We start from the raw sequence: 144,179 nt of genomic DNA, 5'->3' as shown, positions 1-144,179 counted from the left end.
TGGAATGTCATAAGATCGCCTCCAGATTTTGACCTGCTCCTCCCCATGCTTGGCTGCGGTCTCAGCCTTGTTGAGGCCCGTCAAACCCCCGTAGTGGCGTTCATTCAGGCGCCAGGTGCGTACCACAGGCACCCACATCTGGTCACAGCCGTCCATGATGTACCAGAGGGTGCGGATTGCTCTCTTCAGTACCGAGGTGTAGAAACAATCAAACTCATAGCCTGCTTCCTTGATGGCCTGGGCTCCACGCTTGGCCTCCTCCTTCCCCTTTTCACTCAGTTCAGCATCAAACCAGCCGCAGAAGCGATTCTCCTGGTTCCAGGTACTCTCACCATGGCGCACAATCACAAGCCGGTGGGTTGGCATTGTTCTGGAGGAAACAAACACCGTCGGCCTCAACAAGGAGCCAGCAAATGCCGAGTTTGGCTGCTGCCCGGAACTACCCACACGGAGAATGACAGTTTTGATGCTATTTATACAGGTCTTCTGCTCTGCCCTGCCCATCTCTCCCCTCCTGACCAAGCAGCTCCATCTTCGGAGCCACTCATGCTGACGGAAGAGCAGCTCTCCCATTCTGGCTAAAGCTTCCTGATTAAAAATAGTAAAAAGATAACTTCTTCTCCTGAGTAGGCCAGAAATAGCAGAAGACTTGGCAGCGCTCAGAAGTTTCTGATCAGAGGCCTCCGGCTACAAATGAAAGGGAGGAATGGGATGGTGAGAACTTCTCCACCACCAGCAGCTTTGTGAGCAATTGGGAACTGCCAGGAATCTCCCCTTTCTTAACTGCCACTTATCACCCAGGCTTAGGAGCAAAGCAGAAAGGCCCCTCCGGGAGTAATAGAGAGTTTATGTCTTGTTTCTTCACATTTCGCTTCTCATTCAAAAAGCTCAATTCTCAGAAGAAGAACTGAACTGATGAACAAAACTGAAGAAGTTTCCGAAATGAGAAGCAAAATATTTTCAAGGAAAAGACCAAGAAAGTCCAGTTGCCTTTTGGAAAAGCCCCTTTGGGAAGCCCTTTTTTCTCTTCCACGTTAAGAAGGATCCATGGCCCAAATAGTTTCAAGAATTTTAGGCAGAAAATCAAAGGCAGGAAGTTATTAAAACTCTTAGCTGCTTTTCTTTTCTTATTGCTCCAGCTTTTGCTTACTTCACCCTCTAAAATATTCAGGGAGCAGGCTGGCATAGAAAAGGCAATGACATTGGTTCCCCAAACCCATTCAACTCAAAACTAGGACTGGTAAATCAGAACAGCTGGCTCCACACAATATAGAAAACCTTGATATGATCTGTGAATATTGCTGTGCATATTTAAGGTTGGATCTTATTAAAAATGCATCAGGGTCTGAGCTAAAAATTAAAGATACAAGAGCAGCAAGACTTTAATTTCCACCCCCACCCCCCCTTCTGTATAATTGGCACTTCTGCTCTGTGGTAAATGCAACACGGAAAGGCCCCTGAGCACTGCGCCACTGGGAAGTGAAAAGGGTGGTGTAACTTGGTTTCTCTAGCGAGTTAAATCACCATTAGAGAAAGAAAAACAAAAGCTGCAGTAACCGTAAAAATCTAGAATGCGCCCATTTGGACCACCAGGTGGCACTGTGAGTCACAGTCAGAAGGTTTTATTGAATTAGTTCTCTAAATGTGCTGGACTTCTATTTTCTTTGCCAAAAAAAAGGTGTCTGGGAATTATGGGAACTGAGATCCAACCCATGGAAAAAGCATCAGGTTTGAGGAAAGCTACTTTTTTGGAGGCCAGGAAAGGACATGGACAATACTGTAATCTTAACAGGAGAAATATCTGGTCAGGGGAACCTAAGTACAGTAATGTAAGACTTCAGACTTACTCCTTTTTCTGCAGCTTCCTCTTTGGATACAGTATTAGCTACGCATCTTTCCACAAAAAATAAATAAATCACATGCTTCTTACCTGCTCAAATCCAGAATCTATGGCTAACTTTTTTTGAACCAATCACATCACAACATGCAAATACCAATCAAACCAGGTCATAAACATTTCCAAGGGAGGGAGCTGCTTCATTATGGACCAAAGCCAAGAGCTGCAGGTATTTTCTGGGGCTCCAGAAATTGAAGCCCTTTGAGGTAGGATAGGCCAGGAAACAGACCCCAGAAGGACTACTGGAATTCTATTGTAGCCATAGTCTGATCAAGATAATTAAATCTTGAAAACCTGATAGCTTACCTAATTTTCTTTCCATTCTTACACCAAAGAAAATCAAGGCAGAGCTATCTTGAGCTACTTTCTCACCTGTTCCTCTCTTTCAGGGTTAAGCTGATGTATACATACGTGCCCTTGCGCTCTTCAATGTTTCATCAGTGTTTCTCTACAATACCAGAACAGCAAGAGCAGTTAAGGAACATGCCCATCCCTATGAAGTCCTTAAATGCCTAGGGACCGGTTTATCTCAAACTGAACCTGGCTTACACCTAAGACCAGCCTTAGGGATCCTGCTCCATGCTACCTTAGCCACTGAAGAGAAAAGTGGATAAGATCTCTTTCAAATCAATGGGATTTAAGATTGATTACCAACTGAACTTCCATTCAGTGCCTTCCCAGGATTATGTCAGCTGTAGTATCTTCATCTGCCAGTATTCTGTTATTTTCACTTCCTGGTGGCAATATATATTTTTTCTTTGTACCTTCTAATATTGTTTGCACTAGATTTCAAAACAAACATTTAGGACTTGATTGTCATATTTCTGTTGCGATTCTATGTTTACTGTTAGCATTTCATTGTTTGTACTGGTTTAAGTATATCATGTTGGAATCTTTTGAGGTTTAACAGCAGGTAAAAATATGCATTTCATTAAGAATCCTGCCTGCCAGATAATCTTCCAGTAAGCCCCCTCTCAGCCTTCCACAAGCTCTCCTACCCATGTGTCTTCAGAATGCAGTGAGGAATTAAATCAGGTGCTCAGTCTGGCAGTGGTTAACCCTGAGTGGAGTAGAAACTAAAATATTGGGCCTTGTTCCCTCAAAGGGATTTTGCAGTGTGGCAAAACATGCTATGGATTTAATAAAGGCAACATCTGCGCAAGTCTTCCAAGTCATTTTTTGAAACAAGCAAATTTATTGCAGGTGAGATTGTATCACACAAAATGCTAAACAAGTGTATTTAAATGGTTTTGCATATGGTGAACCAGCCCGTTTTAAACCCAAATTGGGTCCACTTATCCATCTAGATCAGCTTTCCTCAACCTGATACTCTCTGAATCTATTGTAACTCCAGCTCCCAGAATTCCCAGCCAGTTAGTATGAGAAGCCAGAAATGCACCTCAGTCTTCCAGTCTGACAATTCCATTTGCTTATGAATACCACATAGTTCAGTTTTAACAACTAGCATACAGTTTTCCTTCTCAGTGGGCTGTTTTGTAATTCTCAGCCCAATGAGATTTGGGGATTTGATTTTAGATAGCAATCTTTTGGGTGTGAGGAAACTGATGGAAGAAAAATCCGGTCCGGTTCCAAGCCGGGAGAAAGATGTTGGAAATAAAATGTGAGGCTGATTGGCAAGAATATTTATTGATGAGCAGAACCAACCACAGCATGCAGTTCTGGGACAGCTGATAAATTGGTTGAATGAGTGGATGGCTCTTTATAGGTTTCTGTGACTTTGAAGTTTGAACTGTTCTTGTACAATGAACGGGTTTTTGTGTCAATGGTGCTGGGTTAATCCTATTATGTCATAAAGTTCAGGTCCTGTTCTTAGAATTTGTGTGAGGAATCTAAATTTTAATCCCAGTCTGGGGGAGCTGTGGCTGAAGGTGTTTTGTTTGTAAATAGACTGCCTGGATTTCTTAATGGGCATAAAATATCCATCTCTAAAATTTTCAGGCATCTGCTGGCGGCTGTTTTACTATGCGGGAAATTGGGGCTGCTTTCTGCCTTTAAGAACATGTTTCTCCATTTCTCCTTTAGGGAAATATAATATTCTGCCTCTTAATCTTCCTCAAAATATTTCATTGGGGGGCGGGGGGGGGGGCTTCCCACAAAACCTTTAAACTACCTTGTTCCTTAGCAGAACCCAGAAAAAGCGCATAATTAGCTCCGGCCGATTGCAAGTTCTCCAATAACCTTGAGAGCGGGAAGAGGGAAGAGATTTTTTTTTCAAACCGCGAGTCGAATGGTAGGTATTTCCTTGTCCACAAACGCAGGGAAAGACGTCATTTTCGGTACCAAACTCGCAAGCGCCATCCTTGGCTCCTCAGGGCCGCTAGGGGGCGCGCTGGAAGCGAAGCCATTGCGGGCGGGCGCTGCGGCGGGGAGAGCCTGTGGGATTGAAGGCTGGGCGGGAACGAAGCCTGGCTCGGAAAAGGCGCTGTAGATTTCCACTGCCCCACATGGGGCTGGGTTCTTCCCCGCAGCCGGCTCGGCCTCGCCCGCGCACAGGGTCGAGTGAGTCAGCAGGGAGCCGGCTCCGTCTTCTCTCCCTCGGGGCTTTGCTCGGTTTCTGCAAGAAAGGGCGGCTGCCGTGGCCGCAGACGGGAGCGGGAAGGGCTTTTCGCCGCGCTGCACAGCTCGCCCGCTTTTGCAAGCGTCCTGCTCGGCTAGCCTGGCGGTCATGCCCTGGCACGAAAGCGAGACAGGGCCCGAAAGCCGCCATTTGGGGCTCCGACCAGGGCTACGGAGGGGCGGGCGACGGACATCCCTGCCTCACCCCCCCCCTTTCCGGGCTCCCCTTGTGTTGCATTGCGGCGGTTTCAGCCGCGCGAGCGCAAAACTGCGGGGCTACTCCCGAGCAAGAGGGAGAAAGGCGCCAAACACGGTTTGTTGCAGCAAGAGCATTCAAGGGATCCCGCTGGGGACCGACCGGCCTGCGGGAATTCCTAAAATGCCTTAGCAGTCCCTTTCCCTTTACAACGCGGAAAACTGTTCTTCCCGGGGGGGGGGGGAAGGGCAGGAGAGGGAGGATGGGGTCATCTGTGGTCTAATCTTATGTTTCCATTTCATCACATTGAGGCTGGTATGTTAGGACTACAATTCCTCTCTGCCTGGCCATGCTAGCTGGGGATGATTGCTCTCTTCCGATTTAGTTATGTGTAGGCAATTTGAAATGTGGGGTGATGCGGCTGGCATGCAATTCTCTGCTGACCTTCAGTATCAAAGATCCTGGACCACCTCTGATGGACAAATGGGAGGAAAACCAGGACATTCTGCTAGGCTGGGTTGATTTCCTCCCCCCTTACAGTAACAGTTGCTTTCTCCGGGAAGGCATAAATGCCCCTCCTCCCTGTGTTCCTCTCTAGCAGTAGCCAAGGAAAGCATAGGAATTGAACTAGGTCTTGCTGCAAAACTCACTTTTATCACATGCTGCTGCCAATATAGTTTTGATAATGCTGTAATGTGGAGTATTCAATCTTCCGTAGGGATCTTCAAGTTATGGTCTGATCCTGCAGACCTTCATAAGTGCTTTAAATGCAAAATCCTTCCAAACATTTTGACAATTCTGTGTTATCTTCACCCCTCTTATTTTTGTTATTTATTTATCACCTGTCTGACATGGAGCTACTGTAGGGAGCTTACAAAGTAGAATAAAATAATGAAGTAGAACATGAGAATACATCAACATAACAAAAAAATTAATTACACATCTGAAAGAGGACCCAGTGGTTGCATTGTTTTGGATTGACAGATTTAAGCCTGAAAGAACCGACTTGCCGGAGGACGGAATGAAGAAGCCTCAGATTGAAAGAGAAAGGATGCTTACCTCATGCCAATTCTTTTCTTGCTGAAGAAAATTAAGGCTGTATCTGTCTAGGAGAGGGAGACAACTTTTAAGAACTCACGAATTTAGCAATAGCAAAAGCACTAAGACTTATATACTACTTCACAGTGCTTTACAGCCCTAACCGGTTTAGTCAGCCTATTGCCCCCAACAATCTGGGTCTTCATTTTACCTACCTCGGAAGGATGGAAGTCCGAATCAACCTTGAGCTGGTTAGACTGGACCGGCTGAACTGCTGGCAGGTGACAATCAGAAGTAGCCTGCAGTACTATAATTGTAACCACTGCGCTACCATGGCTCATATTTAAGGGGTATACAATACATGTTCAAGCATTTTTAACATAGTGTGTCAAGGGCGTGTTACTTGGCTTTTCTATTAGTTGATTAATCATTACTGTTTGAACTTATTTTATGGATGATTTATTTTGTTTGTTTTATAATTTTAGAATTGTATGCTGCCCAGTCACTTGGTTAGAAATTGAGTAACATTCTGAATGGCATTTGAGGCTGAAATAACTTCATAGGATTTTTTCTCATGAACAGTATTAAGAGTTGAAGGTTCATATGCAGCTCGTTCTCTAAAATAGCCTGAATGGTAACTTTGCACTTTAACTTCGGTTTTATTTGTTTAGATAGTGGGGATGGGAGATATTTTTTTTCCAAATTCCAAATCAAATGGTAGGCATCTCCTCAAACAAATGCAGAGAAAGATGTCATTTTTGGTACCAAATTTGCAAGTGCTGGCCTTAGCTTTTCGAAGTCCTATAGCCCATGAGCAACTAAAGAGTAGTTGTGTGAATGTATGTCAGGTTCCTAAAGTTAACATTTCTTGATCTTGCTTTGTAATACTTAGTAAATTACAAACCTTATCTAATGACATTTGCTATTAGAAGGCAGGCCGGTTTGAAGTCTAAACAGTTTAAATGAATCTCACATTATTTCTTATATGGAAAGATCTCAAATCTTCTGAGCTTGCAATCATGATCAGGAAAGAAATATTGAACACCTTACAAGCAGGGGTATGAAACTGTCATCATGTGACATGACTTTTTTCCTTCACTAAAATGGGGTGGGCATGGGCATGGCCATTGTGATGCATCTGGCCCACAGGCCTAGAATGACACCTCTGCCTTATAGCTATTGCAAGACTAAACGAAATGAACCTCAACCCTGCATTTTTCAAAGAAAAACCCTGAGGTAGGCACACCTAAACATTAATCACTAGCAAATCACTCTGCCTATTGAGGGTATCACCAATATCCTGCAATATTAGCAAGAATGGAAAATGTGAAATGCACTTATTTGCAAATTATAGATTGAAGGCTTTTTTTTAAGCTGACACTGGAAAAAATGGTTGTTTTAAGATCCTTAACTTTGGACATTTACTGGGAACGCATCTGGACTTTGCACTATTCTTAGGACTGCACTGCTGGATATGCTGCCCTATCAAACTTTATCCTTCACACTAAACTCTTTGCAAACCTGGTGTAGCAAAATTGGATTCCACCCAATAAATTTAACAAGGCATTGACAGGACCAAGAGGATCTCAATGGAACACAGCAAATTAACCAGTCCTGTTATGCTGAGTGTTATGAAACCAGGTTTTAGAAGGCAAATGCTGAAGCAATCCAGATTTTATTCCAGTGTACATTTTCTTTTATGACCTCTAGTCAGTTGTTACTCCTGGCACTGCTGTATAGTCCTTGTAAGACAGATCTTCTGATGACAGGCGATTGGTAGCATTAACCTAAATGGGAGCCATTATTACATAGAGCTTGCCCTAAATAAAAATACTAGGTAAAGGAATCCCTTTTATGCTTCTTAGACAACTTAAAATGGATCTCTGCAGGAATGTCATGCTTGGGCAGTCAACCAGGAAAATTGTAGACTAAATGTGGGAATATGGCAAATATGCAAGTACTGTGGTACTGACCTCTCCTGTAGGAAGGTAGCCTCAGTTACCATAGAATGACAAAATGAGGCATTTAGAAATATTTCAATCAAAGAAAGAAGCCAGCAGTGTGTGCACCCACAATCTCAGCAAAAATCAGAATTATTTGAAGCTAATCACTTGCTAAGATACTGGTCTGCTTTTGAGATCCAGCAAGAAATCCATTAATGAATACTTTATGAGGAAAAGCTTGAGCACATATGCTTTATTAAGTTTGTTTCTCATTTGTTTGTTCAATACATCAAACTTTTGGGACAGCACTGTTTCAACCTTAATTCTTTTGTTTCTAAGATATGCAGCTTAACCAGCCTAATTACATAAGTGCAGCAGCCTATTTCATAATCCCTGTACCAACTGTGAATTGGAATCTCCCACAGCCTGTATCTTAAATCAGTTCAAATAATTTTCACTTATTTATGTATCAGCAGAGCAAGAATTTGCTTTAGTAAACTGATACTGAGCACTCTATAGCCATGCCCTCCAGAACACCAGGAATAAAACTCTTATTTCCTACTGCCCAATTTGTAGTCTATCCCCAACATCTGTAATATCTGTTATGCTCTCGGCATAATTCATCAGTTTTGCTACAGTGAGCTTTTGCCTGCAGGAAGAAAACACGAAATCAGCACCTGGTTTAACTTGTTTTATTTCACTTTGAAAACAAATTTGTCTTCAGTCCAGCTGGACTTGTGAGGGAGCAGAAATTGAAACCCAATAGAAACGCAGCAGTAAGTCAGGAGCATAAAGATTCAGAGGGGACTAACCCCAGCTACAGAAGGAATGGTCAATTTGTTAAGACAACAAGAATGTTATTTCATATCTCCGCAATCAGAGATGATGATCTTCTTGCTTGGTTTGCCATTCTTTGAGCCAAAGCTCTCTATTTTCCTCACAACGTCCATTCCCTCTCTGACTTGGCCAAAGACCACGTGTTTCCCATCCAACCTAAGGAAGTAAGAGATGAATACCATGGTGAATACAACCTGCAATTCCACAAACGAATATCCTGTCAGCATTCAGGACATGGCAATAGCTATTTTAGCAGGAATTACACCGATGGTTACTTGTGCAACTTCAGACAAGGCTCTCTATTCCAGGACGATTGCTTAAACAAGTCAAGTAAACCAATTCACTCTCAAATCAAGGCTTACTTACCATTCAGTTTTCTCGGTGCAGATGAAGAACTGAGACCCATTTGTATTGGGACCAGCATTCGCCATAGATAAAATGCCAGAGCCTGTGTGCTTGAGTATGAAGTTCTCATCGGCAAACTTCTCACCATAAATAGATTTACCGCCTGTTCCATTATGGCGGGTAAAGTCACCACCCTGCAGAAACACATTCCAAGTACAGCTGAAACATCAGTTTAACCAGGCTTTCCCCATCATGGTTTTCATCACTTCCAGCCAAGATGGCTAGGTGAAAATCCACCTGAGAGACTTTAAAACACAGTGGACCACTTGCTATCACATTAATGTACAATGGTTCTTTTAATAATTCCAGTAATTCCAAGGCTTCTCAAGCAACTAAGAACATATGCTGGTAACAACACATGCTACTAAATTGATTTGACTATATACCTGACACATGAATCCAGGAATGACTCTGTGAAAGCATGATCCCTTGTAACCGAAACCTTTCTCCCCAGTGCTCAACACACGGAAATTTTCTAAAAAGAGATTTCGGAATTCGTTTAGATATTTGACAATGTATAATTCAAATGAACATGCCAATAAATGTTTCTGACTTTACTAACCTGCTGTCTTTGGAACAGTGTCTGAAAACAGCTGTAGAAAAAAAGTGAGACAATAATTAATGCAATTCATTGTTACACTAAAATGCACATATTTCTCCAACTAATGTAAACAGTATTCTCTCCATTAACTAATCTTAAATACTTTGCACTAAGGAACTATGATCAATAGTACAAAAGTATATAATATTGGCACAATTCATTTAGTCAGATTGAGAAATACCTGCAAATGGTTTACTGGCCTACCACCAGGAAACAGGCTGGTGAGTAGAAAACGTGTGTGCTTTCAAAAGTGCAAATACAGGGGAAATCCAAATTATATACAATCATTTCTTGGATCTACCAGACCTCAGGAAATGATACCAAGAGGAAACTATACTTGTGGAATTCTAATTACATTGTCAACCCTAGTAATATAGACCCTTGCTCAGATAAGCAAATTTTCCAAAGCACTGCAATTTAGCAATTTGTATTGAGAAACCTAACACTCTAAATATTTGGAGGTCATACGTTTTCAGCATGCAAGAATTTTATTCTGAGCAATCAGTTTGAAAGTTCTCCTAATGGAGGGCAAGTTTAAGTTACATGTAGCTGCATTCACAATGGTTTTTCCTTTACAAGTTACCTAGAATTTCTCTCTTCATTTATGGCTTTTTAACCATACAAATGTAACAGGAACCAAGAACTGCTCCAGGAATTGACTGCGGCTTCTCCCCGTAACAAGGAAGCAAGCCTTCCAAGCCACAGAAATTAACTAAAGCTCACCCATCTCCATTCATCTAGATATAGAATTCTATACAGAGATGGGTTACAGTATGGGTTACCTTCTGCTAACTTTTATTTTTGTGGCTTGCTCTTTTGCTCTCCCCGTACGAAATCTAGATAAGAGGGCGTCTCAAAAAGTCGTGACCCGGCTCGATATATCTCTGCCAGTGTCTAGAGCTACACTATAGCGCTTTTGGGACGCCCTCCTTGCTCGTTTTGTCCGGGCAGAGTGAAGGAGCAAGCATCCCATGGGAGGGAAGTACTTCTCCCCCACCCTGTAATAGGAAAAAAAGCGATTAAGAGGCGAAAGCAGCCATCCTCTCTTCCCGCATCATGGGCACTCCCTTCCCCCGCAGCATGGGAGGGTGGGGCGCGGACAAGCGCAGCTGGAACCGTGCAAGAGCAGAAAAGGAAATCTCAAACAAGAGGATCGCGCGGCTCCATGAGAAGTCCCGCAGAGCCTCCATTTCCGAAGCACAGGAGGGAAGAGGAAGGCAGCGGCGAGAAGCGGGCGGCGGCCACGTGGAGGCGGCAGCGGCGAGGACGTGCGCGCTCCCGCGCCCTCCCTCCTCCTACACCACCCAGGTGCGCGCGCAGCCCCTCCGGCGAGGCGGCTGCCTTTCTTCTCCCCCCCCCCCCCCCCCCGCTGCATTCAGCGAAATCCCAAAATGGCCCCCGCGCTCCCACCCAGACAGGAAATGGCGGCGCGTCCGCCTCAGACCGTGCTTTTCCCATCCAGACGGTCTTTTTCTTTTTCCCGCCTCCGTACCTCGAAGGTGATGCGCCCAAGGGGCTGTCCGTCGGCGGCAACATCGAAAAACACGACAGGGTTAGGCATAGCTGAGGGAAACGCACCGCGTGAACGAAATGTAAGGGTTTTTTTCTTTAAAAAAAGCGCGGCACCAGCCACAGACAAGGACCAGCAACCACAGCTCCAGACCAGCGAACGCGGCGCAGCGGGAAAGAAAGCGCCTGTTCCCAGCCCTTATATAGACGACGCCCCTCCCCCCTCGTCCGGACTTTCCCTCACGCGACCTTCCGCCAATCACAGTAAGGGCAGGTTAGCGAAATGAAAGGAGCGCCGGCTAATCCGGGCGTTCCTTGACGGACAAAGGCGGGCTCGGCGCGTCCCGCGCCTCAATGTAGGGGCGTGGCCTTAACGAGAGGCGGGAACCGAAGAAAGGTAGGCATGTGGCGCATGCGCGGTACTAGACTGCGTTGAGTAAAGGGGAAGGATGGCTGGAAGAAGGAGGGGTCGTAGCTGTTTGGGGGGGGGGTCAGTTAAAATTATTTTCTGAAGGAATTGCTTATTTGCCATTAATTTTATTACTTTTTTTTAAAATTGAGCGCGCATCCATTGGCTGAGAGAGAAATTGTCTTGAGGGGGGTTGGCACACGAATTGCAACCCAAATGGGGAGATGCCCTGAAGGGAACGAGACAGGCATGAAAAGCAAATCTTTTAATTAGGAGACCAGGGCGAGGAACACGCGAGGATTTGGGATCTGCAACCAGGCCTTGGAAAGCAGCCTGTGCCCCGAATCCAGGCCAAGGAAGCTGATTTGCTGCTGATTTTATTTGACGTCGCCCGTTTTTCTTCAAGTGATTCAAAAGGCTTTTTTTTTATCCCACAAACTACCCCTGCGGAGTAGGATTCAAGCGAGGAACTAGCCCCAATTGTAACCAAGCTCTTGGTGCAAAATTAATTATTAGCGCGAATTAGCTGAGTCAGGATTTGATTCAGATTGACTGCTATGGCATACTGACACCCTCTGGCTTTGATTCCATTGAGGTTGGGTAATGTTTCTCCTTAATAAAATAATAATTAAAATTCCCATTCTCCAGTAGAGAAAGATTACATGGTGCTACCTCTATGGTCTGTAAAGTAGATTAAGCCACAAAGTTGCCAAATCTATTCACAATGAATGGCAGTTTTACAGCATCATTCTGGCTGATCTAGGATTTTTCTCCCTAATTGTAATCTTTAAACTTTGCAAGGTGCTCAAAAATAAATTAAGTGCCTCATTAGTTGAATTGGTCATCATTTGCAATGTGTCAAAATGATCTGGAATCAGTGTCTTACTGTTTTTTTTCTCCCCCTTCAGTATGTACCAGATCTATATCCTGATACATAATGTTAGATGTAGTTTGAGTTTTATTGATAGTAACTGACATGTGGGTTAACAGCAATAGATAAGCCAGTAACTTTGTGTCCTTCATTGGTTCCAAATTACAAAAAGCTTCCAAATTTATTCTGCCACCTCTGCAAAGCCTATTTAGTGTAAAAGATAACATTGGGAATAACAGTTCAGAGTCCTTCAGCCTGTTCCAGTAAAAGGAAGCACAGAATTCATGCTGCTTCTTTGGAGTGAATTTAGACACAGCTTTCAAATGTGTGACCAGCTAAAGTTTCAGTTGTGAGACAGGCATGTTCTTGAGGAAGGCTCAGCAGACACAGACCCCAAAGAGTCTTATGAGAACCTAGTGGCTGAAATTTCCAAATCTGTTCCAGGTCCAGTTTATGAGGATTCTGCAATATAGGTAGTCCTCAATTTATGGCCACAATTGGGACCAGAATTTCTGTCGCTAAGTAAAATGGTTAAAGGAGATACACCGGATTTTATGACCCCCCCCCATGGTTGTTAAGCAAATCCAGCTTCCCCATTGACTTTGCTTATTGGAACCCAGCTGGGAAGGTCACATCATAATCTGATGACTTCACAATACTGTAACCATCATAGATACATGTGGGTTTCTAAGCGCCTGAATGTTGAACATGGGACCATGAGGATACTGTGACAGTGCAAGGATTGGTCATAAATCACTTTTTTCAATATCCTTTAACTTCAAATAGTCACTACATGATTGGTTGTAAATCAAGGACTATTTGTATACTCCTAACAGATATCCTTCAAATATCAGACCATTCAGATGGGTAGGTGGTTTAGATAAAAACTAAAACCTTTTAGCCTCATTTGCTGTCCATTATGTGGTTCTGGCAGTTTTGAAATCAACATTTTTTACCTCAAAACATTTTTCACTTAAAAAAAAAAATTAGAAGCACTCCCTTCTGAAGGAAGCTTTCTCAATGTAAATAAACATTTGGAGAAAAACCTTAAGCAATTGGCTGCTTAAACTGCAAAAGTGGAATAAAGGGTGCTTTTGTAATCCTTGACGTAGTCTAGCATCAGTATCAACCTGAAATTGATAAAAATGCCTTCTTATACCTTGAAACACACCTAGTTAGTTTCAGCAACCATGCCTGATGTTCCTTCAATTCCACAAGCTGTCAGAAGCTAAATACATATTGGGAAACTTTGTGGAGTTGGTTGGAAACTCTTAAGATTAATAATTCCAGCACCTGTGGAGAAATACCATTTTGAAAAAAATCTGATACTGTTGGGAACGGAAATCCTGTTCAGCTTGCTTTTTTAGTAGCCCTATCCTATGTGCACTTGGACAGTCTCCTGGATGGTTGTGAAATTGACTTTGGTCTTTTTCTTGCCTGTCTCCCCACCCTACTCTATGACTTCATTGCTCTTTTAGTTCCAGGTCTAGCAGGTCAAGTATCCTTAATTCCCCATCTCCTTGCATTTTTAGATAAATAAGGCAGAAAATAATATTTATATGGTTGCAAAAGTGCTGACTTTCCTCCAATAGAAACATAGTGATTGGCTCCTTTATTTCAAATTGTAAACACTGTTATATCCCAAAATTAGGATTAGGATTTCCCATACTCAGGAAATAATTTCAATTTATTCTTACTCTTTAAAAACTAAAGGATCAAGACATTCCATAATGGAGTGGATTCGTTATTTCAAGCAAGAACATATCTAAAATTCTGACATTTGACAAGGAAACATCAATCAAACACACAACACTACTACTTAGGTTGATTTATCTTGTCTCGTCAGAAATCAGGAACTAGAAAGGGGAAAATATTTTTTTGTTTTTTAAAAAATAATTTTTAAACAGTTTGTCTTTAAAAACAACACAAAAAACAATCACACACACACATAAAAACAAAACATGTCAAAACGTAATGTATTGAACATTACATAACATTAATGGTAATTTTACAGCATTTCGTATCAACATACGTACTTTGCTTTTGTAGTTCTCTATTCTATCATTTCTATTTACTACTCAATAGTAGAATAATTGCATTATTCCAACACATATATATATATGTGAAAAGAAAATTGATACTGTACCTTTACAGGGAGGATATGGGTGTGGCCTACTGATGACAGCTAACGAGCTAGAAATGGATCTATTTAGGTCTCCCACCTAGCAGTTAGAGCTTGCTAGGTGTTAGAAAAGAAAAAAGCCCAGAACCGAGTAGATGAGATTCTACTGAGCTGGAGCTACAAAAAAACCTTGGCTACGTAGGGAAAACCTGGCTAGAAGAAAAACACACATAAACCCTACAAAGAAGTAAGAAAAATATATATATATATATATATATATATATATATATATATACATATACATATACATATACATATACATATACATACACACAATATTCATTTGTTCCTATCTACGCATTTATATTCATTTATATTTACCTCTCTTTATTTAATGTTGTTCAGCTACTTTAAGTTTCATCAATATTAAGTTTAACATTTCTTATTCTGATTTCTATTTTCGAGCCAACTGTACATTTTATTCCATATTTCATAGTAGTCCGGATCCTCTCTCTCTTTCAACTCCATAGTCATTTTATCCATCTCTCTGCATTCTAGAATTTTCCTTATTACAGTTTCGTCTGACGGTATATTTTTTTGTTTCCAATTTTTTGCAGATGTGATTCTTGCTGCGTAAGTATGTGCAATATAATGTATTGAAGGTTTTATTCATTTTCAGGTCCAGTATTCCTAATAAAAACAATTCAGGTTTCATATCTATTTTTTCCTTTGTGATTTCTTCCAACCATTTTTGAATTTGACACCAATACTTCCTTGTAATGGGGCACGTCTACCACATATGGTAGAATGTTCCGGATTTATAGTTACATCTCCAACAATTAGGTGATAAATTGGGATACATCTTGGCCAATCTTGCTGGTGGCAAATGTCACCCATAAAATTTTTTATAGAGGTTTTCTTTGTAGGTAACTGCTGTTGTGAGTTTGTAGTTTCTTTCCCATAGTTTGTCCCACTGTTCTAATTCTATGCTGTGGCCGAAATTCCTTCCCCAACAAATCATCGTTTCTTATACAACTTCCTCCTCCATTTTATGTCTTAGTAGAAATTTATATAATTTTGTAATAATTTTTCCTTCGGTTCCCAATAAAATTTTATCCAACTCCAATTGTTTTTCATATATTCCAAATTGATCTTGATCTTTTTTTAGTCTTGTTTTGATTTGTAGGTAGGGCCACCATTCTATATTTATTCCTTGTGTTTTCAATGTTTGCACTGCTTTTAATTCTCCTTTCTCGTCTAAAATTTTTGAGTATCTTACCATTTTACTGAGGTCTGTTGTATTTGGGTGTGTCATTGCCTCCATTGTCGATAGCCAATTTGGGATTTTCATATAGTGGTGTTTTTTAATCTTTAAGGGGAAAATATTTGATTTATCTGCTGTACTTGAAGCCCATATCCAGGATCCGTCTGTGTGTGGTGGCTCTTGATGCACTGACTCCGGCCTCAATCCACTCCTTGTGAAAGTCCCCAACACTTTTGAATGGCCTTTTCCTGACAATCCTCTCCAGGCTGCAGTCATCCCTGCTGCTTGTGCACCTTTTTCTTCCACACTTTTCCCTTCCACATAACTTTCTATTAATGTGCTTTGATACAGCACTTTGAGAACATCCAACTTCTTTTGCAATTACCTTTTGAGGCTTTCCCTCCTTATGGAGGGTGTCAATGATGGTTTTCTGCACAACTGTCAGGTCAGCAGTCTTTCCCATGATTGTGATTCCTACTGAACCAGACTGAGAGACCATTTAAAGGCTCAGGAACCCTTTGCAGGTGTTATGGCTTAATTAGCTGATTAGAGTGGGACACTTTGAGCCTAGAATATTGAACCTTTTCACAATATTCTAATTTTCTGAGATTGTGAATTTGGGGTTTTCATGAGCTGTAAGCCATAATCATCAAAATTATGACAAATCAAGGCTTGAACTATATCGCTTTGCATGTAAAGAGTCGATCTCATATATTAGTTTCACCTTTTAAGTTGCATTACTGAAATAAATGAACTTTTGCACAATATTCTAATTTTTCGAGTTTCCAGGCCTTTAATCATCTTAGTTGCTCTTCTTTGAAAACTTTGATTTCAAAGAAGAGCAACCAAGCTTTTAAATCAAGGTTGCACAGTTTTAAGATCCCCTCTACTAAGGAGGTCCATCTAGTGGGGACCAAGAAGAAGGGCCTCCTCCTTGGGGACCACCATCCTACAGAGATCAAATTGGGCCCCCACCTTGATATTCTCTCAAAAGGCCCTGAAGGTGCAACCATGCCCATCAAATGGTTTGATTATTCTCACCATGGTGGTGAGTGTTTATTGAGTTTTGTATTTTGGGTTTTACTTCCGACATAGTTGGGTGGCCACATCAGTTTTCTTAATAAAGTTGAATATGTCCAAGGGATTGTTACAAAATAGAGACCAATAGTGGTCAGTTGTAGCACTTCCCTTATCTGATGGGTGAGATTGCTTCAAATCACGGTCTGCACTGTACTAGATTCAAAAGGGCAAAACTACCTGGAGCACACACGAGTGTTCATAAAGCACTGATCAGGAATGCCTCAAAGCAACTGGGTTGTGAGGAGAGGACATCTTTTGTCCTTGTTCAGCAGAACACTACATTTTGAGAGCACCGAGGGTAGTACAGTGGCGATGTTTGGTCATCAAACTAAGCTGTGCTCTGTTCTGTTCTGACTTGATCTATTAAGGATGCAGCCCATGCTACTTGGATTTGTGTTCCTCCTACAGATTTGAAGAAAATATAATATGGCCAGGGAAGTGTCTGTCTGCCCACAAAGCATTTTCAATCTCTAGCACAAACAGCATCAGCATTAATCTTCATGTGCAAGCCCATAGCTACAAAACTAGGGCATTCATTGGTTGGCCCTGCTCCGGGCAGTTCTGTATTTAATTAGCTAAAGTGGTAAGATATGTGAGAAATGTTAAAAGCTTTGTCTGCAGCCCGAGGACCCCCTGGGATGGTTGGTAGAAGCTAGCTGGCAGGTGGTGCTTCCTGTGGGTATCTTTATGGCTTTTCTTGGATTACACAAAATGGTAGTTTCAATAGGCATTCATACGGAAAGGCTTCTTACAAGCAAACAATGATTAGAATCTGCTCGAGGGACTCAATGTGCCATTTAAATTCCATTTGGTCTTTTAAACCCTATGACAGGGTGTCAAACTCGTGATGACGTCATCATGTGACATGAAGGTGAAGGTTCCCCTCGCACATATGTGCTAGTCATTCCCGACTCTAGCGGTGGTGCTTATCTCCGTTTCAAAGCTGAAGAGCCAGTGCTGTCCGAAGACGTCTCCGTGGTCATGTGGCCGGCATGAGTAAACGCCAAAGGTACACGGAACCCTGTTACCTTCCCACCAAAGGTGGTCCCTATTTTTCTATTTGCTTTCAAACTGCTATAGGTACTTATCAGAAGCCTGGAATGTACAGGTGGTCCTCGATTTACAACATCTTATTTAGTGACCGTTCAAAGTTACAACACCACTGAAAAAAGTGATTTATGATGATTTTTCACTTACAATTGTGGCAGTATCCCCATGGTCACATGATCAAAAATTCAGATGCTTGGTCACTGGCTCATATTTAAGGAGGTGGCAGTGTCTTGGAGTCATTTGGTCATCTTTTGCGACCTGACAAGCAAAGTCAATGGGGAAGCTAGATTCACTTAATATCCGTGTTACTAACTTAACAACAGCAGTGATTCACTTAACAACTGTGGCAAGAAAGATCGTAAAATGGGGCAAAACTTACATAACAGCTGTTTCATTTAACAACAGAAATATTGGGCTCAATAGTGGTCGTAAGTCCAGAACTACTTTTACAGGATAGTCCTCCTGGGTAACTTTTTATTGTTGCTGCTCCCCTAACTAAGTATATCTACCACACCTGCAACTTGAGAAAGTATTTCATTAGTGCGTATATTTGCTATAGGTACAAAAGCCCTCACATTCAGTTCTCTGCAGTTAAAAAGAATGATTTGCCATTGAATGGAATCAACGTTTGTCCAACAGAGCCTTCTCAAATACAGTAAGTACCAAATGATGGAGAACAAAATGATAACTGGCTGCAATGCAACCTCTCATCATTGGCTGACGTGACAAAAAGCAGTTTTCTCTGTAAGATTGTACTATCCTTAAGACTGGAAGGTGCAATATATTATTTATATCAACTCATTTCTTTTTCAGCTGAAAATGGTTGCAGAAACAAATCTTCAGATATATGTATAAACCCACTTAGTAGAAAACTACCCCAAAAAGCCAGTCGAGAGAAGCAGATTTGGTGCTCTTGCAACAGAATTAAACAGTTGCAATGTATAACAGGGATCAGGTTGAGGGAATAAACCAAGAAAGTTAAGCTAATCAAAAAATTGAACTCAGAAAAAGGAAAATTATCAGTCCCTTCCCCCCAGTGAAAAATATTTTTAGTTTTTGCTTTGGAAGCCAACACTACAGTTGAGCACATTAAATCCCTTCCTGGGGCAATCCACGCCCCCCCCGCCCCCCTCCCCCATTCCCAGGTAGAATTGCAATTCTGACTGGCAGGAAATGCAGCCTGGTGCATCTCCTTGACTGCCTCTAGAGTTGCTCCAAATAGCCCCCAAGGAGGTTGCACCAATAATGAAGTCAAGCAAAAGCAGTGCTGGTATGCTTGTTATGCTCATGTCTGACACTGAAAAGCCGCAAGTTCTTCCAGCAAGATGGATTTCTTGGAGAGATTCTAGAATAATCCTTGGGGATTAGACCTTGAGGTCCCACCTGCTGCCTCATCTTCCCCACTTCCTTTGCTGTCCTGTACCTGTCACTGGAAGCTGAACAAGAGCCATCTGTTCCCGGGGGAGCCTTTGGCACAGCTGTCAGACACGCTCAGCTGTCCTGCTATGCAAAGCACAAGCTCCTGATTTAATTCACCCAACAGCTGCCAAGATTGCATTATGCTTCTTAGTTGCAGACCCAGGAAGTACTTCAACTTGATCTCTAGGGAATATTTTACAAGTGGGGCTATGTGAAAATTCAGGAGTGTTCAACCTTCTGTGGCTAAAATGGATTCCTTAAAGCTTTCAGAATGAATTTGAGCTCAGTCCAATCTTCGAAACATTTCAGAACACAGGATGACTATCCAGAAAAATGTCCACACCCTAATTCAGAGTCTTGAAACATCTGATCGAGTTTCCACATTGTGCTAAACTTTAATGTGTTTTGATTTAGCATGCAGTGTGAAAAACAGTCATTTTGGTTTCTAAATCATGCTTTAGCACTTAGTATGATGTGCAAATCCTGTCAACTACTGTTTTTACATTAAACTGCCTTACATAAACAACGGATAGAGTGGAATGTCTTAACTCAGCCATTGTCCCAAAGAATATTGGGGAATGGCAGGATTTATATTCCTTGCAGACAGCTGGTCATTTGCATCCTTTTAGAGGGTTGTTGAAGCACTTGGAGGTTGATCTGTGTCCTCAGGGTCATCTGAGTAGTGCTCCTGGTTCCTGTAGTCCTGCAGTCTACAGGTTTTTTCCTCCAGAAATCCATTCCTACTTCCACACCTGTCAGAGCTGAAGAAGCTTCTTGGATGAGAAGCAAAATGTCTTCAAAGAAAAAACAAGAAAGTCCAGTTGCCTCCTGAAAAAGCATCTTTGGGACGACCATGACCTGGATGACTGAGAATCTCTACAAAACTCAGCTATTGTTTGGGCAATTAATCTTTTTAGATCAGACTTGTCATTAATTTGAATCTGCAGCACCTCAGTTTTTCAGAGCTGGGAAGGTCAGAAAACTGAATTATTTGCATACTTGCAGGACATCATTGTTCAAATAACTCCGTCAGGGATAATATGCTCCACGTCCAGTGGCAGATACCAGGATGGCAAATTAGAATAGGGAAATAGGAGACAAATAGGGGCTTGTGGGACAGCATATCTGGGTTGAAGAAATTGAACCTAATTTTTCCACTTGAAGGCAGGAAAAGCAATGGATGGAAACTAATCAAGGAGAGAACCAATTTAGAATTGAGAGAATATCAGAGAGAGCTGGTAGAACTAAGGAGAAACTTCTTGACAAAACAGTCAGTGGAATGGCTTTCCTCCAGAAGTTGTAGGTGCTCCATTACTGGAGGTTTTCAAGGATAGCCATTTATCTGAAATGGTATAGGGTCTCAGGCTTGAGCTGGAGGTTGGACTAGAAGATTTCCGAGGTGCCTTCTAACTCTGTTATTGTTTTTTGTTCCTGTGCCTGCTGCCCAATAAGGTAGCACGAATAACTATTCTACATTAATCATTTTGTATTAAGTAACTGTCTAAAACACAGAAGACTTCAGAAGAAAGTTGCAGCATTAACAAGCTTATAATGGACTGTGGTTTGTAATTCCATCTATCCCAACTACTGCCTATAAAAAGTGGCAGAGACATTCCAAAATGTCAGTCAAATATATTTCGCAACCTAATCTGCTGAACTGGAGATGGGGGATCGAACCTTGATACAGTGCTGTACCAGTGACCCTTCTCCTGTTATGCAGGGCACCTTCAGACTCTTCTGTCTGACACCAGGGCGACTTCAAAATGTCAGACAGCTGAACTCTGGGACTCAGTCTTGGAATGAGATTCAACTTGCTAAAAGCTCTTCTCACCAAGGTGGTTTTTGGGAATTGTTGTTTTAACCATTTAGTTGTGTCCAACTCTTGGTGACTTTATAGGCAAGTGTTCTCCATGCTACCTTGTGAAGCACAGCATCTTTCAGTTGTTGGATGTTCATCTTTGTATCAGATTTGATGTTATCAAGCCAGCAAGTTCTTTGCTTGACCCTTCTTCTTTTTCCACCAACCATTCCTAGCATCATTGCCTTCTTCAATGAATTTGCACACATGACATGGCCAAAATAACTCAGACATATCCTTATGATTTTAGCTTAGAGTGATGTGTCTGTTTTATACAATTTAACACTTCTGTTAATTACTCTGGCCATCCATGGTATGCACAATAATTTACACCAGCACCATAGTTCAGAGGCGTCAATTCTTCTTCATTCAGACATTCTTAACTTTTTGGACTACTTCAAAGGAAACCTGTAAGGTAGATTTCCTAGACTTGAAAGGGACAGGAACATGCATGCCCACAGGAAGGCTAGATCCAGATTCAGTCATACCTGAAATTAATAGGAGTTTAGTTAGACATGACCAAAATTTCAGTAATTTTAATAGCTGTCTCTAGCTACATCAAGATCCAGCTCACTGGGCACTGCCATTATAATCACTGGCCCTGTCACTGCGTTATTTTATTTACCAGCTGAGCCAATTATTTCTGGACTATCTGACCCTCCGTAGCTTGCCAAGAATTGTTATCAGTAAGCTACGTGTTTCCGCATCCACCCACATTCCTTCACTTGCTTCACACTCTCTTTCCTTTGTTCTCCTGCCAGCAAGGTCCGTCTTTGGACCGGCAGGAAAATTATTTTCAAAAATGTAACAATTAACTTTTCTTAGTTAGTGAGGTGTTTTATTTTCTTTATAACAAATAAATGAGTTTTATTAGAAACCTTCCTCGAGTTTCTTTTCAGATTATTGACAACTTGGATTAAGCCACGACCCATCTCCTCTAAACCAGGGTAATTAGTCCCAGAGCCAAACATGGGATTAATAAATGCCCTGACAGGCCCAGTGCCATCAACTTGCTTCCTGAGGTTGCAAAAATCTCTAATTTGCAGCAGAAATTATTCTGGGGCCATCAAAACTTGGGCTATATATCACAGATTGATGGAGTTTCTTTAGTACAAAGGAGGCACTGCTACTTGTGAGATGTTCCATTCTCTCTTTTTTTGAGAAGTATTGTAACTTTCCGTTCTCCTAGGCATACCAGGACAACTAACACAGCAGTAATTTATTTCCTTGATGTGCACAAAGTCCTACAATTAAACAGAGAGGCTTAACCTGGACATGCATGACAATCCCAGCACCCTGTCTGGCTCGGAGATGTTCGCACCATTGGTAGGATAGTAGCTGATTTGGGGTGCTTCATATGGGGTGATTCTAATGATGGTATTAGGAGCATGTGGCCGAGTTTCCTTTCCTTCAAACACTCAGATTTGAATGAAAATGGACCAAGGTTTACTGAATTCTAGCACAAAGACCTAGAAGAGGTAAGATTTATGTTTTTACTGGAGGACATATAAATACCAGGTTCTCTTAAAAGAGGAGAAACATCGATCTGTTTTAGAGAGGGAGAGATTTTTTAAATAGCTATTTATAGGTTTTTCTTTTCGGCACCATTTCAGCCTGCACCTTTTAGCATGGCCCTAAAATGTTTCTCCCCTTTCAAAGTGGTATTCTCTGCAGTGCTTGTATTCAATTGCCCTCAAGGTTATTTTGCCTCTTGTGATAACAGACCATCTCCAACCACACAAATAATTATAGTTATGCCCTAATTAAAATTGTGCTCCTGGTTATTCCTTGACATGGCTGCCAATTTCAATATTTTTTGGCCTTGGGTTGGTCATCGACTTGTGTCTTCAAGAAATGAGTTTCTACATTCTACAGAAGCAGAGGAGAAAATAACTCACCATGTGACCTGCCCTTTCCTCCCACTTTTACCCCTTGAGGCCGCAAGCAATCAAACTTGAAAGTCAATGGCCCACAAAAGGTATTTGGTGAGCCCCACCAAAAAGAATCCTTTAATATATAGCAATAATGAAACAAGATACACGAAAGTCAACAGAGCTGTCAGCATTTGGGACACAGGGACTCCCTGGCTCAGGAAACCTGGCCACAAACAATGGCTTGATTTTTCACAGACAGACCACATTTGGGATCTCTTCACCACCATCCCAAATGCAACCCTTAACCAAAGTAGGTTCCTGGGCAGGATGGAAGGGAACGGAAGGCCAACACACACACATATTTTAAAACTTAGGTTTTTGGATTTGTCTCATTGCGACTTAACTTTCGGGGGCTCAGGATTAAAATGGGTAAAATCTCGGCATCCAGACTCTCCTTTGGCAGAATCCCCACAGGTCAAATGCAAGGGACAGGCCCTGGCTATGGCTAAAAGCATCACATCTCTGGATGGTGCACTCTGTCCCGTGTGGAATGGTCTATATTACAGTCTAGGAAGCTTATGCACATTTATACAGAGGACCTTTGCCCCACGCCTGGGGAGCCCCATGAGACTATACAACAAGTGTGATGAGTTTTTAAAACATTTTCTTTCCCATCCCTCCCACTTTCGTTTCCTCCCACCCTTGCTTCTTCTTCTTTTTTTGTTTCTGTTAGTGTTTCTACATTATGTACATTGTTGTGCTTGTAGATGGATCCATCAACTGACGGAGGCAATCTGTCAGGCTGTATCTGAAGAACTTTTGGTTCTTTCAGTCAGAGATGCGTTTCTTCACTTTTGCAGTCAGCAGAAAGTCACAGGGGAAGATTTCCTAGCTGGAATTTGCCTGGGGTCCTTCTGCAGGGAACAGCCTCTTTTTGAAGAGAGAGACAGTGGGCAGGTTGCTCATCTGAATTTGAGGATGCTCTCACCATGATGCTGGAAACCGCTAGGTGAACTGCTGCTCTGTCCATATCAAGGCTGTAGAGGGTGGACAGGAAGAACTACTGTAGCTCATGGGGAGGAGGGCTCCAGATCCAGGGACAGATAAAAGCAGGCAAGCTTTATCTGCTTTCTGTAGATGTAGTGGAGCTCTGATATTCCTTGGAATTTGTTCTTTAAAATCCATTAGGAAAATGGATGAAGTGTGAGGTGTCAGTTTCATTTCATAGGTTCAGCTGATCAGGCTATACTCATCTCAAGATATCAAGAATGATGCACATGATGGGAGTTGTCAGTTCTTCTTAACATTTCCAAAGGCTAACCAAATGCATTTCTTCCTGCCCTGGCTGCAGGTTTGTGGGAGATATCTTGGGATTATTATTAGAAACAAGGCAATGCCCTGTACCTGATCTGGCCTGAGCAACATGATAAAAAGCCGTTTTTCAGGAACAGTCCCCATCAACAGCAGCAGCACCACCATCTCTCCTGGGCTGGAAGGATTTCTCAAAACAAGTAAACCAAGCATTCCTAGTCTCCCATGGGAGCCCTTTTATAGACAAGAGGCAATCCTAAGAAAAGGAGATGGCTGTCTGGCCAAAGTCCCTTGCACTGATTCACTAGTAGGGCTTCATGGTTACCACTGGGATACAAGGCAAGGTCTCTCTCTTGATGACAGCCTAGGAAGCTACGGGATGAATTGTAAGTGAAAGTGTGTGTGTGTGTGTGTGTGAGAGAGAGAGGGGGGGAGGGAGGGAGGGAGAGGGAGAGGGAGAGAGAGAGAGAGAGAGAGAGAGAGAGAGAGAGAGAGAGAGAGAGAGAGAAGACATGGTAGGTGGAACATGATGCCTGGGTTTCATCTGGGGTGGCTTCAATTGTTCTCAAACAAAGAGAGCAGATCATCGTTGCTATTATTGGGAAGGTCGGGGGGCCCCAGGTAGGACAGCAGCTCATCTGGATTTGTCAGCTCAGGAAGAAGCTGAGGACAAGACAGAGATAATCAGGGTTATTTGCTAGCTCTGTAGTGGTAGAACATCACAAACGTGACCAGAGTGCAGGTTCAAAAACATACACAATCAAGAAAAATGATATGGGGGAAAAGGACATGAAAATCTCAGGCAAGAGGCCTGGAGAAAGATGGAGACCATCCCCAGAGTAGAAATCTGAGGGTGTCGCCTTCTAACTGCCAGGTTGAGATCTCTTGCCTTTGCACTTGACCTTTTCTTAATGGAGACCCGTAATTCTGGGGCTGAGCCCTCAGCGCCAGTATAATCAATATTTAAATCAAACTGTTGTTTTTCTGCCTTGACTGTCTGATACGGGTCTGTCTGCCATCGATAAGTGACAAAGGCAATACACTGAACTAGCCAACATATGGGATGGGACTCCCCTTGTGCTGGAGTTATGCTGAATAATAAGGCAGGCAATAACTACTCTGTATTAGCCTTGTAGCTTCCTGACTAATGTACCATTGCCATGCACTAAAATAATAATAATGTGCTGGAATGCCCTCTTCCAAAGATTACACCCAGTTCTCCCTTTTCTGACAAAAGGTGAAGACGATGGCCTTCCATTGGACTATTAATAGTATTACCACACCACTATGTTTCTCATCTGGTGACATTGCTGCAAGCCTTGTGCGAATTACTATCTTTTCAATTCTCGTATGTCTGATTTTATTATTTGACTTGCATTTTAAATTGTATGCAATTATATTAAAAGCCTATGGCAGAAAGAAAGGCATAAATATTGACTGTCTTTTTAAATAAGCCCTGGCCTAACCATGGCAATGTTGCCCTGAGTCTGCAGGGAAAGGTCTTTCCACTATCTGCAAGATAGGGTGGGCAAACAAGCCTGTTAGGATATGGTGTATGCCTAACAGGTTGCCCAGGCAATATATGGACAATATATGTGTTCTATGACTTTAACATGAAGATGTATTATATGACTTTAAGAAGTACTGCTGAGTCATTGTAATGCTGAGTCATTGTATCCTGATTGGATAAGCTCTGTTGTAACTGTATTTAAGAAGGGAGCTGAAATGTAGTCATTGATGATATGCTACCATCATGTGTGGATATGCTACTATCGTGATCTGTTACCAGCGTGAATATGCTGCTGTTTATTATATACTGCTGTTTTGTATGGTAAGAAGACTCTTGTATCACTGGACTGATTTGACTGGCAAAGACTTGGATTGTTTAAAGACTATGAAAAACTAGCATAGTTAAAAAACTATGAGATTGTTTTTTACTATAAAGTAAAAACTTTGATAAACTGGTTTGTATGTATTTTATTCATCGCTCTCAGCACCTTTTCCCTGTGCTCTACGCTCTGCTGGTTGGTTAACACAACAATATCCTTAACAAAGCCCTTTCTGCTTCCCAAACTACCTCTTAAAATGAGTAGAACTGAATTTTTCAAAGCTTTATTTTGTACGTGGGTGTGGCTCTAGGTGCTAAACAGATCTTGTAGAGACTTAAGTGTGTATCTCATTCCTTAGTCTGCTCCCCCATGTGGGTCCCAAAGGTGCTTTTTCAAGAGGCAAATGGACTTTCTTGTTTTTCTTTGAAGACGTTTTGCTTCTCATCCAAGAAGCTTCTTCAGCTCTCACAGAATGGTGGGGAATGGAAAGAGAAAAAGAATGCAAAAGACCAGCTGTCTGCAAGGAATATAAATCCTTTCATTCAAGAGCTGAAGAAGCTTCTTCAAAGAAAAACAAGAAAGTTCCGTTGCCTTTTGAAAAAGTACCTTTGGGACAAACATGACCTGGATAACTGAGAATCTCTGTAGACAATGTCCCCCAGCTGGGCCAACTTTTGTAGAAGCTTCTAAGGTACCTATTTTGACTCCTAGCTTTCCTGACAAGCCACTAGGATTTGCATAGCCCCATTCAACAATGAGGGAGCAGGGGAGAATATACTGGCAAGGCAGACACTAGTTTGGGTTCCTTCCCTCCACTTTATGTGCCTCTTGGAGACCTTCTGATGTCCAGCTGTCTTAAGGTACATCACACCAGTTGTGTTCCTACACATGGGCACAGTTGAGGGGAAAGGGAATTTGAGTCTTCAGGCATATCCAGAAAGAAAGAGGGGAAGGTGAGCTTGGGACGCACAGCCCCATGCTACTTACGTCAAGGGAAGGTTCAGGCCCATCCACAGGTCCAGGTGGTGCTCCCATCCCAGGACCAGGATTGAAAGGGAGCTCCCCACCGTGTGCTGGGCCTCCGGTGCCTGACTGTCCTGGTGCCTGGCGTGATGGTGGGGGAGGAACAGGGGGATTCCGATGGTGGAGCTGTGGCTGCTGCTGCTGCTGCTGTTGTGGTGGTGGCTGCTGGCCCGGCTGATTGCTGAGGTTGGGGTTGTTTAGGCCCTGCTGCACAGGATTGTGTGAAGAAGGATCCATCCTGCTTGATGGAGGCATCTGCAATCGCAAAAGAAGACAGCAAAACTGCTGAGAAACAGGAGGGCAGGCAGAGCTGCAATCCCGGGAGAGCTTCACCATCCCACAATTCAGACCCTTTCTCTGGTGTAGGCCACTTCATCCCCCAATATTCTCCCATCTCAACCTGTGCACTGCCCCAGGAGACTGCACTCCCATGTAGTGCTAAGACATATCTTTTGTTGACTTGGCTGGGTCTGTACACCAGCCTCAATGATCAACAACAGTGGATTTTCTCTGGGCGGCTTACAGTTACATAAAAGCTAAAACATAAAAAGTTAAAAACAAACATTAAAACCAAGAGGACACAAGAGGAGGGCAGGGGCAGAGTGGGGGGGGGGAATCTCTTATTACTCAACCAACCACCCCATTGTGCTGGGCCCCCACTGGGCCCCAGGCCGACTGCCAGACCCAGGTCTTGAGTCCCTTATCAACAGACAGGAGGGTTGGGGCCCAGCACAATGGGGGTGGTTGATTGAGTAATAAGAGATCCCACCACCACCACCACCACCACCTCTGCCCCTGCCGTCCACTTGTGTCCTTGGTTTTAATGTTTGTTTTTAACTTTTTTATGTTTTAGCTTTTATGTTATATAAAAGAGCCTAGAGTTACCCTGTGGTAAGATGAGCGGCAAATAAATAAATACAGAAAATAAATAAATAAATAAATAAAATAAGGCTCTCTCTCATCACACAAGCCAAATACAGGTAGTTCTCAACTTACAACAGTTTGCTTAGTGACCAATTGAAGATACAACGGGACTGAAAAAAGTGACTTAAGACCATTTTTCACACTTATGACCATTGCAGCATCCCCGTAGTTATGTGATTTACATTCAGAAGCTTGGCAACTGGTTCATATTTATGACAGTTGCAGTGTCCTGGGGTCATGTGATCCCCTTTTATGACCTGACAAGCAAAGTCAAAGGGAAAGCCAGATTTACTCAACAACCGTGTTACTAATTTAACAACTGCAGCGATTCACTTAACAACTGTGGCAAGGAAAGTCGTAAAATGTGGCAAAACTCATTTAACAAATTTCTCACTTAGCAACATATTTTGGGCTCAATTGTGATCATAAGTTGAGGACTACCTCTACACATTTTGGTTTGGAGCAAAATAAGCATCCAGCTGTAGACATGTCTCATGTTAGCAACAAGGATGGAGGCGTATCAACCCTCCTGGTCATCCAGGCAGAAAACATGACCAAATGAGCTAATTCTACTTTATTGTAAGACTACAGCAACAGAATCCAGCAAGTCTGAAGGTACCAATTTTCCACCCTTCACTTTAAACTGTTTGATCCACTGGGTGGATCTTTTTTAAGTTTCTTCCCCTAACCATTAATCCACTGGGTGTTCCTTCCTCTCTTACTTGTTTCCTAGTGTTCTGTCCCACTTCCTCACACAGGCAAACGTAATACCAAGCATGCCTGCCAATATTTTATTAGGTAAACAGATTAGAATTCTTGGCAGACCAAGGTTTTGGCAGCAAACTCATGCGCTCGTCACCTCCCGGATCGACTACTGCAATGCTCTCTACATGGAGCTACCCTTGAAGACCACCTGGAAGCTTCAGCTGGTGCAGAATGCGGTCGCGCGGGTAGTGATGGGAGTGTCCCGACACTCTCATGTTACACCCCTCCTGCGGGACCTGCATTGGCTACCGGTTGCCCTCCGGGTGAGATTCAAGGTGCTGGTAATTACCTATAAAGCCCTACATGGCTTAGGCCCGGGGTACCTGGCGGACCACCTGTGGCCAGTGACAGCTCCCCATCGCCCGGTGCGCTCTCATAGGGAGGGCCTTCTTGGGGTCCCGTCAGCCAGACAGTGTCAGCTGGCGACTCCCAGGGAGTGGCCTTCTCTGTGGGCACACCTACTCTGTGGAATCAGCTCCCCCTGGACCTCCGGATGGCCCCTGACCTTCGCTCTTTCCTCCGTGACCTCAAAACATGGCTATTTGACCTGGCCGGATTGGACTGAAGGGGTTTTTAAAGGGGATTGTATTGGTTTTTATATTTGAATACTGAATTTTATGTGTTTTTTATCGTTGTGAGCTGCCCTGAGTCCTTTGGGAGAGAGGGCGGCATACAAGTTTAATAAAATAAATAAATAAATAAATAAATAAATAAATAAATAAATAAATAAATAAATAAATAAATAAATAAATAAACTACCGAATGCCTGCCAAGACCGTTTTCACTCCCATAAAGCAGAAGAGGACTTATCTTCAGTCCGTTCCAGGAGCAAAAAATTATCCACGAGACAAGAGTTTAGTCAATGTTCAGTCCAAAATATATCCAAACCAAATTTCAGAGATCACGATGTGACTTTCAGGGTTTAACTTTGTCCGTCACAAAGCCTGAAGAGCAATCCCACCCACTTTTATTCCTGGTGGGGCGTGGCTCCATGACTCAGCTCAATCTCTGGCCCTCCCACGCCTCTTCCGTTGCTGCGCACGCTTCTCCCTCCGACGCTGCCTGGGATCAAGCCAGGATTCATCATCCTCGCTCCCTATCAATTGGTGCTCCGATATGCCTTCCTCCTGGCACATCCCAGGCTGTTCCTCCTGGCCTTTGGATGGAACCTGAGGCATTGCCAAAAAGGAGGGTCCTGGAGAGGGAGGCCTTGTCAGTTCCTCCCCATCACCTTCTGAGTCCTCTTCCTCTGTTAGGACAGGCTCGGGAGTCGGGATCAAAACACCTAGGCAGCATCTCTTCCCATTGTCCCTTGATGTCACCTTCACATTCCATCCCATCCCATTGTGCAAGTCATCTAAACTTCCATCTAACTGACTTCAGGATGTTGGGCATCATTCCTGCACTGCAGAGATTTATTTCTGGTTCTGTTGCGGTGCCTTATTCTGACTGGGATATGCTTTCATTCATTACCTTAACAAGGTGCAGACTCACAGAAATACACACACAGACACACACACGTCTAGGAAATGTTTGCCTAGCACTTCTTCCAGCATCAAACAGCTTCAGTACTTCTGTCACCTGAAAGAGGAACTGTCTGATTCCTCATGGTCTCTGGCAGAGGCGCAAAATACATTTTTTGGCAGAAAGCCCCTTCCCCTGAAGATAATCTGATGAGGACCCCCTGCTGATGAAGCAAATAGTCCCCTTCTTTTCTTTCCTTCCTGGCTCAGTGGGTTGCCTGAAATTAAATTCCTCTCAAAATTACATGGAGTAGGCTGAAGTCCCTCAAACCTGCTATTCTTAAGGGAATGTTTTTAGCATGAGGCTTCTTTTATGCATTGAATCACTTGGAACTTTGGGTGATTTTTCTTTTGGAGGGGGGTATTATTGGCTTGTTTCATTATTCATTTCTCCACCCTGGAATTCCACGCAGAAGAAATCTGGTGACACAATGAGCAAAACTGGCCAAGAAAGACAGTTTGTGCCATGCAAAATGTGGCTCTCCCTCAGTTCTGCATGACGGGATTGGGAATTGCTTAGCAAGAGCGGAAGTCACGCATCACAACAGCTGATGTGCCAATTCTTCAAGTGGTGCTGAGATCCAGTCACGCCCAGCATCCCTGTAATCTTGAGTCTGGATTAGCTCTCAGCCTTAGCTAAGAGTTTTGTTACCCAGCTGATAACTCAGTTGGCGCACCCTGCAGGGGGTAAAGCCTAAACCCAGTAAATCTTGAAGTTCTTTGTTGAATCCTGGGCTTGAGGGGGGCAGAAAAGACAAGGTTGGAGCTTAATGAGCAAGGCTCACTTTGCAGGCCAATGTTCACAGACTGGAGAGTGGTCCAGTTTACAGAATAACACAGGTGGAAGAGACTTTGGAGGTCTTCTAGTCACCCTCCTGCTTAAGCAGGAGACCCTATACCATTTCAGAGAAATGATTGTCCAATCCCTTCTTTAAAACCTCCAGCTTCAGAGCAACCACAACTTCTGAAGGCAAGCTGTTTCACTGGTTAATTGTTCTCACTGTCAGGAACTTGCACCTTAGTTCTTGGTTGGATCTCTTTTTGATAAGTTTCCAACCATTACTTCTTGTCCTGCCCTCAGGTGCTTTGGGGAATAGGTTGTCCCACAGAACAGGTTAACACTCCATTGACTGGCTGTCAGTCATTGTGGACAATAACTGAGAAGGTGAAGTTTCAGATTCTTTGTAAAGCACTTTTCTATGTTCCTGTGAATCTTGTGGAGCCACCTACTGGTAGCTGGCTGAATTTTCTCTCTCCTATGCAAGGCAGGGCAGGGACTTCATGATAATGATGCTGAGAGAGGAAAACCCTTAGTGCAGAAAAAATGAAGGCTGGGACATTTTCTTCTCTTTGTCATGATGCTAGAGCTGGAGGTCAGCTTGATTCAAAGCAGAAACAGAAGGCATGAGAGACTTTTCCAGCATTTACTGCTTTACACACTAAAAGGAGAGACAATCAGCTCAGAGAGAAGGGATGTGCCTTGGAGGGGACACTTTTGTAAGGTATTAAAAAGCAAAACTTAATATTGATGAAACTTAAAGTAACCGAACAACATTAAATAAAGAGAGGTAAATATAAATGAATATAAATGTGTAGATAAGAACAAATGAATATTATAATGTGTGTGTGTGTATATACATACACATATATATACATATATATATGTTGGAGTAATGTGATTATTCTACTATTGAGTAGTAAATAGAAATGATAGAATAAAGAACTACAAAAGCAAAGTACATAAGTTGATACGAAATGCTGTAAAATTACCATTAATGTTATGTAATGTTCAATACGTTACATTTTGACATGTTTTGTTTTTATATATGTGTGATTGTTTTTTGTGTTGTTTTTAAAGACAGTTTAATAAAAATTATTTTATAAAAAAAAAGCAAAAGTACAAGTAATCTTCGACTTACAACAGTTTGTTTAGTAATCATCGGCACTGGAAAATGTGACTTAGACCGTTTTTCAGTTACGACTTTTGCAGCATCTCCACAATCATGTGATCAAAATTCAGATGCTTGGCAACTGGTTCATATTTATGACCATTGCTGTGTCCCAAGGTCCTTCGATCCCCTTTTGGTGACCTGATGAGCAAAGTCAATTGGGAAGCCAGGTTCACTTAACAACTGGGTTACTGACTTAACAACTGCAGCGATTCACTTCACAACTGTGGTTAAGTGAGACTTGACAAATGTCTCACTTAACAACAGAAATGTTGGGTTCACTTGTGGTCATAAGTTGAGGACTATCTGTATGTTGGTGTGTTGTGTCCCTAACAGTCAACTTCTTTATTGGTGTGGGAAAGGCAAGGGAATAAGTGATGACACAACATATAACAGAATAATAGAGTTAGAAGGGACCTTGTAGATCATCTACTCCAACTTCCCGCCCAAGCAGGAGACCCCACACCATTTCTGACAGATGGCAGTCCAGTCTCTTCTTGAAAGCTTCCAGTGATGAAGCTCCCACAACTTCTGAAGGCAACTTCTGTTCAATTGGTTGATTGGTCTCACTGTCAGAAAATTTCTTATTTCTAGGTTGAATCTCTCCTTCATCAGTTTCCATCCATTATTCCTTGTCTGGCCTTCAGAGGCTTTGGAAAATAGCTTGACCACTTCCTCTCTGTGGCAGCCCCTCAAATATTGGAAGACTGCTATCATGTCTCCCCTGGTCCTTCTTTTCACTAGATTAGCCATGCCCAATTCTTGTAACTGTTCTTCATATGTTTTAACCTCCAGTCCCGTAATCATCTTGGTTGCTCTTCTCTGCACTCTTTCTAGAGTCTCAACATCTTTTTTATAGTGGGGTGACCAAAACTGGATGCAGTATTCTACATGTGGTCTTACTAAGGCTTTATAAAGTATTAGTACCTCCCTTGATCTTGATTACTGCTGTGCAAATGACACTTATGTGATTGATGCAAATTAAGCAGCTTGCATCACCTGCGTGATGATATCATGGCCCTAATGAATGATATCACTGAGGCTTCTAATAAACACTTATCGCTTCCTGTCACAATGACACGAGTTTTCTATTAGATGGACTAGTAATCTACCCAAGCCTGGCTCTCCCCCCCCACTTTTTTTTTTATGCTTATACAACTCTTTTCTTAGATTATAGTCAAGTCAGTTTCACCAAAATAACATTTATAGGAAAGCGGGAAATGTCTCAATAGTCTCTTTTAGTTGCTTAAACTCCAAATCTTTAGCATTAATTCTTCATCTCCTCCTAACATATCTATTTTGAATCCACTTCCACAAGGCTAGGAGGAATAAAGTGCAGCTAGTGTCTGTGAAATCAACAGCTGTTTTCTCTGGACTGGGGTTCCCCAGGTGTTGGACTACAATTCCCATGAATGGCCGTGCTTGGGGATAAGACGGGTGGTACAAACCGACATATATTTCAAGGATCTGAGGTTGAGGATGGATATTCTGCAGAGTGAAGACTATGAAAGAAGCTTAAAACTAAAAGGAGATGCTCTTCTTTTCTACAAAAATGGATCGGAATAGGTAAGACATTGCATTTTCTTTTGTTCTCTCTTTTTTTTAAGTGTCTCGCATAGCAGAGCAAGCTGTCTGATCATCCCTGCCTTGCTGACTCCCAAGAGAACTCTTTCTGTTGATGTTCTCTTGAGGATTCTCCTTGTAAGGCTGGGGGAAAAACTGTATTGTCATAGGGGAGAAACGTGCCATTTGTTCAGCTGCCTTTACAAGGCCTCCTGGTGGATGGTGCAGAAAATCACCCAAAGAATCCTGTCCTGTTCCTGTGTTCACATGCTGCTGATAAATGCATGATGGGAGTTTTATGAAAATTGCCGCTTCTTAGCCAAAAGCTATAGAAATGGGAGGGCTTGCCAAGTAACTGATCGTGATGTTGCTAGTGAGGTTTTTATGAAAAGTTTTTTAATGGGTCAGGAAAAAACCTCCACAGGCATCGTCTGCTGCCAAACTTCCCAGATTTAAGAAACTGCCAGTAAATCTTTCAAGGATATACAATGTAAATTCTGGAAGCTCCCTGCCTGTGGAATCTATCAAAATCCAATGCTAGGACTGTTACTTATCATGAAGGGGAAACGGGACAGGAATTTATGTACCTGTTCAAGAAGACTAAGAGGAACTGACCATTACAGAGTGAAGATCCCAGGATCCCCATACCCCATTTACAATGACCACTTCCCAATATTTTCCAGGAGGAACATCTCACTGACCTGTCCAGGGATGGAAGGAACAGTTGGCTTTTCGGGGGTCAGCAGGCTGCCTGGAATGTCAGACTGGTAGGAGATGGGAGGAGGCCCAGGGTTGAATTCATTTAACGTTGGGGTGCCGGGGTTCACAGTGGGGAATGAATCTGGGTAAGTTCCAGAAAAGGTTGAATCTGAAAGAACAAAAAGTAATAGTCAGGGGGAAAAGTTATCTTTCAAAAAAGGCATGTACATATACAAATGTTGTGAATGAAGGTTAGTTCTAACCCCATGTAACATAATCTAGGGAGGTAAGTAGGGCAGGGACCCAGCAAGTCATCGTATCAATAGAATTCATAGAAATCCCCTGTGATGGTTAAGCAGCAATTATGTGCGTATCTTGTTTCTTGATGATACAAATGTAACACTTGTGCCTTTTAATCGTGCTTATGCACCATACACAAGGTAGATCCATGAGATCCCAGTGAGATCTAAAAGAAGGCGCTCTCTCTCTCTTGGAGGAGAAGACTGTACCCCTCTCTAGAGCCATGGTGGCGCAGTAGTTAAGAGTTCAGTATTGCAAGCAAACTCTGCCACAGCCAGTTCGATCCTGACCAGCTCAAGGTTGACTCAGCCTTCCAACCTTCCAAGGTCGGTAAAATGAGGACCCAGATTGTTGGGAGCAATATGCTGACTCTATAAACAGCTTATAGAAGGCTATAAAAGCACTATGAAGTGGTATATAAATCTAAGTGCTATTGCTGTCTCTCAAGAGCTGGGCCTTTCCCCCTCTCCACCTGCCCCAGGACTCAGAGGCTGACTCACTTTGGCTGGTATAGTCGTTGGTGCCACCGCCAGCAGAAGAGGACTGCAAAGATCCAAATGGCGAGGGACCCGGTCCCAAGGCTGCAATCATCTCCATGACACTGGGCATCACCATATGGGTGGGACTCATGGTGCGGCAACGCTTCAGCACGGGTCCATCCTGTTCCTCCTTGATGTGGATGTCAGGTTTGATTGGGACCGGCTTCCAGCTGCACGTTGGGTCAATGGTGATCTCTTCATATTCGGAGCTGGGTAAATGGGACGTTTGCACATGACACTCAACCCTGGCCCCCACACATGGTGGATTTATACAACCATACAATTATTCACATGTCATAAAACATGCTGGGTTGAGCAGGAGGTTGGGCTCAATGCCTCACATGGCCTCTTCCAACCCTAGAATTTTAGGTCTCTACACAGGACTTCTTGATCATGAGCTGGTAACCTTGAACCGCCCACAAGACACACCAGGTATGATCCTTCACTATTTCAGCTATGAGGTCATTGTCTAGCCCACAAGGAGGAAAAGGAAAAATAGAAAAGGAAAACAAACAAACAATCCCAAAGGGTTCTAAAAAAGAAAATCTCTAAATGGCTTTAAGGTGATGGTTAACTGCTGCAAACTAGTGGTAAAAATGCCTCACAAAGATTTGGGGGTTGATGTTGAGGGGCTTCCAGCTTACATTTCTGGGGCTACATGGATGGTTGTCCCTGTTCTTAGCAAAGTTGTTTTGCTCACCAAGAGACATTATTTCATTTGGAAAAACACACAGCAGAATACAGCGCCTTGCTTGTTCTTTTCTTCATTGAAAAAGAATGCTTGTAAGCTGATTGCATTAGGCAAAGAATAGCTTATAGGAGAGCTACTGTTACTCCACCCATGGAACAAGCTCTAGTGTTTTTCATGGGGCTGTTATCAGATGGAGGTCCTTGGGGAAGCATTTCTTCTACCAACATTGTTATAAGAAACACAAGCCTGACAATATTATGGGAATTCAAATGAGGAACTGTGACTCTAGAGGAAATAAAACAAGAGAGCCAGCTGCATGGAGTAATATTGTGCTGCATTTTGCTTTAATGGAAAGATCTGGTTTCTCTTCGAGCTTAGCCTCCCTCCTTAAGTCCTTCACAGTAGTCCAGATATGATGCAGCCCATGGTGTGGATAAGTACAGGTAGTCCTCAACTCGCAACAGTTAGTTTAGCGCCCATTTAAAATTACGACACTGGAAAAAGTGACTTATTGTCGCAGCATCCTCATAGTCACGTGATTAAAATTTGGGCAGTTGCAACTGGCATGTATTTAAGGTGGTTGCCATGTCTTGGGGTCATGTAATCACCATTCATCACCTTCCCAGATGGCCTTTTACAAGCAAAGTCAATGGGGGAAGCTAGATTTGCTTTAAAACCACATGATTTGCTAACAGCTGTGGTGATTTGTTTAGCAACCACGGCAAAAAAAAAAAAAGATTGTAAAATCAGGCACGATTCATATAACAACTGCCTTGTTTCGCAATGGAAATTTTAGTTCCCATTGTGGTTGTAAATCCAAGACTACCTGTATTACCAAGGTAGTTCAGTGCTGATCACAGCTGACGTGCTAAATAGCGCTCAAGCTCCTGAATGAAAAGGAGGGTATCCCTCAGTTAAATAATTGTGCAATTGGCTGCTTGCCAATCACAGTCCAGGCACAATGTGGTGCAAAGGAGCTTTCCTAGGCTACAGTCTTCAGAAGGACAACCACTTACCAAACCGATGAGTTAGGGTGAGTGGGTGATAGCCCTTGCCTGCCCCCTGGTGGCCATAAAACAGCATCATCACACCTGGCCAATCTCATTTATTTTTATACAAGAGTGAAAAAACCAGCAAATCCAAGAAACTTACTTTTGAATGTAAATCAGGATTCCCAACATGTACTGGTCCACTTCAAGCCCTTCCAACAAGGCTGTTTTACTGAATGAAAGAAGAAAAAATGGGGGGGGGGAGTAACCATATGCAATGCTCTGATAGGCTGCAGCTGCAAAATTTCAAACCTTAAGGTTTTATAGAGAAGGGAGGTGGGGTGGGATGGGGTGCAACTTTTGGCTGTCTAAGTTTTTAAAGGTAAAAACAGAACAATAACTGAGTATATAGTCAGCCAGACACCTGATTATAATCTTTAAAAGGGCAAGGATGTAGGGACAAACCCTATCTCCTCTGGACTTTGTTGGGAGGTTGAGCCCAGCCAAAGAATTAATGCTGGGCCTTGGTGCTGCTGTCAGTCAACTGCCAACCTTTAAGGGCTCTGTTTTGTGAGCAGCTCTTGACTTCAGCCCAGTAGCCCTGTGACAGCTGTGCCACTGAAGAGGAATGGAAGGAGAACTATTGCTTTTAGATCTTGCTTAAGAACTGTCCAGCCCAGGCTGGCCACAATAAACAGCTACACAAATTAATCCACAGCATTTTTCCAACCTTGGGAACTTTAAGATGTGTGGACTTCAACTCCCAGAATTCCCCAGCCGGCACTGGAGTCCACACATCTTAAAGTTCCCAAGGCTGGGAAAAACTGGTCCAGAGGTTTTCTCTTGTATGCTGCTTTCCTAACGAAGGTCCTTTCTTGGATTTAATATCCCAAATGTCTTTGTTTTTGCCACAACCGCTTCAAACATAGATGCTTACTTGCAAACAGGACATCTCCACGTCCCCCTTTCACAATTTAGCTGCAGATAGGATTCCAAGTCGAAGCACTGCACAGAGAAAGAAAACAATTGGGCAAAAGGCATTAGAAAACAACTCCAAAGCCTTTGGGGACAAGGGCAACTGTCCAATTTCAGGATGATATCTGTACTGGATCCCTCAAATGCGTTCCCTTCCACAAGAATAAATGATTGGGGTTTTCTCCTTCTCTTCCTTCAACAGCCCACCTCCTTTTGTTGGCAGTTCATCGTTCTTGCCGCAGGACTCTGTTCCTACCTTCTCTGTTAGCCAGAGGGCAGGAAGACATGGGAGATGATAAGAGACTCACCTGTATGTGCCTGCAGTCATGACCCCTGGCAGGAAGTTGGATTCTCCGAAAAGTAATGGGGCACTTCAGAGACACCTTAATGGCTGTCTGTTCCACACCATCTTCGCCATTTGGACCTGGAGTCCCAGGGATTGTGCCGCTGCTGAAGTTCCGTTTGACTAAGGTTGGAAAGAGGAAAATGATGTGTCAATGCAGACCCAATGGACCAAGGGCAGATTTGAAAGACCACTGGGTCTTTTTCTGCTGTCAGTTTTCTGTTTCTATCTTTCTACGCAATTCAATGGGCTAGGAATGGTGAAGGCCAGCAAGGTTGAGAAAGGGTTAAGATCAGGACAGAGGAGGCCTTTTCTTATTTCTTTACCTTTTTGGCTTTTCCCGTCTCTATCAAATTGTTCATAATCTAACCTAACATGTAGTATTCCAACCTCAGCTAACAATAATAAGAGCTTCCCTGGCCCATCTGATAACTTGGCCCTCCTTACAGGTACTCTTTGACTTATAGACATTTGTTTGAAGTTAAGAAGTGCTGAAAAAAAGTGATTTATGACTGGTCCTCACACTTACAATCGTCATAGTGTCCCTGCGATCATATTATCAAAATTCGGACACTTGGCTACCAGTAGGTATTTACAATGGCTGCAGCACCCCAGGGTCACGATAGCCATTTGCGACTTCCCCAGACAAGCAAAGTCAGTGAGGGAAGTCAGATTTGCTTAGCAGCTTGGTGAATTCTGGGAGGTGAAGTCTACAAGTTTTAAAGTTGCCAGGTTGGACACCCCTGCTCTACACTCTTCGGTTTGGTCTTCAGAACAGCCTTTTCCAATCTAGTGCATAATGGACCTACTCCAATGACTTACAGGAAGCATGGAAATTTTCCCCCTTCTCCTGAGCGATGCATTTGTGAAGCATCTGCTCTGTTGCCATGCATCTCTGATCCCAGCCTAATGGAACTCTGCAGAAATTCTGCTGGTTGCTTTTACTCTCCTGAAGAACCAGGCCAGACAGTTCTGTCTCTTTGGTCAGACTTTACAGGGGGGGAAGGATGCCAAAGAGCAGAGATACTCACTTTTGGTGATGCAGTGCTCGGCCGGCAGCAGCCGCTTCTTGATTAAACCTTGCAAAACGGACCGTACTGAAGGCCTGTGCACCAATTGCAGGACAAAAAGGTGGGACTAAAATGAAGAAAGAAGAGAAGTCACCAGGGCTAAACACACTCACAATTTGTATTACATGACAAAGCAGTGTCAGATCTGCCATCTTCAGCATGTCTTGCTTCCCGCCATAAAACGGAGGGATGACAGGGTGAAAGGAACCAGAGGTGTCAATCTGGAATGAACTGGCTGATCAAGGATGGAGCTATGAGAGTGGAATGCGAAACTCAGCCAAAGAGGTGCCAAACCCCAAAGCTGTTTCCAAAACATTGGAGGAATATGATTGGACATTGATTGGCTGGTCAAGGGAGGAAAGCCAGGGAGATGGGAAAACTGTGGGCTTTGAATGGGAATATTCAGATCCAGCTTTGCTTATGCTGTAGCTGCTTGACTACACTGAACCTTTCACTTGAACAAAATGGAGTTCAAAGATCTTTCTTTCCTAAATGTCCAAGTTGGGACACACAGACAAAAAGGGCCTTCTGAACCCATAGAAGTGGGTATTGTCCAAGATGTCCAAGATGGCGGCGCCCGCTGGGATCGCGATCTGAGGATGGGGCGCCGACCTACCCTTTGGGTTCTTTGGGGGTCGTTTTGAAGAGCTCCGACCCCAGGACCAGTCAGGGGAGCTCCTGGCCAGCACGGAGAGGGTTTTCTTTCCCTCCGTGACTGAGCAGAGAGGAAGGGGCGATGCATGGAGCGCCAGGCTGATCAGCTGGGCGTCGGCAACGTCGGCGGCGTTTTTCTAACAGCCGGACGCCAGCAATTGACTGGAGTGGCGCTGTGCCGGGGGAGCCCACCGCGCGGCGAGTTTTCCAAGCCCGGGGGGGTTGCCCGAAGGGTTGCAAGATGTGTCGGGCACCCCCTGAAGATCTCTGGGACGTCGCCAGGCTCTAAATCTCTTTCGGGGGCTGGCGACAAGGGCGCGGGGGCAGCGGTGATGGCGGTTGCTGTGGAGGCAAGCTGATGGTCAGACGGCGCTGGGGACCCCCCCTTTGGAGGGGTCCCTCTGGTAGAAATGTGCCCACCAGGTTTCCACACATTCCATCAGCCAAGGTCACAGGGGAGGGGCGGGGGAGTAGCGGTTATTATTAGAGAAGGCCTTAGGCCGAGGGAGACCACTGTACCTCAGACAGCTGGTTGTGAGTCCCTCCTTGTGAAGTGGGGCCACGGGGTTCAGATGGGCTTGCTGATCACGTACCTGGCTCCCTGCCACGTGGCGGCAGCCCTGCCCGAGCTACTCAACGTTATTGCCGCGGTGGCGGTGGATACCCCCCGACTTATGGTCATGGGGGATTTCAACCTGCCATCCGTGGGTGAGGCGTCTGAGGTGGCTCGGGAGTTCATGGCTTCCATGACGGCCATGGACCTGACCCAACTAATTCATGGCCCTACGCACACTGGGGGAAACACACTGGACTTGGTTTTTGTCTCTGGACAGTGGTTGAGTGATCTCGAGATAGGGGATATAGTCATCGAGCCCTTGTCATGGTCAGATCACTCGCTCCTTCGCCTTGACCTTCGAACCGCGGCACCCCGCTGCAGGGAGGCGGAACCAGTAAGATGGTACCGCCCCAGGCGCCTGATGGAACCTGATAGGTTCCAGATGGAGCTTGGGCCAATCCCGGAGGTTCTGGCTCACGCCTCATCTGGGGACCTAGTGGCCGCCTGGGATAGGGCGGCTGCTGGAGCCCTGGATCGAGTCGTGCCTTTGCGGCCTCTGACCCGGCGCCGATCTCGCCTGGCTCCTTGGTTCACCGAGGAGCTGAGGGAGATGAAGCGCCGGAAAAGACACCTAGAGAGCTGTTGGAGGGCTAGTCTTTCTGAATCTGACCGAACACTGGTAAGATCTCATATTAGGAATTACCTAGTGGCGATAAAAGCAGCAAAATGTTCTCATTTTACTGCTCTTATTGCGTCATCAGATAATCGCCCGGCCACCCTGTTTAGGGTGACCCGCTCCCTGCTCCACCAGGAAGCGCGGGAGGACCCCTTGGAGGGAAGAGCCGAGGATTTTGTTCAGTATCTGTATGACAAAATCACTCAGATTCGGGCAGGTCTGGACTCTGACGGGATAGATCCAGAGAGGGTGACGGGGACAGGTCTTGAGACTGTTATCTGGGATGAGTTTGATCCTGTGACCCCAGATGACGTGGACAGGATTCTGGGTAGATTGAACGCGACCACATGTTTGTTGGACCCGTGTCCCTCCTGGTTAGTGCTGGCTTCCCGGGAGGTGACGCGAGGCTGGCTCCAGGAGATTATAAATGCTTCGTTGGGTGAGGGTGTCTTTCCCGCCGCCCTGAAAGAGGCAGTGGTAAGGCCTCTCCTCAAGAAGCCTTCCCTGGACCCGGCAGTATTGGCTAATTATCGTCCAGTCTCCAACCTTTGCTTTGTTGCGAAGGTTGTTGAGAGTGTGGTTGCGCGACAGCTACCCCAGTACCTGGATGAAGCGTCGTATCTAGATCCGTTCCAGTCGGGCTTCAGACCTGGGTACAGCACGGAAACGGCATTGGTCGCGTTGGTTGATGATCTCTGGAGGGCTCGGGACAGGGGTTGTTCCTCTGTCCTGGTCCTGTTAGACCTCTCAGCGGCTTTTGATACCATCGACCATGGTATCATGCTGCACCGGCTGGAAGGGTTGGGGGTGGGAGGCACCGTTTTACGGTGGTTCTCCTCCTTTCTCTCTGACCGGTCGCAGTCTGTGTTGACAGGGGGGCAGAGATCGACCCCGAGGCCCCTTATATGTGGGGTGCCGCAGGGATCGGTTCTCTCGCCCCTTCTGTTCAACATTTATGTAAAGCCGCTGGGCGAGATCATCCGTGGTTTCGGGGTGAAGTACCATCTGTACGCTGATGACACCCAGCTGTACATCTCCACCCCGGATCACCCCAACGATGCCCTTGAAGTGATGTCCCAGTGCCTGGAGGCCGTACGGATCTGGATGGGGAGAAACGGGCTCAGGCTCAACCCATCCAAGACCGAGTGGCTGTGGTTTCCGACGTCCCGACATAGTCAGCTGGCGCCATCGCTGGCTATTGGGGGCGAATCATTGGCCCCCACGGAAAGGGTTCGTAACTTGGGCGTCCTCCTGGACTCATGGCTGTCTTTAGAAGAGCACTTGATGGCCGTGACCGGGAGGATTTTTCATCAGGTTCGCCTGATTCGCCAGTTACGTCCCTTTCTAGATCGGGACTCGTTACGCACAGTCACTCATGCCCTCGTCACCTCTCGCCTGGACTATTGTAATGCTCTCTACATGGGGCTCCCCTTGAGGTGCACCCGGAGGCTCCAACTGGCGCAGAGTGCGGCCGCGCGGGTGGTTATGGGAGCAACATGGAGCTCCCATGTAACACCTCTCCTGCGCGAGCTGCACTGGCTCCCGGTGGTCTTCCGGGTGCGCTTCAAGGTTCTGGTTACCACCTTTAAAGCGCTCCATGGCTTAGGACCTGGTTATTTACGGGACCGCCTACTACCACCAACAGCCTCCCACCGACCAGTACGCTCCCACAGAGAGGGGCTCCTCCAGGTGCCGTCGGCCAAACAATGTCGGCTGTCGGCCCCTAGGGGGAGAGCCTTCTCTGTGGGGGCACCGACGATCTGGAATGAGCTCCCCCCAGAGATACGGAGGATTCCGGATCTGCGCACCTTCCGCCGCGAGTTGAAGACGCTTTTATTTCATCAAGCGGGCCTCGCCTAAATCTTCTCCCTTTTAAGTGTAAATTTTAAATTTTTTAATGTATTTTAAAATTATGGGTATTTTAAATTATGGGTATTAATTCAGCCAAATTTATTTAATTCATTTTATTTGATTTTAAATTTTGTATATCTATGTGTTTTATTTTATGGCTGTACACCGCCCTGAGTCCTTCGGGAGTAGGGCGGTATAGAAATTCAATAAATAAATAAATAAATAAAATATTTGAACCCAGGGACCAATCAATGAAAATAGTATGAAAAGCTGCTCCACAAGGAAATGGTATCATATGTAGCACACAATCCACTTATGAATTTGCTGCTGCAAGGAATGACAAAGGTAACTCGGTTGGCTTAAAATAGAGGAAACGTCCTCTTTATCCTGGACTTCTTGCATCTGTATGGATTTAGTGGCAGAATTCATCCAGCCAAGAGTAGGCCAAGACCGTCTTCCCCGATCTGGTGCCCTTTGAGTATATTGGGACTGCAGTCCTGTAGAATCCTTCATCCTAAAGGAATTTGGGAGTAGCCATCTCCACCTACTCAACAGACCTCAAGTTGGAAAAAGCTGATACAGAAATTTTGGGAATTAGGACAAATGGCAATGGAGGAGGAGATGGCCATCTGTTATGAAGGAGTTTGGAGTATCAATACCCTTCACAGCAAAACAGAGGCTCAGAGAAGCTGCTATCTTCACTCTATAGACCATTCCCAAACAAACAGAAGTTGAACTTACACAGCAGCAAGCCGTGACTGTGATCTGGATGGTGTTCCTGCCGGGCTGGCAGACCTGCTTTAGGTAGAGGGGTTTGTGTGAAGTCTTGTTGTCTCCCCGCTCGATGGTCAGAGGGGTGGCATTCACGCTGACCTGGACTGAGGCTGGCCAGTTGGTGTTCATTTGTCGGTCCTCATGATGGTAGCATTTAAACTGCAGCTCTAAATCAGGCCTGAGAAGCAGAGAGGAACCACAAAATGCCTTTCTAAAGAAAATCCTCATGGTGCCTTGGAGAAAGCAAGGAGACCATGGGATAAGAACTTAGCAATGGGAGAAAACTCTGCTATGGTCTCTTGTCCCATCTCTTTTGGCTATGAACCTGTGGTCCTCAATTTCTGCTGAGAATTGTGTTACTGGGGTGCAATTCCCAATAGCCCTAAAGAACACTGCCAAAAGCGATGGGTGCTGAGAACTGTAGCGGCTCAATAGCTGGAGGACCACAGTTCCTCATCTCTATTGTTGAGTTCTCCCTGGGAATGCATGGCAATTGCTGAGAATTCTGGGAGTTGAAGTCCTCTCACCTTTAATTTACCAACGGTGGGAAACACTCTCCTAAAGAGACAGGGAAACGTTTTCCCCCCAGCTAAGGGAAGTTCCTTCTTCATTGGTTAAGATTTATGAAATTGTTTACTCACACAGCAAAAGAATACCTACAAAGGCCTAGGGGAGAAGGGCCAGAATTTTTTTGGTGAAATCTTTGGAAAGTCTCTCTCAAACAGACCTGTCAACTAGTTATCTGAAATAATTATTGTACTAAAATCAGCAGGATAATATCCAAACACCTTCCTTAATGATAACTGAAACAAAGTCACTTGGTAGAGAGATGGACAGGACATAATTTAATAAATAAACTGAAATGAAGCAGTTAACAACTAGTTGATAGTTACTACTGTTTTCCCTTTGATTCTCTACTGTTTTCCCTCCACTGTTTCTCCGCTGTCAAAGCAAATCCTTGAATAACCTCACTTGTATTATTGTTTTTTTTCTCCAGAACATTTTCATTTTTTCCCAGAACATTCACCGATCTGCAAAAGAGCCTCTCACAGTGTTCAAGTGAGTGCCAGGTACAGCCCAGAAACTCAGAATAAACCTGTTGCTGCTTTTTGCAAAAACAGCCGATTAAAATGTTCCACCTAAAGGTGAACTGGATAATTCTCAGAGTTCTCCTGTGCTATTTCAGAAAGAAGATATGGACCAAGGCTGTAGAAACAACAGGGCAGAAATGTGCTATTGTACAGAAAGATGGACTTGAGATCATAAATAGGTCTTGTTCAAAGAACCTTTTCTGGTTTTCAGGACTGTTGGAGTTAGGAGGCAAATAACACAGTTTAGAGCTTTGCTCTTTTGCTTTGTTCGAATGTGGGCTCAAAAGCAATGATGAAGTACGTTCTAGTTTATCCTCTGCTCCCAGCTCACCACTTTCGATCATCTTTCAAAAGCTGCCTATACTTAACGATCAGGGTGGCAGAAGCCAATTCTTGGTTAGAGAAAGAACAAGGTGATGTGTTTACTTAGTAGGATGAACTTAGGAAAATCATCATAGGTCTCACCTGAGCATCAGTGTCTTATAAACAGAGTCCCTGAGCTGGAAGACATGGTTGCTGACCGCCAAGTTGTGCTGAAGGCGGAAAGGCTCCAACACTACACCATCCCGTACAGGGAAGGTCAAACGCAACTCATCACAAGGGTTTCCTGGTGGGACAAGAAAAGAGAGTGGGCTGATCATGAGTGGAAGGTGCACAGCCATAGGTGCAGGGATGATATGGGGCAGAGGAGCCAAGGCAGGCATGGAGGGAGACAGGCTGACCCAGCAACAGGGGACATAGTAAGAGATTGTCTGGGCTGTGGGGCATGGCAAGGGGCAGCCAGGTGGAAAAGTGCTGCAGGTGGTGTGAAGAACAGGCCTGGCTTCTGCCTTGACTCCACCAGGGCTGTCATTTCCTTTCCTCCCCCTAATTCTGTTGAATTTTGCAAGCATTTGGGAAATGGATTTTGGCACTCCCTCTTCTTTCTATTCCAACTGCAAGTTAAGGAAGTCTCTCAAGATTTTTTCCCCCAGCACCAAACTGCCATTCCTTAACTGCCACGGAACGCACCTGACCCCCAAAATTCCATTGCTCTGCACGTGGTCCCAAATTCACATCACGGTCCAGAGCCCAGCCAATATGTAGAATTCAGAGGGGAAGTTTTTCTAGGACTCAACCATTTTGAGTTGTGGGGTGGTGGTGGTGCATTGAGATGTACAGACACACCTGTGTGAACTGGGTGCCTCATTTTTCAAATATCTTTTGGGGAAAGGTGCCTTGCTCCTTAAAAAAAAAATAATGAGGGAGACGTCCAGAATGAATTTTTCTTGCTAAAAAAGTGTGTGTTTTGCAAAATGGAGTGGTACAGTCAAGAAAAGCTTTGCCACTTGAGTGCTATGTTGGTTTTCCTACCTTATTGTGTACTATCCCAACTCTCACAACTGAGTTGATCTACAAATATTGTAAATGAGTAAATCAATTAACTAGTGAATTGTCATTACTAAATGATGTCTCATACCCTCTTTAGCTAGGAGAAGCCATAAATCAGCCAGATTGGAAAGATCTTCTCAGCGTCTAAGACTTACCAGATGGAGAAGGATGCAAAGAACCAATGTTGGGAGATGGAGAAGGATGCAAAGAATTGATATTGGGTTTGATGTCTGGAAGAAATGGTGACTTCACATCCTGTCCTGGGGACATGTAGGGAGGGATATTACTTCCAGGGGTCATCGGAGGTGTGGGGTTACCAGGTAAAGGAGAGCTTGGATAGCCAGGCATAGATCTTCCCGGCTACAAAGAGAACAGAATTATAACTCAGATGTTATCAACTCTTATGAAGCTTCAGCCCACGTTCTAGTAAAAACAATCCCAAACTTTACACAATGGAATACAAGTTGAAAGTCTTCTGAACATTGAACCAGGAAAAAGGTGACTGCATTTACATTCTACTGAATGCATATTTTCCAAACTAACATCCTTGAGATGCATTAACCTCATGGACACGAAGGAGTGGGAAAAATTGGCAGGTCCGTGTGCTGAGGCTTCCTCACCTCTTTTTTCTATGGGTCTTCCCCACCAAGCCATTATTGCCCAAAATGATTACAAATAGTCCTCAACTTATGACCACAATTGAGCCCAACATTTACGTTGCTAAGACATTTGTTGTTAAATTAGTAACACGGTTGTTAAGTGAATCTGGCTTCACCATTGACTTTGCTTGTCAGAAGATCACAAAAGGGGATCACATGACCCTGGGACACTGCAATGATCATAAATATGAATCACTTGCCAAAAATCTGAATTTTGATCATGTGACCGTGGGGATGCTGCAATAGTCGTAAATGTGAAAAATGGTCATAAGGTCACTTTTTTCAGTCATTGTAAATTTGAAGAGTCACTAAATGAACTATTGTAAGTGGAGGACTACCTGTACTTAGAATTATGCAATAGGAAGAATTATAAGAAGACTGTTTAAAGCAGAGGTGTTCAACCTTGGCAACTTTAAGACTTGTGGACTTCAGCTCCCAGAATTCCCTAGCCAGGAGTTGAAGTCCACAGTTCTTAAAGTTGCCAAGGTTGGACACCCCTACTTTAAAGTATCAAACCCTTACAATCATGCACCCAAGGACTAGTCAAACAATGTAACTCTCAATGCAAGATCATTCATTCACTCTCAACAGTGAGCAGAATCTAGTTTGTTTTTACATGGCTGGTTTCCTCTTTTGGACTTTTTGGCTGTAATCTGGTGGTTGGCCTGTTCTCATTTTTTGCTAGTCACCAGCCACCTATGAATGGGCCAATTGTTTTACAGAAGCAACCATTTCCTTGTATCTTTATAGACCGCCTTAAAAAATATTGCATGTTAGGCTTCTCAAGCTGAACTGGCAGTGGGTAAACAAGGACATAAAGATGCAAGACTTCCTGATTTACTGTCGATCACATTGTGATCTCTATGTACCAAATAAGAATGCTATTTATACTTCAATCAATGTGCAACTTCTTGCCTTTTCTCTCTCCTATTTTATGAAAAGCACTAGAAACTACTCTCTTGTAGATGAGAGACAGTTTATGCCTGTATCTTATTTGGGGGGCTGCAAAATCTGGTATCAGACTGTGCTTTTTACCATGTGAATATATATTTCAATTTTCCCCCAAATGTCCATTTTTTCCAGCTAAAAACAGTTAGAAAAAAAATACACTCAACTTTGGCCACACCAAGGAGAAGCTCTTGGAAGTTAAAATATAACATTATTCTCTTTGAGTGAAAAGGTCAACTCTGACCCATAATAGGGAATAGGAGCTAACCTCTTGAGATTTCACAGGAGAAAAGTATTAAAAATGGACAAAAAATAACTTGCAAAAAGATGCAAGAGAGCGCAACTTCTTGTTAACACATTACCCCCTTTCTTTAACTCAGTTAGCCTCTACATGGGGCTACCCTTGAGGTGCACCCAGAGGCTCCAACTGGTGCAGAATGCAGCCGCACGGGTGATTATGGGAGCGACATGGCGCTCATATGTAACACGTCTCCTATGCGAGCTGCACTGGCTCCCGGTGGTCTTCCGAGTGCGCTTCAAGGTGCTGGTTATTACCTTTAAAGTGCTCCATGGTTTAGGACCTGGGTACCTACGAGACCACCTTCTGCAACCGATAACCTCCCACCAACCAGTACGCTCCCACAGAGTGGGCCTCCTCAGGGTGCCATCAGTAAAGCAATGTTGGCTGATGGTTCCCAGGAGGAGAGCCTTCTCTGTGGGGGCACCTGCCCTATGGAACAGGATACCCCCAGGGATACGAATGATCCCAGATCTCCGTACTTTCCATCGTGCCTTGAAGACCTTTCTATTTCACCAAGCCAGACTGGCATAAATTTTCAGTTTATCTAAATTCTACGCTGAGGATCTTAATTGATGAGCCAAATCGGTTTAATTATTTTAAATTATTTTTATTTCACATTATATGTATATTATTCTGACTGTTCACTGCCCTGAGTCCTTCGGGAGAAGGGCGGTATAAAAATTAAATAAATAAATAAATAAATAAATAAATAAATAAATAAATAAATAAATAAATAAATAAATAAAGTGTTTCTCCGTGTTTTTTTTTTAAAGTGGGATAAAAATGGAAAAGATGTCAGTCAAAAAATGAACCCAGCAAGAGGTTGATGGTAATTCTAAACTAATATAAAAATACACAAAGTCAAAGTCTTGCTTACATGATGCTCCATTTGCTTCAATTCTGTTTAAGAAACAAGAAAAATGACCCAATGAAGACAGGATGTTGTGTTTTGTTTGTAAAAGGAAAGAGAAGTGGATGAATGAGGGAAGATGTGAAGGTATGTTCTAGGTGGAAGGACTTTGTGAATCTATGTAAAACACATGAGTAAGCCATCCTGGAATGCAGAGGAGATTGGTGAAGAAGATCTCCAGCCCCCCCAAAGATGGGGACCTGGAGACTAAAACATAGGAAGAACAGTTGCAGGAATTGGGTCTGTCTAGCCTAGTGAAAAGAAGGACTAGGGGAGACATGATAGCAAGTGTTTCAATATTTGAGGGGTGCCACAAAGAAGAGGGGGTCGATCTATTTTTCAAAGCACCAGAAAGCAGGACAAGAAGCAATGGATGGAAACTGATTAAAGAGAGAAGCAACCTGGAACTAAGGAGAAATTTCCTGATAGTAAGAACAATCATCCAGTGGAATAGCTTGCCTTCAGAAGTTGTGGAAATATGGCAGAGAGATAACACCCGACATCTAACAATAGCAATAGCACTTATGGTATGTACCACTCCACAGTGCTTTACAGCCCTCTCTAAACAGTTTACAGAATCAGCATATTGTCCCCCACTATCTGGGTCCTCATTTTACCGGAAAGATGGGAGGCTGAGTCAGCCTCAAGTCCTTCAGGATCGAACTGCTGGCAGTCAGCAGAGTTAGCCTACAATACTGCATTCTAATCACTGTGCCACCACAGCTCTACATTATTGCCAAATACCTTAGAAAGCCTTATCAGGAGCATACAACAGAACTCACCCCATTCATAGTAGCTTGTCCATAGGTATTGAAGTTGCCACCGTTAAAATTGGCATTTTGACCATTGAACTGATCAGTAGGCTAAAAAGAGAAAAGTCAAAAGCATTTGTTACTAGAATAATCTGGGCCCTGATTCCCAAGGCAGGAGTTATCCAGTTCCATCCCACCTTGATTGCAAAGCAGTGCTTCTCAACTTTTGCAGCTTTAAGATGTATGGACTTCAACTCCCAGGATTCCCGAGCCAGCATGGGAGGTAAAGTCCACATATCTTAAAGGTGCCAAGGTTGAGAAATGCTGCTCCAAAAGATACTGAGTAGGTCATAATTCTACAGACTCATTTTATCCCAAGAGCAAGCAATGACAAACAGAAGATCGCTGAATTCTCATGTTATATGTAATTCTCATGTTATATAATATGTTATATAACATGTTATTCTCATGTTATAATAGGGTCTGACCCCACTAGTAATTTTTTGATCAATTTTCTTCAGCCCAAAAGAAGGCTTAGCTGCACTGAACTGCTGACTTGAAATCTCTCTCCAAAGAGAGAGAGTTTGCTGTGCATGAACTATTGTTAGAAGCCAATTCTACAAGTTGTGTGCTTCTTAAATGTTGAATACTGGAAGAGAGTGGAGCATCTCAGCACCTTGGAATTGCTTAACCATTATAGAATTTTCTCTCAGGCCTGATTTAAAGTCCTTCCACCCATATTATGTTTATGTAACTCTTTTTCTTATTACAGGTAATCCTCAATTTATGACCACAATTGAGGCCAGAATTTCCACTGCTAAGCAAGGCTATTTAGTGAGTTGCACCCAATGTTAAAACCTTTTTGCTATGAGTTTTAAGTGAATCACTGCAGGGTTAAGCAAATGAAATGGCCTCTAAATGAATCTGGCTTTTTCCATCGACTTTGCTCAAAAAACAACTGGGAAGATTGCAAATAACCATTGTAAACATACGCTGATTGCCAAGTGCCTGAATTTTGATCACGTGACTGTGGGAGGATGTGATGGTTGTAATTTGACGACCTGTTTTAAGTAACTTTTTTTAGTGCCATTGTACCTTCAGTCACTAAATGAATAATTGTAAGTAAAGGACTACCTGTACAGTATATACTATAGCATTATTTTCTTGTAGGCTATTTTATATTGTTGGCCTGAGACTGTATTAAAGAAACATCCATTCATCTGCATTTATACAACACACCAATGTGTACCTTAGTTGGGCTCACACAGTATGGAAAGATAGCCTTGCCCAACAGGATCTTCTGCTGAGGGATGCAGCTTTTCTACTGAAAGACTATGCTGGCTATGGATTTGGAGAAGTGAAATCAAATCTATTTGAAAGAGAGCCAGATCTAGGATAGTTGAACTAAACTGTAACCAAGATTTACAAATGATAAAGACTAGATTCATACAGTGCAGTAAACCAGACAAAAAACAACCACCTTAAATTATACTTCAGCACAACTTGAAGATTCAAGAGATGTGAGATGGGGTTAAGTGAACTAACAGAAAAAGGATCTAGATCCAGTTTCCCCAGGCTGCATTGGATTAAGTCCCAAGAAACAATGTTTTTTTTCCTTTTATTGTTGGTTTATTCTATAACCTTGAGAGAACATTTTCTTCTGCCCTGTGAAATTATTCAATCAACCTGCACTGACTCTGATTGGGAAGAGTTGTTCTTATGACTGCTAGCTGAAGATTAGAACAAACAGAATATTTTATTAGAACCTTAAAGCCACTTTTCCCCCAACTGACTATTTTCGGGATTGTGGGTTTCCTGTTTTAGAATTCTCCATGATCATTGCCCAGAATTTTGGGAGGTGAAGATCCCACATCTGAAGGCCACCCAGGTTGGAGGAGGCTTTCCTTACAAATCACCAGAATAATAGGGAAAAACCAATGGAAATACAGATATCTCCCTCCTTCCTTAGGGAGATGTTCTCTTGATCATTCCATTAGGAATCTGCTTTCTCTCCTTACAGAATGAATGTCTGTAGGTCTCTTTCACCTTCACTGAGAATCTGGTACAGCTGTTACCATAGCAACGGAGTACCTTATAGTATGGGCCGCTAGTACTGGAGGCAGAGAGATAATGGCTCACTCCTTGTTGCAGTGGCAACCGGTGACCAGGATAGGAGGGGGATGGAGCAGATGGTTGAGGCACATTCGTGGCGTACTGTCCGGTTTGAGAGGAATACTGGCCACCTTGTATATATTGTTGTCCCGGATAACCCTGGAAGAGATCCAGAAAAAAAGGCAGCTGAGTGATAGCCACATACAATGATGTTGCTTAAATCTGTAAACTGTTTTTAAAGTAATAAATCGAGGAAGGGATTAACAATAGGTTAATAGGTAGGTTAAATGAGGACCCAGTTTGTGGGGGCAATAAGCTGACTTTGTATAAATATACAAAAGGATGAAGGCTATTGCTTAACGCATTGTAAGCCGCCCTGAGTCTCCGGAGAAGGGCGGCATAAAAATCAAATTAAAAAAACAAAAAAACAAAAACAAGAAGGACATCAAGATTTCACTGAGTTTAGGCATCTCCTTGAAAAATCAACTGGGGGTGGTTTAAGGGTGTCTTATGTCTCTGCTATCCACTAGCCCCATAACCCATAAAACCCTGGAAAAATATTTGTCCCACCCAATCTTCCCTGGTTCAGGGAGCCTCAGAGAAATGCTGGGGTGGGGTGGGGGGCCTGGGTAGCTTGCAAATGGCTCACCTCTGTGCTGAAAGGTTATGGGGAACTCTGCTGGATGCCCCCACATCTTACTTGGAACAGTCTCCTGGTGTTAATTTCTTTTCTAGATTTGATTGGAGGGTGGCAGGTGTGGTCTCTGCCATCTTGTCTCGGGGTACTGTCAGTGAGACTATACGACTCAGCAAGGGCACTGTTTCAGCCAGTTAAGAGACTAACAAGTTTCCTAATTGCAGGCATCCAGATCAGACCAAAAATGTTAATTGCTAGGCTCTATTTCACTCATTTTAAGCCTGGATGAAATCTTCAGGCCCAGGAAATTGGCTGTTATCAATATTTCAGGAGGGAGCCCAGAATGCCCAACATACTTAATAATTCTAATATACTTTCCTGAGATTGGGTCTTTCGGTTTATCTCTTGCAGTAATTTCATCACCTCATGCTATCTTGACGTCACAGATTCTTTTATGTTGGAGCCCAGGTTAGTGAGCTCCAAAACTAGGAGTACAAGTAGCCCTCAACTTATAACCACAAGTGAGCCCAACATTTCTGTTGTTAAGTTAGATATTTGTTAAGTGAGTTTTGCCCCATTTTACGACCTTTCTTGTCACAGTTGTTATCACTGCAGTTGTTAAGTTAGTAACATGGTTGTTAAATGAATCTGGCTTCCCTGTTGACTTTGCTTGCCAGAAAGTTGCAAAAGGGGATCACGTGACCCCGGGGCACAGCAGCTGTCATGAGTCAGTTGCCAAGCGTCTGAATTTTGATCACATGACCATGGGGATGCTGCAAAGGTTGTAACTGAAAAATGGTCATAAGTCACTTTTTTCAGTGCCGTTGTAACTTTGAACACTCACTAAATGAATTGTTGTAAGTCATGGACTACTATAATTTTGGGTAGGAAGAATCCCAGGTTCCTTCCTTTCCTGTTTCTGCTTTATCTTTTCCTTTTCCTTAGATTGAGCTCTTGTAGTTGGATGTAGGATGTTGACTAGTTTCTGCAAAGTCTGCGCTCTGTGACCTGGTCTCTAGGTAACACACCCACAAGTACTCAAAAGCTAGTACTCACTCTTTACTACACCACTCTTCCTTAATTCTAGTGTAACTCCTATTCCTTCATTACTTCTTTTTGTGAATAACACTTCTATTTGTCTTAGACTGCTTCAGCTATTTTACTTTCTCAAACACAACCATTGTTCCTGTCCTCTCACACTTGGCATACTGGAAGTATATGCCCAGATCCCAAAGGTCATGTTGGTTGGAAATTCTAGAATTATAGCTGCAGCACAATGGAACAACACTCAGATGGGGAAGACTGACACTCCTTGGCAAAGGACGTAGGTTGTATCCTAAGGCTTCAAAGCTTGAGCTCCAAAACCTTTCCACCTTTGATACACACCTCATTGGAATAAGTTCTCTTGACACTTTGCCGGGGTATCTGCTGGCCTTGTGGTGGAGTAGGGTAGCCATGCTGTGGCATCCTCTGCCCAGCATACAGGGCGCTCATTGTAGGAGTCCTTGCTGTGTTCATGTTCATGGGTGACATCCCGGAGGCGTTCAACATGTTGGCTGGATTCATCCCGGGAGGTACAGTTGGTCCTCGAGGCCCCGAATGAGGGAGGAATTGATTGTTGAAAGGCTGCCCAGCACCCATCTCCAGAAAAAGAAAAGGGGAAGAAGTTAAATAGGGTTTGACACAAAGCCAGATCTTAGGGAAATGGGTTTGTAGGATCAACTACACCATGCTGGATGTTACAGTAGTCACAATTCTAATGTTTCTATTCAATTCAGCTGGCATTTCAGCACTAGCCAAACACAACATGGCACATCAACTGTAAGCCATAGCAGTCTCGTTTGCAGGTTCCTCACTTTGGGTCACAATTATTTCAACTCTAAGACCTTGTAGAGTTGACTGTGCTCATTTCTCAGTGAACAACTATCAGACCCCTCATTTTGATGGGTAGATTTGGGGCCAAAAAGCTAATGACCGCCCCTTCTTTGTGTATTCTGACTACCAGGATTTATTATTTTTCTATATCGGCTATGCTAGCTTTGATGGACCACTGGTTGCCTTCCTGTTATGTGCATACTCCATACCCTAAAGCTGCTGCTGAAGGCTAGATCCAAAGAATGACACTGTGTCTACTTGTAGACAAAACATCTCTGGCACTTCAGTAAAGGAAGAGAAAGGCCAAATAAAAGCCAAGGAAAAATATTTTGGGATGTAGTGTAGTTAGTGGTCAAAATAAACAATGAACTGGAAGAGTTGACACTTGAACAGTGCAGCCTTCAGATGTTCACAGGGAACCATATGAAACTTTGAAGGTCATCTTGATCAACATTATAGAATGCTGTGATCCCGGCTTCCTTGCAGATGACCAGAAAGACCTGATTTCTAAGCATGAGAGGGAATATCATCTCTCGACTGAACACCTCTCTCTGGATATGTCAAATGAAATTTCCTTCTACATAATTCCTGTCTCCATGGCTTTCACCCCTGTGTCTATCTCTGCAGCAAAAGAGAAGAAATCTACCTCATAATTTGCCTTCTAAAGTTGTGGGTGCTCCATCATTGTAAGCTTTAAAGAAGAGACTGGACAGTCACTTGTCTGGAATGGTACACGGTCTCTTGCTTGAGCAGGGGGGTCCAAGGTCCCTTCCAACTCTTATTCTGTTCATTGTTCACGGTGATAGGAATTCCTCAGTTACTTCCAAAAAACACACAGCACTGCTGCCCTGTATTATTCACATAATTTCATTCTTTGACTTCAACCCATATTCTGGCCAGAGAACAGAAAGAGGAGGAGAGAGTTTATCCTCATCCAGTATTCCAGGAGTGGACAACCTGTAACTTGTGGACTGGCTGCATGTGATTCCTTAACTTTCTGAAGTGGCACCATCTTTGGGTAGGTGCTATTAAATGCTTCATAATTCTGCCTCTTGGACTTGTATCACAAAGTATAAATAGAGGCACATCTCTTCCCATCATGCATCTTTTCTGCCATCTGGTTAGCACTTTCCATCACTCTTATCCCACATTAAACAAACATGCTCAGCTTACCGCTCCATACTGACTCAGCTCCTGGCTCTGCTTTTCTTGCAAGGCAGCAACTGTGGCTGTGGCCGTGGCTGTGGCTGTAGCGGCTGCAGCTGCTACAGCGGCTGCAGCGGCTGCTTGGGTGAAATCTGCCGGGGGTCTTCCAGTATGAGAAGGAATGCCCATTCCCCCTGGGCCGTTTGGGCTCCCTGCATAACTAGAGAAAAGACAGGTTTATAGCCAGGTGGCATATGTTCTGTACACTCTAATGATGGCCACAATCTAGTGTTGGAAGTCCTCAGAATCTCATGTGCACAGACCATGGTGTCAAATGGCTGGAACTCCAGGATGAATTAAGACAGTACCCTCCCCCCAACCTTTTGGGCACCAGGGACTGGTTCCATGGAGAAATATTTTTCCACTGTCCAGAGGGGGTGTGGGTGTGCATGCTGCCTGCATCCTGTGGATGGGGCTTTGCTTGTTTGCACGGCCTGGTTGCTGGCATGCTGCAGACTGGTGCTGGTCCTCACACCGGGAGTTGGGGACTCCTAAATTAAGGGCTCTCAGAACTGCTGCTAAATGGAGGAAAAACAAGTACAGGAATTGTGACATTTAGGAAACATGAATGGAACAGAGAGAAGGGCTAGCATTGTGTCCTGTTTTTTAAAGACATTGGCTATGAATATTTTAATCTCAAATACTATTGGTCATAAACTACATCGCTCTCAGCTTCTGAGTTTCCTGTTCAAACATTGTTTTAACTTCTTTTGTTATTTTTGAATGTGGTTGGACAGATATGCATGCATGTATAGGACAAGTAAAAGATCACAGGAAATCAAGAAATATAATTAAGATGTGGGATGCTAAACATTAAAAAGGGAGAGACAGAGAAAGCATGCTTCTTTCTAGGCTCCCAGATGCTGGTTGCCAAATCCAATTCCTCAGATGGTAATGGCAGGCTGGATTTCTACGTCTTGGTAAATGTTTTGGAGATGCAGTAAAAATTCCCATTGTATCTTCAGCTTCCATGCAGTGGAAGGAGCTGAGATGCCCACTGAGGCAAGGAAAAATGATGATGTATAACGTCTGGGAGATTAGGCAACCAGACCTGTGACTATGAGATGGCCATCACACTTACACACCCTTTCCCCCACTGACTTGGCAACAGGCATAGCAGAAAGGGGCTGACTCTGGGTGCAATTACTAACAAGCTCATCTCTTCCTATCTCTCTGGTGACTCTCCTCCTCTCATGGCACATGGGGTTGATTCACTAACTATATGGAAACATTAAAGAAGAAATGTTGTAACTATTTTAGGATTCCAGGGAAAGAAAAAAATGACCTTTTTTCCCAAGAGAGGGAGAATGGACAGAGGTGGGTAGCTGCAGAGATTCTCAAAATGGGCTCCCACTAACCCCTGTTTTGCTTAGCCACACAAACTCTGGTTTACAAACCACAGGAAATATTTCTGCAACTCCTCAAAAGGAGCGTCAATTTGCTTAACCTTAGTACTCCGCTATGCTCTGCCCCTAACTCTGTGAATTCATGGTCTGTCAGAAATCACACCAACAAGCCAGAGGAAAACAAATACAGGGATACCTCGGTACTCAACTCTTCTAAAAGTTGTCAAATTTGGTACTTGATGCATTTTGGTGCAAAAATTTTGTCCCAATACTTGTTTGTTTGTTTGGTTCTTGGTTGGTGTCAGCTACCTCATGACTTGATATTCTTTCCAGCCGAATCAAGGGATCACATATTAGTCACATGGTTTGTTTGGCCCTCATCATTTTTAGTACTCATCGTGGCTCCCAGAACCAATTAACGATGAATTCCAAGGTACCACTGTACTTGGAACTGCATGGAATGGCATGTCTTCCAGGAGTCTTTGAACCTATGATGTAACCAGGGTGCTTCAAAAATAATTTTTGAAGGCTGCACTACAGGTATGTTTGCCAAATTATGAAGGCTGGAACTTATTTCCAGAACACCACAAGACCTCTGTCTTTAGGGTAGGACAGCTTTTATAGACAGGGTTAGGCAATCATTGAGCATGTGTAGTGGATAATATTAAATTCTGAAAAGCAATTGGGAATTTCATTCTCTGGCTTTATTGAGGCTTAGAAATGTAAAACGAGAAAACTCAAATAAGGACCGTGTGGCTCCAATGAGCTGAACTCTTAAGAAGGCCATCTTTTGCCAGATATGAGTGAGAGAAGTAAGGAGAAATTCCTTCCAAGCCCCAGATATGACAATCATTAAATGGGTGAATGTTCAATCAATAATAGATTGCTATGTAATTTTGTTCAAAAATAAGATGTATTGTTGAGGAGGATTAATTCCTAGGCAGGCGTAGCACTGCCCCCTGATTTAACTAAACTGCTGATGTTGAAAAATGCTGATTGGAGCTAAGGTCTCCATGCAGAAGAAAGGATGAGATATGAGAAACTTCCCTACAAGTGGGAGAACTCTCTCACTTGTAGAGGTGCACAGATGATCTTTTGAGAAGCCTCTTTCAGTTTGTTTGCTAGGGACTTTTATCTTTTCAGATTATAACCAAATTTACTGCCTTCAAGAAGACCAGTTTTGAAGTGAGCACCAAACAAAGAAATAAAACACAAATGGGTAATCAACAGTTCAGTGAAAGCCACCATGGGCAGGGAAAAACCCACCAATGAACCACCCCTCCTGGTGATTCAATGCACAATCACTTGTTTAGTTGATTGCACACTAGTAGTTTCAAGAACAATCAACCAGGTGAAATCCTAGCAGGACATCATGATATGGAGGTCATATATTTACTTGTGAGCAATTCACTGTTGTGTAACTCATCCAGGACAGGCTTGGGGCTTCATGTATGGTGTGACCTCTGCTCACTGTGATTGTTTCAACAAATTAACAATTTGTTAATAATTTCCCATCAAAGGCGCCACATCTGCTGATCCAACTTGCCAACCAGGACCTACCTTGTGGTGAAGCCTGGCCCTCCGGGGTATGAATTGCGACTGTACATCCCAGGTTGCACGTAACCTTTGCCTGTGGAACCCTCAGGGAAAGGCTGCTGTCCCATAAATTGTGGTGAGTTCATGCCAGAGCCACTGCTGGCCACGCTGGGCATCATGGGATTACCAGCGGTGTTTCCTCCAGGACCCATGGGGTTTCCAAAAACCTGCAAAAGATCAAGGGAGGAGAGAGAGTTCAACTAGATCAGCAATGCAAGGATCTATTTGTGGTCAAGCAAGATGTGAAGAGGGATAAGACAGGAGATCCGAATCCAGACAGTTAAAGAATCAGATGTTTCCACACATGCTCTAAGTCCAGAAATTTCTTTTGTATCAGAACTGAGTTTACATCCAGTCCTAGCAGCTTCCTCTGCACAATGCATCTATCAACAATTGTCAGTTGAGGACAACTGACAATTCTCTTTCTTAGAGAATCTCAGCAACTTGCTGGAAAAAGCATTAGAGGTCAACTAGATTTCTGTTTCATTTCTTTGTACACTAAGTCAATTCAGGCTTGCAACCCCTAAAAGTATGATGTGTATGGGGGAATGGGGAGGGGGAAACAGGGAGCTGCTTTGAGCTTTTAAAAACCACATAAAATGTATAGGACAAAGAAAAATTAGGGATGGCCTACACTAGCCAGATACCTGCTGCCAATGTGTCTTCCAAACCTCAAACTTTGGAATTGCTCAGGCTATTTAATCTGGAGTAAACAACAAATATCTGCTATTGTTAAGTTAAATATCATTGAAGAGAGGAACCCAGAAAACAACTAGAAAGACTATCAGAAAGGCTGTGCTTCCTGACTTTTTTCAGAAGAACTTCATTGGGCTTAACCCAACACCTTAATTTATATTACTCTGATTTTTACAAATGTTATTTCTTTGAATTCCTTTCATTTGAAATCAGATGAGATTCAGGTAATTCTGAGATCCAATTCCATTTAAAGAGACCAAACAAAAGCAAACATGTGAAGACCTTTTCTTCCCTGCAAGGCCTCAAAGCTGAAAGAGGCTGTTGTGTTGCTTGTGAAAAGTCCACTATCTCTTCCTCATCAGATAAGACTATGGTTGGGAATGTTTGGTAATTCCTGGTCAATCTAATATCTCACCAGCAGATGTCAGAAAAAGAATCAGAGTAATATAAATTAAGGTGTTGGGTTAAGCCCAATGAAGTCCATTCTCAGTTCACTGCCAGACTTTAGCCCAGACATTATCTCACAACTAGCCTACTTCACAGCCTTGTTGTAGGAAAAATGGAAGGAAGAGCTACTAAAATGCAGCTTTACGTTCTTAGAGGAAAAATAGAATATACATTTAATGAACGATGTTGAATCAACATTCAACTCATATTCAACTCATGCCTGTTCAGACACATGTCCCAAATGAATTTGAAGAAACTCATTTCCCAGGAAAGCACATTCACGGTGACAATTTTAACTGCTTTTAAGTGTGAAGGAGACCTACTGAACATGGAGGGAATGTTTAGAATTGTGTTATTAATTTAAATTGTAAAATTTTCAGGGTACAGAGCTGGAATTACATGTGGCTCATTTTACATATTGCTTGCTTGCCTTAAACAAATAATTTTATCTCCTCTTAAACCACAAATGTTTTCAGTTTGTTTTGTGGATTGAGTTTCTGGCTTTACTAAAATGAAACTGTGAAAACTAATTAGTCTAAAATGCTAAATGCCTCTCTCTGTCGTTTACCATTACTGTAACAAATTAACATAGCTACTTCCTTTGGAAACTTTCACTTTGCATAGTATGGCCTCATTCCTTGCAAAACAGTTGAAGATTGAAATGTACCAGAAGATAGACCTCAAGCTAATAGATGAGTTTTAGATAAACAAAAATAAAACATTTATGTGGAAAGACTGGTACTAGACCTGGAAGTAAAGTTTATGATTTTTTTTACCTGTTTTGTATCAGGAATTGGGTGGGGTGGGGTGGGGCTTGGCAGGGAAAATCCCGTGTAATTCTTGGTAGATTATCTACCAGCTCTCTCTGCTAATGTGAAACCTCATGGATCAAACTGGAACGGGGTGGCAGAAGGGTCACTGGGAATTTTGTCATGTAGATGACTCGTTTCTGGTCCCCCTTTCAGCAGAGATGAGGAGGTCCCTTTCACTGCCCTCCTCTTTACCTGCATGACTGAAGGAGCCTTTTTGAGAAAAAGGATTTTATGGAAAAAAAATACCTCCACTGGAAAGAAAGAAGACTTAGGTTGTGAAAACTCACCTTTTTCTCAATCAAGTTTTTTATGAATTGTATTTCTGGGCAACTGGCTTTAGTGATAATTGCTAGTTTGATATTGTTATTTCCATATATTGCTGCACAGAGTTGCATGAAGCTTCAAAGGGGACTATTAAGGGCAGCTCAAATATAATTTTAAGTGAAAATCAATTCTCTGATCCACCCCCTGTAGAAAAGAATGGCATAGGGACATCTGCTCCAGGATCATACTTTAGCAAAATTTGACAGGGGGTTGAACTGGGTGCCCCATATCCACTCCCCATCTATCCACCCACCGTCCTCTCTCCACCATCCCCCTTTTGAAGGCTGAAAAGGGTACCTGGCTTTGGGATGTGTTGCTGACGCCCCAAACAGTGGTTACCACTGAGAGAGATCCTGCAGGCTGATTGGTATTCTGTTGCCAAGGAACTGACTCGTAGGCATATGAACCATCACTAGAAAGGAAAACAAAACAACATACAGCTGATGTGTCATGTCAGCAATTAGGAACCTCTGGGGAAATGTTCAGAGAAGGGGCACAGGGAGAAACAGGGGTGGTATTTGCAACTGGATATGAGGAAACAGCAAGCAAGCAATCCTGAGCAAAATTTTAAAAATAGGATTGCTAGATAGTTATGGGTCATGATCATAAAATGAAGCCTCTGTTTTCAGCAAATTCCAGGCAGGAGGAAGACAACAAAATTGAAGGGGAAAGCAGCAGTTTTAATGGGACGTGTGTTTTCCAGAACCTCTGGTGATTCTGTGCACTTACAGGCTTACTACAGTGCAACCTCTAAACCCTATGGAGGAGAGGAACCTTAGGATTCATAAGTAAGAGTGAGGCAGATCCTAGGAGGTAAGCAGCACCTTTCCACACCTTATTTTGCCATCTGCCCATTTTATGGTCACCTTTTCAGTACTTTGAAGTATGCAGTCTGCAGCTTAAACTAGCTATTCCCTCACCCCAAAATTCAAGGAACTGCAATGGATTCTGGTTTATCCCTACTCTATGACACTGCTAATCTCCTTAAAGGGCAATTGTAAGTGCACTTTGCAGGTAGTCCTCAACTTACAACCCTTCATTTAGCCGCTGCGTGAAGTTACAATGACTTCAACCAGTCCTCTTACAACCACTGCAACCCTCCCAGAGTCATGTGACCAAAATTTAGGTGATTGGCAACTGCCATGCATTTAAAATAGTTACAGCGGCCTGGGGTCAAATGATCACCATTGGTGACTTTCTCAGCTGACTTCCAGCAAGGAAATTCAAAGGGGTGGAAGGGGAGCTGGATTCGCTTAACAACTGCATGATTGATTTAACAGCTGCAGTGATTCGCTTAACAACTGTAAAATTGGGCACAACTGCTTAACAGCAGCAATTCCGGTTCCAATTGTGGCTGTAATTTGAGACTGCATGTACCCCCTTCCTTTTATTAGGTGGTAACTTCCGAATGGGAAACAAGAATTGCTGCCCACTCTATGGGAAACTCTGCATTCCACCCAAGGGTTCCCTTGTATTTCCAGCCTTTTTGCAACCCTCAGGGCTGGAGACATTAATGAAAGGAAAGAGATCAGGATGCTGAGCCCTGTGCCCACATTACAAGAGTTGCCAAACAGCAAACCTCCAGGGTCAGATGAAAAGAGGCATGTGTAAAGCTGATAGAGGAGGCGAGCCGTATCATACTCACCCATGCGGGGTGGGAGGGAGCGATGGTTTCATTGGGTTCATGGGGGTCATTGGCTACAGGGAGGTGAAGGGGCTGGGTGCAGGATCCAAGGCCACACAGGGAGACTGGTCACTGCCTCTCAGATGTCACAGCAGCAGATAGACTAGAAGGAAGCAGGCAGGAAGCAAGACGTTAGCAGCTGCATAGAAACACAGGAAGTTTCTTATTCGAAGTCAGACTGTCAGACCCAGAATTATGCAAAGTATTTCCCAACCTGGGAAGCTTCCAGAGATGTGGCCTTCTGCTGGTGGGAAATTCTGGGACTTGAGGTCCATACCCATATTTCTGGAAGCTGTCCAGGTTGGAAAACACTGTGATGAACCAATGGGCAGCATCTACTCAGGGTTCCAGACAAGCAATTGGGTGTATGAAGTAGCCAAACCATGTCTTTTGTTGTAGTCCAGAGGGTGAGCCTTCTCCCCCATCCGTTTTATCTTCTCAACACACTTGCAAAGAAAGTGGGACTAAGGAAGGTGGAGACCATATGAAGATATTTGAGATTTACCTCCTCCAAGATCAACATCCTTGCTTATAATTTATGACTAACCCCTCAAGTGGCAACTTCACCAAACCCAGGTGGCTGGGTGCAGCTGACTGCCCAAGACACATGCCAATATACAGAGCTCCTCTCTCAAAACATGTGCTCTCTTGGCCTTGATGATAGGGCCTCCCTCCCTGGTTCCCCTTGTGTCCTCAGATACCCTCTTCTCCTCCAACAGAGTCAAGGCCAGGAGTGGGTGGCAGAGCTGGCACCCAGTCAACCCAACGACTTTGAGTTCTTTTGTTCTGAAGCAGCAAATGTCTCCCCATCCCTTTCCAAGATACCATGTTTAATTTCTAGGCCGTGCAGGTAGAAGCTAAGTGAACACCTCTTATATCTTCTCTTTCCACAATGATTTGTCTGTGGCTCTCCCCCTTAATTTTCCTGAGGGGAAGTGGCCCCATTTGTTTAGCAGAGGCTTTCGGCTCTGACTACGTCAACTTTATACAGCGGCCAGAAGGAACTTGGCGTACAGCCCAGATATGGCAAAACAAGGTCCTGGCAGGAGCAAGCTGTTGAGCTGGCCTAGTTACACCAGATTAACTCTGTGTTGCCCACAGCTTCCGGACCCACTCAAGAATGTACATCCATCACTCTACCTGAGCATCTATCTGGCCCTTGGAACCTGAAGGTGCCAACACATACCTTGTTATCACACCAAACATAAGAAGATACTTATTCAGGGGAGGGAAACCATGAAAAGCAGTTTTATCCTCTCAACAGCAACCTGCTTTCCATACATAGATGATGCTGAACTGTATCTTCAACAGTGCTGGCTAAATAACATGGTCACTGGTGAGGGAACTTGGGAGCAGAAACCTCCAGAGAACCACAAGTTGTGTGTTCTATCATTAAAAATAGCAGCTAAATTCACATAACATGCCCAGCCTTCATGGGGTCAGTTTGGTCTGATTATGACTTAGCATGTACAAGCTAAGATGCAATCCTAGACATTTGGGTGTAGACAACAAGCTGTTTGTAAACTACCCATGAGTTAGAGCACCTTGTGAAGCAAAGTCTATATGGCTGCAGAAAGAGAGCAGCCCCAACATTCAGGGGGTGGGGGATGAAATGTCAGGGTAAAATAGTGGTTTTTAGGGTTGCCAGGTCTGCTTCCAAAAAATAGCGGACAAGCGGGGGGGGGGGGGGGTTAAGTAGTAAAAAAATAAAAAAATATTTACAATTAAATTATACATTTTCTTACAAACATTTTAACACGTATTAATCACAATAATCACTTCAAAACTTTACTTAAAATTCAAAACATCAAATATATTATAATAACATGTAAAATATTAAATTACATTTTACTTTGCTGTCGTGTGTATTTTTTATTTGACTGCACAGCTTTGATCAATTCTTTGTGTTTAAGGAATAATTCTTTAATTTCAGTACAACGTTGAGAAATATTAAAAAATATACAAAGTTCACTTCGAACTGATGGTACAAGCAGTCGGTTACGTTCGTCAGTCCACAAATTTCCCATGATGCTGAAAATTCGTTCAACGTTTGCATTTGATACCGGAATTGATGCACAATACTGGAACAGTTTCAGTAAACTCGGAGCTGGCTCTTTCTTTTTTTTTTTTTTATTGAAAAAGTTTTCAAATACAAATTTTTCCCCCTTTTTTTCCCCCCTCTCCCTCCCCCTCCCTAACCCCCCCTCCCCACCCCACCCATCCCCCCCTGTGACTTCTTCATAACAAAAAAAAAACCTAATTCATAACAGATTACTTACTCCCTCCTCTAGATATTGACCTTTACTTACTAAAAATATTATTAATATTATAACATCCCCCTTTATCCATACATTTCAGAAAAGAGAAAAGAAAGGAAAAAAAGGAAAAAAAAAAGACATTATACTATGACATTATAAAATAACTTCTCCACTTTAAAACTATACAATAAGTCCTACTTTAACATTTAATCTTCTATGTATATTACTATAACATTTCAAAGCAGCCTTCCCCATAAAATCTAGTTTAACATTTATTCCACTCTATCCATTTCCTCCACTCCCCTAAATATATCACTTAAAAATCCCTTTTCTTAGACTAATCAATCTACTAACTAGCTTATTCACCCACTATCATGCAAAATTACCATACACAACATTTCTTAATATCTTTGATTCACTGCCCACACTACTTAAAAATATATGTCTATATTCTCCATTATATCTAAATAAAAAAAAAGAAAAGACAATGACTTTAAATTTATAATCCATATAGTATCTTCTTTAAGGTCTTTCCACTGGATTGGTAGAACCAACATCCATAATCGGGTAACATAGCTTCCTGGTGCAACAGTTTATTCAGGATCTTCAATCATATCTGCCCCCATCAGTAGTAAATATCTTCTTATATGTATAAAAGTAAAAACAACCACCCGAGTGACATTATAATTATATTCCATATAGTAATAATTGTGGGTTTCATCAGGATTATTAATTCCCATCATCGTAGTGGGTAACAACCCGATCTTCTGCATGCCCCAGCATAATTCTCTTGCCTTGTAATTCAAGATAATATAATATGTTTATCAACACAAAAAAAAATTCCAAAATGGATAATTCAAATCCATCAGTTTAAGGCTCATTTCACGTCCCCAAATTACGGCCATGCAGAGATCTGCCACAATCTTCAGGATGATATTAACCAATACGTCGCCTCTTCTGTGTTTACACATAATCATTCATATTTTAAAGTCACTGGCTTCACTGTTGCCTGATTTAGAAATTTCTATTTTTATGCCACCTATTTCTTTTTTTCTTTTCTTTTTGTGGGTTTGGTTTCCATCCTGGTTTCTTTTCTACAAATTGTGTATCATCTGGTCGGATTTTGTTCTGCTTTGTAGATTGGTCTTGTTGGTTTTGTTTTTGTATCTCATGTTTCTTTTTTATCCCTTGTATATCCCCTAATTGGTTTCCATGCTTGTCCTTGCCTTGATAAGTCATCACATTAAGGTTAGATGCCACTTCTCTCAGATTTGTAGATAGTCCAGCTGGGGTATCCAATGAATCCAAAGGCAATTCATCTGGTACAGTCTCTATATTTCGATATTTTACCTTTATTTCCGGCTCCCTCTGCTTATCCTGTATTATACCTGAAGATGTTAAGTTCATTTTCAACCTATTTTGATAAAATTCTTCCGCTCTTTCAACAGTATTTAGCTGATATCTTTCTCCTTGATATCTAAATATAATACCAACTGGGGCGTCCCACCTGAATGAGATATTTCTCTTTTTTAACTCATTCACCAGAAAACCAAATTTCTTCCTTTCCATCAATATCTTAGGTGGGAGTTCCTTGTAAATCCAAATCTTTCTTCCATGCAATTGCAAATTAGAATTGAAGGAATTTTGCACGATATTATTCCTAATTTCTTTATCTGTAAAATAAATCACCACATCTCTAGGCAATTGCCTGTGCTTGGCAGTCCAGGAGTTGATTCGATAAACTCTGTCAATCCTACAAAACACTTCGTCAGGTTGAACCTTTAGAATCCCAGCTAGAAATTCAGAAGATATTTTCCTTAAATCATCTCTATTATTTTCCTGCAAACCTCTTAATCTTATCGCATATTCTGTGAAATTATATTGTACCATTAAAATCTCTTTTTCAATCTTCTGTTGCAGATTTTCTGCATTACCATACTTTTGATCAGCATCCATTTTGGGTTTTTCTTCTAAGCTATTATCCTGAATATTTATCAAGTCATTTTCATTTTTTTGAATTCTATTGTCCAATTTATCTTGAATTTCTTCCATTTTAGACTCTAGTACATTAGTATTTGTGTCCAGCTGTATCATAAATTCTATAAAACCATTAGCCATTTTTGAGAGTTTTTTCTCCAAAAAATCAAACTTAGATTTCACCAATTCTTTAATTTCCTGCTTAAATTTTTCAAATTGCTGATTCACAATCTCCTCCCTTCTTTCAATCTCTTCTATAAAAAATTCTATTATATTAAAATCTGGTTTCTCAGACTGAAGAGTTAAGACTTGTTCCTTTAAGTTGTTGGTGGGGGAATCCCCCCCTTCTTGTTTATCTGACTTTATGAGTCTCAGTGCCATGTTTCCGCCCAGGCAGGCTTTGTTAAAAAAAAGCAAGAAAGACTTCTTTCCAATCAACAACAATATCAGGTCTCCAAGGGAAAAAAAAAAGAGAAAAAGACACAGGAGCGAAGTTTTGTCTACAAATGTAGCCAGTGGTATTTATTCCGCTACGTTGTAGTAATAAAAAACGGAAGGACTTTCCCTTTCAGCCTCTCCTCCAGCCGACGCCATTTTAAAAGGCTTTTTTTCCTCTTTCTTTTCCTCCTCTCTCTTAAGTAATTTCTTTTAAAAAATCAGTAAAATACTTGCGGTTCAGTATTACAGGTTCAGCTCACATTTTCTTTGAGTAGTCTGTTAAATTTGCAGGCTTGCTTTTGACGCCTGGCTCTGCATCAGCAGAGGTCTCCCAAAGCCCGGAGCAGCGGCTGGGGATACGGGGCATCTCATCCGCTCCGTCCCAAAAGTAAAGGAAAAACTTTTGGGACTCCGCAGAGAGTTCTACCCACCCCTGCCGGCTCTATCTCCGTTTCCTCATGGAAACGGAGTTTTTTCAAGCTGCCATTCCGTTGTGAAGGCGGCTCTGACAGGCGATGGAAGCTGACGATCCCAAAGGAACGTCTGGCAGCGACAAGCAGCAAACCGGAAGTCCCTGGAGCTGGCTCTTTCTTGAAAAAGTACGTCCACTTATCAAGGGATGAATTGCCCTGCAGATGAACATAAACTTCTTCTAAGACAGAAATTTCATCGAAGAGAGTGTTGGGTGGAAGTTCTTCTCGCCATGGTGATAATAACCAGATGTTCGTCATTTCTTCTAAAGTTGGAGGATTATTGCGATCAATTAGATTGAAACAACTTAGCATCTCATATACTGAATTGGTGAAATTATACCACTTTTCTAGGTACGCAATGGCTCTTTGATACACGTTGATGCCTTCGTTCTTGAACTTTTGCACGGCATTCTCAGGCAAATGTTTTTTACGTAAGGCAAATAAAACTTTCATTCCAAAAAACTGCTCATCGTCTTTTTTTTGCAAAGAAATCACGCAGCTTACACATGATAATGTGAAGATCACATGCAAGAATTTTCTTGCTTTCCAGCTTCAGTAGGGTGTCTTGCATTATTGACATGAAGAAGTGCATGAAATATAAATACAATTCTGAAATTGTTGGTTCATAGTCCTTTGCGAGTTCATTTTCTTGATCCGAAATAAGGTTCCAGATAACCTTATGGCACTCATCAGATCCAAGAGAAATAAAATACGATTTTAGAGGTATCCAGTTTAAAAGAAGTCTTTCGACCGCTTTAAACAAACTTAACCAACGTGTTGGAACATGGCGCAAAACTTCATGGAATTCTGACTCGCAAAACTCAAAAAATGATTTCAACTCTTCTTGTTTCTTCGCAGAATTCGAACATTCGGCAAAAACCTTCAGCACTACATTTTCGATATCAAAAGATAACTGCTTTAATGCATTTTTTGCGCTGTTGTGTAAAATGTGATTATTGCAATGAGCAGCTACAATATTGTCATTTTCCAGCAATAATTTTTGGTAAACAGATTTGTTCACTCCATAATTGACCGATGTATTATCTGCTGAGAAAGCTGAAACATTATTTATTTCCAATTCGTTATCACTAAGAACTTGACACAGCTGATTTTTTATTGATGTAGAATCTTCGAAAGAATCCTCATAAAAGTCTAAAATTTTCACATACAGTCCTTCTTCACAAGTAAAATATTGTGCAACAATGGAATACATTTTGCGATTTCCCTTGTTTGATGCGTCAGTGGAGAGAGAAAATGGAATTCCAGTTTTAAGATCATTGAGAACCAACTCAATAGAAAAAGGATACAAAACCTCATTGACAATAGCTGGTGATTTGGTTCTTCCACAAGACATCTTTTTTACAATTTCTGAATCATCAAAAATTTGCTTCATTAACTTAATACCGCAATCTTGAGCTAGGAAAGAAATATGGTGTTTGATCCCATGGTAAGTTTCAGCCATTTCAGCTACAGTCACTTTCTCACTGAAAGAGGAGTCTTTAACAATGAAAAATGAATTGATTCGCTTGTTGCTGGAAGCTATTTTCTCCTTATCTAAATGATTTTTTGTGCTTGCATGCTGTGTGACAGCTTTTATACCATTATATTCAATTGTGAACGATTTCTGACACAATTTACAGTAGGCCGTCGTATTTGTTCTGTCGGCTTCGTTGTTAGTAATCCATTCAAAAGTAGCTTCCCAGTCTTTGGTGTATTTGCACACTCCTCTCTTTCGTTTTAAAGAATTCGAAATCTCGCCGCTGTCACTCTCATCACTCGAGGCCATTTTAGGTCAGTCGACACAAGCTACAATACATTTTAAAAATGTGAACTGTACATAATTTTATAATATATTTTTATTTTAATCTCATCATTAATTTTTTCGGAGAATCGAGTTCAATGGATATTCGATCTTTGTCTCATTCTAACTTATGAAAAAGAAGACAAAACGCGATTCTCCTATCCTTATTCTCTTAAACTGTACAGCTTTAGATTACGTACCATTTCATCATAAAGCTTTTGAATAAAAAAATGTCCACTATTTTGTGAAAAAAAATAGTGAACATAATGTGAAAAAAGCGGACTGTCCGCTCAAATAGTGGACACCTGGCAACTCTAGTGGTTTTTCGGTATATAAGAACCCTTACCTTTACATAGGTAACTAAGAGTTGTTTAATATATTAAGAAAGAGAGAAGAGACTGTTGGGAAAGAGACTATGGGAGAAGGAGGAGTAGGAGGAGAATCTAGAGTAAATCCAATCTCCTTGACCAGACTTTAGGAAACAGGCATCTCTTTCTTCTGCTGTTTTTTCCCCAACCTCCCAGATTGTCTAGAATAGTGGGAATGACATAGTAAGAATAGTAAAGCAAACATGCCAAGCAGATCTAATTAACTTCACTTAGTTTGGGGAGGAACCATGGGAAACCCTATTTCCAGCCCCTCCTCCTCACCTCCCCACCTTGCTCTTCAAGAGTAAAGTAAAATTTAGGGAGAGAAATTATGCCCTCCCATTCTTCCCATTACTCATCCCATGCAGAATAGGAATAGCAATAGTACTTAGACTTATATACACAGTGCTTTACAGCTCTCTCTCTAAGCAGTTTACAGAGTCAGCATATTGCTCCCAACAATCTGGGTCCTTATTTTACCTACTTCAGAAGAATAGAAGGCTGAGTCAATCTTGAGCCGGTTAGGATCAAACTGCTGGAAATCAGCAAAATAGGCCTGCAATGCTGCATTCTAACCACCACGCCACTAAACTGGGTGAATAAGGTTCTAGAGGGCAATGTTTTCAATATTAAGCAAAAATCAAGAACATGAGCTATAACCTCAAACTGATAAAGTCATATTAAAATTAAATTTTGATGGATGAGTTATTGAGGCAACACATGGATACTTAAATAATTTGCATGTCTCCCTAAGATCACACATTATATGTGAGCACCTCGATTCTCTAAGATATTTTGGTTTTTTATTCAGTCATTTTCTTTACTGGCTTTTTCATCTTGAGAGGAAAGGAACAAAAACAGTCTCCCCCAAAAAGAGGGATCATGATATTGTAGAGCAGAAGGTAGAAAGAATAGAACGGAAACACATTCTGGATAAAAGATTTCTCACTGCTTTTAGAGCAAGGTAAGGCTGTAACACTTTTTTGGCTGAGCGAGTCTCATGGTGTAGTGTAGTCGCTGTAGTGATTAGCTCCCACTGATGTCCCATTGTGTGTAAATCAAAGATCAGTTGTCAGGGGGGAAAAGGTGGGGAGGGGGACACAATTCTTAAGAAGGTCTGGAACAAACAATTTCTTCTGTAGTGATTCCACTTTAGCCAGTTCTCTTCAGGACTGCCTTTTAACAGGTCGATGGTTAGGGAAAAATATAAATCCAATAGAACAGATATTTCTATTAATTTTAAGTGTTAGAGTGCCTGGTGGAACAAGGACCATGGTGCTTGTTGAGAAGTACAAGTAGTCCTCAAATTACAATAATTGGTTTAGCAACTGTTTGAAGTTACCACAGCACTAAGTGACTTATGATTGGTCCTCAGACTTACAACCATAACAGCATTCCCACAGTCACGTGATCAAAATTTGGCATTTCGATGTATTTACAATGGTTATAGTGTCCCGGGGTCATGTGATAGCTATTTGTGACCATCTCAGTTGGCTTCTGACCAGGAAAGTCAATGGGGAAGCTGGATTCACTTAACAACCATGCAATTCACTTACCGTATTTTTCAGAGTATAAGTCACAATTCCCCCCCCCAAAGAGGGTGAACATTTGAGTGCATCTTATACACCGAATGTAGCCCCACCGCCGGCCCCCTCCCTTTGGCCTCTGCCTCCCAGCAATTTACCTTCTTGCAGCAAACAGCCCGTTTCAGCTTCAGCACAGCCTGATTAGCAGAATGAACATTGTCTTACCTGAATGTTCCTTTTCGGAGCACTGCTCCTGCAGTCCATAGCTGGGTTTCTTCATCATCACTTCATTTTGACTGGGTGATATTTTAAATTAGTGTCTCTCTTCGTCCTGTGGCCACGCCTCTCACTCCCATAATGCACCAGTCTTTGAACAAAGGCGCGACCACCTAGTAGTAATCAGAAGAAAAGTAACAGTAGGCGAAACAATAACAAAGCCAGGCCTGGTCAAGGCACCAAAAGTCAAACCAAGGAAAACAGGGGAGGGGATGGACTGCAGTCGCAGTGCTCCGAAAAGGAACATTCAGGTAAGACAATGTTCGTTTTCCAGAGCACTGCTCCTGCAGTCCATAGCTGGGATATACCCAAGCTCAGACAACAAGGGTGGGAGACTAATAACCCCCAGAGTCCTGCGCCACAAGAACACTTTGCAGGACTTGACGGCCAAAGGAAGCCTCAGCGGAGGCAAAGGAATCCACCCTGTAGTGTCTTATAAAAGGCGTCACCGAGGACCAAGTGGCGGCCTGGCAGATGTCCGAAACGGACGCCTGTGTGGCCCAGGCAGCAGAAGTCGCCGCACTATGAGTTGAGTGAGGCAAAATCCCAGATGGAACCGGCCTAGCCTGATGTTATATGCCGTAGATATGCACGCCTTAATCCATCTGCCCACGGTCGATGAAGATACTTTTTGGCCCAATGACCTCGGGTGGAAGGAGACCAAAAGGGCTTCCGTTCTCCGGAAGGATTCAGTCCTGCGAATATAGCGACTGAGGGCCCTGCGCACGTCAAGGGTGTGCCAATCCTTCTCACGTTGGTGCTTGGGCGATGGACAGAAATCCGGAAGGATTAATTCCTGGGCGTGATGAAAATAGGAGTTCACTTTCGGCAAAAAGGCTGGGTCCAGGCGAAGAACAACAGTGTTAGCATGGAAAATACATAAGTCTTTCCTAATTGACAAAGCTGAAAGTTCCGATATCCTCCTGGCGGAGGTAATCGCCAAAAGGAAGGCCATCTTAAAGGACAAGTACTTAAGGGATATAGAACCCAGCGGTTCGAAGGGGGGAAGCATAAGCGCTTGAAGAACAAGGGAAAGGTCCCAGGTCGGGTACCGATGAACTGGGGGCGGACGTAGGTTCATAGCCCCGTGCAAAAACCCTTTGAGTAACGGATGCTGAGACAAAGAAGAGTAAGGCGGGCACCAAATGACAGTGGACAAAGCAGCGGTCTGTCGACGAAGGGTGGATGGCGACAAGCCTTTGTCCAGGCCAGATTGCAAAAAACAGAGAATGTCAATGATCTGAGCCGACGTAGGGTCCACCAGGTTGTCAGCACACCAAGTGCAGAAAGTCCGCCAAGAGGACTCGTATATACGCGATGTAGAAGGTCTCCGAGAAGCCTGTATGGTATCTATGACGGAGTCGGGGAGACGGTCCTTCCACAGGATGACCCGCTCAAACGCCATACGGCCAATTGGAGCCATCCTGGATCTGGGTGGAAGACTGCTCCTTGGCGCAGAGAGAGACGGTTCGGCGGAATCTCCCACGGAGGAAGTACGGACAGAGCCACGAGGTCTGCATACCATGGTCGACGAGGCCAGTTGGGAGCCACCAGCAGGAGATCTGCACGTTCCTCCAACAACTTCCGAATCACCTGAGGGATCAAGGGAATCGGAGGAAATGCGTAAAAAAGGCCGGAGGGCCAGTGGCATCGGAGTGCGTTGTGAGCCTCCGCCGTCGGGCACGGGTAACGAGTCACAAATCTGGGGAGTTGGGTGTTCGTCGGACTGGCGAATAAGTCCACAACGGGCAGGCCGAAGATGGTGGTAGCCTCTCAAAAGACATCGGGATCCAGCTGCCATTCTGACTGGTCTATTTGTTGTCTGCTGAGCCAATCGGCTTGGATGTTGTCCACGCCCAAGATGTGATCAGCCCTCAGGGATAGAACGTGATTCTCGGCCCAAGTCAATAGCATCTCCGCCTCCAGCATCAGGTCCCTCGATCTCGTGCCCCCTTCTTTGTTGATAAGGGCCTTGGCTGTAATATTGTCCGTGAGGACGAGGATGTGACGGCCGTGTAACAGGGGCTGAAAGTGATAGAGAGCTAGTCGAATCGCCCTCAGCTCCAAAAGGTTGATGCTTAGAGACTGTTCTGAAGCTGACCAGCGGCCCTGCACCATCTGATCATGGAGATGGGCCCCCCAGCCCAAGAGACTGGCGTCGGAAGTCAGGGTCAGCCGATCCGGGAGCAGAAATTGAGAGCCCAGGAGAAGCTTGGGGCCTGTCCACCAGTTGAGGGACAGGGAAATTTGAGGGGGAAGTGATACCTTGTGTAGAGAGTCGCTGCAACCCGTGCATTGAAAAGAGAGCAGGAACTACTGCAATGGTCTCGTGTGCCTGCACGCCCATGGCACGATTGAAAAGCACGAGACCATTTTTCCCAACAGTTGGGACAGATGGAGGAGAGGAACAGAATGCTTGGATTGAATGAGACGAATCAGTTTGTGGATGCTCTCGACCCTGTCCGGAGAGAGGAAGACCTGGCCCCGAACAGAGTCGATCACCGCTCCCAAATGCTGGAGAGCAGTAGACGGGTGAAGGTGACTTTTCGGGAAGTTGATCGAGAACCCGTGGTCCTGAAAAAGCCCGATGACAAAGGCCAAGTCCCGAGATATTTGACTTCTGGAGGATGACATGACCAGAATGTTGTCCAGATAGCACAACACTCTCACAGGTATCATTCGGAGAGCAGCCGCCACCACCGCTACCAGTTTTGTGAAAGTCCTTGGAGCAGATGACAAGCCGAAGGGCATCGCACAGTACTGATAGTGGTCCTCCCCAATTTGGAATCATAGGTATTGACAGTGGGCCGGAAGAACCGGAACATGCAGGTACACCTCCCTGAGATCGACTGACTGAAGGAAGTCGCCACGTCGTATCCCGGCAAGGATGGATCCCAGAGAGTGCATTTTGAATCTGCGGTAGAGGACCGACAGATTCAACTGCTTTAAATTCAGGATGGCCCTCCAACCCCCCGAATGTTTTGGGACCAAGAAAAGGGTGGAATAGAACCCCTTGCCATGCTGATCCGCTGGAACTGGCTCTATTGCATGGATGTGGAGAAGGTGAAGAACCTCTTTCCGTAATAACAGTTCCTTGTTGGGGGACAGACGAGTTGGACAGCGGATGTAATGAGATGGAGGACGACCCAGGAACTCGATGGACAGGCCGGAGGACACCGTTCGAAGAATCCAAGCATCCTTGGTCGACTGTTCCCATTGGCGGCTGAAGAGTTGCAGACGACCGCCAATGGGATCCTGCAACCTGCAGTCATTTACCCCGGCGGGCCTGTCTGAAGCCTGAACCCCGGAAGGGACGTTTGGCACTGTTGTTCCTGGACCTGTCCCGAAAGCGCTGTCTATCCGAGGAACGGTTGGTTCCAGAAAAGAAGGCACGTTGGGAATAGGGGCCCCCCAACCCCGACGAAGTCCGAAAGGGCTGGCGTTGGGCATAGGGGGTGTAGCGCCGTTCTGGCCTGCGGTACGAAGACGCCGGCATAACCTTTCGTTTGTCCTTATCCTCAACGAGAACAGGATCAAGGGCGGAACCGAAGAGGTTCGGGGCCGTATATGGGGCCGCTGCCAACTTCCATTTTGCTTTGGCATCGGCTCTCCAATTTCTGAGCCAAAACAATCTGCGAGAAGTCACAGAAGAGGCTAAAGCCCGCGATGCGAACTTCACCGAGTTCAATGAGGCATCCGCCGAATATTCGGTGGCGGCCATTATTTTGTTTATATCTTGGTGAAGGCGCGTATCTTCAGGGGGAAGCCTCTCCTGAAGTTGCCGCAACCAAAGCAACGATGCTCTATTGAAGAATGACGTAGCAGTTGCAGTCTTAATAGTCCAGGCAAGGGACTGATGTTCCTTACGAAAGGAAAGCTCAGATTTCCTGTCCTCCGATTTGAGAACATCCAACGAGTCCGAGGACAAAAGCGAAGAAGAGAGATTCGCAATCGGAGGGTCGACTAAAGGCAGGGCCAGCAAGGCGTCTAACTCCGGGGCCCCAAAGTACAGCTTTTTGTCCAGGCTAGTGGGACCCATCATGGAACCCGGCTGAGACCAGGGAGACTGGAGAACATCAGAAAAAAGTTGAGGACAGGGAATATAATCCCTCCTTGGTCTTGATGACGAAAACAAGGCATCGTGGGGAGCCGACACAGAGGACGGTTCAGCAGATGGAACCCCCATATTGGTGGTCTGGCGAGCCTTGTGGAGCAACGATTTAAATAACAAAGGCCTAAATAAGCCGGAGAAGGCTGGAACGTCTGGCGGAAGGTCCTCCTCCTCCGAAAATTCCATGTCCTCCATCATTTCTTCCTCATGGTCGGACTCGTCCGATGAAGCGCGGGCCATCCGAGATGGAGATTTTGAGCGCACCGGGGCAGTTGAACGAGAAGCAAGAAGAGGTGTTGACTGGGTCTGCTGTAAGGAAGACTGTTGAATCCCCGCTGCCAGCAGGGAGGACAGGGCATTGGACAACATAGCCTGGAAGTCCGGCTGGACAGGCAAAAGCTGACCATCTGGTCCCCGAAGTCCAGCAGCAGTCGGAGTAAAGGTTGCCTCCGCCCGACGTGGCTGCGGGGGAGGGTTTTCGCTGAGGTCAACAGTAGAAACATCCAGCAAAGATAGGGAGGTCCTCTTGGAGAGGCCGTGAGGAACACCAGCAAGTGCTCCAGAGGTGGCACAAACACTATCCATAGCAGGATCCCCTTGAGAAGGTGCTACCTCAGGAATCAATGAGGAATGAATATTCGGTGTCAGCTGATGGTCATTTGGAAAAACAGAAGCCAACCTGGCCTGCCTGGCCCTGTCATACTGCCTTTCAAGGGCCCTATGGCGACGTTGGGCGTCCTTATCTGCTGCCAAAGAAGGCCTATTCTGACGAGAATCAGCGGAGGTAGAGGTAGAACGTCTCTTTGAGTTCGCCTTATATTTGGTCTGCGCTCTAGGAGGACTAGATTCCAGCTCCGGGTCGGAAGACAAGTAGGAGTCCGCCATCCTGAAGGAGTGACAAGGGAACACATGGGCCCTTATTTGCTTATTATTAAGAATAGTATTATTATTTATTTATTTATTTTCTTTCTTTCTTTCTTTCTTTTTTTTTTGGAAAAAAACGAATTGAACTATATACAGAAGGCACCAGGGGCTGCAACGTCTAAGGTAGCAATCTGTGAAAAGTAGCAGGTGGATTTGCTATGCACAGTGACGAGGCTCAAAGACCTATCACGAAGTTGCCAGGTAAACTCTCAGGTCCAGCACAATTGGGCAGCAATAGCTGGGAAACAGACTTAGGTTTACAGGGCAAATAAACTGACACCTTCAACAGATGTACAAAATGGCTGCCGAAGATTAGTTCAGCGAAATACGCCCCGCCTGAAGCTCAAAAGCAAATGGCCGCCGAGAGCTGTCAAAATGGCGGCTGCAAGTTTAAACACAGTCGCAAGAGCCGGCCAGGCGTTCAGGGCAGCGGCGGCAAACCACAGACAGCCCCAAGAAGCAAGGCAATTGTCCAATATGGCAAAAAGTAAGCAAAAGGCGCCGCCCGAAGGACGGACGCCGAGACCGCTCAACACCTTAAAAGGCAGAGCCGTTCAAGGCGATTCCGCTGACGAAGGCAAGCCAAACAGCCGATCCAAAGGCGGGAATTATCGCCAGCCGAAAAGGTGAAGGAACGCCGGCCAAACCTCAGAGCCTGCAGGGCAAACCTTGCAACGAGCTCCGGAGCCACCCCTATGAGAGCCAGAGGATTGAGTCCAAAGGTGTGGGGGGCCGAAACGGCTGCCTGCAAACCCTGCGCTCACACCGGCGGCTGAGAAAAGAACAGGGACCGCCCCGAAGGGTCAGAATCCCGCGCTGCTGTCTGACGGCCGTCAGACGCTCCGGGGAAGGGCGGACTGGAGCCCCAGGTCCGTCGCTCACTCCCAGCAGCTTCTCCAAAGGCTCTCACCAAACGAGGAAATTAATCAAAAAGAAAATAAAAGCCTAAGCGCAAGAATTCTAACAAACAGCCTAACTTATATCACAAAGAGAGAAAAACCACACCAGTCTTCAGTGACTGAGTGAAAAGACTGGTGCATTATGGGAGTGAGAGGCGTGGCCACAGGACGAAGAGAGACACTAATTTAAAATATCACCCAGTCAAAATGAAGTGATGATGAAGAAACCCAGCTATGGACTGCAGGAGCAGTGCTCTGGAAAAGCAGTTGATTGTCAGTTGGATCAGCCTCCCGACCCTCAGCTGTTTCAGGTTGCAGGGATTGCCATTGCCTATTGCTGTGTGGGCCTCCGCTGTTTGCTGCAAGAAGGCAAATTGCTGGGAGGCAGATTTTTTTTTCTTATACTAATCAGGTTGTGCTGAAAACGGAAATGAAACTAAAGTAGGCTGTTTGCTGTTTGCTGCAAGGAGGAAAATTACTGGGAGGCAGAGGCAGATTTTTTTTCTTGTTTTCCTCCCCAAAAAAGATAGGTACGTCTTATAGTCCGGAGCGTTTTATACTCTGAAAAATACGGTAACTGCAGTGATTCACTTAACAATTGTGGCAAAAAAGATTATAAAATCAGGCATGATTCGCTTAGCTTAATGATCCGCCTTGTTTAAGCAATGAAAATTCTGGTCCCCAGATTTTTTTGGGCAATAAAGGGATGCTGTAAACTGCTTAGAGAGGGCTGTAAAGCATTATGAAGCAGAAGTGCTATTGCTATAGTGCTATTACTTGCATATTCCCCTTTAATGTAGCTAATCCACTGAACTGCTTAACGCATTGTAAGCCGCCCTGAGTCTTCGGAGAAGGGCGGCATATAAATAAATAAAAAAAAACCCTGCAATCCTGTGCTGATATTACAAGGATGGTAGATTCCTGTTTGACATGACTGCAGTTTCCTAGATCAGTGTTACCATCCATAAGGGCACACAGAAGCCTTGGCAACATGCCATAAAGCAGGACAGGGCAATTGTGAGCCATTTATGATCTGGGGACTTTAACTAACCATGGTGACTCTGGAATTCTGGGAATTGAAGTCAACAAGTCTTAAAGTTGCCAAGTTGGACTTTAAAACAGTCTTCTTATAATTCTTCCTATTGCATACTTCTTAGTAATCATTTTCCCCAGTCCTTTATGTCCATGAGGTTCACACATCTCAAGGACATTATTTTGGAAAATATATGTCCAGTAGAATGTAAATGCAGCCATCCTTGTTCATGCTGGCTCAGGAATTCTGGGAGTTGAAGTCCACAGGTCATAAAAGGGCCATCATTGCCCACTGCTGTCGTAAAGTACTACTTGCCAGTATGCTTTTCAACAAGAATGGGCAGAAGAAACAAAAAGGGGCATTTCCGTGTTAGGTGACAGCAAGCAGGCCATCCTCCTTTGCCTGTATACCTCTGATCAGCTGGGACAACCGGTTTAAATAAGGACACATTTTGCTTCTGGAATGGTTTACACTTCTGGTTTTCTCTTCCCATTACTGGTGATCCTTTATTGTTCTTATTAACTATTTCAAAAGCTATTGGTTATATATTTATCTTGCTGCATCCTAATCAAAGCACATTGAGCCTAAGAAAATAAGATTGCTGTAACTAAAGATATCCTTCTCCTCCTGTTCCTGTAACAGATCCTCTGCTCTATATATTGCTAGGAGACTCTGAACAATGAACACACACACACACACACACACACACACACACACACACACACACACAAACTTTATTAACTGGGACAGCTTCTTCAGAAGAAAACCATGTTTAACCCCAAAATGAATTAGCTACTAAAAGATGGCAGAGTGTCAGACAGAAAAGGAAAAGACTCTCACTTAGATATGTAGGGTGAAAAAAAAAAGGACTTAACCAGTAAATCTCATGTAGTTTTTTCAAAAACATTGCCCTGCAGATATGCTGGCCTTCAATTCCCATAATCTCTAACTAGCAAGGCTAGAGATTTTGTGAATTGAAGGTCAATGCTTGCAGAAGACCATGGGGGTCTGAGGAAGGTGTGGCCCTTCCCCATAAAACTTCTGATAGCAGCTTGGAAGAAAGTTTTGCTTCTGGGGAGGAAACGGGCAAGGGAGGAGGAGGAAAAATAGATTCATTTCTCATCTAACCAAAACATACAATCTGACAGCTTCCAACTGTCAGTTGAAAACCTCATTTCCCTCAGACAAAGCCATTGCCTCATGTGGGACTGGCCACAAGTCTTCTAACTGCTCTTCTGTACATTTAAAGAAAAAAAAGGCTGTTGTTTTTGCAATGTAGTGTGGGATGGTGTGCCAAGAAGGGGAATACACAAACACACATGCAATATGTGAAAGGGAAGGGCAGAGAACACAGCAAGAGCAGAGGCGACGAGCAAGGTACACAGGGAGACCCTTCCAATTTTTTCATAGGAAGCTACAGATATCTTTTCCCCACTATAAACAGTTAATGAAAAAGAGGGGAAAAGAGGAACTGAAGATATAAACAATTCCAGTAATATTGTAGAGAATAAATGTAACTCAGGGTTGAATTGTGGAGTTCTTGGTTATCTTTGAGCTTGGCTGTTTGTTTGCAGACATTTGTTTTGTTACCCAACTAGGTAACATCATCAGTGGACACCGATGATGTTACCTATTTGGGTAGTGAAACATCTGCAAACAAACAATCAAACTCATAGAGCACCAAGGACTCTACAGATGAATACTTATACCACAGCAGAGGAGAGAAGAAACTGGTCATTTCTGATAATTTTCCCAGTTATACTATACAGTACAGATTTGCCATCCTGGTGCCTGTGTGAGGTGTAGGACCACAACTACCATAAACCCACAAAAACTCCATATTGGGGACAAGGATGCCAGCCCTACACTTCAGAATATAAAAGTTTGAAGTATTCTCTACCTCCTCCTCCCCCCCACTCCCCCATGCTCCCAGAGTAATAATGCTTTTGCCCCTGGTGAAATTGTCAATTTTGATTTTAAATAAAAAAACAACAACTCCTCTTCCTTAACCCCCTACTAACTTTGAATGTTATTGGATGATCATGTTTATGACACCCCTCCTGCGCGAACTGCACTGGCTCCCAGTGGTCTTCCGGGTGCGATTCAAGGTGTTGGTTACCACCTTTAAAGTGCTCCATGGCATAGGACCTGGGTACCTTCGAGACCGACTTCTGCCACCAATAGCCTCCCACCGGCCAGTCCGCTCCCACAGAGAGGGTCTCCTCAGGGTGCCATCAGCCAAGTTATGTCGGCTGGCGACACCCAGGGGGAGGGCCTTCTCTGTGGGAGCCCCAGCCCTGTGGAATGAACTGCCCCCGGAAATACGTAAGATCTCCGACCTCCGGGTGTTTTGCTGCGCACTGAAGACCCTGTTGTTCTGCCAGGCTGGGCTATCAACATAATAATTTTAAATTGGGGTATTTTAAATTTCTGGGGTTTTAAATTGAGCCAAATCTATTTAATCATTTTAAATTTTTAATCGTTTTGTCTTGTGTTTTTAAATAGGCTGTACACTGCCCTGAGTCCTTCGGGAGAAGGGCGGTATAGAAATATTATTATTATTATTATTATTATTATTATTATTATTATTATTATTATTATTATTATTAATCTCCTTGATATGGACAAGCTTTACCTAATGATGATTAAACGAGACAAGCCACTCTTAAAATAGTGAGGCTATCCTAATTATTTGTTTGATCTAATTGCAAGCCTATGACACCATTTAGGCAGTGGGATATTATATTTGGGCAAGATACATTTTTCTTATTTTTGAGGGAGGCTGTCTTCTTCCCTTTTTTAAAATAATACTAAGACTGCTGCCTTACATTACAGATAGTCCTTGACTTACAACCATTCGTTTAGTGAATGTTCAAACTTACAAAAGCATTGAAAAAAGTGACTTACCACTCATCCTTGAGCTTACAACCACCACACCATTTCCAAGGACGCATGATCAAAGTTCAGACACTTGGCAAGTATTTATAAAGGTTGCTGCATCTCAGGGTCATGTGATCGCCATTTGCGACCTTCCCCGTGGCCTTCCAGCAAGCAAAATCAATGGGGGAAGCATCTCTTTTTAAATTAAACCTAAACTTTGAATTGACCCCCCCCAAAATTTAAGAACTCTTCCAATCACGATAAAGAAACAATGCTTCTTTTGCAGAACAAAGCAAATGTATGCATCCCACAAGTGGTTTCAAAATGAATTGGCAATCTTAGCTAGCTGTGCAAGCATGGGGAGCAGGGCAGGGGCTGGGAGGGGGAAGATAAGTTGTTCCCCCCCACAGCCGCTGTTAAATAAATTAATATTCCTTTTCCCCCTCCTGGCCTGAAAGAGTACCACCCAGATCATTATCCAAAGGATATGCAGGTTAAAAGATATGCTTACTTAAAAAAAAATATTAATCTCTTTTGTTACTCATATCTTATGAAAAGCAGAAACAGAAACTGATGGGAAAGTAGATATCTGATACAGTACAGCTAAACATTCTGCTAAATTCAAAGGATTTCTATAGCCTTTTAGTTAGTTCTAAGAAAGGCATTTACAAACAGCAAACAAGGGTTGAGGTGGATACAGGTTATATTTTTCATGTTTATCTCCTAAACTAAGTGGTGGAGGCTGACCTAAACATGAAGGGACGACAGCTCTATATCCAAACAGCATCATATTCAAACCCTCCCCTCTCTCCCCCAAAAAAATCTCCATTACATTACTACTTCTCTTGTTTTCCTTTAGCCACAAGGAGATGCAAGAAGATGAAATATTTTTATAAGGGTAAAAAGGCTACCTTGCCATATGCCTGCAAAAATGCAGATGACCACTAGATGGCAGCAACGTTGCAATTTGCTGCTATCTAGAAGCTCTTTGGATTTTTTCAATTCAGATCAGGTAGTGCTAATATAACCTGGAGCAAGACAGTCCACTCTGTGTAAACACAGTGAACAAATGAACAAGAGGCCAATTCTGCTCAGTTAGAATCTTTCTTGGACTCTGTCAACCTTTAGGAGTAAGCCAGGTCAGGAAATAGGCACCACAAGAAATACAAGAAGGCTATTGATAAAAGCTATAACAACAGAATCTTAAAAACCTGATAAGTGTTTCTCTCCTTCCCTCCATCTTATACCAAAGGGAATCAATCAAGGCGGGGCATTTTTGAGCTTCTTTTTTACACCTTCCTATTTTCCAGGGCTAAGTTCATGTTTTCCCAACAGTTACCATAACTTATTCTTCAAGGACATCTCTGTACACCTCTACAGATTTGTAATCCCAAAGATTATTCTGGTTAGGTACTATGGGAGCTCCTTTTCCTAGACATCCAGGCTGGGAAATATTGACTGAGTGTGTTATCTAAATCTGAGACTGGTAGCCTTTTAAATATTTAACAAATTGCAAATTTAACAAGATTGTAAGCAGAAAAGTGATTTTCATTTAGAAAACCTGGTATACAAGGTACAAACAGCTACAGATAGTCCATGATTTACAATCATTCATTTAGTGACCGAAGTTACAGTGACACTGAAAAAAGTGACTTACAACTGGTCCTCACACTTATGTCCATCACACTTATACCCCATGATTTTGTAATCAAACTTCTGGTCTTTGGCAACTGGCATGTAACTATGACAGTTACAGTGTCCTGAGTTCACATGATCACCATCTGTAACCTTCCCAGCTGACTTCCAACGAACAAATTTGCTTAATGATCATGTGATTCACTTAAAAACTATGGCAAAAAAGGTCATAAAATAAGGCACAACTCATTTAACAACCACTTAGCTTAATAGCTGAAATTATATACCAATTGTGGTTTGTAAGTTGAGGGTTACCTGTAATACCTTCAAATGTGGAAGACGAATCAAAGAATCCATCTCAGTGGGCAAAGGAAGACAAAAAGCAGTTACGTGGATAGCAAACCACTCTAACTGATCCTGGCTTACTGTTGCCCTTAAACATGACATGTCAGGTATATACTCCCTTAGCAGCATTTGTTCACTTGAATTTGTTCTGAACTACAGAATAGTTCCTTTTTCTAGTTTACCTTGCACTGCCTGCAACTTTTCAGATAATATATACTGTAATTATAAAGAACTGAAACCATTTAATCTGCCACAAGATTTTAAAAATTTAATAAGGATCATCAAAAGATTTATTCTCATTTTCAGTGGAGACTGACAGAAAACCAGTACAAAGCATGGAGGCCTTTAAGTCTTCTGTTCTCACAAGGGGAGGGAGAGGGGGAACGGGACTTTCCTTCTGAAGGCCACCAGCTTAATACCATTCCTAGATGAAAAATAATAATTGGCAAAAGAAAGGAAAGGTAGTACCAATATTCATAGGCTCCTTGGGTGCAATCCCCAAACAACTGGAGCACCACTTGAACACCATATGCATTGGCAAAATCACTATCAGTCAATTGCAAAGGGCAGCTTTATTGGAACAGCTTACAACTTGTGACAATATTTTAACACAATCAAAGAACAACATCTACCTATCTCAGGTCCTGGGGAAGGACTTGATAGGCTGATAAAAATGTCAAATCCAGTCTAAACATCTGGCTGACTATATGACCAATCATAATTTAATCAAAGTATATGCTGCCTGACTCTCACTGACTCTGAATTATAGTAGAGAGCTGACCTTTTGGAATTTAATTATTCACTTATTCTGTTTGCAAATATATCATGACTAATTATTTCACAGACAGACAGTGGCACTCTGCACATGCTAGGAGGCACTGTGTTCATGTAATGGGCAGAAGGAATGACCTGAGGGACAGGACGAAGAGTTGCAACCAAGACAACAGTCAGATAAAAAGAAAGCTGAGTCTGGAACAGACTTGAAATCTGAATAAATGTCCCAGGCAAGACCCTCTCTAGTTCTGGCAAAGAGAAAGAGAGGAAGTGGGGAGACACATTTAGACTTGCAAGTTTCTATGACTATAACTGCATAATAAAAGTAATATTAGCGTGCATGACTTTAGTTTCCTAGTCTTTCCTACCTTGCAGGGCTGATGTTTCTTTAGTTTACCCTTTTGCATCTCTCTCTGCTCAATGAATGCAGACACTTCATTAACCCTGCATGTTTTGACAGAGCTCCTTCTGTTTGGGTAACAGGAGTAGATCTTCCCAATATTAATGCAAAATAGCTAAAATGCAATCCTCATGTTAACTCAAACAAGATGCTTTCCACAATAGATAATGGCTTAGATCTCTCCCCCCCTACCCACTTCCCGCAGGAGGGGCAGAATCAACAGGGAGTTAATTGGGACAAATATATCTGAGTCCAAAGTAACACAGCCCTTAGCAGCCCCGCATTCAAAGTCTGGCACTCTCTCCTATTAATTAAATTAAATGAAGCTTTATTTGATCTTTGTTTTCCCTTTATTTGGGTGTTTCTCTAGAGAGGAATAATCTAGGGTTTTATCAGGAAACAACCAATGCAGGCAAAAACAAGAACTTCAGTTTAGGGAACAAGGATGGTCGTTTCATAAGCAGCATTGTAGTGTAACACACGCTTATGAGTGTGTGCAAGAGTGTATTATAAAAAGAACCCAAACTAATCCTCCCTCTAACATTTTTCTGTCTGAAATTGTGAGACTGCAGGATGCTTCTGGTATCATTAACTAAGATCTGGTAGGATTTTAAAGTCTGTTGGATTTCTTGAGCAGGACTTTTTATACAAGTGGGAAGGAAAGGAGATTGGCAAATCACTTCTAAAGGATGAACAATAAATCATTCAAGATCTTTTGAACTGCTTCAACCATAGCAATGGGATATTTCTGCTGAATTTGTAGCCTGAATTCACTTTATCTGTTATTTTGTGTTTTGGTGCAACTTGGAAGACTCTCAGGATTAATATGGTAATATTGAACTACTAACTAGAGCATACAAAACATTTGCTAGATCAAATTTCGAATACAGCTTATCTTGTCTGGAACCCACACTATATCGGACATAAATACAATTGAGAGTCCAGAGATATTTTACGAGAAGAGTCCTCCATTCCTCTACCCGCAATAAAATACCTTATGCCACCACGGCTTGAAATTTTGGGCTTAGACAACTTAGAACTATGCCGACTTCGGTCTGATCTAAGCATAGTACATAAAATTATCTGCCACAATGACAAAACCTGTCAACGACTACTTCAGCTTCAACCACAACAATACATGAGCACACAATAGATACAAACTCAAAGTAAACCGCTCCAAACCCGATTTCAGAAAATATGACTTCAGCAACAGTGGTCGATGCCTGGAATGCACTACCTGACTCTGTGGTTTCTTCCCCAAACCCCCAAAACTTTATCCTTAAACTGTCTACTGTTGACCTCACCCCATTCCTAAGAGGTCTGTAAGGGGCGTGCATAAGCGCACCAGCGTCCCTGACCTAATATTCCTTTTTATTTTTACTCTTACTCTTTTCATGTGTTCAAATTATGTTTATACTTTTACCTGTTATCTTATATATGCTTGACAAATAAAATAAATAAAATAAATTACAGAGCAAACTAAGACAGTCCCAGGTAAGGTTCTGCTTCATCTGAAGAAATGTGGATAAACACACAGCCTTTTCTGGAGAAAATCTGCGAGCGTGGTGCTAAAATGTATGAGAGCTTATTCCACAAAAAAATCCATCAAAAGATGCTGCAGGACAAGTGGTTATGTTTGCTTTTTCTCTCTGGCACAGATTCTTTGCAAATTTTGCAATCTTGTGAGTTGGAGTACAATTCTTAAAGTACAGGTAGTCCTCCACTTACAACAGTTTGTTTAGTGACAATGTCATAAAGGCACTGAAAAAGTGACTTATGATCATTTTTCATATTTATATGATGGCTGCATCCCACCCACCCCCAGCATGTGATCAAAATTTAGATGCTTGGCAACCGACTCATATTTATGATAGTTATACTGTCCCAGGATCATATGATCACCTTTTACGACCTTCCGACAATCAAGTCAATGGGGAAGCCAGATTCACTGAACAACTGTGTTACTAAGTTAACTGCAGTGATTCACTTAACAACTGTGGCAAGAAAGGTCATAAAATGGAGCAAAACCTAACAAATGTCTCGCTTAGCAACAAATTTTAGAGTCAATTATGGTCGTAGGCTGAGGACTATCTGTATGTCAGAATCATGCTCACAACTGTCAAGGGTTGCCTATTTACAAATCTGGCAGACAACAATTGCTCTCGAAAATAACTGATTAATTGCCCCCTGCTACCCCCTAGTCTGCCAAGAGCCTCACAATAAATCTTTTAAAATCCTTTTCTCCCACCAGGAGAGATGCTTTTTTCCATCTCTCTGGGCTGCAATCCTTTGTCATCTTTCTTTTCCATGAATGCCTACTGGGCTCGGAACATTCTTGCAAATCAAGATAATTCCAGAGGCTGTCATTTGACTCTGTGGTATGCCAGCTTCTTTTTTCAAGAGCAAATCAATATTGAAAAGTCAAGCAGATTAGAAAGGCCGACAGATGGTTCAGGAGGTGCCCAGTGGAAACATCAGTAGCCATAGGCAACTGGTCGCCTCTTAGGTCAACAACAGAGGAATAAGAGAGGAAATTCTAAGAAGCACAATTTTGACTCTGAAACTACATTTACAAATCATGTTACTTTAAAGAACAGAATTTTGGCATTTTATTTTGTGGAGAGAGACAAAGGAAGGAGGGAGGGAGGGAGGGAGGGAGAGAGGGAGAGAGAGAGAGAGAGAAAAAGAGAGAGAGAGAGAGAGAAGGAGGAGGAGGAGGAGAAAGAGGAAGAGGGTGAAAATGTGCACCAGGTTCATCTTTCTTCCTCTCTTTGGCAAAACTGTAAAGGGTTTTGTGCGTGTGTGTGTGTGTGTGTGTATACATACGTACGTACATATAATACACACACACACACACACACACACTTATATATATTTATAAACATATCCCTCCTCCAACAATCTGGTTCCTGTGCAGAGAAAGCAGCAGTGTAGCTCTCCGCTGCTGTGGGTGACCCAGTGTCACAGCATTTCCACCTCTACCCCCCTTCCCTTTCAGGCTGAGCATCAGGCAGACACTGGAACAGCACGTCCTGCTCGCTCAGCCTGCTCCAGCTTCAGGGAGCCAGACAGCAACAGACCAAAGGAAGTGAGAGCCCCCCCTCCCCCAAGCACCCAGGAGCAACAGCTACCCAGTACATTCAAAGCAAGAATGAGATGGGCAGGAGCTGACTGATCCCAGAAGAGAGATAGCCCAAGAGCACACACATACACAGAGAACATGGATTTCCTAGATCAGTTTCTCAACCTTGGCAATCAAGGCTACAGCAAAACTGGCTGGGGAATTCTGGGAATTGAAGTCCACAACTCTTCAAGTTGCCAACGTTGAGAAATACTGTCCTACATTGTCCTCTTGGTCAATGGTGGCTGAAGGCTTTCTCAAATGCACTGGTCTTAAAATATAACCTTGACTTTGTTACAACTACCTTTCTTCAAATCCTACAACAGAAGAAAAGGTTATGCTGCTCAGTTCCTGTGCCCCAGTGAATTTGCAGCTTTACTAATTTATGCTTGGTCTGTTTGCAGGACAATCCCTCCCCTTAATTTTAATACAATCTAAAGTGGCTTTGCCTTTTATAATGGGCCATGGAGAGCACAACCACAGTTCTTAGAGAACTATTTTTCATGCCATGAGTCAAGTCTACAGTAATCAGCAGTGTAAGCCTGAACTTAGGTTTACTCAGAGTGGTATTCCACCAAATTCAGTGGGGGATTGGTATATGCTGAATGCAATTTGCCTAGGGAGCCTGAGGCTGAGATCCTATGTGCCATTTACTTGAAAATAAGTCTGCTGGCCTCCGTGATGCTGACTTCCAAGGAAGCCTGCATACAAGTCTCTTGGACGCTTGCAGTGACATTTCTTACTCCCCTTCGAAACATCAAATCCAGAATGCTTTAGTCCATTCACAACTATTTCTCTCTAGAGTGGGCTTATTAGTATTTTATAAACACTATAAAATACTTTATATTATAAAGTATTTTATAATATTTTTATAAATATTAGTATTTTTATAAGTAAAATAGAAATTTGCCTGTGTACTGATTTCAAGTGCCTGTTTTTAAATGTTTGATTGTTAGTGAAAATAATATACAATCATACTGTACTTCAACTCATATGACTAGAAAGTACTCTGTGGTCAACTAAGTATTCTATTCTACTCTACTCTGAAGTAACTTATTTATTGCTAAGGTCGTTCATTCATTGCTGAAGGCACATACTGTATATAATTCTTATTACTCTACAATAATGATGAAAATACATGATGTTGCTTTTTTTGGCCACTAATATTAAAGAATCAGAAAGGAGGACAACTCAATATAAGACCTGTGATCCCAAAGATAATTACACCATCAGAATCATGTTGCTGGATCAAGCTGTCTATGAGTCAAGAGGTATTAAACAACCTACCATTCACCAGCTGCTGATAGCCTGTTTCTTCATGAACCAACCATCCATGTTTGCTTGCATTTCCACTATTACTGTCAGCAAATTCCATATCTGAATGTAAGCACCATGGAAATATTTTTCTTTCAGGTGATTCTGAATTGTCCTGCATTTAGCTTTAATGGATGTTCCAGCACAGATCCGAGGGAGAAAAACATGCTTATATCCATCTATAGACCTTCCTCTAAGTCTACTTCCTCCAGTCCCTTGAGAGAGACTACTCTCCAGCTTCTTCTTGTGAAACACTCCCAGCCTTCCCTTACTGAGGTCATTTGTCCCACCAATTCTGTATGGTGGATTCTATTCTAGTCTTCCTATTCTTACCAATAGGAAGCATCTTCCAGCATTAGCTAAGGGCAATCTCCTGATTGACAGCTCTTCAGATACTTAAGAACAGTTATCAGACAGTATTACCACTTTGCTTTTAGAATTCAAAGCAATAGCACTTAACACTATGTTTTGAATAGGGTGCAAAGCATTTCAATTACATGATCATTGTCATCATTTTTGCTATTCTCTTTGTACAGAATTGCATTGTCTCCATGATCTACAAACTATCTTATAAAATGACAATTTGACTGGGGCTTCCATGATACTAAGGATTTATTTATTTATTATTTATTAGTCCAATTTATATGCCGCCCTTCTCCGTAGACTCAGGATGGCTCACAATGCATTATAGCAATAGCCTGCATACTTTTATGTATATACCTGCTTATTAGGGCTTTCGGCCCCCCCAAGCGGTGTTGTTCTATACAAAGCTGGCTTATTGCCCCCACAATCCAGGTCTTCAATTTACCTACCTCGAAAGGATGGAAGGCTGAGTCAACCTTGACCCTGGTGAGATTTGAACTCCCACTAACTGCAGGCAGCTGGCAGCTAAGTGGATGCTTAAACATAGTTTGCTGAATAAACCACACAGCTGGTTGGGTTCACAGGACAGGCTCAGCGAAAACAAAGCAAACTGCTTAAGTAAACTGTGTGAATTAAGCTTCTATCCACCATACTGCAAGCAAAGTGGAGCTAGGGGGAGGGGCTGCAAAAATGGCACCTGCCATCACAATTACTTAGTGAATCCATAATAGCAGCTGAGATTCAAACTATGAATTTTGAGACCTGGAGAAGAAGTGAAAAAGAAAACCAGGTCCCTTATAGACAGGTTATCTACTACGGTAACAGTGTTTCTATACTTGGCAAGTGTATAAAATGTATGGACTTCTGTTCCCAGAATTCCCCAGCCAGCTATTCTGGAAGTTGAAGTCCACACATCTTACAGTTGCCAAGTTTGAGAAACACTGTTTTAGGTCATACAATATTTCAAATATGAAAGAAGAAAGTATATTCAGAGTCAATGAGCCTTTGTGCAGGTGATCACACAGTTTAATGACAGCAATTCCATGATCCCAGTGTTGACAGTGTTTCTGACAGACTCAGTAGGTACACCAACATCTCTCCAAAGCATATTTCTCCATTGCAGTCCAAAGCATGGTGCAACCATAGCATTTACCCATTGCAAGCAGCAACTGTGGTTCTTTAAGAAATCATTCTAAATAAATCCATAAATTATAACCCCTGGCATCCAATTGCAGAAATTAAGTGCTGTCCACCACCTCAAAGTCTCTTACCTAGAGACACTGGATTAAGTAAATAAGAAGGAACAGCAGAAATGTTACCTTAAGTGTCAATAACTCCAAAATTAATTATGAGGAGAGGGGAGGAGGAGGAGGAGATTATCTACTTCTGTAAGTGAAACAAATGTTGTACTATCCCTAGTTGTGTGGATTTTTCCTATGGAACAGATATAGAAATGGGTGAAGTTCTTATCACTATCTAGACAAAACTGCAAAAGAATCCTTCCTAATGGACTCTAATGAAAAAAGTATTTGGGAGGATCAGTGAAAAAAAGCCAAGTGCTATAACTGGCCTGTCTGGTTGAGAAACACTTCTTTTGTTAGCTGTCATTGAATAAACAGTGCAAAAAAAAATTACTTAGGTTAAAATTTGTGTTTTATGTACTACTTGATTCTTGGCAACTGTTAGTTCCAGGATGGAGAATCTTAAGACATAAAATATTTAGAAAAAAGTTAGGAGACATTCTTTTCCCGGGGTCTTAAAACAGGTTCCAAAAAAACTGGGAAAACTATACAAGACAGACAGCAAGGAAATATCTGGACAACTGGAATGTTTGCAGAAGAAGGAAATTTTGGGGGAGATGTAATTTCTCAGCCCTATGTGACAAACCTGCCTCCATTTAAACTCCTTTTCCACAGGTAACTGTCATCTCCCCAAAATTCCAGCTTTTTGCCACTGCATGTGTGTATCTCTCTCTTTTTCTCCATCCATCCATCCATCCATCCATCCATCCATCCATCCATCCATCCAAGTCAATGATCCCAGTATGAATTACACTTTCCTCGTTTCCTGGATTCATTCATTAATGGAATAAAGTCTAGAGACCAAACATGCTATAGCAGGTTACCCAACCCTTTTCAGATCTTTCCGTCTTTCAGATCACAGTTCTCCAGTCAGTATGGTCAATATTCATGGACTATAGGAGTTCCAGTTCAGGTTACAAACTGCCTGCTATTTATCCTACCAAAAAGTGATAATAGTTTATAACTGTTACAGTTGCAACCTATGCACATTTACTTACTTGGAAATCAATTATATTGAACTGAGTGTCACATACCCTAAAATTATAGGATACTACTTTACTCCAAGAAAGGTCATTTGTCCAAGTGCTATAATTGGCTTGTCTGGTCAAGAAACATTTCTTTTTGTTAGCTGTCACTGAGTAAACAATATATCTAAAAGATTTCCTTTGATTCCAAGATACATTAGAAGACTTCCAGAACCAAATACTTATTTTCCCCAACATCAATACCACCAATCTGGATGAGTTGGTAAGTCTTCCATCTAATATATTATTGATCCCAGGCATCTATTCAGCCATTTCATAAACTTCCATGGCTCAAATGAAAAACAGAAATGAAGCCAGGTCATCTGCAACCTAGAGGTACTCCTCTAGGTTCTAATTAAGTTTATCCATTGATTTAAATAAAAGGAGAGGCAAGATAGTATCTTATAGGAGACAGAAGATCTATCAGGTCTTACAATATCCCAGAAATGGTCCTCCAATTTGGACCAAAATCCACATAGGCACACCCAATGTCTCACCAGACAGCTTATCCTTACCATAACCCAGTAACCAGGTTATGATTGCTCCCCTTTTATGAGGTACAAACCAAAATTCTAATACACCACCTAATTCTGGACTAGAGGCAATTCACCCAACAGGAAAATATTTAGAATCCTTATTTCACTTTCTCACCTACTGAAAGAAATACCAGTGAAAAGCCAGGCAGGGAAAGCAGAAACTGTATGATCCTAAGCCTCTGAAACTCACTAAGCAAAAAACTGAATTGTATATTTAGAAATAGATAATAGATTCCAATCTAAGGAATGAAGAGATTTTTGTTTGTTTTCAGAAAAGGCCCCAGATGATACCCTACTGGTCCCCAGTGTCAATGTCAGTCTTTCCCCACCTAGATAAATATTTCTTGCCTTCTGTAAACTCTTAGCTTTTTGCCTTTTCTGAAATCCTTTGCCAATGTACTCTTCAGGTCACTCAAAAGTACAAATACATGTAAGCATTAATTTAATGCAATGTAAGAATTACCACCACCTCCTCCTGTTCTGACTCATCTAATTAACAGGTTGTTTAGGTGGGTTGTACACAGGAGCTGTACAAGAAAATGCAAGGTCTCTGTTTTATAGGCTGTTCCCACACTGCGCTGGGCACAGTTGGCTTAACCATGGATTACTGGATAAAATGCAGCAAGCTATTTTGTGGACGGTGCTGTCAAAACAGAACCCACTCATATCTGTTCACAGGCTAAGTTCCCATTCCACATTGAACAATGTTTTGTTTAACCAAGGTTCACCAAAGAAGCAAACAACAACAAAAGAAGCAGCAAGAGGCTAGGTTCACATATAATGTGAATTTGCAAATCACAATACTCAAATCGCTTACAAAACATGCTAGATTGAAAAATAAATACCCCCACACATTATAACTTATAATATAAGAACCCAGTCACTATCTGGGTCAGAATCCCCGCAAAATTCACCTTCTGGTTATAACAATTGGACTGATTTATTTTAACATGTTTATGAGATGCCTAGAACAACTGCTGGGAAAAAAGAATTTTTTTTTTATTGAAAAAGTTTTACAAACATCAATTTTTCCCCCATTCCCCCCCATCCCTCCCTAACCCCCCCAAACCCTCCCTCCCCATGACTTCCCCAAGGTGAAATCCATCCACATTATATTATATCATACTTTACCCCCCCCCCTCTATTCTCCCCCCTGTGCACTATACATTTCTACATAACAATAAACTATTTTGCCCCCTATAAACTATACATTTCTACACAACATTTAGCTAAAAGCTATTTGGTACATCCTAGTTTGGTATTTATTCTGCACATAATCTATCCATTCTTCCACTCCCATAGATAAGTCTCTTGAGTCCGATCTTTTAAGTATGCTGATATCTTTGCCATTTCTGCAAAACTGGCCATCTTCAAAGTCCATTCTTGAATTGTAGGCATATCATCCCTTTTCCAATATTGATCAATCAGTAACCTAGCTGCTGTCACCATGTACAATATGAATTTGGTTTCACTGGAAAAAAGAATTTTAAAGATTTGCCTGACAAGGTCTAATTTCATATTCAGCAAACCACTTTCTGAGCATAACAGAGGAGCTGAAATGATCTTAACCCAGAAATCTTAGATGACACATGTTAAATTCAATCCATTTGGCAATTCCATGGCCTAGCTGAACTTATGGGTAGAAGATGATGTGTTTCCCAAGCAACCTTTGATGCTATCAATCATAAATCTACAGGTTACCAGGTAAAAACCCCAGTAGAGAAGTTTTCACTCCTATTTGCTAGGATTTCAGAAGATACTCTTGAGTTCTCTCTCCTCAGTGCTGGGAAGACCATACAGCTGGATTTCTCACAATTCCAACTTTATTGAAAACTCTATAATATCAATTTTTTTTCTCCCTATGCTCATCATAAGGGTGCCCTGATCTAAGGGTTTGGGGTTCGGAGTTATTAACAAGCTTGGTGATAATAAACGAGGATTCCAAAAATAGACTCGTTGATGGTGAGCAATATAGTCAAACCTAGAGTTGTCCAGATCATCTGGTCTACTCTATTTTTAAAGGTTCTTGGAACATTGAAGATTTATATGTGATGATAGCACATTATTATTTGAGATGATAGCAATTCTTGTGCTAACTAGGACCACTTCCCCGACCTCACTTTTGGAAAACACAATAAATTGACAATTAGGTCCCCAATTTGTTAGTCCTGCAATTGTACAAAAGTACTGGTTATCTTTTGAGAGCTGAATGCAATAGAATTTCATTTTAATGTATGCTGATTTAGTGTACATTTAAAGTGACAATAAAAGTTTCTTTTATATTCTGTCCTGTCCTGTCCTGTCCTGTCCTGTCCTGTCCTGTCCTAATCTAATCTAATCTAATCTAATCTAATCTAATCTAATCTAATCTAATCTAATCTAATCTAATCTAATCTAATCTAATCTAATCTAATCTAATCTGCCCTTCTCAGAAATAAAAGACATTAAGGGATTCCATTGCCATTTCTTATGTAGGTTGGCACAACTTTTAGGAAAATATGAATTAAGATCTGTTTTGGTTATATCTAAACAAACCCACGTGGGTTTCTAAATCTGGACTTGGTTATGGCATGCAGCTACATTTTAATTGCCTGCTCACTGGATTTTGGCACTGGTCAAATAAGCAGAAAGGGGGGATGTCCTTGATTTGTGATTTCTCTCCCCCCCCTTTTGTGTGTTAGGGGAGGCCACTTGTTGGATGGAATGGCTCCGATTTGAACAAAGGGACCCTTTGAGGTCCTGTAAGATCTTCCACAAAGCTTTCCTATAGAGCAGCACAAAGCAATTCCAGGACTTCAGGGGTTAATTGGATCTGTTCCAACTGGCAAGGGCTGGGTGTGAGAGGCTGAGTTTGGGAAAAACTGTTGGACTTGGTATGCAGAGTTTTCTAGGAAAGAGGGGGAGGGTTCTGCAAAAGCAAAGAAGTAATGGGAGACAGACTAACCCATCCTTTGCAAGGGAGGATCCCAGAAATGATCCAGCAAGAAAAAACATTTACCCGAGAGTCCCATAAAATCTCAGAGGCCAAGTCCTAAGAAGATGAGGGTCTAAAAAACAGGGTCTGTCCCATAAATAACACCAAAAATACCCATTCCTGAAGTAAAAACATTCCTTACTCTATATTCTTCCAATAAAAAAGTGGCCATCCATCCATATTTCCTTATAGCAAGCTTGGCTGCCACCTCAGTGAAATTTAGAGTAGGTAGACTTGCTTAAACTCAGATTGCATGTTGCAATGAAATGTTGGCTAGTTCTCAGCAATTGCAAATCACCTTTACACTTCTTTGTATCTCTCAAGAAAAGGGACAACCATATCTGAGACCACCCAACTCAAGTTCTTCCCTGTCCCTAAGATGCAAGTGTCAAACCAACTACAGGTAGTCCTCAACTTACAACCACAATTAAAACCAAAATTTCTGTTGCTAAGTGAGACATTTGTTAAGTGAGTTTTGCTCCATTTTGACTTTTCTTGCCACAGTCATTAAATGAATCACTGCAGTTACGTTCGTAACACGTTAAGTGAATCTGGCTTTCCTGTTGACTTTGCTTGCAGAAGGTCAAAAAAGGGGATCACATGAACCCTGGGACCCTGCAACCGTCATAAATATGAGTCAGTCATCTAAATTTTGATCACGCGACCATGGAGATGCTGCAACAGTCGTAAGTGTGAAAAATGATCATAAATCACTTCTTTCAGTGCTGTTGTAACTTTGAATGATCACTAGATGAACTGTTGTAAGCCGAGGACTTCCTGTACTTGAGCCAGAAGCAACACTTATGGGTTCTCTTTATGAATAATGCTATCTAGGAAGAAAAAGAAACCCAAAGGCTTAGGATATGCTCATTGCTCAAAACTGCTGTATACAGCATGACTCAAAAGGGAAGTGTAACCAGGTTAGGAGTGGAAGACTAACTATACCTCCCAGTATTCCTCACCATTGGTCAGGTCAGCTAGAACAGTTGAGAACTGTAGTTCTGCAACATCATGAGGGCTACTTACTCCCTATCATTGACCTAAATGTTTTATTCCTTCCTGTAGATCCAGATCATTGCATATTTCCTTCCTCTTAAGTTCAAAATACCTAGGCAGTGTTGACTGAAACATAATCAAATCATATATTTCTGTAGGCCTCACCCAGACAAAGCACTGCCTAGCAGAACAATACTGGAATCTGGATTTCATTTGTGAAACTAAAATATATTTTCCAAATTGCAGAAGATAATAATTCCTCCCAACATTTATATTGGTTAGATCTCACCTTGAGAACTATGACCAGAACTGGGCACCAGAAGTCCAGGAGTCCAAAAAACTGGGACAGGATGCAGAAAATCATCCTTATGGTACCCATAAGGAGAGTTTGAGAAACTGGGTATATTTAGCTTTGAAAAGAAAGGTTAAGGGAGATATAATAATACATTTCAGGCATCCAAAATGGCGGCTTGTAGAACAGCCAAGATTCTTCTCTATTGTCCCTGACTGCTACACATAGAATAACAGCCTTAAGCTACAAGAAGATTCTGGCTGAATATTAGAATAAATTTCCTAATAATAAGAGTAGTTTCATTACAGAACCAATTATGAAAGGAGATGCTTGACATCTGTGAAAAATGCTTTTATTGTATTTGGATTCTTCCACTGAGCAAAGAATCGGATCTGATAGTTTAAATGGCCACCCATTTCACTCTACAATGCCAGAGCTGGATTAATGCTGGCTGACATGGGCACCATTTGAGATTCACATGACTAAATGAAGATCTCATCAGAAAGCAAATTCCCCTTAGGCTTGCTTTGAATCCTTGGGTTGTTTGGATCCCCTCCTAATCCAGCCCAGTGGGAAGGCTGAGGAGGTCCAGCAATGCAGATTTTAGCAGCAAACATCAAAACTGTGATGGGTCCAGCTGCACTCCCCCCCCCCGCCTGCCTAGTGCCAATGTACTGTGTGTGACACAGCAAGTACTCATGCGTATTCTCTGAACACTGAGTGCCCCCCCCTCTCTCAGAATATGTTCTGAGGGAAAAGAAAAACAGACTGTTCTGTCCCAGAATCGCAGCCTGGAACTACAGCACTGCTGGGGGTGATGGGCTCCTTAGGCAGCGGTTTGTACCCAGGAGCAAAGAATCTCCTCCTCAATTTAATCACCCCCTTCCTTTCCAAACTAAATCCAACCAAGAAAAACTACACACTGTGTTTGATTTCTGCCTACTTTTATAAAAGGGCATATAAACAGATTATAGGCTAGGAGGACTTTTTCTTCCTGTCCTAGTGAAAAATAAACATCACCCATTATGTTCTTGTAGAGCAGAGAAGACCTCCAAATGAAAACTCTTCCATAGGGCAAAATGGCCTTGGATCCGAACAAAACTTACTCTCGTTGCTGTGTGTTCCTACTCCAAGCAGCAATTTTGTATTTACTCCTCTTAAGCCAGCTCCCCCACATGGGTTAGGGTGGTTTCCGGTTCTTGTCTCAGTTTCCAGACCTTTTTGAATACCGCTGTGACTTCCTCTGCTGGAAGGTGGGTTTGTGCTAACCTCAAGAGTGGCGATGCAAAAGCTTTGCAGGGTAAAGGCTGAAGGAAAAAGCAAGCCTCCTTTTCAAGAGCCCATTTCTCTTCATGTTCCCTGTCCATTTGTGTTAGAAAAGCATCATCTGGGCAGTTGGGTCTACATCATCACAATGCATCATCTTCCAATTTTTATGGCTTAGGCTTGGAGCACCCTATGAGGCTGGATGCCATCATCTGTGCAAGGTGACAGATAATTTTGCAAGCAAGACAGCCAACTGTGTTTTTTTCACTGAGCCCTGGCTAAACAAACCATAGCTGGTGAAATCAAACCTTTGACTTGATGTGGGTTAACAACATTTTAAACTGAAAAAGATGTTGAGGTTGCGACTTTTGGCCATCCATGAAGTCCTTCAAGACTTTATTTACAAGGTCATGCTCAGTGGTGGGATTCAAATAATTCAAACAACTGGTTCTCTGCCCTAATGATTTCTTCCAACAACCAGTTCACCAAACTCCTCAGAAAGTTAACAACCGGTTCTCCCGAAGTGGTGCAAACTGGCTAAATTCCACCACTGGTCATGCTTGAAGAATTGTGGGTTGATGGTAGCCAATATTTCCCACCTGTCTTTTAAGTAGAACAATGGTTCTCAACCTTGGCAACTTTAAGACATGTGGACTCCCAGGATTCCCAGCCAGCCATGGGATGTTGAAGTCCACATCTCTTAAAGTTCTCAAAGTTGGGAAACACTGAAGTAAAGGGAGTATATGGGATTTCTGTAACTAAGTTCTACTGGGAGACAAAGTTACTTTAGAATGCTTCCAACTTTTTAACAAGTTATAATACATACATGAAAGTCCCCAATATATTTTATGGCAACATTTGATGACTGACAGACTGCAATTTCTACCCAGAAAATTTTTCAATCTTTCTTCTAAATTGTTGTGAGCGCTGTTTAGCAGAGAGGGATCTGCACTTTGAGAAAAGAAATGACAACTGATGGGAGCTTGTGCCTCTTCTGTCCTTCTACACAGACTCCCTTTTGTAGTTACCATTGCAGGCAAACAGATATTCCATGTGCAGGCAAAACACAACCGTGGCATCTCTCTCCTGCAAGAAACAGATTCACTGGGGGAACTGGCTAAAAGAGTATAAACGTGCTTGATACCCTGAAGGGAAAAGAAGAGGAAAGGGTTAATAGGCCAGGAAGTGCCTTAGAGGCACCACTTCCTGCGCCAGGCTCTGGTGGTCCTCCACCCTTGAGAGCAAGGCTGTGGGGGCAGCACTGTGCATGTTTGGGAATGAATGATTGCATAGGGGAGGGAAATAACATTTTTTCAAAGAGGGCTCATATTAATGGGTGTGATCCAATATCCAATATCTCTTGCGCCCTTGCTGGAACCATGCCACACATATTCTCAGTATGGAGAATTTGGTAGGGAAGAGAGTTGGGATCAGGGGGAAAAAAGAGGGGGTTTGCTGGAAGAATAGCAGGCAGAGATTAGGATTTCTACTGACTCGGTGCCTCCAGACGCACTGGACTGCCACCCCATCCCCGCCATTGGGTATCAGCTTGGAAAGGCAGTTAGATCTGAGTTTAATTATTTTTTTTATTTTTTAATTAATATTTTTTATTATAGTTCAAAAAAACAAAAAAAAAGCACAAATGTATAATAGTTTTTCTATCACGGTGTAACATCACCAAAATATCCATGTAGATAAACACCAATAATCAGAAAGTAAAAATAGAAAATATTTAGAGATTCTTATATACAAATTTACATTTCCAATACTTATTGATTACCATAATTATACCATCATCTATAATTATAATCCAACATTATCCTGCAACAGCCAGCGTAGATAGGAAATCTGGAATTGTGTAAAGGTACAGGAAGCAGACATACAAGGAATAGAAAGAATCCAACATTTTGATTTAAGATCGTTTTATAGTTCTACTGCAAGTGCTCGTGTCTTTTTTTACAGAGATGCAAGGGGGTATACCTTTGCCTTTTTCCTGCCAGACCTGCCTAATGTGTGACAAACAAGTTCTGCCTGAGAGTGAAGCATTACATGTTCATCTCCACCTTCTCCCCTAGGAGCTCAGAGTGGCATAAATGATTCACTCTCCTCCTTTTTCCTCGTGCTCAGAACAACAACAATATCCACAAGGTAGATTAGGTTGGGCGAGAGCAGAGCAGCAATAGCCTATGCAAATACTGAAGTCACTCTGCAAGCTGGGTGGCTCAGTGGGAGCAGAACTCCGGTTTCTCCACTCTTAATCTGGTAAGACTACTTGGAACATCACTCTGGCTCTGCAGCTTGGAGAAAGGAGACGGGTCTTGTTCCCAAAAGAATGAGCATGGAGAATTGGGGGGCTGGATTGAAGGACGTTCATGCTTCCAAATGTCCAACGAGTCTTTTCTCTGTCTCACAGCTCTACTTCCTAAGTGGAGAGGCTGGTCTCAACAGGCTTGTCAACAGTAGAGCCTTATCTAGCAAGCAACGATGACGCCAGTATGTGTGGCCAGGCAACAGCTGCAGCCAAGTCACCTGATCCCAGGAACAAGGAGTCACCCTTGTCTTGGCACAGACACATCCAGTTCCAGCTGAGGGCATGGCTGGCGGTCTGCCATGGCCAGCAAGACGGGTGCCCAGTGGCTTCTCTGCACAAAGAACAGGTTGCAAAGTTCTCCCTGCATTTTGTACCAAGGTGCCAGCTTCTGGCAACTACAAGCCCCAACACGCACTGCATTCTACTCAGTTAAAAAGCTGTGAAAGAAATCTGTATACTTGAGAGAAAGGGTTACACACAAATTGAGCGGCTTCTGGAAAGTCCCTGTCCTCTAAAAATAATGAGCAAACGACTGGCACAAGACAATCACCGATAATAAAAATTTGAATTAGAAGCCTAATTGTTCCTGTGGCTCAGCAATCAATCTCAACTCTGTTCAGGCACTTGCCTAAATCTGTTGTCTTGAGGCAGGATGGAAGATAGGGTCCTGCATTCTACCTGTTCTCCAAACAGGTAAGTTAACAGCAGAGGTTTCCTGTTAACAGGTAAGCCCAGAGGTAAACCTGATAGCCACTGAGATGTTAAACACCTAGAAAAATCAAAGACTGTAGAGACTGATCTTCCTGCCCGCCTCCTGTTATTTCATCCCTACTTGTCGGGATCCACCAACACCCACTATCACCATGCAGAACTCAATGGAGACTCTACTTTTATTAGGCCATTATTCAGATGGGCCCCTGAGAAAATACTAAATTGCCTGTACTCTGAGTGTCTTGCAACCTCAATCTCTTACAACTACTATAGCACAAAAAGAAAAGCCCAGCATAGCATCCCATTTTAAAAAACTGAAAAGATGGGAAGAGAAGGGTGTGTGTGTGTGTGTGTGTGTGTGTGTGTGTGTGTGTGTGTGATGTATTCCCTTCCTTAACAAAGGTGCTTATGCTTCCTTGGAAACAACGTAAAATTATATCCCCACTTGTGCTTTAACACAGTGGCATTGTGGGAAATTTGACCTAAATGGCAGCATATAAATATCTTGGTAACTTTCCAGTAGACAAGATGCCAGCTCCTGTCTTGGTATTCTGTGATTTTATGTGAAGAAATGCATGGAAGCCCCTTGAACTAAAGCTTATTATTTCTCAACCCTAACCTTCAAAACGAAAAGTTTAGCTCAGCCCAACAATTTTCCCCAACCTATGGTCTTTTGGATCCTCAGGAAGCAGCTTTGACCTAAGGCTTCCTTTCAACATCTACTGTGAGCATGCCTAAGAATTCTAGATCAGAGGCCTTCAACCTTGGCAACTTTAAGACTTGTGGACTTCAACTCCCAGAGTTCCTCCGAAAACTGGCTGAGGAACTCTGGGAGTTGAAGTCCACAAGACTTAAAGTTGCCAAGGTTGGAGACTCCTGTTCTAGACTACTTTAATATCAGTGCCTCAGGCTGTAACATAGGCATGTTTCACAGCAACCTACACTCACGTATGTTGGGGAACAACCCATACTGTCATAGAAGTTTAATATGTTAAGATCTGCCACTGAGCCAAGTCATAATGGATTCAGTTGCCAGCTACTGCTCATAATTTTCTGTATGCGTTGTTCTAATGGCTATCCTAAACTCTTAATAAGGGAAGGTGTTTCAAGCTTATTGTGTAAAAGGTCATTAGACTGGCCTCAATTCTCACTCTGTGAACATAACTAGTATTACACAGGTGGAAAGCTCTTAATGTAGCACAGAAAATGGAAAAAAGAAAGAAAGAATATAGACAAAGGCCGTTCTTCCTTTGCATCTCTTCCAATATTATAACTTTCATTCAACAGGACAGTATGGGTTATTTTCTCTCTCTCTTGTTCTGACATTTAGGTTCATTTTATGATATGATGACTGGGAGGAGAGGGGAGCTTAGAAAGACATTCCCCCCCCCCAGTTTTGTTTCCATTCCATACGATGCGATAGGGTCATGGCTAAGATGGTCCTGATGAGATCGATATTCTACAGTTAATATGCCAAATCGTAGGAAAATATTAACTCTCAGGACTAGGTTCTCAACGGTAATTGTCTGGCGTTCATTAGCTCACAATCTGTGGACTGTAACACTTGGGTGACCTGCCATGCATGCATTATTACATGCAATAAAACATGGGGTAGAGTATCTGTAAAAATGTCTTACCCCCTGCCCAACCAATAGCTCCCCTTCCATAGGTTTTATGTCCCTGTATTTCAGAGGAAGGGAGAGTTTCAATGTTCAACATGAAACTCCAACTCTGTATGGATTTTATGTAAGTATAGAGAGTACATGGACATATATTACAACTTCTGAGTTATGCATTAGTGAGATGGATAAGTAGGGAGTCTTGCTAAAGCCCAGCATGAATGGACATAAAATAAAGTGAAGAATTCCATCTGCCACAAATGATATTAGGCTGCAACTACTGGATGAAGGGAAGAAGAGATAAGGGGCTATATGTTTAAGTGTAAAGAAAGGAGCTTCTTTTCTAGCAGCTAGTTTAGCTTCAATGTCAGACTAATAGTGCACCCTCTTCTACCAACCTATTGTGCTAGATGAACTAATTGACCCTCAGTAGTCAACATGTTAATTCCTTCACAAGCAAATTGTGCTAAAAATATAGTTTAATGTTTTAAATTCACCTCCCAAGACTGTGGGGAAAATAGGAAGAGGAAATAATATTATGTATGCTTGCTGCCTTGAGTTTTTTATAAAATAATAAAGGCGAGGTAAACACTGATTAAATAAATAAAGGGGACATATTGTCCTAGATTTGTACTGTGTTTCTAATGCTTATTCTAGTTTTTCTGAAGTGCTTAACCCAGGCATCCAACTGCTGCCCTGGGCTTCAAATAATGCAGCCCCGTAAGATTATAAACTTTTATCAATTGAGAGGTTCTTGGTGCTTGCTGAGCTTGGTGGTTCTCTTCATTATATGTGAGATTAGAATCCATGGCTTTTCACCAGGGAGAAATTAGACTTTGAAATAAATGGATACGGTAAGCCTACAATCCTTCAGATTATCAAATGCTGATCACCTGTAAAAGAAATTAGCAAATTAGACACGGCAGTTGCTCAGTAGACACAGTTTGCTGGATTTAGAGTTGCTTCTGGCAGAGTTTTCAGAGGGATGGGTCCAAAGAGTACAACTGACAGGAAGCAATAAGGAACTCCCTAGTAACAGGTTGCTCGCTAGTGGTGACTAGAAGTTGGCCAGGCTGCTAATGTTGTTTGCTAAGTATATTCATGTGAAGTTAAAATGGTATTCACATAGATGTAGCTGTAAATCAGTCCCAGGTTAATTGTAACTAGGACTCTGCCTGTGTGCTAGAAAATGAAAAATTTTATTCAAATCACAGTTTGACTGAAATTTATCTAATTTTTTCCAGCTGCAATTATCTTTCCATGCCTATATGCTTCCAAACTTTGAAATGATTTTTTTCTAAACAAACAAAAAAATGTGAACTTTAGAAGAGTAGCCCAAAACAAAAATGCTACTGAACATTATACAGGTGTGTGTTATATTAGGAGAAATAGCTTGTAAAAATAGGAGTATTAAGAAAACTGTACTAAACTGTATGTATTAGGAGAAATATCTATGAAAATGCTTATGGCTTTTCATGGATGCTTTAAGAAACTCATGCAAGAAATGGGATGCAACAAATTCAAGCTTGGATATGTGAGAAATTGAGTGAAACTGAATTTCATGGGTTCTGCTCATTGGAATTCTATTTATTTTGAGGACTTCTTTGCTGGAAGAATGAGATAGAAACATAAGGAAAGAAAGATTGTAACCTGGTTGAAGAAACAATCCTAAATGAAGCTGCTGCTGTGAAATGATATATGTTGCTTACGTGTGTGTAAAATGCTTAATTTAAAAAGTATATCTAAATATGTAATTTGAGACATGGAAGAAACGTAGTAGATAGCAAAAGGCAGATGTGAAGAAATTTATCTGCTCAAAGAAACAGCCTATGTTTCTTCAAACTCACAACTTGTCTTTCTTGCACTTGGGCCTCTCTAACCTTTTTCTCTCTCTTAAATATGTTGAGATCCGGAAGCTGGAATTCCTTACTCCCAATCAACTTCCCTCTTTCCTCACTCTTCAAGATGCTTAATTACTTTTGCACTTAAAACAACAGATAAAGGGGGGGGGTCATCACTTGCCCTAATAACATTAAGTTATTCCTGTTCTTTATTTTTCTGCAAGCATTATGTAATCAGCACAAAGCAGTAATTAATTACGTATCATTGCCATGAACAAAAAAAATCACACCAAACACACATATTGAATGAACGAATCAGGGGGTGTACAAAATAGTCAGCGGCCTAGTCTGCTTATAAAAATATCTGCCTGTGATAATCCTTGGCAATCAATCTAGGCATTGTAGGCCAGTGTATATTCAATCGTTCTCCCCCTTGTCCAAAACAAGCTTCAACCTGTCCCAGCAGGAACTAGCTAGTTAAGGAAGCCAAGAAGTCCTTGATCTCCATGAAAGCTGCCAGAACAAGAGGTGGATTGGCAGGAATTACAAAAGAGGTTGGGTGTAACTAGGACACCTAAGAACTACTCTACACTTGCTCCATTAATTGTTCTTGTATCAGTTTTGTATCAATAAAGAAGTGGAGGAAAATAATTAATTAGTCTGCAATGGTCATGTGAAAAACGGTCTTCAGTCACTTTTTTCAGTGCTGTCAAACACCAGTAGCATTTCCAGGTGGTAAATGGCTGCTGTACTGCTCCATTCTCTCTGAGCATACGCAAACTGCCTTTCCATCATCAAAGGAAAGCAGCCCTAAATGATAAGCAGGACTCAATCCTGCCTCCCCTGACAGCTTTCCTTTTTTATAAAATGCTTTTCCGGGGAATATGCTCTCAAATGCATAGGTTGGCACTGATTCTATCAACCACCCACCCATCTGGCTGCACTCTTTAATGCATTTTATGAAATGCAAAGGGAACTAGCTTTTGGGAGTCTAGCCTAGTTGCAGGTTATCCCTGTCCGTCACTGTCACACACACACACACACACACACACACACACACACACACACACACACATTCCTCCCTCCCCAAGCTGCAATGCCTTTCAACTGGGGAGGGGATGACACAGACCAGTGGGCTAAAGCTAATCAGCCTCAGGAATGCCAAGAGTGAGTAATCCCTTTTTCTCCCCCCACAAGAGCTGATATTATTATCAGCACCTCGCCTCTAAAATGTGAAAAGGGGAGACTTGAGACTTCCCACTTTCACTGCAAGGAAGATGCAAGAACCCAGGAGCAATGACTTGCATATTGCTGATTGATGCATAATGTATGGGCCAAACTGCAGCCAGTCAAGTTGTGATGATGGTTGGCGAGGAAGAGCACCAATCCACTGAACACTCAAAATGTACCATTCAGTCACTGAAATGGATATTGGAAAGAATAGAAGGCTTTAAGATGGCAGGTAAACTGTGCACAAAAGGATATGCATGCTTTTATGCTAGCCTATCCCAACAGGGCTGTGCCCGGTGATAGGATTGATTGATCAATTTCTATAGCCACCCATCTCAGTCAATGACTGAAGATAGTCCCCAACTTACAACCACAATTAAGCCCAAAATTTCTGTTGCAAAGTGAGACATTTCTTAAGTGAATTTTGCCCCATTTTATGACCTTTCTTGCAACAATTGTTAATTGAATCACTGCAGTTAGTAATTTGGTTGTTAAGTGAATCTGGCTTCCCCATTGACCTTGCTTGTCAGAAGGTCGCAAAAGGGGATCACATGACCGTGGAACACTGCAACCATCATAAATACGAGTCAGTTGCCAAGTGTCTGAATTTTGATCAGGTGACCATAGGGATGCTGCAATGGCCATAACTGTGAAAATCGGTCATAAGTCATTTTTTTCAGTGCCACTGTAACTTCAAACGGTCACTAAATGAACTATTATACATCAAGGACTACCTCTGAGATTACAGAGATAAAAGTATCTATCTCTGGAGCGCCCAGCAAAGGGTAGCACTACCATGACTCTGGCTGATCCTGAAGCCTAAGCAGATCTAGGATTTACGTACTACGTACTTACAAAAGTTGCCCTGAACATTTGCTTCTAAATGAATGTGAAAATGGTTAAATACAAGGGAGTAACCGCATTAACTACACTGACTGACTTTGGTTTTCATCCCTCTGAAAATGTGAATGGAATTGATTTAGTTTTGACCAGATCTCGCTCCTCTGTCCTGGCCCAGTCTCCAAAAGGGAGTGTGTCCCTATTCAATATTGTGGGCTTACTTATAACCGGATTTGTTCAAGAAGTGCTACAGATCTGGTGAGAGGGACAAATCTTCACAAGAGAGGCTTCCAAACAGCCTCTTGACAATTGGGCGATTCATCAGTCACGGTGCTGCAGAGACATACAGGTAGTCCTCGACTTACAGGAATTCGTTTAGTGACCGTTCGAAGTTAAACAGCATTGAAAAAAGTGATTTATGACCATTTTTCACTCTTACGACCATCGCAGCATCCCTATGGTCACTTAATCAAAATTCAGGTGCTTGGCAACTGGTTCATATTTATGACAATTGCAGTGTCCTGGGGTCATGTGATCCCCTTTTGTGACCTTCTGAACAAGCAAAGTCAATGGGGAAGCCAAATTCACTTAATAACCATGTTACTAACTTAACAACTGCTGTGATTCCCTTAACAATGGTGACAAGAAAGGTTGTAAAATGGGGTAAAACTCACTTAACAAATATTTCACTTAGCAACAGAAAATTTGGGCTCAATTGTGGTCATAAGTCTAGGACTACCTGTATATCTGAGATATTCCCATCTCTCTTCTAGGACAGGAAGCTAAAAGGAGAAGAATCCGTAGTTCCGGATCTTGGCTGTGAAATCTAATCCAGTTAGCAGGGCCCTTCCCCCAGCCTGAGGAATTCAGAGCTGCTCTGACCCAGATTTTCAAAAACCTCCCAGTCCACAACTGATCAGATGATACTCCATAACTTCTCCCCGCCCATCTCTGGCCTCCCATCTCAACTCTTTCCCTCCCTTTTTTTCCCAGAATATCAGCAGCTCTCCCAGGCCATTTTCCTGATTGTTCTCACTGTAAAATATGCTGCTTCTTTTTTTTAAAAAAAAGGCAAAAGAAAAGTTACTAAACCAGAAACAACACCATACCATTGTTAGAAAGCTGGGAATACTTGATAAACAACAGGCCTCTTTCTCAAAAGAGAATTCCTACTTATAAAGGAGAGTTCCCCCAACAAGAGGGAGAACCTCTATCTCCTTCTAAGTTGCAGCAGTTCCATAATAATTAGCCAATATCATTTGCATGTCACAATTCCCTTGCAATCCATGTTGTATGTCTGTGAGTAAGCAGGGACCAAGAGAGGGAGTGACTGTGTGCTCTAAGTGTGTGTCAGGGTGAGGGAAAATCCAGCCCTGATCCACTCCTGAGTTGACTTTACCACCTAAAGGTCAGAAAACAAATAAAAGTCCACCCAAAAGGGTGTGTGATCCTGTGAATTGGCTTGAAAGTGCTTCTAAAACCCCCCAAAACTCATCAACTCTGAACCCACCAATTAGAAGATTTCAAAGTTCCCCACAGCATACATAGCAACCCATGAAGGACATATTTGAAGAAGTTGTGGGTGGGGGAAATAACTTCCTGAAATGATACAAATCTTTGTCTTGGAAGTCCCCAAGGAATGGGGTACAGCACTCTTCTTCCAAGTAAAAGCAAGTCTAACCCCAACTCTCTGGGGGTGGGGGTGGGGAGTTGAGAGAGAGAGAGAATCTTGTAATATTTTGAAGCATGCAATGTCAAAGAAGGTAGGCAATAATAACAGCTGCTGTCCAAATCATACATTCAGCACAGCTTTCCCAATTTCTACTGAAGTCGCAGTCACTTTTCAAAATACTGATTTCTCAGCACTGGAAACATCCACATCTAATCCCCACTGTGATGTCCTATGTGCACAACACTAACAAGAAGAGGGGGTCAACCTATTCTCCAAAGCACCTGAAGGCAGAACAAGAAGCAATGGTTGGAAACTAAACTAGAACAAACCTAGAAGTAAGGAGAGGTTTTCTGAGAGTGAAAATAATTACCGTATTTTTTGGTGTATAAGATGCACCTTTTTACTGGGTGGGTCTTATACGCCGAATGTAGCCCTGCCCACCCACCAGCCTCCACCCTTCGGCCGTTTTCGGGCTTTAAAGCACTTTCAGGCGGCAGGGAACCGAAGGGAACAGGCGCCTGCCTGTTGTGGGCTGGCAAAGGCCTTCAGGTTGAGCCCCAATGCAGACCGGCCCCAACCCCTCCAATGCTCAGCCGGGCTTTGCTTCGGCACAGGCCAGGCTCCCTGGGTGCCTTCAGGCAACGCAGAGCTCACCTTCGGGCTTGGAGCCGCGGCCTCAGCAGCTTGAGCCAGCCGGGTCGAGGATCCAGGAGAGGACGGCTCCTGGGCCCTGCTGGGACACTCCTTTCCTGGCAGCAGTGCCCCACAAGGCCCCGGGCGGAGCCACCTTGCCCGTGCCTCGCCTTGAAGGAGCGCCGCCTGCCTGCCACAGCCAGAGCGGAGCACCCAGCATGCGGAAGGCGGCCCAAACCGAGAGTCCCAGGTAGGGCAGGGCAGAGGGTGGTCTCCAGTCCGGGCACATGTTGCCCAGCGCTGCCATTCCCGAAGAGCCCCACAGCTCGGTTCGGCGCTGCCCACCTGGCCCAGGGGAGCCTGCACGGCGGGGCGCTCGCCTTCCGGGTGGGCAGCAGAAGGGCCGGCCAGCCAGCGGGGAGAGCTGCCCGAGGTCGGGCCAGATCTGCTTGGCGCCTCTGTCACTGCGAAGGACCCACCGGGTGGGGGTCCCAGCTTCCTGGGGGCGGCCGTGCAGGCGCAGAGCTGGGTGGGGGGATTGATTGACGCAAGAGCCCCGCGTCCCCACCCCTGAGGACCAGAGATGCCCCCCCTCGGTGCCTGGGATGGGGGGGCAGCAGGGCCCAGGAACTTTTCCGTAAAGCACCCACTAATCTTTCTGCAAAAGGCCGGGGGGGGGCAACTCTGCCCTGCCTCCCCGAGACTTTCGGGCTTGGCTGCCAGACCGGTCTGGCCTGCGAGATGTTCTCTTGATTCCTCTCCCTCCAGACCGTACCGAAGAGGGTTGTTCCTCAGGCTGCACTCTGTTCCTCCCCTGAGAGCATGCGAGGGGTCTCTTTGGGGGAAAACGAGTAGTCCCTGCACCTCTCGCTTGCAGGAGGAGGAGGAGGGCGGCGCCACCTTAAATGCTGTTAGGCAGAGGTAGAATACTTTTTTTCTTGTTTTCCTCCCCCCAAATTAAGGTGCGTCTTACACTCTGGTGCATCTTATACACCGAAAAATATGGTAATCAGTGGAACAACTTGCCTCCAGAAGTTGTGAGTGCTCCAGGAGGTTTTAAAGCAGAGATTGGACAACCATTTGTCCAGAATCTCCTGCTTGAGCAGAGGGTTTAATTAGAAGACCTCCAAGGTCCCTTTCAACTCTGTTATTCTGTTATAAGATGAAGCTGCTCCACCAACTTCAAGATATAGAAAATGCCATGTTTTCAATGCTTACAAAGTTTTCTTACAACTCTAGCAGTATTTGGAGGTTTTCTTCTATTTAGCCCAGAATATCTGAGATAACTTTTTTGGTAAAGTTCAAAGCTGTTTAGAAAAACAAAACCACAACTGAAAACCCAACAAAAAACCCCAACAAAACACATCAAGGGCAAGCCATATGCAGAGGCAAAAAGCATATGTCCTAATGAATTAACAGAAGATGAGCTGGCTCTTCTGCATAGAAACCTCTAGTATATCTAAAGTTTAACATAAAGTCTAAACAATTAGTTTTCCCCCTGATTAGTCATAAAAATAAGGATGTCTCACATTAGTTAGAAATTCTTGTTAACCATTAGTAGTAGTAATGATTCTTATTTTGGCCAATCCATCTCTTTTGAATCATGTTTTGAAGAGCACTGTCTCCATGTTCTGTAGAAAGCTTAAAAAGGAAAGACTGTCAAAAACTGCAGAGTGAGTTGCACACCTCCTTTTGAATACTCAGATTTTGACTCCTATATGAACATGGCATCGAATATACCAAGCCCTTTAAGCAACAGCTTTGCATGATCACATAATGTAGAAAAAGTTCAGCAGCACCCATGGAGATGTAATGGACACAGAAGTGAATTGCAGTACTTCCAGGATTAAAACAGGAGGTTTCTCAGCTTGAATAGCTAAGGGGTTCTTCTCCCTAGTCCTACCTGTTATGGATTTCCTGCCTAAGTTCCAAATTCCTATTCAGCCATAACCCTGAGTACTGGGTTCAAACAATACACTAAGCCATGGGTATCAAACTCCCAATCATGTCATCTGACTATCATGATGTATTGCAACGTTTTTTGCCTTTGCGGAGCAGGGGTGGGTGTGGTCTGTGCATGATGTATCTGGCCCGCGGGCCGCCAGTTTGACAGGCCTGCACTAAGCTGTGACTCACTAGTCCACAATAGATGGATTCCCATTGAGCTCCAAATCAAATAAACCACATTATAGCTTCCTGTAAGTGTGAATTCAGTCGTCATCTGCCTGGCATAATATTGTTAGTCTAATGTCACAAGGCTGTTCTGAGGCTAAAATGGGAAAAAGGAGAGAACAACAAGATCCTTGAAGGTAGAAGACACATGTTATATAAAGAAGGAGAACTGCAAGTTCCTTGGAGGGATGAGATAAATATTTCAGGGCGATGATGTCTCAGCTGAGCTAGGTTACTCAGCCACAGCAAGATAACTCGCTCTTTCCTCCTGTCTCGGTCAATGTAAATCCACACAATTATTTGGCAGAGAGAAGAGCTTAAAATCCAGTGTGAGTCATGACTTCATGTCAGGTAGTTCTCAAGTGAATCAGAAGCATTCTAGTTCCCCGGAACCAGAACAAAAAGTTTCAGCATGACACATTTTAAAGAAGGAAGAGGGCAGTTGTCCAGGAGAGATTGATAATTAAGACTCACTAAAAAGCATCTGGAGATGATGCCTCTATTTGAGTACAGACCTCATAATGCCACACCGGAAGGACAAAAGACAGCCAAGATGTCAACAAAACACTTTTCTTCTAATATTAGCAAATGGGGGAATGAGGGAGGCTGACTGGCCCTTAGGGAAGGAAAATCAAAGAAATTAAGATTAGCACAAGGGAACAATCTATCTTTGCAAGAGTGTTTAGCATTTAAGTAAGAGCCTTGCTGAAGTCTACAGTGCCAATATGTATTAGACCTGCTTTGTTACTAGTTGGATCTCTCTATGTATTTGACTTAATAGGACAGGTCTGGAAAAAGGGCAGAAGGGAGCATCTAAAATGATTACAACCAGAAAAGCTCCTTGCTAAGAAAGACAACATGTCTGGGACTTTTTAAGCTGAGGGCAAAAGCAGGCAAGGTGAGAGAGAATACAGACATACAAGATCATGTATGGCTTAGAAAATGCAGACAAAGAGGGTTTTCTCCCTTTCTGGCTACATAATCACGCAGGATCAGCCAAATGAATCTAAAATCCAGAAGATTTGGATGTGGTAAAAGAAAAAAGTTCTTTGTTTTTGGGCAAGACACAGAACAGAATCCACCAAGACGGTCACCCATTTAGATGGCTTTAAAAGGGACAATCCTTGAGGACTATCCATGTTCATTACTTGCACACTGAGTGCTGTTTACTCTCTTCTTCAGTATGGCAGGCAGACAACTGAAAGGGGCACCAGCTGCCAGGAAAGCAATAGCAGAAGTGTGCTGCAACCACTGGTTCTGCACAGATGTAAGGTGGAAAGGAAAGATAAAAATAGCCTAGAAACCTAATCCTTTCTGTAGGACTTGGCTGGCCACAGTGAAACACAGAAAGCAAGACTAGATGAACTAACTGTTTGCCTGTTCGAGTAGGACCTCTCTTACTTTGCTTACCACCTTCTTTCCTCTTTTTGCCTTTGATCCATGCCAGACAGACGGGTAGCAAAGTCTTGTCCCTTTCCCCTAGGCAGGAAATACCAGGTTTAAGCAAGGGCCATTCTCTCCCCCTCTCCCCACAGCCTCCCACAATTCTATCTAGTTACTCCCTCCTTACCCTCAGGCTTTTTGTCTTCCGCAATGGGAAGCATTCCTGCAGCCTTCAAAGGCCAAGTCCTCCTCCATTAAAGGCTTGGGGTTTTTTGGCCCCAAGCTGAATGGAAGTAAAAGGCAGAAATATTTGCTTGCTTTCAAGCACTGCTACAGTAGATTCCTTTGCGGATAGTATATATGGGTAGTCCTCAACTTAGAATCTTTCATTTAGTGATTGTTGGAAGTTACAAGAGCACTGAAAAAAGTGACATGACTGTTTTTCACACTTTGACACCTATAGTCACGTGATTATATTTCAGGTGCTTGGCAACTGGCATGTATTTACAACAATTGCACTCTAATCACCATTTGTAACCTTTCCAGTCGGCTTCCAGCAAGCAAAGTCAATGGGGGAAGCCAGATTCACTTACTGACCGCATGATTCACTTAACAACTGCAGTGATTTGTTTAACAACTGTGGCAAAAATGGTCCTTGCATCGCATCCATGTCAGAAGCTCTGAGGTGCTTTTGGGTTGAAAGGATTAGCCAGTCACATCACCGTTGTCCGGGGGACGCCCAGTTGGGGGCTCCTGTCATGTCTCCGGCAGGAGCTGAAGTGTAAGTAAGCTTTATTGCGGTCAGAGACCAAATTAAAATAGACAAAGAAAGGGAACATATTTTACAAATATGAATAGATCATGGGACAGTACACCATCTACTGCCTCAAATACAATCTGTACTGTCAATGCTGGTGATCCTCTGCCGTTGGGCTTACCTGTCTCTTTTCCTGTTTTTTTCCAGCCACGACTGTAGCAAAATTTTTTGCCACCTTTAGAGTTATATTGGGGTCTGCGTCCTGGAGTAGGAAATAAAGGCTGAACATATCAGGTGAACCAGGGAATCTCTGGGAAATAGGAGAAATGAGTCTTGATCTTATAGCCCGGTAGTAGAGACATACAAATGTAATATGGAACAGGGATTCCGGGGATCGGCCGTCACATGTACAATGGATGGATTTTACCCCCCCCCCCAAAAGCCTACTGTCGAGGACATTCGAGGGGATCACATTAAATCGTGCTTTCATAAATGCGAGCCTGTGTTTGATAGAGTGTAACGTGGAGAGCTAAGGCGGAGGGTGAGACGAGGGAACAATACCAAGGGAAAACGGTGAGCATGTTCCCGATCCGTGTGCCAGATTTAGTTGTCTATCAATGTCGTCCAGCCGTTGAAAGATCAACGATTTGGCAGCATCAGGGCCTAGAATAAAAGCTTCAATGGGGGAAATTCCGATCTTCAAAAGTTTTGTATGGATATTATGGGCCCAGGGACTATGAAAAAGGTCCTGCCATAGGCATTGGCCTAGGTAGTAGCCTGGGATCTGGTCCACAGGGACAACCAATAGCCAATTGCATGTTTCCACAAGATTGTTGCAAGTGAGGATATGCCCAGTTCCAAATGAATTGCAGCGTTACTTACGCAGGGGGGGACTCCCATCAGACGGCGTAGGAACTGGCTGTGAACAGACTCAAGAGAAGAAATGTTGGATTGGACCCAGAGGGAGGTGCCACAGGTGATAGCAGCTATCACCTTTGCCCTGTAGACTTTTAATGCTGAGGGGATGTGATGAGCTCCCTCAGTATGAAAAAAGTGCAGGAGGGCATGGGTGGAGATCTTACCCTTATTACAGAGGGACTTAACCTGCGCAGGCCACTTGGTATTGGATTGAAAGAGGATAACTAGATATTGGAATCTGTGGACCTGTTCCACTGGGATGCCATCAAGGTTCCATTGATAGATTTTCCTGCTTCTTGCAAAAATCATGATTTTAGACTTTGAGTGGTTTATATGCAGTTGGTTAGCAGAGCAATAGGCAGAAAGGATTTTTAAGGCTCTAAGTAGGCCCACCCGGGAAAATGAAAGTATTGCGGCATCGTCAGCGTAGAGCAGGAGCGGACATCTATAATCAGCTAATCTAGGGGCATGGATGTAGACCATGTGATCTGAAAATGCCTTTCTCCAGTCACTGATATATAAGTTGAAGAGAAAGGGTGCCAGAATACATCCCTGCCTAACCCCCTTGTTAACGGGGATAGCGTTAGAGAGATCCCCCTGCGGGGTAAGGCGCACTTTTGCTTCTGTTCCGTCGTGCAGTTGGGAGATAAGCCAAAGTAATCTTTTGTCAATGCCCCAGGCGGAAAGTTTGGCCCACAGCTTAGCTCTAGGGATGCTGTCTAAGGCAGCCTTTAGGTCTATAAAGGCAACGCAGAGACGACCCTTCCTGGGGGTGGCATATTTTACGGCAAGATGATGAAGGATCAGGGCATGGTCAATTGTAGAATGGTCTGGATGGAACCCCGCCTGCTCATATCCGAGCAGCAGGCGCTGAAGTGAAGGACAGGAGCTCACATCACCCCATGGCAGCACTTGGGTCTCAAACATGGGTTTGCTGCTAGTCAAGCCACCGTCGTAACCACAAGAGTCACAGTGCTCCTAAAAAAGTCACAAAATGGGGCAAAACTCATTTAACAATTGCCTTGCTTAGCAATGGAAATTTTGAACTCAATTGTAGTTGTAGGACAACCTGTAGAACTATCTGACCATCAGGATGTTTTCTCAACTTCCTACTTTAGCTTCCAACATTATGCAGTATTCCAGTCTGCCACTGTCAGAACAGACCAGAACTACATTTTAGATTGGCTATATTAACAACAAGAACCAGTTTGGTATAGGGATCCGGATAAGGCATCAGATTAGGAACTAAAAGATCATGAGTGCAAGTTCTGCCTTAGGAACAGAAGTTAGTTGGGTGAGTTTAGGCTAGTTGCTCTCTCATTCCTGGGAAGGAGGCAATGGCAAACTACTTCTGAAATCTTGCCACTCCAGTGACTTTTCCATGCAGTCTCCAGGAATCAGACACAACTGAAAAGAAAACAATCACACGGAATCTTGCAAGTCTGTGCTGCTGTACCTTCTCCCTGAGTGAATCAGTGTCTGCCTGAACAGCTTCCAAATATTGCTCCATTTCTTTTGCCTAGGGAATGGTTCTTGCATATTTCTATCAAGGTCACCTCTTTTATTCCCTACACTCATATAAAAACTAACTAGGCCAGATCTGATTACTTTTGAAGCCCAGGTAGGGCAAAGGGTAGCATTCTGTATTTGCATTCATTATTAAGATGAATCCCATTTAGCCCCCAAATTAACAAAAGAACTCTAAAGAGTTGCACAAAGTTGCTGTGTGTGAGAGATAAGAGTTTTCAAATTTGATAGATAAATAAATGAAATATATCTTTGTTATTGCCCATCAAACATTCCTCTTTAGTCATAAACCAAAATACATGCCAAAATGTGGTTTGTTTATTTTGGTTTGGCACGACAAGTGAAACCACTACTGGGGCAATAATCTTGCCCTATAACAGCACAGGTCTTCGGCTGATTGCATTTTGATTTGGTTGCCAAGTGCACAAAAAAACATATCCTCCCTTTTCTACTAAAACCATAGTACAGTGTTTCTCAATCTTGGCAACTTTTAAGTCCAACTGTGTGGACTTCAACTCCCAGAATTCCCCAGTGAATAGCTGATGTGGTGTCATGGTGGCAACTATCTTCTGCAGCTGGTACAAATGTCAATGGCATTTGTCCCAAAACAAGATCACAAGTTAACTAAATGAACTACAGAGTCATTTACTCACTTATGTAATGTTATGGGAGGGAGCTTTTGAAGGGTGTAATGGAAGGTACATACTTGTAACAATACCCACCCATAATTCAGAGAGGTGCCTGTGAGATGACAATCAACAGTAAGTTGCAGGTTTTCTCTAGAAACTCTTTGCTTTTATCCCTCTCCAGTGCTATGTTACTTGGCAGCAAAACATGCTTGTTATTTACTGTGTTACCTAGCAAAGTATCTCTGCTAGCTCACTGCAAACCAGGAACCTTTCTCCACTAAGTCCTGAATACAAACAGTTCTTCACCAAACAAGCACATATCTGGATGGGTGGAGCAGAGAAAATCATTGAAATCATTGAAATCAATGTCAAAAGTTGACAATGGAAGAGATGCTACAGAAAACCCCAAGCAGCAGTAGCAGTGCCAGCCTCCCAAGAAAAGGGGAAGCGGACATGTTTAATTCTTCATAAAAAACAACACGTTTCTAATTACTATGAATATGCAATTTCTTACAGATGCTTCAGATGTAGCCTGTGATTCTCTCCATCTAAAGCAGAAGTATAGCCCTCAGATCCCTCCCGAAGGACCCCAAATTTGTGGGGTTCCTACTAGCTTAAGGAAGTAAACAGTTAAGTGTATAAACAATACATTAGAATTCTCAAGAAATCTGCCTCATTGTATGCAAACTTGGGCATACTTATGGAAGTGCCAATTCAAAGTGCATCTTCTAGATACATTCATGTTCCCTGCACAAATAGGACCAAAGTTATGCTACCAAGTACCAAAATGACAATTTCTGATTTTTGAGAAGTCGAAAGAGGTATAAGGCATATTACTTTTCTATAGATGGCCCCACAGACTTGTGATGTGCCAAACAACATAACAGACACAGAGAAATATAAAATTTAGAGTACTTGGAAGGGAAGCAAAGGAAAGCTTGTTTGAACAAAGTACAAAGACTACCTTTTATTGACCATATCCTTGTAAAAAGGAAATTCTAGGAGCTGCAAAAGATCAGAAGGTTGGAGAAAGCTGTGCTCCACCATACTTATACTCCTTTTTCCCCCATGTTATTTAATCTGCAATAAAAACATATTCTAGTGTCTAACATCATGGAAAATAAGACCACATCTACAAAGGAGAGTGTGTGTTTGTGCCTTCAAGTCAGCGCTGACTCTTGGCGACTGTCTGGACAAGTCCCTGCAATTTTCTTGGCAAGATTTCAAAACTGGTTTTTGCCTTCTTCTTCCTGGGTTTGAGTGTGTGTGACTGGCCCAAGGTCACCCAACTGGCTTTATGCCTAAGGCAGGACTAGGACTCATGGTCTCCTGGTTTCTAGCCTGGTGCCTTAACCACTATTCCAAACTGGTCCTCTTTGACAGTAGAAGGGAATAATCCTTTAAATATACCCCAACTTTGGCAGATGAGATTGCTAACTGTGCGATCGATCCCTACAGCTCTGCCTTTAGCAGCAACTTGATTAGTGTTGACTATTAATTCCATACAGTAATGAAAGAAGCTACAGGGCCAACACACAGTTTGGAAAAGAGACAGCAGCAGCATAACCTATATTCATCACGAAGTATTTGTCCTGTCTTTTCTCTTGGGTCAAGATTATAAGTTTAGTTTTATTCCCATGTACTACTAATGTTATCCTCCTCACAACAATCATATGAAATAAGTCAAACTAAAATGAGCAACTGGATATGCCTGGACTGGAATGAATAGCTGATCATCTCCATAAGGTGTAGCTGGGCACAACACTTTCCAGCATTGCATTGTTTCTTTTCAAATGTTCACACTGACAGTATGGACCTTATTTTTGCCTGATGAATGGGCAAACACAGCATGAATGACAGCCATATAAATAGATGGCTATGAATAGTTAAAAGTGTGCATGATGGGCACTTCATTATGAAATTAACTTCAGAAGAACTGAATATTAAATAAAGATGTCAAAAAGCATTCAACAGCTATCAGCTCTGCACGGATTGGAAAGTTTGTCAAGAGAAAAGCATGGGCTTTTGCTCATGATTTGCTTAGCCATTACTAGTAGCAACAGAAGTGGTAGGCCACCACCAAATTCCTAAGGATTTTTGGTGGTGCATAGACAAGAGATAAGGTTTCTTGCCTCTTACCTGTTTTTTTTTTCTACCAACAAAAGATGTGTAAGAAATACTAAATCATAAAAGAATACACATACCAATGAAAAACATAGAATACATGTAGTCCTCAACTTAAGACTGGTGGCTTAGTGACTGAAGTTACAACCAATTGGAAAAAGGGGATTTACAACTGAATTTTAGGATGGTTGTGTTGAAAACCAGAATTTATCTAAAGGTTCCAATATAGTCATATGTCAAGGACTACCTGTAATGTTACATTAGCCAAACTATAACCAAAGCTAGATGGGGTCAAGACCAAAAGTCACTCCATTTGAAGTAGTTTCCAAAAGGCAATCAGGATGGGAATCAACACGATATTCTCTAGGAGGCCAGACCATAGTAACAGGGGTATCACTGAAAAGCAGCGCCATTGAGCTTCAGACCCCTCATCTACATAAAGGGGCCCCTGCTATAGTTTTTTTCTGGGTAAATCAAACTGGCCAGGATGATTCGTGGGAAAATGTGATCCAATGCACCACCATGAAGCCTCCCAAATTTCATACATCCATGCTCACATAGGGTACCTTGCAAAAATGTTGAGCAATAGAGATCTACAATTGCTAAGTCAACGTAAAACAAGCCACATTATATTTTAGTGCATATGTGACCCAAGCCATAGAGAAACATGATGGAATGCAGAATCTACTTTCCCCAAACCATCCTTCCTTCCACCTTGCTCATATTCTCATCCCCATTGGCAATTTGGTCCATGGTAAATGATGACATGTTCATCATGATGCAAGTGTTGCAGCCCGTTCTTGCAAATACTAGAGCACATGCTTTGTCCAGTGACATCAAGATGCAATTGTCAACATTTCTACATTAGCATAGTTTTGGAATGAATACCATCCATCCAACTGTACTTCTAAAATAGGCAAGTTTTTAAAAATGTGACAGGTTCTTGGTGCTCTCTGAGCTGGCTTGTTTTCTTGCAGATGTTTCATTACCCTAACTACGGTAGGTAACATCATCAGTGCTAGTAAAGAGTGCTTCTGCTGTCAGTTTATATTCTAGTGTCTTGCCTGTCTGTGTGTGTGTGTGTGTGGGGGGGATCTTAAGGATTCTTTGGTTGGGCTGTTTTCTAATAGCTCTTCTTGATTGGGGTATTGTTTACTTGATTGTTGATCTGAAGTTGACCTTGGAGTATGCTGATCTGAGTGCAGATTACTAGTGGAGAAGTGCTGGAGTCTTTTTCTCTTTTGGGCTCCTTGATTGTCTCTTTTGAAAGTTTTCTTCACTTCTTTCAGCCTATCATTCTTTAATGAAGTGTTTTATGCAAAAAGAAGAAAGAAGGAAGATGCCCTGAGAAAACTTTGTAGGAAATGGAAGATGTACTCCAAGAAAAAAAGGTTGTTTTCCAATAATGTTATGTTGGAAGCATTGAAAATATTTCACTGCTAATAGTATCATCATCATACAGCACTGGTGTCAAACTCGATCTTGTCACTGATTTATCGCGACATTTTTTTACCTTTGCGGAGCTGGGCTCGTCATGGCCTGCGTGTGACGCACCTGGCCCATGGGCCGCCAGTTTGACATCCCTGTTATAAAGTATAAAATTTGCAGTCTTTGTGTGGGCAGCTTACAGTCCTATGTTCAACAAAAACAAATTTCAGTTCCCATAACAATCCAGGAACAGGCCTTGGAAAGCCATCTGAAGAGCATCAAGATTTGCAATGACTGCAGGTAGCCCTAGAGAATGTGGAAGAGAATGAGGTTCAAAAGCATAAGCCAGCTGGCCTGAAACAGGCATTCTGAGAAGTAGTTTCAGCCATCAGGGCTAGTAAAAGAGAAAGATTAGAATTTTCTAGGGGAGCAAAAAGGACTGAGCAGAAATATATAGTGAAATTGGTCTCGGTTCACAGGCCAATTTCATTATGTATTTAAAATCATAAACCTCCACTTTGCCAAAGTGAATTTTGGTGAACAAGTTAAGGTTCACCAAGAATAAAAAAGTTATTTAAAGTTGGTTGTCAAAATTCTAAGTTTTTTCTCTGAGACAGCTGTGTTTGAAAGGTGGTTTGAAACTCTCCTACAGGCAGAAGAAAAGCTGACTGCCAGATCAGGCCCAGGCGGCCTCCATAATTAAGATAAGGAAACATTCTGCTCAGCTGCCTTGTTGTTTATTGGCCTTCCTTTTATGTCCTTAACAGAAGCTTGATCTGCTAAGCGTGCTTGTTTACTTACTTGCTCAATTTCATAAGAGCTGCTGTTAAGAAGAGACTTGGAAATTAAGCCAGGTCATTCTCCAAGTCTTCTGAGAATCCTGCATCTCTGACTTCTGACTCAGTCCTGCTAGACACAAACTAATTATTCCAAAGAACTCCTATGAAGAAAAACAGCAGATCATTCTGCAACTGCTGTACCACATGATCAACAAACCATACATGGTCAGATGAGCAATCCAGCACTTGACAGCTTTCTACTTTCCCTTCTTCACACACACACACACACACACACACACAGAGAGAGAGAGAGAGAGAGAGAGAGAGGGAGGGAGGGAGAGAGGGAGAGGCCCAGCCCTTGAGAAGATGATTTCCAAGTACCATCTCCCTATGGTAAACTAAAGTTGTATAGTCCAATAAACAGATGCATGGTTTAAATGCTGTTGACAGTTTACCTTGGCACTAAGCCTATACAACTTGGAGAGGCTACACTTTTGTTTCAGAGGGCTAAGATCAAATCCTCCAACAAACAGTTTCTCTGACTTTTAACCAAATAGATTGTCTCCGATGCTTTACAAATTAATCCACATGCCAGCTTTAATAACAGCTATTTTTGATCACAACATTCCCATTTGTCTTGCAAGGCTTTTAAGAAAACTTATCTGTGTCTATAAAAGCACACTTACAAGAAAGTAAGTATCGTTGAATATGGTGGTTAATAAATTACTGTATAAATATGCTTAGGATCTTCTTACAAGTTAAGGAGCATTGGAACACCACCTAAGAACACTAAGAACAAGAAAGGCATTTTGCTTCCTCTCACAGTGTCATCTACTGAATTATAATAGAAAGTGTTACGAAAATGATTAGACACTTTTAAAGACCACCTTATCACTAGATACCCATAATGAAAAACTTGCATCAGGTTGCAGAAGATTCTTTAAAGGTAATTCCTACACTTTTACCTATGAGGTCAGTATAAAGGCAAAATAGTCAAGGAAGCTCACAAAACCCAATTGCTTCATATACTCCAGAATTTATTCTTGGATTGTTATCATAGCTTGTTCAGATGCCAACAAATAAGGCCCTGGATTCAAATGTAACATCGTATCAACCTATTCAGCTGCCCCCACTGGTTGATGAAAGCAAGAACGAACTACGCAACAAATTACTCATTTATAATGCCTTTTCTGTCTGAATTATATCAAATCATGATCAAGCATGGGGTTTCGGATCTTAAGTTAAAAAGCATTAAAGCAGGGCAGCAAACATTCCAGATTATAATGTTTATTTATTCTATCCTTGCAAGGTTTGCTCTTTAAAGATTCTTTAAATTTAATATTTATATTTCTAAAACTGAGGAGGAGAATTCTAGAGGCTGTTCATTAACTGATCACATTATAAAAACATTTGACAAAATACCGGTACAATTTTCAACAGCTAGTATCTTGCCAACTGGGAATTATGGGATTTGTCATCCAACACATTCATAGGAATTCTAGTTAGGAAAATTGATTCAATATCACCACAAATCCATGGACAGTATTGGATTCAGATTTAGTCAACAAATTCAATAAAATGATTGTCTTAATTTTTACTGATTTTAACAGACCCACTCCATGTACGACTAAGGTTGGTTTTGTATATCAAACTGATCTATAATGGGTTGATTTTCAATTAATGAATACAACACAACCCAGTCTCAATGTATGCTCTATTCAGCAATATAGTTCACCAAATCATGGCTTAATTGTGTGACTTATCTAGCACGGTTCACAACTTTTTTTTCTGGATGTCTGAATATAGGTATGACCACAACTGAGCCAAAAATTTCTGTTGTAAAACTTTTGGTTTTGCCCCATTTTACAACCTTTCTTGCCATAGTTGTTAAATGAATCACTACAGTTGATATGTTAAGTAAATTGGGCTTCCCCATTGACTTTGCTTGTCAAAAGGTTGCAAAAGGTGATCACATGACCTTGCCACACAGCAATGGTCATAACAATGAATCACTTGTCAAACATCTGAATTTTGATCAGATGATCATGGTGACGCTAAAAAAACTGTAACTCTGAAAAATGGTCATAAGTCACTTTTTTCTGTGCCGTTGTAACTTTGAACAGTCACTAAATGGACTGTTGTAAATTGAGGACTACCTCTACTGCTTTACTTGATCTCATTTTTAGACAGTACGGCTTTGTTAATAATGGACTAGATAATGTGATGCATAGTTTTCCTTCCTTTACACTTCCAAAAGAATATGGATGAGGGATCAGGAATTCATGTGTTCAACTCCTTACTTGATCGTCACATCACTGGCAATTGTTTGTTCAACCTAACAGCTCTAGTTGCCAAAACAGGAGAAGAAGTCAAGTTAGGATATAGAAAGACATTGCCACAGAAGTTTCATTCATCTGAACCCAAGACACTGATGCTTCCAATTCTAATTAAAAGACAAATAAATGTCAGATTTCAATCCTGAAATAGTTCTACCATCAATGCTTCCACAAAACTTTCTGTTCCTTCTAAATCATAACTTTAATTTTGATATGCTTTTCTCTCCAATCTCAAGATCTTTTAGGTTATGGCTTGAGGATTGTCAGGAAACAAAGGAGTCATATTAATGACTTTCTATCCAGAAAAAATGACCCTAAAACTTAAACCTTCGCCATAAGGCAATCTTCTGTAAACACTATAGAGCAGAGGTGTCAAACACGAGTTTGACACCCTTGCTATAGAGACTCAGGCCCAAATGCTTTCATATATGACAGTCAGCCATAAACTGGGATTATGCTAGACTACCACATCATACAAAACAAAAAGACAACTCACACTTCAGAGCAACATCTGAACCAGGTCATTATACAGTGCCTAAGATTTACTTGCAAGTAAGGAAAACTTCCAAGCTCAAATCCCACTGAAAAGAATTTATCTTATCAATATTTTCCAACAAAAGTCACTCATACTATGATGAGATGAAACTGGTAGCAGCAACAATAATCAAAATGGACAGATGATGGCCAAACTTTGTAGAGGAGAGATGACATGGTTTGAAAGTTAAAAGCGTCATACAAAGTCCACACATCTCTTAGGCTCACCAGATATGGGCTGTTAACAACCAAATACTCACTACATGGCATTGACATCAAAGAATCTCAGAAAATTTTGCAACCCACATCTGGGATATCTAGCTAATTAGGGGGACTAATAGAAAGAAAAACCTTATCCATTTGCAGGGGCTAAATATAGGTAATCCTCCACTTACAACAGTTCATTTACTGATTGTCTGAAGTTACAACAGCACTGAAAAAAGCAACTCATGACCCTTTTTCACACTTAAAACCCTTGCAGCATTCATATGGCCATGATCAAAATTCAGGCACTTGGCAACTGACTTATATTTATGATGGTTGCAATGTCCTAGGGTCACGTGATCACCTTTTGCGACCTCCTTATAAGCAAAGTCAATGGGGAAGCCTGATTCACTTAACCATGTTATTAATTGCAGTGATTCACTTAATAACTGCCGCTAGAAAGGTGGTAAAATTGGGCAAACTTCACTTAACAGCTGTCTTGCTTAGCAACAAAAATTTTGCATTCAATTGGGGTTGTAAGCCGGGGACTACGTCTAGTTCAATATACTATTAAAATTGTACAATTAAAGTAAGAATAACAACAATCAGTTCTGTTTAATGACCCAAAGCTAAAGACCAAAATCTTACTATAATAATACCAAATTAAACTTGCTTCCTCAACATAAGGTAGACTGGGACTGCCCATACTTTGGGGTGGGGGTGGGGAGTTATACTATGGGGATTTCTGAAGGCCTCTTGCCTGTTCCACACACACAAGAAGGGAACCTCCACTAGCTTTCTCTGGGTGTCCAAACTGAATGGACTGATACTATACTAAGAGTTTCCTGTATAATCCAATGCTATGCTGCAATGGCTGAGTTTGTGTAACACAAGACATTATGCCAAACCAAGCAAACCCCCTCACTTTGAGCATGACATGGGGACCCATCTTCTTTGTTGTTTTAAGCACAGTGGGTTCATCAGGTTACTTCTCTAGAAGCAGACATGTGAGTCAACTCATCCAGAAGTGCCTGGTAGGTCTGCATTATGCTTGAGAAATGAACAACGTGCTAAAAGAAAGCAATACACCCAAGGAAAACAGCCAAAGACAGGGCAGGACAAGCTTTGCCCAACCTACCAAACCAGCCTGTTGAGTGTTCTTAGCTTTGCAATGTCCCTGTTCATTCAAATGTTCACCAAAGGGGTAACTTCATCTTTGTACTTTTCTTAGTGGAGGGAGGGTAGGAGAGGGAGAGGGAGAGGGAGGGAGGGAGGGAGGGAGAGAGAGAGAGAGAGAGAGAGAGAGAAAGAGAGAAAGAGAGAAAGAGAGACTGAGATTGTCAGATCAGTCTGGCAATAAGCCATGTCCTATGTCCCACTGTTATCTGAGCCAAGATTGGTGAGTTATACAAGAAACATAGAGCTTTTGTGGCCATCCTACCTGGGAAGACAGAAAATTCTGCATTGCTTTCATGTTCTGCTCATAGGAGGAGCTGTTACCCTGTGGAAGTGCATATGGGTTGTACAAAACTTTGGATTCAATTCCTGATATCTCCAAAAGGAACAGAAAAGGCTACAGATCCGAATGATAGTTGCTTCACACCTTAATTCAAAGATGGGAAAATGGGGGGGGGGGGGGTTTCGCAAAAGGAGACAAGTCCAGAGACTTGATGAGATTGTGGAGATGGGCACCCCTGATAATTTGAAGCCTGTAACTGATTTGTTTTCTACGGATGGTTTTTTAAGCAGAGGCCTAAGGTATCCATTTGTATCTCTGTTGCTGAAAAGTAGCAAAAAAAAAAAAAAAGATTAAAAACAAATAAATTTGTGGCCAAGCCTGTAATATGATTGTGAAAGGGCTTGTGAAGAGTCAAAATAAGGCTTATGAGAGGCTTATTCCTGTTCTACTTCATGATTTGTTAGGTAGGATTCAATTAATGACTTCACACACCACACTCAGTCGTAAGACTTGGTGAATAAAATAAAATTTCTGAACTTACGCAGATTATCTCAAAACAAAATAATTTGGCTTTGGCTGATATGCTAACCCAGTCAATACTGAGTTAAAATGGGCCACATATATGACCTGAGAAGCTTAAATGTTTACAGGACAGAATAGTGGATATTATGCATTTTCAATGCTCTTTTTAGTTTTTCTATTCCAGCACTACTCCTTTTATTTTATTTGAGTTCAGTATTTTTTTTCCTGAGGGTTAGTCACCTCAGATCTTTAACACAGGCAGCAAGGTGAGCTACTAATGCTGGTAAAATGAATTTAAAGAATAAGGAGCTCTCCCTCTCCATCTTATATAACCTGGGAGGTTTCCTTTCTTTGTGTGTGTGTGTGTGTTTTATTGGATGCTTATCCCACAAACCCTCTGGAAAGCTCCAGGACAAAAAGACTGGCAGCATCTCTAGAAGCAGAGGGGGCAGCAGTAATAACAAAGCAAGTTAGCAATGGGCTGTGGAAAGAAGCTGCTCTCTCCATTTGCAGCATTCAGCCATCCTGACCAATAAAAAATAACATTTAAAATTTTAAAAGTTCAAAAACAAGACCTAAAAAGGCAAAAGACCACAGCGGATATACAAAACAGAAGAAAGATGCAATCAAAAGTACACCAAGAACTCCCCCCCCTCCCCCAGTAGGATCTCAAGATCGCATTCAAGTAGCCGGAACAGATTAAATTGAGCAAATAATGGAACAGAAGGAGCCCGTGGATTTATCTTGGGCTCTGCCATGCTCTCTTAGCCTGGAACCTGGGATTGTGGGGAGGACTCAAAACAACGGCAGGGACTCTGAAAGTGGACATGTTTTCAGTTTGCGAAACTCTAGCTTTCAGACACCAGATTTGACTGAAACCTTGCAGAAGACTTCACAAGCCATAATCCTTCAACAACTTGAAAGCTAATGCAACCTGATAGAGCTGCTCAGTAATACTTGACTTTCATCCCTTCCAGGAAGGTGCTGCGTATTTCTCCCGGGTTAGGCTTACTTTCTGCAGTTCTGTGACAATTGCAATTCGCCCAACAAAACACTATGGCCAGCACTAAAGCATCTTTTCTAGACCAAAAGAGAAGATGCAAGCCACACCACTCTTCATGCCCCCCCCAAATGACCCCTATTCTCAGAAGATCAAAATGATAACCACCAAGGGGTCTGTCCCTGGCACACACCTGGCCCATCAGCTGGTGCCTTCTGCAACCACCCCACCCACATTCCAACCCCGCTGGGGGCGGCCCCATCGTTAAAAGGCAGGGGCAACTTCCTGACCACACAGCCCCAAGGTGGCAGCTTCGGTTACCATGGAGACTCACTTTCTCCTCCCCCCCCCGCCGCCTATTTCGGGGCACACACCTTCGCTTCCAAGCCCCAAAACCAACACAAGATGGACAAGATCCGGAGCAGCACAAACAATCCCCCAAGTCAGCCAGGGGTTGAGGCAGTAGCCGCCAAACCCGTGCGGCGCTCCATTCCCGGTCCACGCGCCCACCCGGGAACCCCGAAGGGGCAAAACCAAAGAAAGGCGGCCGGTGGGGGGGAGGAGAAGAAATGCAATCAGGATGCCCAACCTCCTGCCCAACCGGAGCACCCCCCTCCCGCCGCGGGTTCAAAAACCACCTCCCCCCTCCCTGAGGGGGAACCCACCCGGCCATTCGCTCAACCTCGCCCCCCAGCCTCGAGCACCAAGCACAGACCACCACCACCACCCGTTTTCCAAGCGCCTCAGCGGAAGAGCCCCGGGGCCGTCCGGCCAGCCACGTTAAAATGGCCCTGGACAATTACCTCACGGAGCGGGGGCCTCTCTGCGTGGCGGAGCGAGGAGGAAGCTCGGGGGGCGAGCCGCTCTCGCTCTCGCTCTCTGTCGTCTTCTTCCTCGGGAGGCTTCTCCCTTACAGCTGCTTCTGTCCCGGTACCATGGTGGCCGCCCGCCTTGGCTGCGAGGCACGGGAGAGGAGGGCGAGGTGGATGGCGACGGCCCGGGCGGACTGAAACAAAGCCCCCCGTGCAAGCGGCGGCGGCTGGCTATTGCTGCGGCTGAAGCGCCAGACCTACGAGCGCCGCGCAGCTCCCCACCTCCATTCTGCCTGCGCCTTCACCTCGCCGCTCCAATTGCACAATAGAGCCGGGGCAGCCTCATCAATATTCATCGCCCTCGCCCTCCCCCCTCCCCCGACGCTTAGACTAGAGCAATGGAGCTCCTATCGCTCCGACTCGCGAGGAGGAGGAGGAGGAGGAGGGAAAGGGACGGAAGGGGGGGTGAGAGAGCGCTTCCCTTGGCGCCCTGCACCTATTGCATCTGATTGCAGGTGGCGTGCGTGCGCACGGCGGCGGCGGCTACGTGAGATGCTGGGGGAGGGGGGAGCCCCCGGGGGAACTCACCTCCCTTCGGGCGGCGCGGAGGGAAAGAGGAGACAAAGGGCGAAGGAGGGCCCTGCCTTCCTCTGCAGCCCCCGCTCCGCAAAGAGGCAGGCTGGGCGTGGAAGCTCCGGCCGCGCTGCTTCCGCCCTTCGGCCGCTTGGGGTTGCCCGGGAGCGCGTTGCGAACCCCGGTCGCTGTGCTTGGGCCGGGCGTGGGTTTTTCTCGCGCCTCATGCAGGCAAGCGGGCCGGGAAGAGAAGGGACGGGGCTAACTTGGCTGGCTTGGTATAAAGCGGCCGAAGCGGAGAGGTATAAAGCTCGCGGGGCAAAGCTCGGTGCAGCCCCGGATGCGGCCAGGCGGCAAAGGCGGACGGGCGTTGCGCCCCCGACAGGAGGAGCCGCGCGCTGAACTGGATCGGATCTGCCGACTTTGCAGGGTTACTGTGAGAGAACCACCAGGAGGGAGTGAAGACTCGGGTCAGGCGTGCTTCTCCAACCAGGCGTCCACCGTACCGGTCTCCCATAAACTGCCCATTAATGTAGAGCAGGGGGTCCAGCCTTGGCAACTTTAAGACTTCAGCTCCCAAAATTCCCCAGCTGGAATTCTGGAGTTGAACTGCACAGGTCTTAAAGTTACCATGGTTGGACACCCCTGATGTTGAGGATGAAGGTAGCCCACAGTTCCCAGCCTTAAACTGATTCGTGCAAAAAGGGGCCTAGAAAAGAATTGCAGTATGTGTGTGGGACAAAATGTGACAAAATACTTCATCCGAAGTAACACTGAAGATGTTGTCAAGTCTGGTAAGGAAATGTTTGGAAGCTAAACAGCAAACTCACAGAACAAACCGGAGAACAAACTGCCACCACCAGGTAGAACCAGCCAAGCTACAAATATTTTCCATCATTTCAGGATTGCAAGTTAAATTTTAATAACAACTGAGGGTCCCTGAAGTTACCTAAGGATCAGAATAAAAATCGGGGACATCCAGAAGCTTCACATTGGTGGTTAAAGGCAGGTTTTAATTTGGTTTTATGAAGAACAAGGTTCTCGGATTGCAATAAACTGTGATGCAGTTGGTGTAGAACCTAAGGGATCAAAACTTTCCAAAACTGGAAGAATATAAGAGGCAGTGCACAAAAGACAGCAGGATCCATACAACTAGGAATACTTTTTTCCATTTTGTTGCCATTACATAAAAGGGGGGGGAGGGAGTCAAAGTTAATGCATCCATTTTTCTGACTAATACAATTTATTAAAAAGCACTAGCTTTTGTGAGTTTCATTGGATGAATTTGATGAAGTGAGATGCAGCACATAAAACCTGATGCTTTTAATAAGATGTGTTTATTGGGAAAAATGCCACTTGGCTGTTTTTTATTTTTTATTTTGCTTTCCATAGACTGACATAACTCCTACATATTATGATAGTGATTTTTCAGAAAGCCAGAATACAGGTGTCTTGCTGTATTAAATAAGCCAAAGGGTCCTCAAAGCCAGCTTCCAACAGTGGCTGAAATGTGCATTTCCTCACTTCTTCAAGAAGCCAAATTCTACTGAATTGAAATAGTAGCACCATGAAACTGCTTAGAACTTTCCTTGGTGCTTTCCTGTCCAGGAACACTGCTATTTTATATCCAGGAATGGAGAGCTATTCTGATCATTGTGAGGTATTACAGATAGTCCTCAAGTTACAACAGTTCATTTAGTGACCTTGCAAAGTTACAATGGCATTGAAAAAAGTGACTTATGACCATTTTTCACATGACTATTATAGCATCTCAATGGTCATCTGATCAAACTTCAGGTGGTTGGCAACTGACTCATATTTATGATGGTGGCAGTGTCTTAGGGTCCCCTTTTGTGACCTTCTGACAAGCAAAGTCAATGGGGAAGCCAGATTCAATTAACAACCATGTTACTAACTTAACATCTGCAGTGATTCACTTAACAAATGTGTCAAGAAGACTCATAAAAGGGGGCAAAACACTTAACAACTGTTTCACTTAGCAACAGAAATTTTGGGCTCATAAATCAAGGACTGCTCATATTCTCAGTCAATAATGTTGTCGAGCATCATAGAAGGAGAGAGTAGACTTTTTTTCTCCAAAAAGTTGCCATCCAGATGCACTGGACTTAAAGTCCCATAATCCCCCAGGCTGCAGTCATAAAGTGACACCCAATTTACATGTACTTATAAAAATTCTTTGGATTAGGAGTACAGGGAACAACCATGCTGGATTAAATGTCTTGTCTTGGAAATGATGATTTAGAAAGATATTTTAAAGTTCATAATGGGAACAGTCGCCCTCTGGAAAAGAACAAAACAATTAAAAAAGAAAAAGCAACTAGACAAGTGATGGGAGCCTGGAGGTTGGGGTGGCAGGGAGTGGCCCTGTTTAGTGGCGTCACCAGCATAATTTAGCAGGTGCCCATGAAACTCACATAACTGCATTCCACCCTGCCCTCCAAATGGCAAAATGTCTGTTTGGAGAAACTTACTACTTTTTCTCCCCAGTGAAAGTAAATTTCTTGGAATAATGAGCAGAGGGAGAGAAAGTCTGGATACCATGCAACAAATGAGGTACTCTGCCACAACTAGCATGCAAATGATAGTGTTTTTCTTTTTTCTATCTGTTTTTCTATTCGGATTCTCTAAACCAGCATTTTTCAAACTTGCCAACCAACTCCCCATCTAAATCCACACATCTTAAAGTACGTTTGGCTGGGGAGTTTTGGGAGTTGAAGTCCACACATCTTAAAGTTGCCAAGATTGAAAAACACTGCTCTAAAACCTTGAAAGCTTGGCTCATCCACCTCAGCTTGCTTCTCTTCTTCTTCTTGCACCATATCTGTCATCGGATGTTGGCAATCATGTTTGCAATTCTATTTTTATCAACAGCCGCATGAAAAAGTGCTGTTGAGTTTTGTCCAAACCAGTCCCTTAGATTTTGAAGCTATGATGGCTTCAAAAGGCTTTTGAAGCTTCTTCTACCTGGACCTCATTTGTCTTCAATTTTTCCTTGGAGAATTAAGTGAAGTATGCTATATTTTTCCAGGTGTCACATCACATGTCCAAAATATTCTAACTTTGGCTTTTTTATGGTTAGCTTGCTAGTGAAGTAAATTCAGCCACTCTTGATAGAAAATTTGAGGCAAGAGTCAATATAGTGATATTTCTGCTAAAGATCAAGTGGCTTCTTTTTCAAGCAAGTGCAAGCACGTTAACTATTGAGTAAGCAATAACTTGGGTATTCATTTCTTAAAGTGAACCAGGATTTTTTTTTCTTTAGAAACAAAGTACTACTTAGTACTATCCCAGCAACTTGATGGTTATATGCAGTGATACTTCTGTGGAGCAGATTTGGTTTCTCCAAATGCAGCCCTAGATTCAACAAGGGAATTAATGCATATTTTATCATCTTGAGAAGAAAGACTTCTTAAAATGATTAAGTGCCGAATCTAAAAATATGACCACAACTGAGCCCAAAATTTCTGATGTTAAGTGAGAAATTTGGTAAGTGAATTGCTGCAGCTGTTAAGTAGTAACATGGCTGTTAAGTGAATCTGGCTGTCACATTGACTTTGCTTGACAGAAGATCATAAAAGGGGATCACATGACCCCGGGACACTGTAACCATCATAAATGATAAATACAAATGAACTGTCAAACATCTGAATTTTGATCATGTGACCATGGAGATGCTGCAATGGTCATAAGAGAAAAATGGTTGTAAGTCACTTTTTCAGTGCCATTGTAACTTTGAATGGTCACTAAACAAACTTGTAAGTTGAAGACTATCTGCAGTTATACAGAAGGAAAGGAAAAGGAAGAAAGGATGCAGCTAACAGGGGCCTCTACCTTCCCCCACCCTGGGCACAGAAACCGAGTACACAATGGGGTGAGACTACTGATTGATACTTACCTCCAAGCTACAGGATTTAATCTCTCAGGACTTGCAGGGAGTGGGGGTTGGAGAGCAAAGGCCTTTGTAAGGGAGAGTTATCAGAAAAGAAGATGATGCAATTTACGTGCCTAAGAAAGGGCAGGAAGTAGGTAGTCCATCCACTCACTCCCACTGGTAGATCTCTAGGTCATATGCTTTAGACCTCTTGCTGAACAATATTCCCTGATCCTAATTTATATTCCTGAAATACTGTAAAGAAAGCTTGGGATAAATAAGATAAATAAGATTATTTTTTTTCCTTCTGAATATTCAACCAATTCCTAGTCTAATTTCTTGTAAGACTGCTTTGTATAACAGGCTAAGATTGTTGACTGATCTTAAAACCACCAAAGGGCGGGGGAGGGGGAACAGTACACTTTGCATTGGAAAAGAGAATTGACTGTTATTGGATTACATGTAGTCCTCGACTTACAACCCCAACTGAGCCCAAAATTTCTGTTGCTAAGTGAGTTTTGCTCCATTTTAGGACTGTAGGAAGTTAGCATGCGCCCCTTTCCTAGAAGAATGAAATATTTTAGGAAATATTTAAAAGGCAGAATATATTTCCCTGGATGAGAAATGGAGAAACATGTTTTAAAGACAAAGCAGCTCCCACCTTCTTGCCTCCCCACCCTTTGTCAATGGACCATCATCTGCAACACAAGAGGACCCATCTAGAAACAGAAACTCACCATATGGCACCTGGGAAGATTACATCAGTCAGCAAGGCTAGCTAAGACCCCCACCCCCTGGGAGTCTGACAACCAATCAGGATACTCTTTCGGGGCCCCAAGAAGTTCAAAGCCAGAGAGGGCATAAAACCCGGGGACTCGCTGCATCTCACCCCTTTTCTGTTCAGGAACTCAAACCATGTGATCCTGTCCACCATTAAACCATCTTTCCAAGCAGTCTCCATGTTTCCAGTGTCTTTTTCCTCACTTGAAACCCAGGATATTTCTGAACCCAGGATATTTCTTCTAACAATTTGGCAACCCAGATGGGACTCCAAGCTAATCTAACCAATGGACCTGGCCCAGGTAAGCCTCCCTTGCTAGCAGCAGACCCATTGAGTCTGTGGGCATATTTTCATGGATCTTGGCCATTTGGAACTAGGTTTTAAAGGGGTTTTGAGTGTTGAGCTCAAAGGCTGCTTGGAAATAAGGTGAGTACCTCTAAATTTTAATTTAAAAGCATGGGAAATGTGTGTATGCCTGCATGGGTGTGAGGGCCCTTCTCCCAATCACAGCTGGATCTTGCTTCCTCTGTGCATTTCCTAACCGCAGAAAGACCCAACAGTCTGGCGAGCATGGGGGATTTGCCAGAGCACAGGACCTTCTGTTAGGGAAGGAGGAAGTGTGTGTGTGGGATTCCACCTGGAAAACAGTCTGATTTCACCTCTTTTGAGTGACCTCTAGCCGCACCTCTGCCTACTGCTAACTCCATCGAGCCATGACCGGTAGGATAGAGAAAGCAAGGGGGGGTTGCCAAATGTGGAACTTTGTGTTTAAAAGGAATGGAAGCCGAGCGAAAGCCAAGCGTGTGAAGGGGGGAATAAATTGTGAAAGGGAAACCTTTGTCCAGGCCAGACACGGGGCAAGCGTGTGTGTGTAAGAGGAGGTGCCAGTACCACCTGCTGGGGTCAGCAGGTCCTCCCGCATCCCCTTTTTGGATCCGAAAAACTACGGCGATTCCCTAAGAGGAAGGGGCCCATACTTCGTAAGGGAATCGAAGTCCTTCCCAGAGCTTTTTCTCTGAAAACTGACGGCGTGCCACCCGGCTAAATCGAAGTGATCCTTCTGGAGAATAGGAAAGGGTCATGGGTAGCGATAGTTCACGGGTGGCGGGAACCCCTGTGGAAGAAGTGCTTGCGGCCTGGGACGCCAGGCGGGTGCCCATATTGAGGGGCATGGATAAAAGGAAATTAGGAAAATTGTGTCAAAAATGGGCTTTGCTAAGAGATAACACCGGGAGACAAATTTGGCTAAATAAAGGTACTTAAAAGAAAAGGGAAATATATAAATAGGAATGTTGGGTTTTGTTTGTTTTGTTTGTTTGTTTGTTTTGTTTGTTTGTCTCTCTGTCTTCTATGCAACCACGTGGTATGTTTCTTAAGATTTGTGCCTTCCCTAATTTAACAGAGATTTACATGGGAATGATCAGTATGTGTGAAATCTCAGAGTTCTGCTTTCTTCTCTTTGTCCTTCTTCTTTTTATGTGTGTGTGTCTAAGTCTTTGTGCACCCTCAAGGTAATTGTAACTGTAAAATGTATCTGATCTCTAGAGACAAGAATTTTAAATTCTTGTGTGTGTGTGTGTGGGAATCCACCTAAAAACAGTCTGATTTCACTTCTTTGAGCGACCTCTAGCCGCACCTCTGCCTTTTGCTAGCTCCACAGAGCCGTGACCGGTAGGATAGAGAAAGCAAGGCGGGGAGGGGGGGTCGCCGAACATGGGACTTTGTGGTCAAAGGGAATGGAAGCCGAGTGGGTATTGAGTGAAAGTAAAAGGGTAATATAAGGAAAAGAAAGTCTCCAGTGTCATTAAAGAGAGCAACTCTGAGTATATGTGTATAGACGGGAGATGCTAGTACCCACTGGAGGAGCAGCCAAGTCCTCCCAGATCTCTTGTTGATCCGAAAATCTAGCAGAATTCCCTAAAAAGAAGGTGGCCTGTACTTCGTGAGGGAATCAAAGTCCTTCCCATATTTTTTTCCCCCTGAAAACTGGATGAGGTTAGATAGCCCGGCTAAGCCAAAGTGAGCCTTACATTTCAAGGATCATAGGAAGCTGTAGCTCAAGGGCAAAGGAAAATCCCCTGGAAGAGTTGATTGTGGCCTGGGACAATTTCCAGTTTTTACAGTTGAAATACAACTCCCAGCATTTCTTTTAAGGATGGGGCTGATGAGAATTATAATCAAGAATTCTTTTTTTTTTAATTTTTAATTTTATTTTTGAACATAACAAAACATAAAACAATCATCATCCATTACAATCACAGAAAGTGTGAACAGTTACAATTTATTTTGTTTATTTTTATTTATTTTATTGGATTTATATACTGCCCTACTCCCGAAGGACTCAGGGTGGTGAACAGCCAAAAAGATAAAACACACAAACTACAAAATTTAAAAGACAATATAAAAAACCATTAGATAATTTAGCCCAAAACAAATTAAAACACCCCTAATATTTTAAAACAAATTTAAAATTTACAATTTTAAAATTCTTTTGTGCTTAATCCCATATCCAAAATTTTCAAGTTATTTAATTTCTCTTATTTGACAATTTTTTTATATCCCTTTATGCTATTATTCTCATTTAACAATTATTTAACAATGGCTTGTTTCCCATAAAAAATCGTTTCATATATTTTATCATTACATTTATTTCTTATGTCATACTTCATTTCCATGCTTTATTATCTAGCCATTGATAAAATAAATCCCATATCATATAATATTGTTTGTCTTCCTGCTCTCTAATTTCAAATGTCAGTTTACTCATTTCAGCACATTCCATAATTTTCTTAATAACTTCATCTTCAGTAGGTATTTTCTCCTTTTTCCAATTTTTAGCAAATACAATTCTAGCCACTGTTAAAACATTCACAATTAAATATCTCAGTTCTCTGTTATACGTTTCTGGTAGAATCCCTAATAAAAATATCTCAGGTTTAAAGTCAATGTGTTTCTTTGTCATTTTTTCCAACCAAGTGTGGATTGTAGTCCAATATCTTTTAGCTTCTACTCATGTCCACCACATATGGTAATATGATCCTGGAGTCTGATGACATTTCCAACATTTCTCCAATTTGTTCTTGAACATTCTGGCTATTCTCGTCGGGGGTAGATGCCACCTGTAAAACATCTTATACAGATTCTCTTTATATGCTGTTGACATTGTCATTTTATAATTTTGCAGCCACAATTTTTGCCATTTCTCTAAATCAATCCCATGACCAAAATTTTTCCCCCATGCTATCATTGTTTCTTTAACTTGTTGTTCTTCCAATTTTACTTCTAATAAATAACCATACAATTTTTTAATTACATAATCATCAGAACCCATTAAAATTTTATCTAAATTAGTCAGGACATTATAGAAACCTTCTTGCTTAGAGTCTTCTTCATATCTAGAATGTATTTGGAAATAAGAAAACCAATCCATCTTAAAACCTTGTTCTTCCAGTTCTTGCTTCGATTTAAGTTCACCCTTTTCATCCATTAATTCACTATATCTAACAATTTGTTCCCTTCTAAATATTACTGAATATGAAAATGCTTTAATTGTTGATACCCAGGCTGGAATTTTCAAATAATGTTGTTTTTTAATCTTCTCCCAATTTAATAACAAAGCCTCACGTATATGATGTCTTCTAAAATACCCTTGTACTTTTGTTCCCTTATACCATAAAAAAGCATGCCACCCCAGCAACAAATCATGTCCTTCTAAATTCAATAATCTAATATTTCTTATCATTATCCATTCTTTAATCCACATCAAACTTGTCACTTGATAATAAAGTTCCCAGTTAGGTAAACCAAAACCCCCTCTCATTCTAGCATCTTGTAACAACTTTAATTTTATCCTTACCTTCTTTCCCTGTCAAATATATTTTAACACTATTTTATTCAATTCTTCAAAAATCTTTCCCCAATCTAATTGGAATTATCTGGAATAAGTATAAAATTGTAGGCAAAATATTCATCTTAATAGTTGATATCCTCCCAATCAATGATAATTGTAAATTTTTCCATTTCGCCAAATCTGTCCCTATTTGTTGTTTAAGTTTGTTATAATTATTTTCTTTAAGCGTGCTACATCTTCCTGTCAAATATATCCCCAAATATTTAACTTTATTTGCGACCTGCATCTTTGATATATCCGCCAATTCTTCTTTCTGCTTTACCAACATATTTTTAGTCAGACTCTTCGTTTTGTCTTTATTGATTTTCTAACCAGCTACTTTCCCAAACTCTCCTATTTTATCTATCAGTGTAGTTATTGATATAAATGGATCTTCAAGAATGAAAACCAGGTCATCTGCAAACGCTTGCAATTTGTATTCTTCTTTTCGAATTTTCATTCCTTTTATATCTTTTTCTGCTCTGATATTTCTATTTAGCACTTCTAATGTTAATATGAACAACAGAGGGGACAGTGGACAACCTTGTCTAGTGCCTTTTTTTATCTCAATAGAATCTCTCAATTCTCCATTTATCATTACTTTTGTCGTTTGTTTATAATATCAATTCAATTGTTTGGGTAAATTTTTTACCAAAGCCCATCTGTTCCATATGAAGCAGCATAAATCACCAATTCACATTGTCAAAAGCTTTTTATGCATCTAAAAATATCAAAGCCATTTGCTTTTCGGGATGGGCTTCATAGTATTCCAAAGGGTCCAGAATTATTCTCATGTTGTTTCTAATTTGTCTTTTTGGCAGAAACCCATTTTGATCTGAGTGTATAAAATTGTTTAAATATCTTTTAAGTCTTTCTGCCAATATTGAAGCAAAAATTTTATAATCTGAATTTAGCAGGGATATAGGTCTATAGTTTTTGATTTGTTGTGGGTCAGTATCCTCCTTGGGAATCATTGTAATATATGCCTCTGACCATGACTTGGGTATTTCCTTCTTTGTCATCACTTCTTTCATAACTTCTAAAAGTGGGAGACTCAAGGATTCCTGCAATGTCCTATAATATTCTGCTGGCAATCCATCTGGTCCTGGTGCCTTCCCATTCTTTTGTTTTTTAATTGCTTCAGTTAATTCCATCATGTTTCCCTCTAACATCTCCTCAATATCTTTAGGAATCCGAGGTAAATTTGCATTTTGGAGATATCACATTTTCCTCCTCTATATTTTTCTGCTCATGCAGTTGTCTATAATTATCCTGTATAATTTTTTTCTTCTCCTTGTTCCCAAATTTATTTTGTCCTTTGTCATCGATTAGTTGTATTATTTTTCTTGATTCTCTTTCTTTTGTCAATTTATATGCTAACCATCTGCCTGGTTTATTAGAATTGTCAAAGTAATTCTGTTTAGTACTTCTAATTTTTTGGGCTAGTTCTTCTTTCTCCAATAACTCCATTTTATGTTTTATTGAATCCATTTTCATTTTAACATCTTTTTTGTGTGGACATTTCTGGAGGTCTTTTTCAAATCTCTTATAGTAATCTTCCAATATTTTATAAGTTTGTCTTTTCTTAATATTTCTCTTCCTTGTATAGTCTATTATCAAACCTCTGGCATAGGCCTTCATCGTATCCCAAAGATTTTGCATCGATGTGTCCTCTTTCCTATTCTCCTTGAAAAAAAAAAAGCCAATTCTCTCTCCATTTTCTGCACAAAATCCTTTTCTTTTAGTACAGTGTTATTTAAAGTCCATCTGAATCTTCTCCTTTGTCCTTTCCATTTCACTGTCACTGGATTATGATCTGCCCACATATTTGCTTCTAACTCAATTTGTTCTATATTCAAAGTCAGTTCCATTGTTGTCCATATCATATCTAATCTAGACCAAGATGAATGTCTGTCAGAATAGAAAGTATATTGTCTGTTTTTCCCATTTCTGTCTCTCCATGCATCTTTTAAATTTAAATCTTGAAAAAAGATTTTGGTAGTATCTTTCTGCTATGCCTTATTGTTTTATGTGTTTTATAGTTCAATTTCTCATCCACTATACCATTAAAATCTCCCATCATACAGATATTATGATATTCCAATTCAATTATTTTCATATGCAATTTTCTGTAGAAGTCACCTTGATTATTATTTGGAGCATATATTGCTATTAAAAGAACTTTCATATTATTATCTATTATTTCCATCGGAATTCTTCCTTCATCACCTGCATATATTTGCTCCGCTGGGTATTGTATTTTTAATATATAAGACAACTCCTCTTTTTTTACATTGTGGCAATGATGTAAAAATTTTCTCTAATTTTGAATGTGCCAATAACTGTTCATGTTGCTTTTTAATATGTACTTCTTGCAAACAAATTATATCAAATTTTAATTTCTCTAATTTGTGAAATACCTTTCTTCTTTTAAAAGTTGAATTAAATCCATTTATGTTTATTGAAATCATTTTTTTCTCTTCCATGTTCGTACTTTATAAGAAGGATTTATTGCTCTGGTTGTTCTTGGTTCACGCTGTTCTTTGTACTCCACAATCCCCCCTACTGCTCCTTCTGCTTTTTCAATCATTGCTAGGTCCTCTTCTTGCAGTTCTATTGGTACCACTGTCTTTTGTAATTCCATTTCCATTTCCTTCTCCTTAAAAAATTCTGCATAAAATGCTTTCGCTTTGTCTATTGTATCTATTCTGTATCTTTGTAGTTGCCACGTTAACACTAATCCTTTTGGTATCAGCCATCTGTAGTTCACACCTTTTTGAAGTAGTATTTTAGTCAGAAATTGATATTCTCTCCTCATCTCCCTCACTTTTCTTGGTATTTGCTTCAGAACCACAATTTCTTTCTCCTTGTACTTCAATGCTTTTTCTCTGGCAATTTGCAGTATTTGTGCTTTAATCGATTTCTTAGTAAATCTTGTATGTACTTCTCGTGGTAATTTGTTGCACATTGCACAACTAGTATAAACTCGATATATCTCATCTACGCTGTCCATCATCTTCTCCTTGGTAATTTCTAGTGCTTCTGCCAATATTCCTACCATTTCTGCCAAATTCGCTCCTTTCTCCTCTTCTACGTTTTGAAATCTAAGATAAAATTCTGATCGTCCATCTCCCATCCAATTAATCCACTCCTGTCACGTTCAACTTCTCCCACTCTATTATCTATGTCTTTAATTTTCCTTCTCTTTGCTCCTCATTTTTCTCAATTTTTTGCAATCTGTCTTCATATTTCAACATCATTTGTTGTATACTCGCCACCTTTTCATCTGTCTTTAATTGTTGTTGTTCAGTCTTCTGGACTACTTGAAGAATCATCTATAATGTCAACTTCCGGTTTGGCGTCGCGGCGAGACAGTCGGGGAAATAGCTGGCTCTGATGAGTCCCGCAAAAACCCTGGCTGCCGAACCGCCGCCAATGGGTCTTTGGACCGGATCCATTCTGCAGGGACTGGGGAAAAGGGCACCTCGGATGACCAAGCGGAACAGGCAAGTTCCTCAGAGGTCAGAGGTAACCCTCTGTGAGTCGGTGGTGGGGGAAGGCAGACATGGTGGCTGCCACGAAGCTGTGACAACTGGGCTAAGAAAAGTGCTGGAGGGAAGCGGAGTGAAATGGATCTCTTTGAAGCCAGGTGAGTGACAACAAACCAATGCTTGTAACAACATGTGGAGCAATATTATTACTTAGAAGACCCATAGCCTAAAATAGCGGCTGTGCAACAAAGGGGCTTTGGAAAGTTTTAAACTGCAACCTTAAAGAGACAAAGACCCAAGAAACAACTAATTTATGTATAGAACTAAAGGAATTAATTATTGAGATATGGTAAAAAGACTGGATACTTTAATCTGAATTGGATTCTAAAAAAAAGAAGATTTGGTACTTTTAAAATCAAAAGAAGAATTGCACAAAATGGATGCTTGCATGACTATTTATTTATTGATTGATTGGTTCGATTTATATGCCGCCCTTCTCCGGAGACTCAGGGCGGCTTACAATGCGTTAAGCAATAGCCTTCATACTTTTGTATATACCTGCTTAGTAGGGCTTTTGGCCCCCCCAAGTGATGTTCTTTTTTATACAAAGTCAGCTTATTTCCCCCACAATCCGGGTCCTCATTTTACCTACCTCGGAAGGATGGAAGGCTGAGTCAACTTTGAGCCTGGTGAGATTTGAATTTGCAGTAATTGCAGGCAGCTGGCAGCTAAGTGCTACTTAACAGCACTTTAGTCCACTGCGCCACCAAGGCTCTTTTTGTGGAAAATGTGGATTGTAGAGAGACACCATCTGGTTTAAAAAGGAACTTTGTAACTTTTTTCTTTTCTTTTTGTTATGAAAAATTCTGAGTTCTACAGATAAAAGCCATGGAACTTTGTGGAGGAGTCTTTTTTTCCTGTCTGCAGACAGCTGGATTTTGGTGAAAAGAAAAGGAACTATAATGGATCTCCTATAGTTGAAACAACAATGATTAAAAATTGGTGCAGGAACAAAAGAAGGAATAAGCGCAGGCCCAAGAGAGGGAGATTTGATACATTATATCCGGAATAAAAATAAGATGGTTAGGTGTGTGTTGGAAGACGCAGGATTAAATTTTTCATATTGGGGAGAGGCCATTCTATATTCAAATTATACATTGAATAGATTATGATCTAGCGTAATTCAAAAAACACCATATGAAATGGGGACTTCCGGTGGCACCGCAGGCGTTGAACACGCTCCTTTGTGAGCGCCAACTCTGCGATCGCGTAAAGCCGCTAGAACAGCGCAAATCAGCTGTCTAGTGGCTTAGAAACTTTCTCCCTGGGAGAAGGGGAGGAAGAGAGCAGACGGGTGTAGGTAGAGCTCCCCAAGAGCTCCAGGAACAATTCTGGGGCTCGAAGGGTGAGAGCTCCCTGGAAGCCCGACAGAGCTCCGGATCTGGGACGTTTCTGCTTTAAACAGAACAAGATGCTGCGACCACCCCTGCAAACAGTGCTTTGAATAAAACATTGGATTTGGAAGCAGGCTGAGCAAAGCCAGGAGAGATCAGATTTGCAAGTACTAAACTTTAACTCTAAATGTGTATTACTTCCTTCTGAATTATTAAGGGAAGAAAGTGAAAGCAGGATGGCGATTGAGTTCTAATGGGGCATGAAAGTGAAAGTTAAAAGGAAAGTTTCGTTTAGCGCTGGCAGCCCCTGTCTAAAACTAGAGATCTTTGCTTTGAAAGAAAGAAGATTTAAAGGCTAAAAAGACCATAGTAGTGAATTTTAAAAAAAGGATTGATATTATTTAAAGACTGGAAATTTTTGGACCTGGTGGATTTGTTGTTTTGGTTGCTGAATAAATTCAAATTGAAAACTAACAATGGCTTCAAAACAAATAAAGACTGTTGCCTCTAAAAGCGCTGGGAGCTTGCCAGCTCAAACGTCCAAATTGCAATCTCTCTCTGTTCCAATGGAACCACCAATACTAACACTTGAAATGTTGCAGGAAGCCCTTAAAACACAAACCTCTGTTACAGAGAAAAAAATTACTTCTGTGTTTGAGGATAAAATTCGAGATGTCGCTGAAGAGATGGTTGAAATTAAAGAGTTTATTCAAATTCAAAATCAGGAAATTAGAGAAGATATTGTCATGGCAGTCCAAGGTCTGGCAAGCCATATTGAATCATTAGATGAAAAAGTGGAAGAAATTAAGCAATCTAATGTGAATTTGGAAAATAAAATGGGAGAGGTTCAGAATAAGATGGAAAGAGCAGAGACTGACGTAACAATAATACAATATAGAGACATGGAATTTGCTTTGAGAATAAGAGGTCTGAAGGAAAATAAGCAAGAGAATTTGAGAGAGATTTTTGCAGAAACATTTGCACAGATAATGGGAGAACAAAAAGCAAATTTTGAATGGCAAATTAACAAAATTTATCGCGTCAACTCATGGGTTGCCAGACAGAAACATTTACCAAGAGACATTGTAGTCTATTTTACTACAAGGAGGATACGTAATGAAATTTTACAAGCCACTTTTAAAAACAAACTTCAAGTGGAGGGGCAGGAGGTTTTAATATTGAAAGAAATCCCCCCCAAAATGTTGAGAGCCATAAGGGATTATGCCTTTTTGGTGGAAGAACTCAGAAACCGTCAGATACAGTACAAATGGGAGGTTCCAGCTGGACTAGTGGTGAACTATTCAGGAGAAAGATATTGTCTTAATTCAGTGTGGAAGGCAAGAGATTTTTTACCAATGTACTCAAGGCTGGATGCCCACAGTCCCCAGAAGCTAGAAGGAAGACGGAAGCAGAGGGGGCAAGAAAGGGGGAGAAGGAAGAATTGCTGGCACAGGCCCAAAGTGGAGCTTTGATTATTCAAGAAAATTTAATACAACTTTCGACTACTGCTCAAGCTTTGGAGGTACTCGAAAAAATAGAAGAACCTAAGGATCAAAGACAGACCCGAGCGGCAGCCAAGCGTCAAGAAGAATTAAGAGTGCAGCAACTCCAGATGACAACTCAAGAAACTACAAAAACAGAAGCAGTGGGAGGAACAAGGCCAAAAAGCAAAATGCATGGAGATTTCCAGCAGATGCTCCGGAAGCTTCAGGGTGCCAAGAATGGCAACTAGATTTTTGACTTGGAATGTTAATGGCTTAAATTCACCACAAAAGAGGAGAAAAATATTTCATTATCTGAAACAGTTTAAAAATGAAGTAATCTGTCTACAAGAGACTCATATTAGAATGAAAGATCAAAAATATTTAATAAATGCAAGGTTAGGTACAAATTTTGTTGCATCTGCTCCAGAGAAGAAGAATGGTATAGTTATATACTTAAAAAAATACTTAATTGCTAAACTAATTGAAGCAGATGATCAAGGAAGATTCATAGCAATCAAACTATTAATAAAAGGGGAAAAATACTTTTAATTGGAGTATATGCACCAAACCAACAACAGGAAAAAATTTACAAGCTTTTACATTCCAAGTTACTACAATGGGATTATAAATCATGCATTTTATTGGGTGATTGGAATGGAGTTTTGGACACTAAAAAAGATAAGAAGGGGCTCTTGCAAAATATCTCAACGTGTGCCAGATTGCCAAAATCGTTTTTTGAAATGATGGATGATATGGAGTTGAGAGATATCTGGTGAGAGAGGAACTCTGAAGAAAAAGATTTTACTTTTTTTTCTGATAGACATCAATCTTTTTCTAGGATTGATTTCATATTAATTACTAATAATCTCTTTTCTAGGGTGAAGAAGACGAAGATATGTCCAAGAGTTTTAACGGATCATAGTCCAGTTTGGATGGAATTAGAGTATGGAAAGGGATTTAAGAGGTCTTGGAGGTTAAATGAAAATCTGTTTAGATATGAGGAAAATGTAAAAGAATGTAAAATATTTATGAAAGAATTTTTCATTATGAATATGCATAAGGGTACATGTATGGAAATGGTTTGGGATGCAAGTAAAGCATATATGAAAGGTATTTTGATATATTTGAATAATAAACATAGACATAAACAGGAAAAAAAAAGGAAGGACCTAGAAGAGGAAATAAATAATAAAAAAAGAACAAGCTT

General features: G+C 42.3%; 3 protein-coding genes across 5 annotated transcripts in view; all 3 read right to left on the bottom strand.

The window, feature by feature from the left end:
• Positions 1-459, bottom strand: part of PGAM2 (phosphoglycerate mutase 2) — a 7,998-nt gene extending 7,539 nt beyond the window's left edge. Inside the window, exon 1 of the mRNA XM_070952280.1 lies at positions 1-459. This exon is cut by the window's left edge and continues 48 nt beyond it. Coding sequence (XP_070808381.1) covers positions 1-366 — 366 coding nt within the window. The 5' untranslated portion in view covers positions 367-459.
• Positions 460-8,329: 7,870 nt separating this feature from the next.
• PPIA (peptidylprolyl isomerase A) lies at positions 8,330-11,188 on the bottom strand. The gene is made up of 5 exons (XM_070952271.1): positions 10,987-11,188; positions 9,456-9,486; positions 9,280-9,368; positions 8,855-9,027; positions 8,330-8,644 (listed from the first exon to the last, which is right to left on the bottom strand). The coding sequence occupies exons 1-5, from the start codon at positions 11,053-11,055 to the stop codon at positions 8,509-8,511; spliced, it is 498 nt and encodes a 165-aa protein (XP_070808372.1). The 5' UTR covers positions 11,056-11,188; the 3' UTR covers positions 8,330-8,508.
• An 11,774-nt stretch (positions 11,189-22,962) lies between these two features.
• On the bottom strand, positions 22,963-128,076 carry ZMIZ2 (zinc finger MIZ-type containing 2). Of its 3 annotated transcripts, none has more exons than XM_070952619.1 (19): positions 128,057-128,076; positions 62,683-62,824; positions 61,335-61,449; positions 58,723-58,925; positions 55,784-55,976; positions 54,122-54,376; positions 52,078-52,257; positions 50,017-50,097; positions 46,572-46,776; positions 45,511-45,652; positions 43,922-44,132; positions 39,405-39,510; positions 38,339-38,496; positions 37,993-38,060; positions 37,219-37,287; positions 35,337-35,584; positions 34,539-34,705; positions 27,078-27,368; positions 22,963-24,924 (listed from the first exon to the last, which is right to left on the bottom strand). In XM_070952619.1, the coding sequence occupies exons 2-19, from the start codon at positions 62,730-62,732 to the stop codon at positions 24,817-24,819; spliced, it is 2,850 nt and encodes a 949-aa protein (XP_070808720.1). In that variant the 5' UTR covers positions 62,733-62,824; positions 128,057-128,076; the 3' UTR covers positions 22,963-24,816. The 3 variants fall into 3 exon arrangements, with proteins under 3 accessions (XP_070808720.1, XP_070808718.1, XP_070808721.1); XM_070952617.1 differs by lacking the exon at positions 128,057-128,076 and adding an exon at positions 127,460-127,769; XM_070952620.1 differs by lacking the exons at positions 55,784-55,976; positions 58,723-58,925; positions 61,335-61,449; positions 62,683-62,824; positions 128,057-128,076 and adding an exon at positions 55,257-55,288 and having other exon boundaries at positions 22,964-24,924.
• Between the last annotated feature and the right edge of the window lie 16,103 nt (positions 128,077-144,179).

Source organism: Pituophis catenifer, unplaced genomic scaffold (assembly GCF_029215685.1).
Source record: "Pituophis catenifer annectens isolate HBS135680 unplaced genomic scaffold, rPitCat1.0.hap2 SCAF_12, whole genome shotgun sequence".
Taxonomy (NCBI): domain Eukaryota; kingdom Metazoa; phylum Chordata; class Lepidosauria; order Squamata; family Colubridae; genus Pituophis; species Pituophis catenifer.
The sequence above is the reverse complement of the archived record's forward strand: the minus strand, read 5'-3'. Positions and strand labels throughout refer to the sequence as shown.

Bases quoted from the DNA above. Each gene is read 5' to 3' on its own strand.
- PPIA (XM_070952271.1), bottom strand. From the start codon at position 11,055: ATGCCTAACCCTGTCGTGTTTTTCGATGTTGCCGCCGACGGACAGCCC. The intron at 9,487-10,986 runs GTACGGAGGCGG...TTTTTTCTACAG, and splicing joins TTGGGCGCATCACCTTCGAG to CTGTTTTCAGACACTGTTCC. The intron at 9,028-9,279 runs GTATATAGTCAA...GTGTTTCTGCAG, and splicing joins TTCCTGGATTCATGTGTCAG to GGTGGTGACTTTACCCGCCA.
- ZMIZ2 (XM_070952619.1), bottom strand. From the start codon at position 62,732: ATGACCCCCATGAACCCAATGAAACCATCGCTCCCTCCCACCCCGCAT. The intron at 58,926-61,334 runs GTACCCTTTTCA...GATCTTTTGCAG, and splicing joins GCAACACATCCCAAAGCCAG to GTTTTTGGAAACCCCATGGG. The intron at 44,133-45,510 runs GTGAGACCTATG...TCTGCTTCTCAG, and splicing joins TATAAGACACTGATGCTCAG to GCCTGATTTAGAGCTGCAGT.